Below are 144,179 nucleotides of genomic sequence, written 5' to 3' on the forward strand. Positions count from 1 at the left end.
CAGCTTGATTGCCCAGTTGGCCCTAGCAAATTTATTCTGGACAACTGACAGGGAGGACATTTGATTTAAGAAAGGACAAAGAGTTGCAGTCAGCAGATAAATCACAACTTGCAAGACTATCCAATTAATCATAGGCCTTTAATTTACCAATGTTGGCTTCCAGCTGAAAGTACAGTGCGTGCTTAGTGTGGTGTTCAGAGCTTCCCCATACAGGGTTCAAAGATCAAATTCATGGTTATCATTCCCTTTGATATGTATCTTTGGAGAAAGTGGGCCCACCTGTTGAGAAGAAAGAAAACTCCCCTTTGGATGACTAAGAAGCAGGCCTTCCCCAAAAGAGACTCACAAAATGCTGGGCTGAAAATGCTGAATAGAACTTTGCCAACTGGACACAGGAGGCCATTTTTGCTGATTCCGCCTTCTCCCTGTAGTTGCATATGTAACTCAAATATCTCCTCCAGGGGGTTGAGGGATTCTTTGGAGCAGTATGGGAAGTGATGCTAGAGACCTGAGTAGGAAAGGGAAATGAGTGAAAATTCCTCCTCCTCCTCCTCTCTCTACTGGAAGTCTCTTCACTGTGCTGGAATCAAATAGAAGGTGATAATAATAATAATAATAATAATAATAATAATAATAATAATAATAATAATAATAAATTATTTATACCCTGACCATCTGGCTGGGCTTCCCCAGCCACTCTGGGCAGCTTCCAGTAAAATATTAAAATACAGTAATGCATCAAATATTAAAAGCTTCCCTAAACAGGGCTGCCTTCAGATGTCTTCTAAAAGTCTGGTAGTTGTTGTTCTCTTTGGCATCTGGTGGGAGGGCATTCCACAGGGCAGGTGCCACTACCGAGAAGGCCCTCTGCCTGGTTCCCTGTAACTTGGCTTCTCGCAGTGAGGGAACCGCCAAAAGGCCCTCGGCGCTGGATCTGAGTGTCTGGGTAGAACGATGGGGGTGGAGACGCTCCTTCAGATATACTGGACCGAGGCTGTTTAGGGCTTTCTGATTGCAGAATATTAGGTCTGGGTCCAAGAAATAACAAAGCAATTAAAGCCACACCAAAAAAAAAAGAAAAAGACAAGCAGTTGAATTCTGTGGATGTTAACTCAGAAGGAAGTCCCATTGTGGCTTATGTCCCTTTTCAGAGAGTGCCTTAGCTCTGCTCTACACAAGCAACAGACTTAAGGTAGCAGGTGAGTACAAGGTGCGGGTGAAGGGTGTGGGTGGGTTTCACATTTTGGAATGAACCGTTGCATTAAAGAATCATCATCAGACTCTCCTGCAAGAAAAAACCAGCACACCAAATAACAGGCAGGCTGAGTAGATCCTTTCTCCCTGATGTAATAGTTTTCTCTTGGTGGGTGCATTTAATAATAATAATAACAACAGAGGATCACATAATAGTGGTTACCCCTCCACTTGGCATTTTGCTCCTTCATTCATGTGGAGATCAGGCTAGAAATGAAGGATGAACTTTCCTCAGGTTATCACTGCCCAGGCTTTTCTTTTCTTTTTTAGTTTCTCACCTTCACGGCACTGAGCACATTACTTTTTTGTAAGGAAACTTAAAATACCAGAAGCTTAGCAAGCATGATGAGCAAAACAACTATCTGTACTGAGTCGGAAAGGTGAAAGCATCTCATAGGTTCTGGTTATGAGGCTTATCAATCCCAATGAAAATAAACTTAGGTTCAGGTAAATATGTCTTCCATTGGGATATTCTTCTACCAGAGAGGAACTTTAAGGCTTATGCATCACAGCCATAGTGATTTCAAAGGGGGAGATGATAGAACGTGTATAAGGCTAGATAGCTAGAATGACTCTCAGGAATTAATAATAAAATTATGAACATACACACATACATACATACATTCTGACTGTTTAAAGAAGAGATGCATTAGCTGTTCCTTTTTGTTGCAGCTGTTGTTGTTTATCTAAGCCTTTTCTGTTCATTCAGGCAACACATTAAGGTTTCTTTAAATGACAGTAAGAGGGATGAAAATGTGTTATTTTTCTCAAGTGAATGTTGATGTCCTTGGTGAATAAAAAGCTTCCAAAAGCAGAAGCAGAAGGAAGCTTTTCATAATCATGATGCATATTTGTTATTAACACTTGATGCATATAGCTGATGAAGTGTAACTTAATTAATTGGTACACTAATCATGCTTCAAGAAGATACTAGAAGCCTCCATTCCAAGATGGGTAATAGCATTGTTGTAGTGGGCATAATGGAAACCTGGTGGAATGGAGGGAACCAGTGGGACGTGGTTATCCCTGGATATAAACTCTATAGGAGGGAGAGGGAAGAATGTACTGGAAGTGGTGTCTTTCTGTACGTCAAAGAGCATCAAGTCCAACAAGCTAGAAATCCCCAAAAGCCATAGAATAATTAAGATATCTTAAGGCAACAATGTTGCACCATTTTCAAAAGCATTTCTTTTGTGGGGAGAAAGCAGAAATCCAAATTCTAGATCAAATCCAATTTGTAATTTTTATACCAGGGTCTGTGATACAAAAGTACCACTTGCATATAAGTAAGAGAACGGTGTGAGGCTGCAGTTCTCTTTGAATATTTCTTTGCATTAGCTCCACTACTAAAGAGACAAGCATTTTTACTGTTTATGGATTGCTTCTTCGGGATTTAGAATGGCTGAAAACAACACTTCATAGAAAATTGCACCACAACACACAGTTGCTATGCTTAATTGGTACATTTGGATTTCAATCTACACAATTTAGCCATTTTTCATATAGCTCTCTCTCTCTCTCTGTTCCTCTGAGAAATCTCACTGATACATAATTTTCTTATATAAAATAACAATACATTTTAACCTATGATTCTGAATGATTAAACAGTTGGGGTCTTAAATAATAATGAAATTAAAGATATTTCTCCTCCACTTGGTGTTATACAGAGGCACAGAATATAGTAAATCATAACTCCCATTAGCGTAATTTTGTCGTTAAGAGTTACTGCAGGAAGACTAAGGGCTTACAAATCAAGTGCAGAAATGAATTCTTCATTAAACCTTTCACAGCCATGATTATATATTGATAGTTTTTCCTCACACAGTCAGATTAAGGTTGGTGTTGCTAAGTGCATACTTTATGTTAGTGTAGTATTTATGACTCTCATATCATCTCTTCTGTTTCTATTATCATTCTTAATGTGAACGTTGCCAAACTGAAAATCTTTGTTGAGTGGAATTCATTTGCAAGACAAACTTTGGTAAAATACAAATGTGCTCCATTGCTCATATGCACTAGAAACGTGTGGTTTTAAAACTATGAGGCCTATAGCATTTTATATGTGATAAAGGCCAGTCACAAAAGCCCTCTCAATCCAGTATGTCCTCAGTGTGATGTTCCCAAGGACTCAACATGTGAATAAAGAGCTTCAAAGAAAGAGTTGAAGCTTCCTAGTGGCAATATCCACAACGGCATGTGCCATGAATACTGTGAAAGATTGCTACCAGGGACCTGAAGCAAAGCTTCTGAAGCTTAATAAAATCCATGAGACAGATAAAAGCCCCACCTTTGTCTTCTATTTTACAAGTCTACAAAAGAAGACAAAAGCCAGTCTTTTCTAAGGAGAGCTAGCTATGATTCACAGCTGATTCATACAGTACACCTCTTCACACAATACTTCTTAATTCCATACCCCCACCCCAGCTTCTCTTCCATAAGGATTGAGGTATAATTCAGTTTGGCTACTTGATTCATGCGCCCCCAAACAATACAGGAACTGAAATGGCTATCCCTGGAAAATTGCTCTTCTCCGAATGTTGCACTGCTGTTCTCCAGTCAAAAATGTGTACCAAAGATGTGTATATTAAGGGAAGGGGTGCATTAAAATTTGCATATTAGCTAAAATAACACAAAAATGCATTCTACTATATTTGCGCATTGCTTGCATACGAGGAGAAATGTGAACTAAAATGCCAGTGAATTTTTATGAGACCTTCGTTAGATTGGAAAAGCATAACTGACAAGGAAAAGGAGAAACTGAAAGGGAGAGCCCCAGGGGTGAGAGATTTGGGTGATTGTAAAGATGCAGAAATGGTTCATGAAAAGTTTTCCAAAAGCAATGGATCTGGTGTATGGACTTGAAGAGGGGAGTATTAGGCATAGGAAGGAGCAAGTCACAGCATGGGGACAGAATTGTAACAAAAAAAACCTAGCGATTGACAGCAGCTGAAATGAGACAAGAAAACAGATAAATTCCAGGACAACAAGATTTTTAAAAGTAAAGACTAGAAGGGTGATATTTATGTAGAACATATTGCAATGACTTTAAGTGGAGAGCTGCTGTGATTACGAGAGGATTATGTGGAATTTAGTTTAGGCAGTCTGAATTAAATGAGAAATCGATGAGGAATCTTTGCTGATTTATAATAATAATAATAATAAAATAATAATAATAATAATAATAATAATAATAATAATAATAATAATAATAATAATAATTTATTATTTATACCCCGCCCATCTGGCTGGGCCTCCCCAGCCACGCTGGGCGGCTTCCATAAAAACCAAAAATACAATAAAATCACACGTTAAAAACTTCCCTGAACAGGGCTGCCTTAAGATGTCTTCTGAATGTCAGGTAGTTGTTTATCGCTTTGACATCTGCTGGAAGGGCGTTCCACAGGGCGGGCGCCACTACCGAAAAGGCCCTCTGCCTGGTTCCCTGTAGCTTTGCTTCTCGCAATGAGGGAACTGCCAGAAGGCCCTCGGCGCTAGACCTCAGCGTCCGGGCAGAATGATGGGGGTGGAGACGCTCCTTCAGGTATACTGGACCGACGCCGTTTAGGGCTTTAAAGGTCAGCACCAACACTTTGAATTGTGCTCGGAAACGTACTGGGAGCCAATGTAGGTCTTTCAAGACCGGTGTTATATGGTCTCGGCGGCCGCCCCCAGTGACCAGTCTAGCTGCCGCATTCTGGATTAGTTGTAGTTTCCGAGTCACCTTCAAAGGTAGCCCCACGTAGAGTGCATTGCAGTAGTCCAAGCGGGAGATAACCAGAGCATGCACCACTCTGGCGAGACAGTCCGCAGGCAGATAGGGTCTCAGCCTACGTACCAGATGGAGCTGGTAAACAGCTGCCCTGGACACAGATTTGACCTGTGCCTCCATGGACAGCTGTGAGTCCAAAATGACTCCCAGGCTGCGCACCTGGTCCTTCAGGGGCACAGTTACCCCATCCAGGACCAGGGAATCCTCCACACCTGCCCGCCTCCTGTCCCCCAAAAACAGTACTTCTGTCTTGTCAGGATTCAACCTCAATCTGTTAGCTGCCATCCATCCTCCAACCGCCTCCAGACACTCACGCAGGACCTTCACCGCCTTCACTGGTTCTGATTTAAAAGAGAGGTAGAGCTGGGTATCATCGGCATACTGATGAACACCCAGCCCAAACCTCCTGATGATCTCTCCCAGCGGCTGCATATAAATGTTGAAAAGCATGGGGGAGAGGACAGAACCCTGAGGCACCCCACAAGTGAGAGCCCAGGGGTCTGAACACTCATCCCCCACCACCACTTTCTGAACACGGCCCAGGAGGAAGGAGCGGAACCACTGTATGACAGTGCCCCCAGCTCCCAGCCCCCCAAGACGGTCCAGAAGGATGCTATGGTCGATGGTATCAAACGCCGCTGAGAGATCCAGCAGAACTAGGAAACAGCTCTCACCTTTGTCCCTAGCCCGCCGGAGATCATCAACCAGTGCGACCAAGGCAGTTTCAGTCCCATGATGAGGCCTGAATCCCGACTGGAAGGGATCCAAATGGTCCGCTTCTTCCAGGCGTGCCTGGAGTTGTTCGGCAACCACTCGCTCAATCACCTTGCCCAGGAATGGAAGATTTGAGACTGGGCGATAATTGGCCATCGTGGCCGCATCTAAAGATGGTTTTTTAAGAAGCGGTTTAATAACCGCCTCTTTCAGCGGGTCTGGGAAGGCTCCCTCACGGAGGGAAGCATTCACCACCCCACGAAGCCCATCGCCCAGTCCTTCCCGGCTAGCTTTTATAAGCCAGGATGGGCAAGGATCCAGGAGACAGGTGGTTGGTTTCACTCGTCCAAGCAGCCTGTCCACATCCTCGGCGGTAACAGATTGGAATTGATCCCACTCAACTTGACTAGACAGAACTCTAGCACTCTCCCGCCCCGGCCCTGCTCCCACGGTGGAGTCTACTTCTTCCCGAATCTGAGCGATTTTATCTGCAAAAAACTTTGCAAAATCATTGCAGGAGAACATGTGGCCCGTACTGGGCCCCGATGTTGCAGGTGGTTCCACTAAATTGTGAACCACCTGAAAAAGTCTCCTGCTGCTGTTTTCTGCAGATGCAATAGAGGCGGTGAAGAAATTCTTCTTCGCCGTCGCTATCGCCACTTGGTAGGCTCGACGTTGAGCTCTAACCTGTGTCCGGTCAGATTCGGAATGAGTTATCCGCCACCGGCGCTCTAGCCGTCTCAACGATTGTTTCATTGCCCTCAGATCCGTGGAAAACCACGGGGCTGTCCGGGCTCCATGCAATTGGAGAGGGCGCTTCGGAGCCAAACAGTCAATAGCCCTGGTTAACTCCACATTCCAGCGTGCCACCAGGGAATCGGCTGAAAGGCCATCAACATGGGATAAAGCATCCCCTACCACTCTCTGGAAACCATTTGGATCCATTAAGTGGCGGGGGCGGACCATCTGAATTGGTCCCACCTCCCTGCAGAGGGGATGGGTCGCAGAGAAGTCCAGTTGCACCAGGAAGTGATCTGACCATGGCACTTCTTTCGTTTCGCTTTTACTCAGTGTCAGATCACCAACATCCATAGAGGTAAACACCAGGTCCAAGGCATGTCCACGGCTATGGGTTGGGCCGGACTTATTCAGGGACAGCCCCATGGAGGCCATGCTTTCCACGAAGTCCCGAGCGGCCCCTTGTAAGGTCGTGTTGGCATGGATGTTAAAATCCCCTAGGACGACCAAGCTAGGTGTCTCCAGGAGAACATCCGCCACGACCTGAAGCAGCTCGGACAGGGAATCCTTGGTGCAGCGGGGAGGTCGGTACACCAAAAGGAATCCTGTACTGCCCCTATTGCCCAACTTCCAGAACATGCACTCAGAAAACTGGGTCTTCCCAATAGGACGCCTGGTGCAGACTAATGACTTCCTAAAAATCACTGCAACCCCCCCCTCCCCGCCCACATGACCTGGGTTGCTGTGCGTAAGAGAAACCTGGTGGACAAGCAGCGGCAAGGGCAGGCCCATCTGCTTCATCCAACCAAGTCTCTGTTACACATGCCAGGTCAAGTCCTCCATCCATGATCACGTCATGGATGGCAGTGGTCTTATGAATCATTGACCTGGCATTGCACAGCATCACCTTCAGGTCATGTGGGTATCCCTTGCTGATTCCAGTATCCATCCGGTCAGGACCAGACCCGGAGGCAGGAATAGTCCTCAGACAACGACTAAACCTGCCCCCTCTGTAATGACATGGTCTAGTCTTAGCGTAACTCCTCCTCCTACCCGTGATCACTGAGATCAGTTGTCCCAGTGCATCCCCCCCCTGTGGAACTTGCTCCAGCCATTTTGTGGGCTGGGGCCCACTCCCCGGCAGCCCTGACCCCTCCCCCTAAGAACAAAATAACACCTTAAACAAATTTGTTAAATTATCATGTTTTCTTCCTAGCCAAGATTTTTTTAAAAAGGAAACGAAGAAAGATGTCAGTAGCCAGGGCATTTACAACAGCTCAGACGTTGAAATAGTTTTTCACACTGTCAAGGGATTATTTCTTAATTAGGTTTCTTAACAGGCCTAGGATTTTCCAGATTTTTTCTTTCTCAACAATTCATAGGAACAGAGGAACTTGCCTCATATTGAGTTAAACCAGTGTTTCCCAACCGGTGTTCCGCGGCACACTAGTGTGCCGCCGGACGTTGCCTAGTGTGCCGTGGGAGTAGTGGCGTAGCGTGGGGGTGCCAGGGGTGCCAGTCGCACCGGGCGCAACATCTGCGGGGGGCGCGAGTCCAGAGGGAAGGGACAAGTTCCTTCCTCCGCCGGGCTCCCCGCCGCCACCGCCAGCCTTGCGCCCTAGCGCGCGCGCGCCCCCCGCCCCCGCTGCGGCTGCGCTCCACTCACTGCTCTCAGGAGGAGCAGCCACTGCAGCAGCGCTGACACCGCCACCGACGCCTGGCCGGGCACGGGCAGCCTCCGCACCCCGACGCCGACGCCATCCCCTTCCCCCTTTTTTCCAGAGCTGGGGGAGGGGGAGGTTTTAAAAGGGGGTCTTGCATTGGCGATCCTGCAGCACTTTGGGCCGCACGACGCGAGCGCGCAGCACGGATCAGCCACGACCCCACCCCGTGCATTTCCCAGGGAAAAGTGCTCCACGTAGGAGGCGCGTTTCCCCTTCATTCCCTCTCGTGCAAATCCTCCTTGGGTTCCCTCCCCCGTCTTTCCTCTCCCTACCTCACAAAAGCCTCACCTCGTCGCCTCCTCGCTGCCTCTCGCCTCCGCAGGAGCGTTTCCCTCCGCGGAAGAAGGAGCAGGGCGCTTTTGCAACTTTGCCTTCCCCGCCCCACCACGGAGCACATTTTCCTCGCCCCCCCAACCCCCGCATGTAGAATAGAAGCCCTCCAGCCTCCACGGTGCACAAACTCTCCCCTCTGCAACGAAGCGCTTTGTTGCATATCTTTGGTGAGGTTTTTAGGCAGTCTTGGTGCACCTTAAATCAGCGCTAATTGCGCCTGGACGCAGTATTTACTTCTGAGTAGGCCCCCTTCTCCCCCCCCCCCCCGTAGCACCTGACGTTGCTATTCGTATCATCAGGTTTGTTTGTTGATAATTTAATTGTTTTAAAAGCATCATGCTAAAGAGCTCTCTCCCACCCCCAGACCCTTGGGCAAAACAGAAACACACACATACACAAACTCAGAGATTGAGCCCTGCAGGTTTTATGAAATGAATGGATTCTGAATGCCTGTTTCAGTGGCTTGTCCGCCTTAGGCTGCTGGGCCAGACACCTGTTACACGGTGCAGTCCGTAAGCTGTGAGCGCTGCTACCTGCCGCCAAGACCACGTAACAACAGTCTTGAAAGACCTACATTGGCTCCCAGTACCTTTCCGAGCACAATTCAAAGTGTTGGTGCTGACCTTTAAAGCCCTAAGCGGTTTCGGTCCAGTATACCTGAAGTAGCGTCTCCGCCACCATCGTTCAGCCCAGACACTGAGATCCAGTGCCAAGGGCCTTCTGGCAATTCCCTCACTGTGAAAAGTGAGGTTACAGGGAACCAGGCAGAGGGCCTTCTCGGTAGTGGCGCCCGCCCTGTGGAATGCCCTCCCATCAGACATCAAAGAGATAACCATTACCTTCTATGCTGTTACTATTTTTTTATTTTTTTTTTACATAAGTAAAAAGTGACTTTTCCCCATCTGGCATGGTGGTGTGCCTCGAGATTTTTTTCATGAAACAAGTGTGCCTTTGCCCAAAAAAGGTTGGGAAACACTGAGTTAAACACTGGTCAATGTTGTACACTGACAATGTAGCATTGTCCACACCAGGTGTGGAGAACCTTTGGTCCTCAAGATGTCACTGAACTACAGTTCCCATCAGCCCAACTACCAAAGCAAAAAGGTGCAAAATGCAAGATTGTACCCACTGACTTTTGCGTACCCTATTTATACCAGAATAAACAAGTGCTAGTGAAGAAGAATAAATTTTATTTATAATTCATATTAACTTTTAAAAATGAGGATGGGACAACTACTAAGTAATAACTGTGCCTCTTCACCAGCCAGACTCATCTCTGCCTCTTCACCTCCCTCCTTTCCTGCTTCAGCTTCTACCTCCAAGTCTGAACTGCTCTCTGTCACACTCTCTTTGTGCCTCTTCTGGTTCTAAGAGACCCTTTCCTGCTGTGACAAGCTCCTATCCCCCCGGTCTCTTAGAACCAGAAGAGGCACAAAGAGAGTGGAGAAGTTCCCTTCACACAGGCGCAGTCTCAGATTGCTAGGGCAGGCATCCCCAACCTTAGGCCCTCCAGATGTTTTGGACTACAATTCCCATCATCCCTGACCACTGGTCCTGTTAGCTAGGGATCATGGGAGATGTAGGCCAAAACATCTGGAGGGCCACAGGTTGGGGATGCCTGTGCTAGGGGAAAACCATGAAGAGGAGGGGACTTAAGCAGCTGTGGAGAGGTAGGGACCTTTGGTCTCCACAACTGCTTCATGGGGGCAAGACCTGCCAGAGAAAAGTTGCTGTGCCCATTAGGCCTGACACTCCTGTGCCAAACCTGTTTTTGCAAATAAAGAGCTAACTCCAGCTTGCTCAGTTTGGTTTCCTGCTGTGTCGCTCCTGTCACTTAGTGGCACTGGTAGAATTATTACAATCTTTAGTGCTTCACTAATAACCTGCAAGGGCATTGTCTGCTTGTTCGTGGGCAATGAAATTAAACAACTTACGTAGACAGAGGACATCAGAGAATATCCTTCATGGATTACACTTAGTTTTATTGTTTCAGCACAGCATGATGAATGCAGAAGGGAGAACCACAGCAAAGGGAGAAATTTACGCTGCAGTGAAGCACTGCCAGTAATACAAAGGAAGGTTTAGAACTATATATGAGATTTAGTACTACGTGAAATCTGACTGAACTATTGTGGATGCCATCTGCAGGAGAAAATGCTTAGTTCTGGGTGCTTCAAGGAGAAGGTGATTGTGAATATCGGGTATTTGTTCTGTGAGCCGCCCTGAGACCTCTGGGTATAGGGCGGCATATGAATTCAATACATAAATAAATAGTTTACTTGATGCCCACAAACTGTCTGGCATATACAGGGAGTGTGTGGCTTTCCAGATGTTTTTGGACTCCAGATCACATCAGCCCCAACCAGAGATGATGGAAGCAACAGTCAGGCAACATCTGGAGGGTCACAATTTCACTATCTCTCCCACACAGGGACTGTGGGGACTTCCATGGCCTCTTATGAGAATTTTAAAAAAGTAGCAGGTGCAACATGGGTGTGTAGCAATGGTAGCGCTAGGCAAGTGGTACCATATACTTCATCCCCCAAAGCAAATCCTCTCTCTGGTTTTTCCTGCGCAACTCCCTATGCCGGTTCTTTGGTGTCTGCATTCTTGAAGTTTCATTTACGATCAGACCACTCAGAATTTTGTTTGCTAGCATTTATTAGAATGTCACAGTATGTTTCCCATACAGGTTTCATAAAGCCATTCTTTGTGTACATCAGTTCAATATATGTAATGTGGGACAAAAGTACAAAATGGACGCCCACTCCCTTTTCTCACAGAATGTCTACAAGGATAAAAATGATCTAGATGAAAGTCTACTGGATCGATAGTGGTTTAGGAGATAAAGCTGGATTTTGAAGAGGAAGGGCTGGTTTAACTCCTACATAAGGTACAGACTCGCCAGGTGACCTTTTAAAGTCACTGTCTCAAGCAGAGGACCATATCACACTGCAAACAGAAGCAGCACCATTAGACTAAAGCCATTAGGCTAAAGCCCTTTGCATAAATAACAGACTAAATCATGATAATGGTGACTATGGGTTGTGCTCAGCTAAGTTATACTCAGAGTAAACCCAATAAAATTAATGGACTAGTCATGGCTAACATCTGCTGATTTCAATAGGTCTACTCTGACTTAGTCAGATAAAACCCCAAATTTATATCACCATAATGTTGGTTAGTGTCTTAAGGAGATTTTAGCCAGATAAAAAATTTACTACAGAGCACAGAGTAAAATAGAACTGGCTGGAATTTATATGTTTTGTCGCAGGAGGAAAAAGTAATATTCTGACCTTTTTGTTCATTTGTAAACATTTTTGTCCCCAGCAGTTTAATCATGTTGACCTTTTCCCTCTGAGGCCACTTACGGCTTTGTGGGAGGGGAGGGAGAAACTATGCTTTCCTCCTGCACAGGTCAGCTGCAATGCATCCAAGTAGAGTACAAAGCCATAAGTACTGGAAGTTGCCCTATGGGGAATTGCAGTTCCCATACACTTATGATTCCTTTGGGGGTCACACTTCTGCCCAGAGGCACAACCAGAAGGAAGTTGGAAGAGGAAAACAAATGTTCCTGCCAGAAAACAGAGTTGTAGTAAGGTATGTTCTGCTTGGGCTTCATTGGAAACACATTTTCTGATGGGAAATGGTTAGGCTGGGCCATATCTAGAACACACCTAGAATGAAACAAGAAGCAGATGATTCTGTTAACTTCTGCAAGTCATCTGTGAAATCTGTTCTCTTGCTATTAAATAAAGTACATTATACATGGTTGGCCTGTTCAAAAATAACTGTTTCCAGGGCTAAAGCATTTGCATTTATTTTGCTAATATATCCTCTCCAGATAGATTCACAGCAGGCTGCATCTTAAAGAGAAAAAATAAGTTTTTATTTGAAGGTCTCAATGATAAAGCAGTCAATTAATTTAAAACCTATAATGCACAAAAATGCAATATTAAATAAACAGTTCAAATAAATCATTATTTATCTCTGACCGTTAAATGCTTGCCTTTAAAAAACAAAAACTCTTAATTTTATATGAATGGAAGCCATTAACCCCTGATTACGTTGTATGTATTCCTATCATTTCAGGAAATGAAAGCCTAAATATTCTACTTGTACCTCAGGAGACTGGCTAGGAATAACTTTTGCCTCTGTGAACAGTAAGGACAATCAAATGTAATTACCCTGTAAATGTTCTCAGTAGAAATGGCCTGCCATATGGGAAATTAGCAGAATTGGTTAACTAAGATAATTTTTGTTTTTACTGTACGTGGCTGTAATGAGGATATAAGCTGACAGCTTTGTCAATTTCCACTGCAGTGGACATTATGCAATCTGCTTTAGTTCATGGATTGGTGTAGTACTCATTCTTCTGTTTTTTAAAAAAGAATTTTTAAAAAAAGCAAAACTGCTAATTGCTTTTAAGGGTTGATTGTTGGTAGATATCTTTGACATCTACATTCCTTCTTGACTTGGCCCTTTTTAACAAAATGGTACATCATAAAACCTGTAAAGGTTAGCAGTCAAAGAGGCTGTCACAATTATATAATAAGATAGGGCTGTCATACGTTTGGATTTTCCCGGACATACAGGGATTTCAAAGGAAGAATTGACGTCTGGGGAATTTCCAAAAGGTGGTGCTTTATCCTGGATCTTATTCAGAATCTTATTCAATTGAAAAATTGCTCAACAACTTTCAGGGTGTTCTAGTTTTTACTTTTTGAAATATGGCAACCCTAAACAAGAGTTGGATCTATTGCTAATGATGTCTGCACAAAACTGAACTGAATTCTTAGAGACAGAAATCTATGCACAACATGAACAGCCAGTTAGAAATAAACTGCACACAATTCAATGTGGCATATGTATGTATGTATGTATGTATTTAGTACACTGCCCTATACCCACAGGTCTCAGGGCGATTACAACATAAAACCCCAATATAAAAATACAACATAAAAATAAAAACAACCCAATAAACCTCCCTCCCCAACACATTTTAAAAGGGCTTTCCATGTCAATCAGCCAAATGGCTGGTTAAAGAGAAACGTATAATGAAGACTGCAAGGAACCTCCCTGGGGAAAGCATTGCAAAAATGGCAACAAAAGTTTCAAGGAAGTAGCAGCTTCTCAGAGCAATTTGAACTGTACCTATAAGGTGAAGGAGTCCGTTGTCCTCCAGTTGTTGTTGTACTCCCAACTCCCATCAGCCAGCATGGCCAACGGTCAGGGATGTAGGGAATTGTAGCCGAGAAACAACTTGAGGGCAACAGATTCCCCACCCCTGCTAAAGGTTCGTGTTACTCTGTTAATTGCCATCCTATGAATGGCAGGCTGGCAATTTCTGTAAGATATCCTAGAAGCGGACAGTAGTATCTGACTCCCTTGTTCCGTTAGCATAATAATTTCTGCTTGCGCAACGGGACTTCCCTCCCCTCTTCTGCCCTGGGCATGCTCCATGCCCTCTCCAAATCAAATGCATTTGGATACGCCATCCTTCCTCATTGAAATGCACACCTAAATGCACATTCAAATGCACTTTCCATTGAAAGCCATGCAGTGGATGTATAACATCTGTACTCAAATGTGCATTAGGTCCCTCAATTTATTTATTCATTATTTTACTTATTAAATTTATACTGCCCTTCATCTAAAGATCTCAGGGTGGTTCAAAGCATAAAAATGAAAGAGAAAAACACAAAATGCATAATAGACTTCTCCCTCAACTGATACACAGAGGCATATGTTTGCAGATATATCAGGACAGCTGTGATCAGTTTATCAAAGTACCATGGAGACAGTAACAGCCTAAATAATCCTTTAATATATATCTCTCTGACCTCTCTCTGATCTCTGTCATACAAATGCTTATTATTCACACACCCATTTCCCCAAGCATATAGAGTTCCTCAATTGTTAAATGGGGGAAATAGGCCTTTTTTTATCTCTGTGACAAGAATATGTTTAAGAGGTACTGGAGCAGACTTTAAATATATAAGAGATGTTTGAGGAAACAGTAGAGTGCTCACAATGACCCCTAGAATACCACAGCAATAGGCAAGATTCAAGATGGGTGGATTTCAATTAAAATTCAGGGAAGCTTCCAGAAAACATCCCCTGCCCTCCCAGTAGCCCACTTTCCCTAAGGAAAGTATGGAAATGATTGTACTGGCTATTTCAACAACAGTCTGAGAAAGCACCTCAAAGTCTAATGGATATCCTGCTTCTAGGCAGGACATTGAGCAAGGCAATTGTTCTTTCAATCATTCTGCAATGAATGTATAATACATTAAGGAAAGGGAACATCAGAGAACCAGCCTCAGCCAGACGAAATCATCCCGTTCTCTTAAATGTCTCCAAGCAATCTGCTTTGCAGCCCTATGTGTCTGAAATGCTTCCCCAAAACACCAAGGTGTTTCCAACTCTCAGAATCTGCCTCTTTCAGAAAGTGCAAATTAGGTAGGTTCACCTGTACAGAAGAAAGGAGTCACATTTCTCCTCCTTGCACAATGTCGGTGCATCTGAGCATATTCATTTCCCATTACCTATGTTTCATCCTCCTCACCCATAGTTGCCTCTCAAATGAACTACATTTGAACTACAGTAGCACCTCGGCTTGCGGGTGGTGCTGTGGTCTAAACCACTGAGCCTCTTGGGCTTGCTGATCAGAAGGTCGGTGGTTCGAATCCCCATGACTGGGTGAGCTCCCATTGCTCGGTCCCAGCTCCTGTCAACCTAGCAGTTCAAAAGCATGCCAAAAAGTGCAAGTAGATAAATTGGTACCACTCCAGCAGGAAGGTAAATGGCATTTCCGTGCTCTGCTCTGTCTTCAGTGTTCCATTGTGCCAGAACCATCATAGTCATGCTGGCCACATGACCCAGAAAAACTGTTTGTGGAACTGACAAACGCTGGCTCCCTTGGCCTGTAAAGCAAGATGAGCGCCGCAACCCCAGAGGCATTCGCGACTGGACTTAACTGTCAGGGTTCTTTTACCTTTACCTTTTTAGCACCTTGGCTTACGTCACCCTTGGGTAATGTAAACTTCGGGTTGCGAAAGCGGCAAACCCGGAAGTGTTTAGCCGTGTGCACATGGGCAGAAGTGGTCTGCTGCCACGTGCGCATGCACAGAAGCGGTCTCTCTGGTTGTGAGAAGCTCAGGATCCGACCAAAGCTCCGGAACAGATCCTGTCTGCAACCGGAGGTACCACTGTATAAGGACTTTGGGGGAGGGCTCTGTGTTTTGTATAGCTTTCTTCTGTAAACTTCTCCTTATGTCAAGAAATTGTAAGAAGACTATCTCTTTAAGTCATCTCTTTTGAGGCTTAATTACCTAAATATTTTGTTCTGGTCTACATTTGTGTCTCTAGTATTGCAGGTTTCTAAAAGCAGGTGTTAGTCCAAAGTGAACTGGCAAAACAGTTTGAATGGGAAGCTTGCAAACTCCCTTCTGCCACTCAGACTGCCAGTCATTGTTCATTCTTTTCACAGGAGAAAATTGCTGTCGTTTTCTCTTACATTCTTTCCCCAAATTGGCCAAGTCGCCATCTCTAGAAATGTCAGTTTGCAGAGGATAAAGAAGAGAATGATGTAAAGTCTAAGGCGGAAGGCCCAGAATTCTTCCCCAGCTGCCCAATCAAAGCTTTTTTCTTGCAATTCAGTTGCTCACATGCTGGGCATTGGGCCTGTTAGACAGCATGATGCTCAAAACATGCACAGGCTGGCATTCCCCTTCTGGGAGTGGAGGGCAAGGGCACACTGTGTCTGAAACTAGAAGGATGCAGTAGTCAATGAGCGTTGGGATGAGGACTGGCTTAAGAGGCTACCCCTGCCCTGGGCTGCCCCATTCATTTATCAGACCAGAAACCATTGCAGCCCAACAACCATTGGCGATTACAGAAAGGAGTTATCCAATTATCATTTTGCAGCGGAATAGAAATGGATTTTTTTTAAAAAAAAACCAATTTGTATTATTTTCATAATATGCTGTCCCTTATTTAATAGAAATTGTTTGGCTTACACCTCACAATTGGTGTTAAGAGAGCACCTTTAATTGTCTACCTTATGCTGTAGTGGTCTAGTGAAGACATTGGGTAATTCTGTCTGATTTTTTAATCTATTAATTGGAAGAATCAGTGAGTTGAATAGATTCTATGCTAGTGAGCACTCCAAAGCATCTTTGTGGTGAAGGGACATTTACCTAAGCAGCCCTTCATGGCTGACAAGTGAGAGAGGTTATGGAAGGGGAGCTACCCTCAGTTCTGTGACTGCCTAGCGAAGGGGCACTGAAATGGCTTCCGGCTTCTTAGCATATCTTTAAACCCATCTTTTCTGCTTGAAAAAGCTTTGACTAAGGCTCCATTGCATGTATGAGGAAGTAGCAGTTTTAGAATACATTAATTTCCCAACTTAGCAAGAATATGGGATTTATACAAATCATTGTTCAATAGTAGTGCAATGAGATTCAGGATTAAACACAAGCTTTAAAATGGGAATGGGAAATGATCTTTTTTGATGCAAAGGCTTCTTAGATGAATGCACCATTTTATCTTATGCAGGAAAGAAGAGAAAATAAAATGCTGCAACTCTTCCTTGGATTGAATACTTCCAAATTCTGTGCAATCTCTTAACAGAATAGCTTAGGGGTGGAAATCAACAAATACAAGACAGGACAGAATTTGAAAAGGTAATATGGAATTGCAAAGGATTTCTTTCAAAATTTTCTGTATTATTATTGAAATATGAAATGGAACTAGAAGAAAAGCCATTTATATGGTAAAATGTGTGCAAAACATGAGAGAAAATACTTTCATGGAGACATGAGAAAGTCTGGAAAGATTGGAACTGGCCCAAGATATTTTACTGCCTGAGATGAGGGACAAGATGGAAACTTTCCCCTTCCAACTCCATGTTCAGAAGCTGACTGGACTAGCAGTTGAAAAGTGACATGAACACTGGCATTCTCTTTCACCACAACTGAGAGCAGCAGACTAAACTATGGGATGGTGGCCAGGCTGTGTGGCACATACAGCTCCAACATCTTGCCGCAGTTTCCCGCTCCCGAGCACTTGCTGCCTGAGGCAGCTCCCTCACACTGCCTAATGGTAGGGCCAGTTATTATTAACTCTGGCAATTAAAAAAACCACGACATTACAATGTTTTGACAAGAAGACAAGACATACTTTCCATTTATTCTGCTTATAACTGGAGTTATCAAAAATGCTGGAAATGTCAAAAGCAAATAGGGGACTTCATATTTTGTGGGAATGTGGGATGGTGGTGGGGGAAGATCCATACACAAAATACATGTAAGTACATAGGAACATAGGACGCTGCCTTAGGCAGTGTCAGACCATTGCTCTATCTAGCTCATCACTGTTTACATTGACTAGCAAAGGCTCTTAGGGACTGCAGGCAGGAGACTTTGCCAGCTCTACGCTGATATGCTGAAGATTGAACCTGGGACCCTGTATCGCTGTGGTATCTCTTTACTGGAAATGTACAATGAAGGAAGGAATTTAATCCACACAGACAAAAGTGAGCAGGCAAGAACAAGCACAGGCCAGTCAGCAGATTTGTTTGGTTCCTAGAGCAGAGTCCCCCATGGCAGGTAGACATCTGAAGAGGTTTGTTCTCACTTCTCGCCTAAAGTTCAGGGACCTGCACAGCTGGTTTTGTTAACCAGTTGTTAACATGTTTTCTGTTCATTGCAGAGTTTTGAAAGTAATAATATTGTTGCCCATTTATTCCACAAAACACCTTGCACCATCATTCCTGTTAGGAGGCCAACCCTGTCGCAAAACAGAAGCAGAATTGGCCTTGCAGGAAATACTGGATGCCAAGATTAAAGGCCTTTGATGTAGTTCTGAAGAGAAAGAAATTAATCTCCTCCCTCCTGATTTTACCTATCTCTGCCTCAGAGAAACCTTGGAAATTAATTATAAATGCTGTCTCCCACTTCATGAAACTGAATGCTTGAACATATGGTGCAGGTGTTACTAAGATAACACCTAAAATAAAGTTTCTTGAATTCCTGTCAGCCTGGCTTCTGGTGTAGTTTTTGAAACTGTTCTTGAAACATTAACCATTGTCTAGATAAGTGGATGCATAACCAATTTATCCCAGTTCAACCAGGGTTCAAGGTGTCAGGATATCATTCCAGATATATAAATAAAAATACTTAGTCACATATACATTATGAGTGAAAAGTTCTTTGCCATGCAGTCTAGAACCACAAAATGCTTACCAGGGCATAACTTTTATTTGCACAACAAGATAGAGGTTAATATGCATTTTCCGACTAGTAATAATATAAACCATGGGTAAAATTGCAAACTGATCTTTTTTTACCTGGAGCCAAGGTGAACCTTAAGACTGTCATCTCCTTTTATGGTGGGAGGGGGTTGTGATAATTTGTACCCACTGAATAGAACCAGACTTATAGATGTTTATCTGGTCCAACTGCTACATTCACAAATGAGTGTGACAGCCACTTTTGCCTGTTCTGTTTGCACAGCAGCATTGTTAATCTTTACTTATGATACATTTACTATTTAATAATACCCTTTGATTATGAGTTAATGTAACTGCTATTTAAGAAATAATGCATGCTAACGCCTTTCTACACAATTTGATGCCTCTCTGATTCCATAATTGCCAGTTTCCAAGGATATTATGCCACAAAACCTGAAGAAATAATTGCTTGTTTCATTGCAGACAATACATTTCAGAGATGCATAGAGCTTAACTGGCAGATTTGTAACAGTGTTGTAAAGGCAAAACGAAAAGAAATGCTAAATGTGGAGTAAGATTGGGCTATGTAAACGTGCATAGCAACAGCAGCCAAACCTGTTGCAAGGGTAAGATTTATTTTATGCAAATGCTGTTTAGAAAGTTTCATGCCTGAGGAAAGGCTGTTTCACACCAGCAGTGCGTGCCAACATGGAGGACAACAAAAATGCAAAACTGGTTTCTGAAAAATAGGGTACATTGGAATATGCAACCACTCAACTATAATTATTCTTATTTGTTGTTTACTATAGAGGCACTGAAGTTTAGATGAACAACAGCAGGTTTTTGTGTAGGCTTGTTTTCTTAAGTTCACAACTGCAAAATGAATGAGTGCTTTCAAGTATTCATTTCTAAATACTGTTTTGAGGACTGGTACCCTAAGCAAAAGCTTGTGTTTAAATCATTTTGAAATCCATGCAAGTAACAGGACAATTCATCCCTATACCTGCCTATTCAGAAATAACTCCCTCACAGTCACAGTATACATTCATGTGGACCATAAAATAGCTACCAATGGAAATATTTCAGTCAATGTTTTAACTATGGCAACGGACTAATGAAACAGCACTAAGTTCTGCTAGTAATTGTATTCCAAAAGAAAGAGACATGAGTTAATGTCCCCAAGTGCCAGAACTACTTGTTCCCATTTGTAATTGGTGTGTCAGAGGCCCATAGCAGGAGGTGATGTACTGTATATATCATTGTCTACCTTGACTTATTAATAAGGTCTCTCAGTGGTCTGACTGAAGATTGACTCATCATCAGAATAAATTCTCAGATGCCAATTGGGCAAGTTCAAACAAGTCATGGGTATTGTAATTCAAGTCTGAGTATAGACTACCTGGCTAAATTAAAACAGCAAGCTGGGAATCTTCTTAATTAAAATAACAACAACTTTTGACATTTTAATCCAGCCATACATATGCGACATATACAGACAATAAATCATGCCTTTTAAGAGAATTGTGGTCGCAAATGTGCAACATTTGATGAGAAATGAGCCTCACTTCCCCATTATGGAATATAGACGGTGACATTGAGGATGTGTGAACTTGAAAGAAACTCATTTGGAGAATGGATTTAAAACAAAAAACAAACCCTTCCATATGTGTGTGAGTACCTGTCACTCTGTATGTAATATGTCTGTTTGTGTGATAAAGAATGAATCAATCTGATTATCAGGTGGCTTAGAGAACTAACAATAAAAGGCCATTTTAATAACCTGAGAAACAGGTCTGGCTTTATCAGAAAGCACTGTTAAGAGAAATTTGCTCTGCAGGAGAATGTTGGGAATGGTTCCTATGTGGCTCTGTAGATGTTGTCGGACTCTGACTCCCATCAGCTGCAGCCAGCATGGCCAGCAGTCTGGGATAATGAGAGGAGAACTCCAGCAACATCTGGAAGTCCACAGCTTCCCAATCTCTACACTAAAAGAAAGCTTTCCTTCTCTTAACTTTGTCTTCTACTTCTGCTCATCCCTTTCTTGTATAATTCTTGTCCCTAATTGATGCTTTTTGCAACTCTCGTTAGCCTTTTATATGCATTCTGCTATTAGAAACATTCTCTACTTTGTTCAAATAGAAATATTTATTATTATATATGAATAAAGTTGCAATCCTATACCCACTTACCTTCGAGTATGAGTCACTGAATTCAGTGGGACTTACTTCTGAAAGGATATTTATATGAAATCCTAATCCCACGTACATGAGAGAAAGTCTCATGAACTCATGAACTTCTGAGTAGACATTAATTAGCTGGTACTGACAGTATCTTGTAACAATGTTTTACATTTTACTCCTTATACTGGAAGGACCTGGTTTTCTAAAACTGTCCAATTTGCATACAGCATCCACATGTCCTTGGTTAAATATTTCCTCTTAGAATTCAAATCCTTTGCAATTACTTGAATAACTCCCCTTATATTGATGATTTCTCATCTATAGGGGTGGAGAACCTATGGACCTCCAGATATTTTGGCGACTCTAGCACCCATCAACCCTGCCCATTCAGTTGAGGACATCACTGCAAATGAAAGCTTGCATTCATATGATAATGTATTCCATGGGTCACAGCCTTATTGGAGCGTCTCAAAGTTGCCATTTATCTTTCACCCAAAGATCACAGGGCAGTTCACAACATAAAAATATAAAATGAGAAAATAAAATACATAATAAAAAAGTTTGTGCGTACAGAAAGTGTACTGAAAGGATTTTGAAACTGTCTATAAAAAGAGTATAGTCCTAGGGATGTGACAGATTGTTACTTCTTTTCAATTCAGTAGTCTATTCTTCCAGATATGTTCTTGTTCATAAAATATACATTATAAGAGAAATCAGTCGGTAAAGAATGGTAACTTGCCTGTACTTTTTACAAAACTGGCTTGGTAATGACAGTGTCATTGCATTAGCAGCACTCATAATTGCCACCTTCATCACAAGGGAAATAATGTAATTCTAAGTCTGTTCACTCCAGCCAGCTAATACAAGTCTCACATTTTTCCCCATATAGATGCTATGGTAACCAAAAAATATTCTACCCAGCCATTTGTTCTTCATAAAGAAAAGCTGCTGATTAATATTTAGGTTACAAATAGCTCGATTGAAATGTCCTTTTGCAACACTTTCAAGTTTTCATTACTGGCACCTGCTGTAATTGCATACATTGTGACTTCTGATAGAAGGGTATGCTTTTATAGCTATCAGCTTTGAAATGGAGCACAAAAGACATTTCCTACAATTTCCCTAGGGAATTGTGTGCTTTAAAGCTGCATTCTTCAAAACAGATTTACCCTTGCTTCTACCCTCCTACTTATAAGAAATCCTGGTCCTTACTATATTCAAAGCATTTTTATTTCATTTGCTAGAACTCAAGGCCAAAACAAAGGCTCAAAGTAGGTGACAATCAAATACACACATTCCAAGATCCAATTGACTTCAGAGGTCTCCGCTTCTTTTATAGGGACAGCAGAAGAATTTTGTATCTGTGTTCTGGTAATGGCAAGATTTTTTATGGGGCCAGTTATGGAATGGACCTACCACAGCCACTGAGGTGAGGAGCTACCATCTAACACATTTATTAAAAAGAGAAGGCTTTGAAAACTAGAAATCTACAAGAATTTTTCACACAGCCACCATGAGGAACATCCCTGCAATTTCCTTGGCTTTTTTACATATTCATTGACATAGGGGAAAGGAGAATTCTAAGGTATTTGTTTTGATGAGCTCGAAAATGTATGTGGCATGAGTCGCCTGCCCTTCAACACAAAATACTTACCACATTCATATAACATAATTGTTCTTCATTTGGAATTTTCTGAAATTGGGTTGGACCATTCCTTTCACAAAGTTGACTTTCAGTGCCAGATGTCATATGTATAGTACAAATCGTCTTGATTATATGATTGGTAGATATGATTGGTAAATGCTTATGTTCGATGATGCTGCAAAAGCCAATGGCTTTAACTATATTACCATTCTTCACGGCTGATTTATTTCATTGCATCTTTCTTTCCACTTCTCAGGGAAATCCCTTGTCAAGATTCAACCCCACCCCCTCCACTTCTCTACTTCTCTGAACACGATGCAAATCTTATGTACATGACTCTAATGTATTAACAAATTTATTTTAAAAATGTTCAAAGTTTATTATAATTGTTTACATGTTGAAAGTGGCTGATGTCTCATTAGCAGTCTTCACAGTGACACAGAAAGCAACAAACAAGGGTGGCATTTTCTTTTATACAAGAGCAAGATCTCAGAAGCTTGTTAAACCCATAGCAATGGGACAGAGCAGTCCAGTGGGTCGTTTATGTTAGTAGGAAAAGGGAAGAGATCTGCTGGCCCAGACAGGAGATTGTTGTTGGAATTTGTCGGTCTCCCGAGACAGACAATATTTTTTTTTACAGTATTGGGAGGGGAGGGGAGCTGGTCTCCTAGGAGTTGGCACTTATGCCTTTAGCCAGTGCTTTTTTTTCTAAAAAAAATGTTTAGGGGTACTCTCATTTAGACTCAAGAAAATCACCATTTTATAGTTCAAATCGGACAAAATAAATATAGTAAACGGACAAAAGTACAAAGATTCACAAAATGTTTAGGGGTATGCGTACCCCTGTGTACCCCCAGAAGAAAAGCAATACCTCTTGCCTAGTATTATTTGACACCTTGGTGCATGATGGCTCTCAGACACCTCAGGCAGAAACCTTCCTGACCCTGCCTCCTGAGATCCTTTTAACTAATTAAAACTAGGACTTCGCTGCATGCAAAACATGTACCCTGACCCTGAGCTACAGTACCTCACCGTATTGTGCATTAATTATTTCTTCCTCCCCAAGTCATCAAAAAAGCCCAAACATAGAAAAAGTTGTATTCAATGTCACTGCAAGTGCTTTTTTTCTTAGAAAACCATTGACAAACAGCCTTGAAATAATGGGATGTTTCAAGCTCTTTTCAGAAAAGAAAAAAAATGAAATGTGGTGTCAGCTGATAAGAGCAAGCAAGCAAGAGGGAAAATCAATATATGTTTTATAACAGTATTCAAAGGCCCTAAGGTGAAACTCTCCACGGCATTTAGTTATACATCAGTATGAAGAAGCCATTTAAGATGCAATAAAATCTCAACTTTGAACCCTTCCCATAATGCTTCAAGGACATGACTAAAACTAAACGATAGCATTACAAAAGAAGGGATCAGAATGTGAAGTGTGCTTGTAACAATATGAAAGAGCACTTAAATGTCATATGCTGAATAATGGACAGAGGTGCTGGATAAAAGCTCTTAGCTTTGGAATAATTTTTCCTATTGGTTTTCTTCTTCAGTAGAATTCCACTTAAGTGGAGTAGGGAGAAGTATGGTAAATGGGGCGCTGCCCAACCAATCTCAATTGGCCTTCAGACATCCCTCAGCTTTCCTACTTACAATCCAGCTGGTGGAACTACCTGCAGTTTCCTCCCTCTTAGTCTCAATGTTGCTATTAAAGAACTCAGGAGGAAGGAGTTCTATAATAAGTTGGCTCTGCTTGCTGTTGCCTCTGGCTCCACCTACTCTTGGTCTTCCTTCCATCACACCAGTATAAATGGTCACCTGTGACTACTGAGCATGCTCAGTGCTGTTCTTGCTGAGTGCCCAATGCCCACAGCACAAACAGAGACACATTTGTAAGCTTGACGCCACATTCATTGACTTCAAGCAGGCTGTTCTAGGTGTGTAGGTTGCTCCCATTGCTTGCTTCAGAGCATTAGCTCTATTGAGGAGCACCAAGGACCACTCTTCTGGTTTGCTTGTACCACCCATAGCCTCTTGATTTATGACCATCATACGTGGGAATCATGGCTGGTCCTACTATTGGACAGAGTAAGGCAGCTGCCTCAGGTAACAGATGCTGAGGAGTTGGGAGAACAGAGCTGTGCAGGCCATTCAGCCTGTCCAGAATCCCCTAAGCTAGCCTGCTTCCCTCAGGTGCAGTGGAGGGGACACTGTCCCATTGTCAGCCAGTGTTGAAGTCAGATTCAGCTGCCAGTCTGGCCGACTTCTGTAAATGGGCACTATCTTGTCCTTAGTCTAAGTCTTGGTCCTGGTCCTGAGGAGGATTGGTTGAAAGCCATCTGAATTAAAGTTCAACCGCTGTTTTTGTCATCTATGCCAAGATCCAGGAAAGCTAAGTGTATACACAGGAGGGAACCTTGAGCACATTGTTTGGTGAGTAGAGACAAGCGCTGTGAATGTTCGGGTTGCCATGTCTCCTCTTTTTCCAAGACACATCCTCTTTTTCAGGGATAAAATTTCTGCCCAGGTGGTGTTTTTTAATTTGCCAAAATGTCTCTGGCTATACTTTCTGGATGTGACATAGACAATAACTTGGTGGTTGAAGACTTGCTTTCCTCTTCTCTTCTCTTCTCTTCTCTTCTCTTCTCTTCTCTTCTCTTCTCTTCTCCTGCCTCCCTCAGCAATATATCACAGCTTCTATAGACTACATATAAGAGGGGTATTTAAAATGAGAATTGTCATACTGTCCTCTTTTTTGCTCTTCAAAATATGGCAACCCTAGAAAGTGTTAGTGGGGCAAATCCTGCATACTGTGAGCCAGGATGTACCTTGGCAAGAAGAGGGAAAGGATGCTCAACTCTTAAGACATTTAAAAAGTTGTCATGTTATGTTTTTGCATTGGGATAATGTTTTTAATATTGTTATACACTTAGAGATTGCCTTGGTATTAAGCAGTATATAAATATATGAAATAAATAAAGTAGCAAAAGGAGAAGCAAAGTTTCTATGCCTAGAGATTCTGCTTGAGTGACAGCACCACAGAAGGGTCTAAAATCACATGTTCGCTGGCACAGGCTCCTTTTTGTTACATAAATGCTTTTGCCACTGCCCATCTGTATGTGACTGAAAATATTAGAGAGGATAATCTTGCATTGACAATGAGTATGTCAAATACTTTTATCATGCTAATATTCCTATTTGTTACTCCCTTATACTAGGTGCTTTGAAAAGCTGAATAACCATAGCAGAAGAGACAGAAGTGAGTGTTCCAATCATTGCATCCAAAATAGTTTTTAAAGCCTTATCTATTTTTGCTGGAGCAACTTGTTCTTGACCTCAAAGTCTGTCTAAGTGTGGCAACAGATTGTGTAGCAGACTGAGTGATAGAGCGGCCTTTCAACTGTTGTGATTAGGGATGAGGGAAGCATTTTAAAGGTTTGCTGTATAAGATGAAAGTAACCTATGGGTTCCTCCCCCCATATGCACACCATGCTGAATTTTCCTCAGGAATCATGTCTCAGTGGGTTTCTTCCAGCTTCCATACATTTACCAATGCAAGAGACCCACACAAGTCACGGATCAAGATATGAACCTGAACACTGTCTGACTCCACAAACACACTCCAAATGGTGAGCTATTTAAAGATAACTTCTTTCATTCATTAAAGCATATTTTGATTGTCTCATATCATTCTGTGGCTCTTTCTCATGATGTCACTATGCTAGTCTAGACCGGTGACAGCGATATATTCTATTATTGCTGCTTTTTAATTTTTGTTTTGGATTAATGAATGTTGGGAGATAGGACCCAGTTATGGACACTGTGTCAAAGGTCTACTGAAGTTTGCCACTAGTCCTGCAACCCCTGTTTTTTATCTTTTGTGCTTCCCTTGGAAAATAATAATAATACATGGATTATCAAGTGGATAACCTTCACAGGTGGGTTTAAGATCTATAGAACACAGGAAAAAAGGTTGTGATGGTATAACTTCAGTGATATACAAGAAACCAGGAATCATAAAAGTGGATCAGTTCAATCAGCATTTCCCTTTGGTTTAGTAATGCTGCTTACTCAAACTTTTAGCAGGTTATGAAAACAGTACAGCAAAGGGGCCTGCCTAATATTAGGAGGGCAGGGAGTTCCAAAGACTGGATACTGCCACACTAAAGGATTAATTTCTTGCAAATGCAGAATGAACATTACACACCACTAGTAGAAGTACCAGTAGATGTAGGTACATATGGGATGAGGTGATCCTTCAGGTAAAGTGGTCACAAGTTGTTGAGGGTTGTATATATCAATAGTGACACCTTAAATTTGGCCTGGTAACAGATGGGCAGCCAGTGCCAATTTCTGAGTGGAGGGGTGCTATATGCTAGTAGTGTTTCACTGCTGTCATCAATTGTGCTGCAGCATTCTGCATTAATTGGGCCAAATGCAAGGTGAGCCCCATATAGATTGTGTTGTGTTGGATTATTTGTGTTTGAGCTACCAATGCCTAAGCTCTCCCAGTCCTGGAATGGTCACTGCTTTAGCACTAGCCAAAGCTGATAAAAGGGGTTCCTAGATATCGGAGCTACTTGAGCCTCCAGTGACAAAGCTGGATCCAGAAGCAAACCTGCTCCTTCAGGGGTAGTGAAACCCCATCCAAGACAGGCAACTGGCCAATTTCTTTGAAATGGTACTGCTCAACCACAGTGCCTCTGTCTTGCTGGGATTCAGGGTCAGCTTATTCTATCCTTGCTCCATGTGTGGTCCAGGGCCTGCACAGTCTCTCCTGATTCAGATGTTATGTAGAAATAGATCCATCAGCATCCTGATGGCACCTTGCCCCAAAGCTCCTAATGATCACTCCCAATGGCTCCATGTAGAAGTTAAATAGCAAGGAGGGTAAAATGGCACTCTGTGGCACCCCATAGCATAACCACTCTCCCAGTGTTACTCTCTGGACTTGGCCACATAGTAGTAATATTATTATTATTATTATTAAAATTTATTATTTATACCCCGCCCATCTGGCTGGGTTTCCCCAGCCACTCTGGACGGCTTCCAACAAAATATAAAAATATTAAAATTAATCAAATATTAAAAGCTTCCCTAAACAGGGCTGCCTTCAGATGTCTTCTAAAAGTCAGATAGTTGTTTATTTCCTTGACATCTGATGGGAGGGTGTTCCACACAGGGTGGGTGCCACTACCGAGAAGGCCCTCTGCCTGGTTTCCTGTAACTTCACTTCTCACAGTGAAGGAACTGCCAGAAGGCCCTCGGAGCTGGACCTCAGAGTCTAGGCTGAACGATGGCTGTGGAGACGCTTCTTCAGGTATACTGGGCTTTAAAGGTCAGACTAACACTTTGAATTGTGCTTGGAAACATACTGGTAGCCAATGTAGGTCTTTCAAGGCCACTGTTGTGTGGTCTCGGTGGCCACTCCCAGTCACCAGTCTAGCTGCCACATTCTGGAGTAGTTATAGTTTCTGTGTCACCTTCAAAGGTAGCCCCAAGTAGAGTGCATTTCAGTAGTCCAAGTGGGTGATAACCAGAGCATGCACCACTCTAGTGAGACAGTCTGCGGGCAGGTAGGGTCTCAGCCTGTGTACCAGATAGGTGCTCTCAGTTCCCACTCCATGGAATTGGTACAGGTGTAATATCATGGACAATGATAACAAAAGCCACAAGGAGAAAGAGGCAGGAGCAAGGTTGTAGTCCCCCTGGTTCCGCCCTCAGTCAGGATAATCTATTAGGGCTTACTAAAGCCAGTGCAGTCCCATAGCTTGGCCTGACCCCAGAATGAAATGGGTCTAGATAATGTTGTGCATAGACATAATGCAAAAACAAGGGTAGTTGTGTGCTTTTTCCTGTTATTCTCTGCCTGCCTGCCTTCTTTAAGCTACTTTAGTTGTAACATGTCATTATCTCCATGATACTTGCATTTTTCTTTCACTGGCTTTTTCATGCATTCTCATAGTTTCTGCTCATTGAACACATCTAGTTGCATTTGCTGTTGGAGGAGAGACACAAATTGCAGAATGCATACTCAGATATAACTCGTAGGGAGCAAGTTCCTTGCCCAACACAGACAAGCCTCTGAAAGAGCTGTTTCACCGTATATTTGATGAAAAGTGCCAATTTGACTCACTGCCCATATAGCAACTTTAATGGAAATAAGTATGTTAGTAACAAAAATGGGCATTAATTCCTGTCTCAATCATTTTAAATATCATCAGCTACTCTGTTCCAAGTTCAATCATGTAAACACAGGCAAAAATAAGATGCTTCAGGGGAACACAAAATTTACAGAAGTGCATCCAATTCAGATGAATCCCAAAACAGAAACTGAAGCAGGCTGTTTTTGACAGATTTGGGATTTCTTTGAACTTTTGAAAATCTAGTGGAATACTGCAAAAATTTAGCACTCATCTCCATTTTAATTGCTTCTAGACAAGATCTATTTGCAACCTCTTTAACGTGGAAAATTGTGGGAGTTTTGCACTGTAATTTCCCCATGGTTTTCATGGATCATGCCATTGCCATTCATGCAACAAAATTTGGAGCAGTATTCTGGCATACAGTTCTTCTCCACCATTTGCATGAATGAATCATGAAGTGCAATATTAGACGTTTCTTGCAATTTGGCTTTTAAACACTAATTTTAACTATTATTATTAAGCAGCATAATTAAGATGCTAATTTGTAATATATACCTTGAAAACAAATAGGACAGTAGAATAATAGCACGCAACGTCTGCTGTGCTTTGTCTCATGGTAAGTAGCTCAGTAGATAAATCTTGGTACTGGGATGCTACCAGTGTTTGGGCATTTTCTAAGTATTCAACTAGCAGGATGCCAAACAGCTGTCCCAATTGTTCTAAACACATTCAAGCAGCACCCTCATTCAAGCAATGCTCTCAACTCTCCAGTCATTCAGCACTTGAAGAAGTTAAATCTGTTATTGCCACTTATACATACACTCATTGCTAAAATTATTGCAGTGCTATTATATGATCTTCACTTCCGGATACAGCTTTTGAATAGAGAAAACACTCACGCCTTTTTTCCTTAGATGGTATGAAGCTAACGCTGTCCATTGAAGAAATGTCCCAATCTTTCTCAGACACTATTTTTACTGAGATGTCTTCCTTTTTTCATGTCTTGGTCAGGTTTTTGCATTCTCTAGGCAAACCAGAGCTGTTCAAAAGATGCACAGGCAAACAGAGCTGTTCAAGGGACAATTCTGCTGTTTTCCAGGTGTAACACATGTGCTAATGGTTTGCACATAGTGGGAATTTCACCCCTATTATCAGAGCCATATTTGAAATTCAAAAACCTAGAGATCCTAATGGTTGGCATTCATCTGTCTTGGGACACATTGGAGGAGTGCACCTTTGCAGGTGAGGTCAGGCTGTTGGAAGATTGCAGCATCTGCTGTGGCTGTAGAGACTGATGTGGGAGACATGTTTGTTGCAGCTAGGGCAGATGAAGAAATCCAGTTGTGCTGCTGCAGATGCACCATGGCATTTCTTCTCCCTGCGCTCCTCCCAGCGTTCATTTCTCTTCTAGTCACTGACATAGGCACACAACTTGACTGCCTGTCTCCAGGTACTGCTATTGTCTGCAAGGGATTCCCACATGGCAGGATTAGTGTTGCCAGCCTTCATGTGCTCTCCCAAGCCCACATTTACAGCATGTTCACACTGCTGTCTCAGTGACGTCTATGTTGTCTTGGTCAAATCCACAGAATGGAAGATGGCAAGACCCCAAAGGACGTGCTCTATGGGGAGCTGGCTTCTGGCACCAAGCAGACCAACTCTGCATTCCAAAGATGTCTACAAAGTTCATAATATTAGGCAAATTGCTAAAGTTATGCCTTATGAACTGGTATTTGTCATTTATGTTCTCGTCAGTTCCAGATTAGATTAGTGTAATGCACTTTCTATGGGGCTGTATTTTAAAGGGCATATTATCTTAATCTGGAAACTGCTTTTTCTGTCTCCAAGGATTTGTACTGATTTGTTTTGGGGAAGGAATGATCTTCCACCTCACAGCGTTGTTATTCCACCACATCCAATTCTGTTGGCATGTTGGGACCCGGAGAGGAAACGTCTGTATTAGTATTTGGAGTGTGGGAATGTATATTTATCCATGGAATTTCTAATCATTTTTACCCCTCCCAAGTGAAAACACAATCTGAGTTTGCAGCTTGCTTGTTTTATTTCTAAAACATAGCAATCAAAGGGAAAATAATCAATTGGGCTAATAATGGACATCTCCCCCTTGGGCTTTTCCATTATTTTGTAACAGATTTATCCCAGGGCTTGTATGAGACTGTGACAACATCAAAAAATATTTTCTAAAGAAAGAAATGGCACAAGAGAGGCGGACACTGAATGACAAAACTCCCAAGGGCAAAAGGCTAAATGAGCCTAGCCAGTAACAAGAATATATATTTTCCTATAATAGGACAGTCGATGTTCTTCTTGTTTCCCATGATAAAAGTTCTTCGTTCGTTTGAGGATGTATAAGACCACAAAGCTCCCTTCAAGGACAAACCCAGATAATTACTTAGCACAAAATGGGGCACAAAAATTAGTCCGACCATGGCGTATTTGCAGCAAAATTTGCTCAGACTGACAGATTTCCATTTTCTGTTGGTTGGTTTGCATCACTGTTTACTCCTGTCATGGCTATTACAAAACTCAGGGCTTAACTACACATTAAAGCGAGAAATGCCTACTTCCAGTTCACTTCTCCCACATTTCCCCAGTATCTTTTTAGCTTAACAAGATGCAGGTATGGCCTCTTCACATTCAGTGTTCCCCTCCTAATGCTGCACTATGTTGATTACCTGCTGTAAACAGTGGGCATGCTAAATGTTTGGGTCAACTAAATTTTACTAGGGAGATGCATGCTGGGAATGGCCATATGCTCCTCATACTAGCTAGTTATTCACTCTCATTTTGCAAGCCCTCCATGTTTCACCGCAATATATGTGCTCAGACACATGTGGTACATGGGCCATATGTCGCCTGTCTAAGCCTTTCCTTTGGCCCTCTAGGGTTGCCCACCTGTCCCACTGATTTCACCCTATCCAGTGCTCCTGTTGGCCTAGCAAACAGCTGTTTGATGGGTTGCAGGGAGAATTTGCATGAAAGGAGGGTATATGGGAATGACTTCCTCCCCCATCACAACTGTGCTACCTTCAACCTAAGGAGAGTGTGGTTGCCAGCATGAATTAGCTGGGAAGTGCAGGGAGGCACATGATGAGATCCCATCATGCACCCTCTCCCCGCCCTCAGATGATTGACACTAGGACAAACCGAGCAATCACAAGTAAGTTACCATCTCCTCCGCACCTGCCCCAGTTTAGCATCTTTTAAGAATTTGAGTCAGGGACACTTTTGGACATATGATAACAACCAGAGAATAGATGCACCTACAGAGTAATCAGATGAGACCTGGAACATTGTAGTGTTGGGACGAAGTGCCACTCAGCCTACTATAAGTGCCTGTTGGTCACATTTGCAAATTAAGGAAATAAAATGTTTTCTGTTTACAGAAACACAGGCTTGACAAATTGGGTAAAAGAGGAGTGCGTTTGGGAGGAAATTAGAAAAGGATATAGTCAAGATAATGTTATGTTAATGAAACCCACAAGGGGACTCATTTTGGTCTAATAGAATGGCAGAAAGAGGTGATTTATGAATCCCCACTGTTCAAAAATGAGATAAAATACAGGATTATTCAATGCAAGAAAAAGGCTCAGATATCAGATTTGGCAGCTTTAATCTGATAACGACCCTCTAATTTATCGTCTTTGTGCAGCTCTGCCAGCTGTGATGAGTCCTCATAAACCTTCAATAAAAGTAAGAATATGCCAGAAGAATTTGTCCTAAAAAGAGTTATCAAATGTAAAGAAGATAAAGTCCCCTGCCCCCCCCAAAAAAATAATCTGTGGTGTCATTTCATTAGCAAGCCCTTCTGCCCTGCTATGTTTGCTGTGTTTATTGTATCATCAGCCTCGGTTCCACAACGATCTCTGGGCCCTTGGTCCCCCATCACCCAAGCTCATTTGCCCTTGCTCCCCTTACCTTGAGAGGCTAAGAAGGAAGAAGTAATATGGTGGGGACGGGCCAAATGCTTGGTTGTAAAGCATCTGTTTTGCATTCAGAGGGTCCCAGGTTCAATCCCTAGCATCCCCAGGAGAGCTGGGATACACTCCATCTGAAATCCTGCAGAGCTACTATACATAAGTCCGGTTGGAAAATATGGCTACAACATGTCCATATACAAAGATGCTGACTGATGTTTTAGAAGCATGAACTGCATGGGATATCAATGGGAGATGAACAGCTTGAACCTGTACTATTGCTGGCGTGTTTGCACTGCACCAACCTCCCTATCACCTCTGCATCTCACTCACACACTAAACAACAGCAGCTCACCTGCCAAGAAATTAGCACGGCAGCTCTGCCCCACCAGAGAAGCAGCTTCTGAAAGATGCTCCCTGCATCAGAAATTTATCCTCCCTCTCAGGGGGTGATAGGGATGACAATAGAAGAAGGTGTAGCTCTCCTAACAAGCTACCCTCTTGGGGGATTATCAAGCTTGAAGAAGGCTACAAAAATCCAATTTCTAGAACCCCAAACTCTAATCTTGTGATGAGTTTCAATCCTTTTTATTGTTTCATGTTACAGAACAGAGATATGCCTACCATAATGGCCACCAAGGGCAGGTGTTGCTCAGTTTTGCATTTCCTTGCATTTTGCATTATGCATGTCTACTGAGATGTAAGGCCCATTACATGGGCTTTCCTGGGTAAGTGAGTGTATAGAGCTACAGCCCAATTCCCCCAATTATAGGAGCCACTAACTGGCAATGGAGATCTTGGCCTTGGAGAGACTTTATAAAAATGAAATCATTTTTTGTGGTGTTAATTGATAATGGAAATAAGCATGAACTAATGTATTAAAAATCTCTGCATGATGAGCAATTAACTCAAATTACTCAAGCAATTACCTAGAGACAGATTATTCTACAACTCTGAAGCCTTTTATTGTGGTGATAGCTATCTCCCTACAAAAATTAGTCCTAATTTATTTTATCATGATCTTCTAACTATTTTAAATAACAAGAAAATGTTGGACATTTTGCCTGAGGGAAACTTTTTGCAACTTTAGAAAGCACACCTGCCTAGCTAAACCTTAAACTAATACATGGAAGTATTTTCATGCAGAAGTTTAAGGATCACCCTATGATGTACATAGAATTGGGGCGATCCCTTGAGATCACCATTTTGGGAGTGCTTTGTCATTGTGTGCTCAGGTGGAGACCCCCGACCCCAGAGAGTCCACCAGAAGGAAAGAATAACTCATGACAACGTGTTATGGGATTAAATTGGCCTCAACTTTATTAATTCTTTCAGATATAGGAAAGACCGTGGCTCAGGCATTGGGCGTGTATCCCTCCCAGCCCCCCCTGCCAGGGGACTGGGGCTCATCAGGGTTAATCAGATCTGGGGAGGGGGCACTGCAAGACACTTGTGTACACAGGCTGCCCAACCCCTTTTCTGCACAATGGAGGGGAGTTCACTGACAACCTTTCAGTGTATGGCCAGTGGCTCTCTTTTACACAAACCCCTTTAATGGGGAACGGGAACCCTGGTATTGCTGCCGCACAGAGGGGGATATGCCACCACTTCACATGCCACGCCCCCCCCCCCCCCATTTAGGGAAGATAGACTAAAGGATTCTGCCCAAGGCCTGAAACTGCCAAAGTTGTGACAATTGCTATGGGGAAGGCAAAACCTGCGGAGCAGGGAGAAATTCCTTCCCAGTCCTTTAACAACAACTATCATAAGACCATAGCAACACCCACTGACCTGGAAGGAAAAGGTTAACCTATAATCAAGCATTAAACACAGGGAGGGTTGGGTGTGGAGCCAACTGTGTGCTTTGCCGTCAGCTCTGCCCCCTGATGAACATCACAAGTGAACCAAAGTGAAGCCTGCTCACTATCAGTCCGCTCGGCTGGCCCCGCCTCCACCAATGCCGCCGATTGGATCATTTGGATTGAGGTTTGGCAGGAACCTCCAATGGCTGCGGCATCAGAGAGGCGGGCTTGCACAAGCAGCTGGTAAGTCCCATGAGGAGTGAGCGTTCATTGTTCCATCAGACCCCATTTGGGCATTGGAACAAACTCTCCATCCACTAAGGATCCAAGCTAATGCCTTATCCACCATCAAGTTGTTACAATTGTTATGAGGTAGGGAAAACCCCCAGGCAGGCCCAATCTGTCTGAAGAAAAACTCCTCTCTAACCCAAAATATGGTGACCAAAGGCTTCCATTTCAAGGTCTAGTGCAGGGAATGCCCACCTACCTTTGTGCAGTCCCACACCTAAAACGTGGGTTGGGTTGGTGGGGAATCTAGCATCAAGTAGGCTGAGGCCTGGACACAGGTGGCTTTTATAACCCACTTCCCAAACCACGCCCCCAAGCTTCCCCAAAATTGGCTGCAACTGCAGGCGAGCCCCAGCAGCCAGCACGGCCAGAAGAAGAGGAAGTGATGCCTCCCTCCCCCCCGGCTGTGCCAAGGGTGGAAGACCATCCCACTGCTGCAGCCACACACGGCCATGACAGCTGCTCCCCTCCAGCTGGCTGTAAGGGAATATGACCGAATCCAGATACATCTTCCCATGGCAATGTGATAACTATGTGTAACTCCCTGCACCGCCAATTGTACAATTTCTATGTAAATAAAACGAGGAGAAAGTGTGGTTGGCTTCCCTTTTGATCTCTACTTCAAGGTGTGATGATTTAAAGCTTTAGCTTGCAGTGAGAGAATCTGCAGATGCCTCCAAGTATTTTATGTGCCCTTTGTCTCTGGCCTTCTTTGTACCTGGCACTTCTTATTACCTCGTTTCCCTTTAGTTCCCGTGCAGAGTAGGCCCTGTTAACTTGCATTAACAACATCACACCCTTTGAGCCGATGCAATGTGAAAATGTGCTTTCAGTGCTTCCAAACACATTCTTGCAGCATGTTCAACACACATGCAATTAAGATGCTGAGAAGTATTGAATGCCGGACAGCAACGCTAATAATAGGGACAACCACCGCGATGCAAATATTGAAAGCATTCTTGTGTCTTGATGGTTGAATAGTCCTCCACACAAAAGCGGGAGCAGCTAAGTAGAAACTTGATGAGCAGTACCAAGCGTAGCTATTTTTAGAACTAGGCATGTTAATGTTTCTATTTGTTGCAGAGCCCCAAGGAGTTCTTCAGCACTCTTGCTTTTATGGTATTTCTGCTACCAGGGAAACGTGTGTGTGCGCTGTACAACTGCAATTTTCCCCATCTTGACTTAAAGATGCAAAAAATCAGTTCCAATGTAGATATTCCAAAATTTTGGTTCCAAAATAGATATAGAAATAGATGTATAGATAGATAAAATGCCTTTTATTTTCTTGACGATGAATGACGCCTTCGTTTAGCAGTATTTGTCCAAATGACCTTTTGTGGCGGGGGAGGGGGGAAATATCTATCTATCTCTATCTATCTATCATCTATCTATCTATCATCTATCTATCTATCTATCTATCTATCTATCTATCTATCTATCTATCTATCATATTCTATCTATCATTTTGAAAATACAGGCAACTAAAAAAAACCCCAAAACTTTAAAGCATAACAAGCTCATGAAAAGAATAAAGAAACAAACTGATTACAATCCTTAGTATATTATGCTGACAGAACAACTAGGTCACTATATACTATATCCAAAATGCCCCATATTTTGCTACTTTCAATTGTCTAGTAGGATACACTGAAGAAACAGACTCTAGGCAAGGAGGCCTGGATCATCTAGGAAGCTATCCAGCAGGATACAAGCTGCAGTAACTTGACCTTCAGACTGATGAACCAAAAACCATCCTTATGCAGAAGTTACACCTGTAACTATCGGACAGTAAGTTTTTTCTAGTTGATCTTCATGGAACTCAGCAGATCCCTGGTCAAGAGCATGTGTCACCCACAGCTGCTGATTTTTGTTATAACAGAGTACATCCTTTGGGAAGTGTGCAACATTCTTTTTGAAACACAACAACGTAATTATGCTTATTTTATCGCTTTCATAATTACGAGTAATCATTGTTTCATCCATATGAAATGAGAAATATGAAATGAGAAATCATTATGGTTATTATTTTCATGTTAATTAGTTATTGGGAATTTATAAGGAAACCCCACCCCACTCCCAATTTTATTCACTGCTTCTCTTTCCATACATGACCAGGGTCCCAAAGACCACTCTTCCCTTAGTGGTGCCTATAATAGAAAGAGTCACAATTCTGTGATGTGATGGTTATGCAAAGTGACGAGTGGCTGGGAGATTGAAGCATCTGTCTTTCTTGGTCTCTTCCCGCAAGAGGCAGCAGTGAACAGACGTGACATGATCAGAACAGAAGTCTGGACTAAATCTTTCACAGTCTGTTAGGGGAGGCAGAGATGGCTGCCGGAGAATGTTTCTCAGCAAGATGCCATACTACTATAGTATTTCTTCAAAAGGGGGCGGGAGAAATCCATACATTCATTTTTTAAAAAATTAAAAAGTCATTCTTTCTTCTCTTACAATAAACGTGTGGCAAAAAATAATATCTATTTCCATCTCCCCTTTTTATTCCATCTTTTGGGACCTGATTTAGATTTTGACTTTTAAAACATGTACATATATTTAACTCAATACCTGCTAGTAAAATACTATTATGGGCTTTGCTATCAGATTTCAGTGAGCAAGAGAATCACGGTATTTGGCACTCTTGTTATATCAATCACTAGTTAAGGAGGTTTTCATGCCTGTCCAATTCCGTGTTCCCTGTGTTCCTTTTCCCAGCCTTTCTTCTATTGATGATTAATGTCTATATGCAACCCTTGTATTGTATTTGTGTTAACCAATCAGCAACCAGCACATACGTGCAATGCATGTAATATTCAATAAAAGAGACTCCTCAAGACTTGCTCGAGAGGTGCCTCCCAGATGACACTTGCCATTCGTCTGTCGTTTATTCCAACCCAACACTGGAAAACTCTAGGAGTGGCTGAGCTGGTGCTGATAATTGTTTGTTGTGGTATGTATTTTTGTATTGTAAATCGACCTGTGGTCTTCAGATGAAGGGCAGTATAGAAATTTTCATAATAATAATGTTCTGAATAGGAAAAACCACATAGAGAAGGGGAAAGGGACATAGTTTGCATCAACGGTGCAATCTGGATATATGTTTCAAAATAAACCACAGCTGCTGCAATTTGAGGGAGAGACACAAAGAATAAGATTTGAGTTGGTAGGGGGAATCTGCAAGTTAGCAGAACCAGGAGATACAGTGGTATGTCTCTCTGAAGATCTGATAGATTTAGCCATCTGTTGGAATGTTCAAGCTGTGCCTCTACCACCAGTGCTCAACCTATATATATATATATATTTGTAAATAAAACAAAATATTACAAAATTCCAATAAGCCTCCAGTAACCTCAGAAACTGGGGTAAGCACTGCTCTCTAGAAAACTGCTTATACTTTTTTGTAACTAGGAAAAAAATGCTAGTAAATTGCTAGTATTGGTTCAGTCTGAACCCAAGGGGGAAAATATGTAATTCTGAATGCTTTATTAAACTAGAAAAATGCAGGCCATGCACAGTAGATTTCCTAGCTTCCCCCGATCCTCCTGCACCCCCTGTATCCACATTTTGTAGCTTCTGGGTATGTTTAGAGACATTGCTGAATTACAATTTTAAAAAAAAATCTCCCAAAGCAATCCAAGAAGGCATAATGTATTTTCTTTTAAAAAGCCAATTATTGGATTTTCTTGCACACTCACATATCATGTTTGCTACAGCCATCTTCCACATAATCATGGAAAAACTCACTGCTGTCAGCCTGAAAAGCAACCATTTATGCCTGTGGATTCACAGCATGTATAAGAAAATATAGATCAATATGGTGTGTGCTGGTGGCATCTCTGTTTCTCTGCCCCCATCCTATTTTCACCAAGAGAGGGGTTCTTATTGCCAAGGTGAATCTCTCACTCCAAACTCCACCGCCAAGCGGGCATTTGAAAACACAGTGTACACCTCCACTTTGGCATTCACAGGCACTGCCCCTCTATAAGGCCAGGCACAATGTCTCTCTCACTCAAACATCTCAGTAGCAGGTGGGTGGAGTCGATGCTTTAACTGCACAGAATCAACACATCACAAACATCTGAGAATGCAATTGAGTGAGGCAGAGATCTCAAGTTCCTTGAATACTCTTCGCTACTCGAAGAGAATTCGCAAACAACTACAGAGTCTAGCAGAGTCCGATTCAAAGATATTTAACCCACTTATACACAGTATCATTAAAATAAGCAATGTCTTCCACTGTATTCATGCCTTAGGGTGCTTTCAGACTATCCCTGCTTTCCAGAAGGGATTCAAGTGCTTACCAGAACTCTGAGTTCCTGCAATTAAAGCTGATTAAGATCTCTGCTGCCCTAGTGCAGGGATGTCCAACAGGTTGATCGTGATCTACTGGTAGATCCCCCGGGAAGATCTGGTAGATCTCGGTCGATCGCTGGGTCCCTTTCCTTAGCGTTGGCAAAATCTGGCCCTGCCCTCCATTATTGCACGATCTGCAGAACTGAAGACGGAGTTTACTCAGTGATGCTGTTTGTTTCCCCAGCGATTTGTTGCTGAGTGGCTGTTCCCCTTTCTCCCCAGAGCTCAGGCTTGAATTCTCAATAATCAGGGCTTTCCTCCTCCCTAAACAAAGCCCAACAACCTTGCCCTTCACCCCCCAAAAAATGGGTCTTCTCTTCCTTAAAAGGCCATTTTTGGTTAGGAAAGTGATGGAGAACTGCACTGAAAAGAGTGAGATGAACAAGCAATTAATGGGAAGATGAATGAACACCCCACAAGTAAATCTCCCTGCAAATAATTCTGAACAAATGTTAAACAAAGACTGGCATAGTCTAACCTCCGTGTAAGCTTTGTGAAAGCAAATCAGGATGGACGCCCAATCAACAATTCACCTGGAGAAGACCTGAGCGTTTTCTGGATCAAGTTCAAGAAATCATTGAGCATATGTTTTTAACTTTGAGCCCATGGCTACATTCCATTTTTGGTATATAAGCCAGAAAGTTTATAGCAGCAAACTTCATAGTTATTGAGACATTTCTTAAATCTCAGGGCTGGTCAACCTTGCTAAGTACTTACAAAAGCCACACATATTTGTGTGCATATAGGTTTATAGCATTTTCTGGGGGTTTTTAAGCATTAGAAGAGCTGTTTTTAGTGCACCTGAGGAGAGGAGCCCAATTTATTTATGTTGATGTCACTTAGCAGAGAAGCTAGCATCATTCATGTAACTGTAAGCATTATAATTTTGGGAGTAAAGGGTACACCTGCAGGTTTTTAAAGAGCTGAATTTGTGCTTTTAAAAAACAACTATATGAAGCCACTGGAAACACTCAGCAGGAGGGTTAGGGTGAACGATACCCACCTCTATTTCTCCTTGTCATCCGAACCAGGGGAGGCCATGCAGGTCCACAATCAGTGCTCAGAGACAATAATGAGAGCTCCCAACCACCTCCTGAGCCAGTTTTGGGAGGTGCAAGGGACATGCAGGGGAAAGAGGGGGCGGGAATTGCACAATCATAAGCCTTTGGGTGGGGTTTCCTCTGATGGGGTTAGTTAGGTGACTCCCACCCTCTGTAACAGTTTTTGGGGGCACAGTGAGCTGAAGAAGGAATCATAGTGTGAAAGTACTATGTGTGAAGTACCACTCATGGGGAGTTTGGGTTCAGCCCACTGAATATATATTGATTTTGAGCGTCTGAAAGGGGCTATTATGCAACTGCACAGGTTATTGTTTCAGTAACTGGTTTTCCCAAAGTTGTGTGTGTTCCTTATTAAGTGTTGTAAAACAGTTCTGCCTAATTTCCCTTTCAGTATGGATTACTCTACTAAAGGGATTCTGTTAACACAAAGTCTCACGTGCTCTTAATTCCAAAGTCTTCTCTGAGGAACAATAAAATGACAACAATAAAAGGCACTCGATGATGTGTGTTCCTTATGAGCTGTTTTATGGGATTGGTCATCAGTAGTGCATTAATAAAGGCCGCTGATGCTTTGTGGGAAGCACTGAAATGTGATCTACTTCGTAACAGCTTGTGCTTATGACTTTTTGAGACTTTTATGCTTTGTTCTGGCACTAAAAAGGCATATTTGCAAAACTGGAATGCTGATTCCTAAAAAATTTCGTGTGCTTCTCCTATTGATTCACTATCTGAAATCATAACTCGCTATTGCCTATAAGGCAACAGAGAAACATGTCCCCCACTACTGCTTTTAAATGAGCCACAAACAGACTCACATTTCTGCACATGGAGCAAATTATTGTGTGATACCTAGCCTCATATACACATTAAAGCATCAATCAGTGCAGCTTGTTAAATGATGGTGGTAGTATAATGAGGACTTCAAACTCAGCTGAACTCCCAATGCTGAAAAAATATGCCAAGTGCATTATTCATGTTGGTTTGACATATGAATAACCTCCTGAAGCTGTTTGTTAGACTGAAGGGGGCGGGTGGCAATCTTGGATTTTCTTAAATTATGCTTGGGGAACTAGCTTATTGCACATTCCAGCTTCCCAGTTGAGACTAGTCTTTACAGAGTATAACTTTTCTCAGGATTTTTGTAGATGAGATAAATTCAGATATTGTCATAGATCAGACCAGTTCAGTGGTGATGACCATGAAGACCAGAGACCATGGTGGTATATGCAGATTCTTGAGAAACACCTATGTGCTTTTTACATTTTTTTTGTGGGGAGGTGGAAACACTGTGCTCGGTGCACAAAGCTTCCAATTATGAGTATGCAAGAGAGATTGGCAAACCAAGGCAACATGCCAGCACCCTCAGATTCACTTATGAAGCTACCGTTCACCAAGTCATGAGCTTCTCCTTCACCTAGTCTGTGGTTGGGCAGGCTCACCACTACTTCTACTTGGACAATTGCTTCTACCAGGGCAAGTAAACTGAAGACTGAAGAGCAGCATTTTGAGAGGACTTCTATGAAGAGTAAATAAGTTGAAATTTCCTTTTAGCGAGTCAAGAAAAGGATAGCTTAAAAAAAATAAATGTTGAGGCATCTAGGTGCCAGAATTTATTAATTTTAGAGGAAAATGTTGTCCCCCAAAGCAGCTAACATTTCACTTGCAAGCAATTAAAACAATTGGTTTAAGCAATATAAACAGTATTGAAAAGTAGGCAGTTAAAATAGTACACCGAGGGTGGTCATGGATAATTACTCTGCAGCCTCCAGCCAGGTTAAATGCATGCTGCAAAAATAATAATAATTCCTTCAGCAAACACTGGAATGGGCATCAGGATGAAGGCCGAACAAATCTCCCACTGCAGGGAGTTTCATAACCTGGATACTTCAGTGGAGAAAGGCCCTTTCACACATTGTTCACTTCACATGGAGGTGAGCAAAAAGAAGAAGGGGGGGGGGAAGCCCTCCCTGGTGAGTCTCAATGAGGGGACAGGATCATATGAAAGAACACTATCCTCAGGCCTCCCAGATTGAATTGCATGCTGGATTAGTTAGGTGTGTTCAATTAAAAGAGCATTATGGCACTCTGTTGCCCTACCACAACAAATTCACTTTTAAAAAGAAACTGGTTTTTGTTTTCTGGTTAAGAAAGTGAGATGGAAATGCATTGAAAAGTGTGGAATGAACAAATGATTAGCAGGAAGATAAATTAACACCCTGCAAGGAAATCAGTGTGAAGTGCCCTTGTCATATAACTGTCCTGTAAACAAATCAGAATGAATGCACAGTAAATGCATGGTATAACCTAACCTCTACATAGGGTTGTGGGGGAGAATGATTCATTTCACATTGAAAGGAGAACTTACCTATGTAGCCATCCTTCAAAATTCACATTTACCCAAATTTTGCAGTACAGGTCTCCAATCAAGTAATGCATACAAATAAGCATGTATTCAGTAAAAGCATCTATGAAAACACACATATCAGTGAATATAACATTTAGAAATGCATTATTTTAGGGGGAATTGTTTTGTAAAACTGTGTATATTAGACTAAATCGCATGCAAAAATGTGTATATTAAGAGAAATTTGCATTAAAATGCTGGTGAATTTTCATGAGGACCTTTTTAAAAAATGCAAACTGATGTGGAAATGTTGAGAACTGAACTTCAGCCTCGATAAAATGAAAAACAGAGAAACTGAAATTGACAGGTTCATCTGTATTAGCTTTGTGCCAGCAAATCAGGTGGCATGCTCAACAGATGGGTCGACTGGAAGAGCCCAAGGTCAGGGCAAATGCGAGAGATTTCTAATCTGCAAAGCGCTTCACAAACTTGTCACAGTGGGCTGTTAAGGGATCCTCCATCTCACTCCAAAGGTCAAAAGACAAGTAAGCAAAAATAAAGCACTGACCAAATTCCAATGACTTCAGCTATCATGTTGATTCTTGCTGAAATATAACTGTCACTGAATTTTAAGTAGTCACAAACGAGTACAAAATGGGTAAATATTTCAGGATATGTGAATAAAATGAGTTGTGTGGGATGTCACCTCCCTCTGTAATGAGCCAGGAAAAAAGTGAAGAGGTTGAGGCTAAAGAGTGTTAAAGTTTAAGGCCAACTAAAACAGTACGAGGCGTCCATTAGAAAAAGATAGTTTGCTGCAGCAGAACCCTCTTAATTGACAGCACTCTGTCAGAAACAAGATATGTAATACCCATTAAATGAGCTTCCTCGGTTGTTTTCTATGTATATATTTGTAGTGGGAGTTCATGGTACTCGTGTGGGAGCAATGAGTGGCCAGTATGCTAACTTTACAAAATGTCCCATAATGGTGTATTCGAGCAATTGTTAGCCAAAAGAAAATATCCATGATTATAAGGGAAAGTGAAAGAGCAACACGGTGGGAAACTGATGTGCAAGAACTCTAACTCCCACCTGAGCTATGGACTGCTTGGCAGAAGTCAATCTAAAGCTGCTTTATGGTCTCCACTGAGCAGGTCATTAAAGCTCAGGCAAGCGGAACAATTTATCTGCATTTGAGCAACACTGCAAGCCGATGCCCCACAGCCATTTTCTGTCCATAGTTTCCCATTATGCAGACAGGCCATGTTGTCAGTACACTATTTAGATGGATCTCATTTGACATGCTGCAAAGCAGCGGAGAGCAGGAGAAAGGGATGCATTTAAAATGCTGAGATATTATCATGCTGCACTCCTACCACTCATGTAACAAAGTTGTGGCATGTACTGTCTTCTCCTCTTGAGCACACTGGGTGGCATTTGCCTATGTTTTACTCAGAGTAGACCCTTTATTGTCAATGAACATATGAGCCCTTTAACACCTGGAATAGGGCTTCTACCATTATCAGTGAAGCCCATGCTAAGAGCACTCTTTATTTGTAGGTACCGGGTAAGTGTTCAGACTTACCCGGTACCTACAAATAAAGAGTGCTCTTAGCACAGTAGTACCATGGGAGCAAATTTGCAGTCACCTCCATGACTCTTGATGGGCAGCATATTGATTCCCATGTGTATTGCATACAGGCGGAGAAAAATCAATTTATCATTGCAACATCATTGAATAATCACAGCAGGCATTAAGAATAACACGAATATATCAGCTTGGCACATTAGCCTAACAGCACGATCCCCTGGAACTGATTTCAGGAGAATTTGGCAGGGATATAATTATTTTGATTACCCTTAATGTTCTTGAGCATTCAAGAAATGTTCAAGTTGAAAGTTGAGGATAAAGCACCGAAAGAAGACTGTGTTGATTGCAAGAACGGAATATTAGGAGAAGGCACATGAAGTATTTTCTGTAGTATTCCCCCCCGCCCAAATGCACACTTTGGCACTCATTTGAACGATTTGATTTGAACTTCTGATTTTCACTGGAAAAAATGTGTCAGACAATTAAGGTCCATTGGGGTGGGTCCCAAGTTGTCATTCCACACATGGAAGACATGGATAGGCTGTGCTTGATACCTCTTACTAGGACATTGCACAAGCAAACAGAAATGAAATCCAAGCAGGTCAATTGAACAATCTCTTACCCATTACAAAGCATGAGAACTGCTACAAATTCCTCCTATATAGCAACGCTTGAACAGTGTTTGTGTAACAGCATTGGGGGGGGGGGACAGCCCTAGAAGCTGCCATTTGCCTTCTGCCCGTAGTTCTTTGGCACCAACTCAATGGTGAGCAAGCTTAGATATGATGTTGCTTCCTTGGTGTAATTTATTGTGGAAGAAAGCAGATGTGCATGTCTGTTTGCTGTTGTTGTTGTTGTTTGTTTTGCAAACTGTCCCTTGAATTAGAAAACCTCACCTCCTCCATTTGAGCCAATGCTTTATCTTCCTGACAAACCCCATGCAGGGGACACCCACACCCACTGGTGTAATCAGGACAATGCTCTCCAAACAGACACTTTCCAAAGGGCAGGCAGCTACGTCCACATCCCTCCAATTTACCACAGGAACTGTGAAGCTCAGGAAGTTTCTGGCAAGCAGCAGCATGATACAAAATAAAGGCACTGAATATGCAGCGATCCCGAGAGTTGAGGGAGATCATACCCTCCTCCCACTTTCAATGTTCAGGATGGGATCATTTCTGTCTTTTCTCCAATGAGGTGCATGTCAAATGGGTCATCACAGTAGTATGCCAAAATAATCAGAGTCAGTCTATATAATGCCTTTTGCTTGCCTGGACGGTGGGTGGAGAGGCATGTTGGTAGAAATCTCTCAGACTTTTGAATAGCTAGACTCTATGCTATTGTACAAAGGGAAGTGTCCGGGGGTGTTATGTGCCATTTTGCCACTTTAGGTCAAATAGGAATGTGCTGCCCCCCCCACTGCCACACACACCCCGCCACCCCACTGCCCATGCTAAGCCTCTGTTACCTGCATTGTGGCAGCAGCCGTGAAATACTGACAGTAGTGCCAGCTTCCAGCAAGATCTTGCACACTCCATGAGATCTTGTGGGGTCTCACCAGAAACACTGCCACTTCCCAGCTGGTGGGCTTGCACCACTCAAGGTGGGCAGCTCACCTTGCCTCATTTGTGGGCTGGGCTTGTAAGTCTTACATCCATTGCTCCACCCTCTTTTGCCTCTGACCCTATCTTTCACTGACATGTGCCCCCCTCCCAAAGGTTCATCATAAGCTAATGTGACGCTCAGACAGAAAAAGGTTCTCCACTCCTAAATTACGGTTTTGTAGAAAATAAAGCACCCAGATGCCAATTCTTGGGGTTTCATATTTTGTATTATCTAGCCATATGACTTTATCACTACTTTAGTATATAACTGAGGTGATCCTTTAATCTTCCACTAGCAGTTTTGTAGATCAACCCTCCTTTTTTGTGGCAATGGAAATAGCCATTATAAGATGGCTTTTAGAAAGGGCTGGACATTTGCCATGGAGGATATGAACCAGCAATAGTAGCCAAACAGAACCTCTATTTGCAGAAAGGGAGAAGACAACAGGGAATGCCTTTGACCTTCAAACTCTGCTTGGAACGTCTTGAATTATCATTTTTACTCATCCTTCATCATAAGTTCCTGAGGTGGATTACAACAATTTAAAACACAAAGCAGAACTACGTAGATCCTCTAGTTGGATCAAATGGATCTTCTGACCCTTTAGGTGAATCTGATGGATCCTCTGATCCAGGTATGCCATGCATATTTTCTTATTTTCCCGATTTTATCTTATTGAATCATCAATGCTGTGCAGAAAAGTTAGACGCATTAATTCTATTGAGCACAATGTAAATGAGAGAAATTAACTTGAAGAGACGTGGAGAGAAATTGGGTGTTTTTCTAAAAGCTGCAAGAAGTTGGATCTATTGAAACACCTAATGATTCACACTGTAGTCGCTTTGATTTGAAAAGCTCAAAGTGAAAGAGATTTTAAATACGGTTCTTTTAGAGAAGCAATTACTTGTGATTTAATCAGCTATGCCTTTTTACTGGGGGGAGAGGGGAGAAGCAGCAGCAGCAGAAGAAGAAGAAGCTATTTTATGTAGGAGAGCAAAAATGACTCATAAAATGAACCTTCACCATAGAAAGAGAGGTGGGGGGAAGAGAGGGCTTGCATTACCATCAAAGTGGTGAGCATGATTCAAAGAAATTTGCAATCAGAGTTGACAGTGAAGATGTGCAAGCCAGAGAGAGCCACTCGAGTTCATTCGGCAGCCGACAGCCATCGGAGTCTTGCACTTCATTATGCTCTATTTCTAAGGAAGATCGCTCTGCGGGAGGTGGGGATATGGTAACTTGTGGAGCAAGCAGACACCGGCCCTGATCTCAGTCTCTTTAGAGCTAATTATTTGGCCTTCTGTTCTGCGAAATTTGCACAACGGGATTCTGATTGCTGCAATATCAAAACAGTTCTTTCAGCTCGGGGATGTTAGTTGTGGGCAGGCAGTGCCCTGAAAGGCTTTGGTGGCTCTTCTGGAGTCCATCCACACTGAACTTCAGATTCCAAAACCTGAACTGCCACCATGCCATATCAGTAGACATGCCTTGCTTTTGTACAATGGCTGTGTAAGGCACCTGGGGATTCCAGCCAGGGGCTTGGTCAACTGGGCTCTGATGCCTCACATCCGAGAGGACTAAGGCAGCTCTCAAGCTGTTCCTGAGAAGCAAAGAGACTGGGAAGGAAAGAGAAGCATGAATTCAGAAAAGTCCTCAAGTCTATTGCAGTCAAAGCTCATTTCAGGAATACAATTTCCCTTCTTCGGGGGCAACCTCAGTACGAATCTTGCCCATGCTGCAGTGCCACCCTTATAATGGCCAAAGAAGGAAATGCAGGGGGAATTTGACAGTGCTAAATGGGGTATGTGCATGGGGGGGGGGGAATGAGGTTCTTTTGTGCAAGACTTCCCTCTCTCCCACACACACCCTACACCTGTTTAGGGGGCATGGGGGGCAGAGGACTGTGCACAGCAATTGAGTTGAATCAATTTACATCTCATCAAACTGATCATGCCAAGTCACTGTAGGAAGCAGTGGGGATGTGGTTGGCTCTGACTCTTAACACAGACTCTCTGCCTTGTCTTGCATCTCCCTACCAATCTGACCACCTGCCTGCCCATCAACACATCTCTTGCCTCTAATCCTTGTTTGCCTTTCCTGGAAGTTGACTCCTGGCCTGTCCTCAACCACCTACCTCTGGTCCTTTAGACCTTGGTCAGCCTGTGACTGCATCAGAACCACATCCCCAGTCTGTTTATGAGCTTGGCCAATGTCTGACCAGCCTTTGGATCCCACCAGCAAATCTGTGTTCCAGGCCGGAAACCTTTTGTTGCCATTAAATCAGACCCCACAAATCTACTCCATATTCCACTCCGAGAGTAATTCGGGAGCTTTCCAAGATGTAGTTAAACATGCAGAAACCAGAGGTGTCTCACAAGGCGAGCAATTTCAAAAGGAAGCAATAATTGGCAAGCACAGATCCTTCTGAGATATTTCAGTGAGATGATGTACGTACAGCAGGGTTCTGAATTTCAGCCAGGATCTTGAATAACAGTTCATGGGGGTCCCATGTCACAGTGCTGGAGCACATCCATTCCTTACATAAGGTTCCCAGCTCATTTCCCAGCATCTCCAGTTAAAGGATCTCAGGTATCAGGTCTAGGAAAGGCATCCACTTGAGACCCAGCAGGGCCACCACTAGCCAGACCAGACAATAGACCAATCAGCAGTTTGAGCCAATAGAAAGTTATTTCACTTTCAAAGGGATTGGAGAAAGATCCTTCAATAATTTTTTTTAATGAATAATTATAGCTACATCATATATACACACATATACGTGATCTCTATCATCTATCATCTATCATCTATCTATCTCTATCTATCATCTATCTACCATCTATCTGTATCTATCTATCTGCCTGGCTAACTGTGCTTGTGCATTTTCTGACTCACTTTCTGGCTGACTGTGCTTGTGAACTTTCTGACTCACTTTCTCTGGGAACAATTCTGATTGATTTCTCAGTATCCTAAACACACACGCACATGGCCTTCAAAGGTCCCATCCTCAGATCTTTTCACTGACCAGCATACAACACATATACGTCAGTAGCTGCAGCCTCAATGTTTAGTAGGTGGCTGACTCGCTGATTGCATTGTGTATTGCCAATTGCCTATTTAATTAAAAGAAGGAAGAGAATATATGGTTCCATCAGGACTCATTTCAAGGTGACTTGGAAATAGATGGCACAAAACATAAAAAGCAGGCTGTGTATCCACAAATCCCTGATGCACAGGCTTCCATTTCTTTCTTTGTTTAGAAGGTTATACCCCATTTTTCAAAGGCTTCTCATGACAGCTCACATCAGGTTGTAATAATGCAACACTCCAGACAGTGCTCTTTGGGGGTGGGGCCGGGAGGGAAGGTGCAGGTACTTAAACAGTTATTTCAGGAGGGAAGCAAACACCCTGAAACTGAATGTTTTCTAGCTGGTAGATGGAGCCCAACAAGTCTCCCCCTTGCCACAAACTTCATCTGGGTATGAACTGGGGCTGCCACCTGTCCTGTATAATACAGGATTGTCCAGTATTTCAATGTAAAATACTATGTCCTTTATTGGGACATCATCATAATCATCGTTTTATTTGTATGCCGCCTTTCCATAGTTGAAACTATGCTCAAGGCGGCTGACAACATGACAAGATTTACATAATTACAAACATAACAGAAGTCATAAACAATAAATAAAACACATCAAAAAGTACACAACCCAATGGAAACAATTTCCATATAAATCATAAGATCTAAAACTAAAGATACAACAATAATAAACAGACAGTTTTGGCCTGTATTTCAGATCTTTACTCTCTCAGCCTCTTTCCTTTCTATCAGTCTCTCTCTCCCTGCCAAGTTAGGGATCCTTTCCAAATCCACGTGTTTGAAAGGGTGTGTGAAAGGTCATGGATTTAAGCTCTGGGTAGCCAAGCACCGACAGATTTACAAATTCATGTGTGTACGCACACACTTGAGGGACAAATTCCAGAGGGGCCTTCCTGTTAGGCTGCAATAGATTGCAATGGATTGCTCTGAAGTCACTTCAGCACCAGATGCAGTTTGTTTTGTGATTTCCCCAGCAGCAAAATTGGATTTGGTTGCAGCGGAGGTGGCTATGGAAGGCTCCATGCAACCCGTGGGCTGTCCCAATGTGTCCTAAACACAGAAGAAAGAGCACATTCTGCAGTCTAGGTGACACCACACAAAAGACCCTGGTGGAATCTACACACATGTTAAAAACATTGTGAAAATGCTTTTTTAAAAAAATTGTTTTGAAAAACGCATTGAATTTGCTATAGCTCATGATCGCCATCTAGTGTCGCAATTGTACATTGCACTTTACAACACATTCAAAACGTTTTATTTGCAGCTGTATAGTTGAGTCCCAAGTCATACCTGTCAGCCATATCGCTAGCATCATTGGGAGACTTCCAAGGTTTGTAGGATGGGGCCCACACTGACAGAAGGGTCCCCTAAGAGCCTGGAGCTGGCACAGGCAAGGTCCCTCACTGGTGTGTGAGTAAAAGGGTTGTTTCCTTACATATTTTGTCATGTGCAAATGGTTTTAGATACCTATTAGGTCCATAAATTACCATATAGCATATAGTCAACACAAAAAACAGCAACAATTTGTTGTTGACAAAGGACAGCTGGACATATAAAGGTCCCCATTACCTTCAGTAGCTTAAATCCGGCCTTGGAGATACTGCAGAGATATTGAATATTTCTTCTTGGCAACTAAGATCACAGCTGTGGGTCAGACTCTGCTGTGAAGAAAAGCAAGAAATATATAAAGAAACCCCAATTATTCTGCTAAAAGTGTGTTCCTTTTTTTCCTCAAGAAGGAAGTTTTCCCCACAGGAAATAAGTCCTTACAGAAAAAATTCATATCCATCTGATTTGTTACTCTAAAACCTTCCTAGCCTTTGGCTTTTTGCTGCTACACAGGAAGCTGCTATATCAAGTTAAATTTGCAATCTTTCTAAACGGAGCCCAATCTTTTCCAGTGAACGCCAAATGCAGACCCATTAGATCGCATCCCAAATATTGCAATACCCCAAGATGAAATTGTATGCTGTTCTCAAAACAAATCTAATCTCACAAATCTTGCAGCATAGACATTTGAAAATGAGTCAAAGTCCCTCTTTTAGAAGATATATTTTAAGATTTCTTTGGAAGGGAGATCTGTCAAAGTAAATATGGCAAAAACCTTCCGAAGGGAATGGACAAGAAAGGACAAAATACAATGGGATGAAAAGAACCAAATGCGGCAACAATTGCTGGTTTCTGAACAAAATTTGTGCTGCCTTACCTTGGAATTCATCTTTGAAGTTTCTCTAGAATAGCACAGAAGGCAAATTATATACATTTCAATAGCAAAGCTATAGACTTCTGCTTGAGGGAAATTTATCATTAACAGTACAAATCCTTTGCATGTCTACTCAGCTGTAAGCCCTATTGAGTTTAGTGCTCCTTACTCCTGGGTAAATGGATATTGGTTTGCAGCCTAAGCAGCCGCAAGTATACAAAAAAGTGTTTATCAGCTAGGACAGTATGTTCTTGGAACACACACACACACACACACACACACACACACACACACACAGATAGATTTTTAAAATTCCACTCCTCTTCCAAAGAGTTCAGAATAGGACATATATACTAGGGCTGTGCATGGAGTCCCCAATCCAAACTGTGACCCAGATTTGTAGAATCCAGATTGGACCTGATTCGGTCAGGACAAATGTGGACCCAGTAGCAACCAGATCTCCAGAAAGCCAATTGACTTGCATAGCAAAACCAAAATGGTCATCACTTTCTTAATATTTCACATTGCGGCATGCAATTTGTGGTGGGGGTGACAATGGTAGACCCTAAAGGGGAGATCAACCCTGCCAGATTTCAGATAGATTTTTAAGCTAGCTACATTTAAATCTTAAAATGTTTTAAAATGAAAACAGACACAACATTTTTGTTCTTTCATATAGGGGACTATATCTTGAAATGCGTAAGTCCCTATAGAGGGGATTTATTGTGCCGAACGTCAGATGTATGACTCCAGGAGTTTACATGCTAGCCCCTTGAAAAGCTGGTTAGGTTAGCTTATCCTTAGGCTAAGAGCTCCAGAGCGAAGCTTGGATTTAAACAGTAGCTGAAGTAGCAGCACCTCTCCTGCCCCCAAATGTTAAAAGTGTGGCACTTACTGTGACAAGTTCATGGTAAGTAATGGCATATTTTTCAAAGGGACTTCTTTGTAAACAGGTATACGATTGCACTGTAAAACACTTGTATTTCAAGGACAAATTACAGTGGTGCCTCGCAAGACGAAAAGAATCCGTTCCGCGAGTCTCTTCGTCTTGCGGTTTTTTCGTCTTGCGAAGCAAGCCCATTAGCGGCTTAGCGGATTAGCGCTATTAGCGGCTTAGCGGGCTTAGCGGATCAGCTGATAAGCGGCTTAGCGGATCAGCTGTTAAGCGGCTTAGCGGATCAGCTGTTAAGCGGCTTAGCGGATCAGCTGTTAAGCGGCTTAGCGGATCAGCTGTTAAGCGGCTTAGCGGATCAGCTGTTAAGCGGCTTAGCGGCTTGGGAAAAAGGGGGGGGGGAGGAAAAAAACCCTGCAGGAACTTGCAAGACATTTTCGTCTTGCGAAGCAAGCCCATAGGAAATTCGTTTTGCAAAGCACCTCCAAAACGGAAAACCCTTTCGTCTAGCGGGTTTTCCGTCTTGCGAGGCATTCGTCTTGCGGGGCACCACTGTATACAGTTGTGTTTTCAGGTTTCAACCTTTAGCATTCAAATGGCTTCACTATGTGTAATTGCAAATATTATCAAACATTCTTTCCAGCTCTACCAGTTTTGAGTTCCTAGAATCACAGAATTGTAGAGTTGGAAGGGACCCCGAGGGTTATCTAGTCCAAATGACAGGTGACCATCCAACCTCTGCTTGAAAACATCCAGTGAAGGAAAGTCCAAGAGAGTCGGTTCCATTGTCTGACAGCTTTTGCTGTCAGAAAGTTCTTCCTGATGTTTAGTCGGAATCTCCTTTTTTTGTAACTTGAAGCCATTGGTTCGAATCCTACCCTCCGGAGCAGGAGAGAAACAACTACTGGTAATTTGACATCAGAGTAATCCCATGGAAACAGTAAGACCTTCCAGAAATGGATAGGTAGTGGTTTCTGATGAGGGTAGTTATGAGAGCATATCAGAGACCAAACGTTGCCTAACCCTGCAGCCAATTCACGAAGGTTTTGCCTCTGTCAGAGTAGCTTTTGTCAAGAAATAATGAGATGCCATCAAGAAAGCCTCGCTTGGTACATAATGGAAAGCAGCCAGCGCAGAACTGAAGACTGCTGCAACTAAGATGCCATTCAAAGCCACTCTATAAATACCTGTAAGGCAAAGAGGTTCCCTTCCCTCTGCATTTAAAACACACACACATTCCCAACAAAACAAAACAAAATCACCCTGCTAAGCTTGTTTCAGTGGGAAAGCGGCTCCTGGCTATTTCAACCATTTTACTGGATTTCATTTAATGATATTAAAAGGCCACCATCCCACATCATTATGATTGCAATACATTTTAAGGGACTCATTAGAAGACAACACACACATACACACACACGTATTTTAACTCCACTCCTTTTTTATCTATTTTACAAGCGTTATCTATTATGTGTGAGGGCACATGCTGAGGAAAAAGTGGGCAAGGCATCCCACTGGGCAGAAATGAGAAAAGTAGAAGTTGCCCATTGAACCTCAAACCACTTGCTGGGGACAGCTGCCTCGCTCTGCCCAATGGCAGAGTGCATGTATATGTTAAAAGGGTATTATTTATAAGGTTTGGGGAAGGCTCAAGGGAGGTTTCAGAAAGGCAGGAGGCAGGCAGACAAGCAGGGAGGGTGGGTGGGATATGAGAGCAGACGAGCGCACAAGGAAAAGATTATGTAAGACTGACAACTGGGGAAGATGACACAGATCCTTTACAAAAAAGACCGGAGGGAGGGGGACAAGCTCCAGATAGGTAATTTAAACTTTGCCCCCAGACCCCTGTCTAGAGTGCTCATATAACCAACATACACAACCAATAAAGGAGCATAGTATTGTATTCAGCCCTTCCCCACCACCATCACAACTACATACAGTGGTACCTCGGGTTACAGATGCTTCAGGTTACAGACGCTTCAGGTTACAGACTCCGCTAACCCAGAAATAGTACCTCGGGTTAAGAACTTTGCTTCAGGATGAGAACAGAAATTGCATGGCGGCGGCAGTGGGAGGCCCCGTTATCTAAAGTGGTACCTCAGGTTAAGAACAGTTTCAGGTTAAGAACGGACCTCCAGAACGAATTAAGTTCTTAACCCAAGGTACTACTGTTATTTGTAAAACTAGATCACTAATGACTTACTAATGCTAGCACAGCTTTGCCCATTCACACCAGCTGTTAAACCATCCCTGAAAAGTCTCAGGTGCATTGTCATTGTTCATTAACTAAAGCACATTAATGAATGTGTCGCTATTGCTTCTTGCTACTTAAAACTACTAATGGGATTTGTAAATATGTGATACAACCCAGTAACTAGTGTTGACGTTGTAAAGCTCTTCATGAAAATGTTCCTTCCAGGGTCTCCTTTTGTCAAGGCTCGGCACTCCATTTCCTGGTAACATGAGTCATATTTTACTTTTGTGCTTCCGTTTTGAGATCAGTGTTGTTGTTCAGCGGCGCTTAATCAAACTGAATAATGAAATTACGGTCCTGGCTATCAAGGGACGAAAAACTCAAACTCTGGTATTACGGTCCTGGCTATCAAGGGACGAAAAACTCAAACTCTGGTATTTTGTGGCAAAATCTTTAATGCTTAGATCAGAATGATACATAGGCCTATCAGGTACTGAGATATTAGTGATGACCTCAATTACTATATAATAAATTCCCCTTTGGGAATCTTATCAGAAGTAGGTGGAAAACAATGCTTGAATGAGGGTGGCCACTTCCACCACCCCCCAAAAGAGGACAATAGAAGAGACAGATTTGCATATACTAATTGATGCAATTTTTGAAAATAATTACTAGAATTTTTAAAAGAAATGCAATGTGGAAAAGACTGTGGCTGGGTGACTTGCTCAACCTGCTATCCAGGTGCAGCCTAGGTGGGCAATTTTTATAGCCCAGGTAGGCTGGGCTATAATTGTCCAGGTGGGCAATTCCTCTCCCTTCTTAGGGTTTGTTTTTTTAAGATCTAAACCATACTTGAATATCTTTAAACTATCTTTGGATAGAGGATGGCTTTAAATAGATGTCTGTTCCTTGCAAAACACAAGCGGGCTTCCATTTGAATTGCTAGGGGGAGGAGAGAGGTCTGGGGGTATCTACACATTCCAACCTCCCATTCCCTCCCATTGGTAGACAACCTGGCCTGTCTATGCTGTTCTTAAAACAATACAGTGGTATCTCAGGTTACAGATGCTTCAGGTTACAGACGCTTTAGGTTACAGACTCTGCTAACCCAGAAACAGTACCTCAGGTTAATAACTTTGCTTCAGAATGAGAACAGAAATCGTGTGGTGGTGGCACGGCGGCAGTGTGAGGCCCCATTAGCTACAGTGGTGTCTCAGGTTAAGAACAGTTCCAGGTTAAGAACGGACCTCCGGAACGAATTCAGTTCTTAACCCGACATACCACTGTAGTTGAAACAGCCATCACAAAACCCTGTCATTTGAGCAACAGCAGATCTGCAGAGAAAAAATAAAAATAAAAACCCCTATTTTGTTCATCATAGTAACAAATATTTTAGTGATTAACCAAATCCTAAAAGGGATTGAGCAATCTTGCATGGCACTGTTTGATGCTTTTCTGTCTATCCATCTTTCTATGCATACATGTACACGCAGTTATTTTGTTTTTGTGTACCTAATTCCCCCGTTAAATCATTCTTCCCCCGATCTATGATCTTAGTCCACAGAAATAAATCAGTTCTCTGCGTGACTGTTTGATGTTACAAAATTATGCAAAATAGGACTTTTGGGAAGCAATTGAAGCTAAAAACTTGTGATCTCCTTAATATATGCCTTTCTTTCTTTCTTTTTCCTGCCTGGAAATAATTTCGAATGTGATGCAACTCATTTTAATTTATTTGAATTAGTAACTGCAGCACCAGGGCAGAATGTGAAGTTAGTGGCATTTCTATTAACAAAAAGCAATTAACTTCTTTTCTTTCTAAAGGAATTCATTCTCCTATAATTCCTTGCTATATTTAATTAAATGGTTGTGTATTTGAGCTCTTTTCAAATTTGCCTTCATGTCTATTTAAATGTGGTTTAATTCATTTCTATTTCATTTTTGTCCAACATGTTAACTTTCTGACAGTCTTTGGATCCATTAAAATGGATTGTGAAAAGTACATTTCTGTACCCGGCAGAGGTTTCAGGGAGCTGCAAAGTAGCAGAAAATTGGAGGGGAAGAGAACTTTAAAGATCTGAAACTTTGAATTTGCAAGGCATTGATTCTTTGGAACTTTGGAGTTCTTTCATTTGATTACCACTTTTTATGCCTGCCCTCTGCTCAGTGCTTCTAGAATTGCATGTTGAAGTGTGAAATGCAGAGGAAAAAATGTGTGTGGTGGGTGAGAATCAGAGGAAGGGGATTCTACCCTTGTTTAAGATCATTTGTAGGAGTCACTGGGATGCTTCCACAAGAACAGAGCTGTTTGTTCTTTGTACATGGAAGGGCAGAGGAATCACCATTCTGTGCCAAGATGACCCAAATTATGCACCAACAGAGCTAAGTTTGCAAATGTTCTTTTGTGAGTAATGAGGTGAAGGAAGCAATATGCACTCGCAGTGGTTTGCTATTTTTACTTACTTTATTTAGAAGCATTTCCAAACCACTTAATATTTTAAAATCTCTAAGTGGCATACAAACATGCAACATAAAAACAATAAGACACTACAGTACTATAAGATAATTACAGGGATTCAGTAAACAACCACCATGTTAATGTTAATACTAGACATTAACGTTCAGTCTTTAATGTTCACACAGCATGTGATAAGGGGCTTAATTATGACTTTAGATAAATTGCAGGGAGCCTTAAGCAGCAAGAATGTGGGTCAGTTTCTCCGCCTGCACACGGAAATTCCATCTTCTGCACAACTATTAACGGTGCTGGAGTCTTGTCTTCTTTTACATCTAGCTGTCCTAGAAAAGCATCATTTACTGCAGCAGGAGGGTATTGCTCTTAGGAAACAACTTTCAAGTTCAAGGGGACAATAAGGCATGGCTTTTCATGTTGCAGATTTGATATTGCTCAGGGCCACAATACCTCAAGGACTGCCTCTTTCCATATGAACCTACCTGAACCCTGCAATCATCTTCTGAGGCCCTCCTTTGTGTGCCCCTCCTTGAGAGGTCCAGAGGGTGGCAACACGAGAATGGGCCTTCTCTGCAGTGGCTTCCCATCTGTGGAATGCTGTCCCCAGGGAAGTTCACCTGGCACCTTCATTATACACCTTTAGGCACTAGGCAAATACGTTCCTTTTTAACCGGGCCTTTGGTTATCTGATTTACATCCTATGCCCTTTTAAAATGTGGGGTTTTTTGGGGGGGCTATTGGGTTGTTGTTGTTTTTTTGTTATGTATTTTGTGGTTTTATATCTTGGTTTTATTCTGTGAACTGCCCTGAGACCCCCGGGTTAGGATGGTATATAAATTCAATTAATAATAATAATAGTTCTGAAAGGTAAAACAACAACCCCAACAACTGAAATGTGAGGAGCATTTTATGTATACACAGCTTCCCTGTCTCGCCTAAAGAATTCACAGGATGTGGTTCATTTCCATGAGCATTCTGTGGGTAAAAGGATGGCTGCCCCATCATGAAATTTAGATAAAATTTAGATAAACTTGCAAAGTTCCACTGGTGGAACTTCTTCTACCCAACAAGAAGTCTTGCTCTGTTCCACCTTACTGGGGCTGCAGAACAGAGCATCTCACACAGACAATGGAAGAGTGGATAATTGCTACAATTGTCTCCCCATCCACTTTGCCATATACAGTACTGTGTCCCATTAGCTTTAATTTCCCATCATCTATTAAATGAATGCACGTCCCTAGTAATGCCATATTGAAGAACCACGAAGTAACAAACTAAGTTTCAGAGGAAGCACACAGGAATTCATCTTGTTAAAGGTTGAATGAGGTTGCTAACAAAAGTGAGATTGATGGAAGAATTAAACATCATTAATTTGGTAACTGCACTGCAGAGAGAAATTAAGTGCTAATCATTTTCAGAGGGTTATTTTGCAGTGGGTCCTCCATGCACTTCAGTGAGGCATTCTAACCTGTTACAAACATTTTGAGTAACGATTTACTAACAAGAATGTATAATGGATGTTCTAAGTACACTGTCTAAAACATTGTCAATATCACAATTTCCAAGCAGAATCAAGATCCAGCCACAGCAAAGAAGCTCCACAATGTCACAGTCATCCTTGCTGTTTACTGTTGAGATCTGGTAAAGTACATCCAATGGAAAATATAGAGGCATGGATCAGAAGTTCAGAGTATGCAGGCAGAGATATTCACCTGCACACACAAATTTGCAGTCCCTCATGCTACAATAAACAGGTCCACTGGAGGGTAGGACCCGAACCAGTGGCTTCAAGTTACAGTGGTACCTTGGGTTACAGATGCTTCAGGTTACAGACTCCGCTAACCCAGAAATAGTACCTTGGGTTAAGAACTTTGCTTCAGGATAAGAACAGAAATCGTGCGGCAGCAGCGGGAGGCCCCATTAGCTAAAGTGGTACCTCAGGTTAAGAACAGTTCCAGGTTGAGAATGGACCTCCAGAACGAATTAAGTTCTTAACCCGAGGTACCACTGTACAAGGAAGGAGATTCCAACTAAACATCAAGAGGAACTTTCTGATGGTAAGAGCTGTTTGACAGTGGACTCCCTCAGGAGGTGGTGGACTCTCATTGCTTGGAGGTTTTTAAGCATAGGTGGACTGGCCATCTAGCTAACCTCCAAGAGGATATTTTCAGCAGCTGTGGGGACTGCTGCGAAAGAAAAGAGTGGGATAGTCCCTTTGTGTGAAATAATAATAAGAAGGAGAAGAAGGAGAAGAAGAATAAAAAATAATATTTATACCCCACCCATCTGGCTGTGTTTCCCCAGCCATTCTGGGCGGCTCCCAACAAAATATTAAAAACATGATAAAAGCAACCTCACACTACTTTTGGATTCAAGTCACTGATTTTGTTGTTCATCACTCACTTCCACAGTTGCAGAGGTTCAATTAATACTGCTCCTGGTGTGATTCATCAAACTGAAATGAAGGTGTTTGTTTCTACTAGAGCAGTTTGTTAGCAGAGCTGTAATAAAGGCCCTGTCACTGTTTTCATGTTCAAGTTTACTGTGAATGTCAGAAATGCATTGGTTGTCAACAATCATGTTGAAGTATTGACAATCTCAGACTTATTCAAATTATATGGTTATATTCACCAGGGCATCCTTCACATCCCAGATGAATTTTGCTAGTGATCATGTTTCTCATCTTCACTGTATATTATACTTTCATCTCAGTACAGCAGGGGGACTGAATATTTTTCAGTCCAAGGACCACATTGACAGTCACTGATCTGAGCGCCGTATGCCAGCTGTGGGTGTGGCCAATATATGCATGTACACACACACACACACACACACACATACACACCCACACACCCACACATGCCAGGCATGTGCACAGCACTCTCTACTTCTCACACACACATTTGCAGTCATACATTCATACATAAACTCTCTCTCACAAAAGCACATGCAGATGTATGTGTGCACACACAGCACTTGGGTGGAGAGTGATTGAAAATCTTGCCTTTTCCTTTGGAGTGAAGGATCTGGGCAAACTATAAGACAGCATTTGCAACCCAACCCACTCTCCAGCTCTGGGGGTGGGAAGAAATGCTGTCGTTTATTATTAAGGAGCACCCAGGATTTATATTGTCCTCCAGTCTTGATGCTGTGGTGCTTAATGCTAAGATCAGAGGTAAAAGATAAGAGAAAATCTCTTTGTCCACTCCTTAAGCCGCATTTTGACCATCACAGTGCTGGAATGAGACCATGGAGAAATGCTGCCTTTTACTCTAAAACAGCAGGCAGAGAGCTTGTCTCCCATCTCAGAGCTTTAGAGGGGATCTCTAAAGTGCAGATAGAGGGGTTTTATAAGGGTTGTGCACAAGCCCACAACCTGATCCATGCCTGAGGAACCCTCAACTGGACCCAAATCTAGCCCCAAATCAATTACGGGTGGGACTAATATTCAATTAGGAGTTTAAACATACAGGCAGGAGGTGGTGGGAGAAGGAGACACTGCATCTCTTCCCCTGCCCCTGATTGCAGAGGACAGGATGCTTCAATCCTGTGGGGTGCTGCTTCGCAAGCCCCATCCTTCCACGGAATGGTTTTGTGAAGGAGCAATCTGCAGCCAGCAGGACTAAATCCTCCATTCACCAGCTGATGTTGGAAGATTAAATCCTGCTGGGTGCTGTTTTGTGAAGGAGTATCCTGTTGTGGTCTACAGCCTTCCCACCTGACACTCTTGCCGCCTGACAGCCCCCGGATCACTCCAGGAGGTCTAACCTAACCTGAGGCAATCTGGAGCTGTCTTGACCTGACTTGGCCAAAGCCCAGAGTCCCCGCTGAATCATGCCGAATTGGTTCAGGATGTGACCAAATCCAGTGCACAGCCTTAGATTTGATCAAGAAGACCACTTTGATCAAGAAGACCACCTCCTAATCAAGAGATAAAACTGCGAAGAAGAAAACCAGACTCCCTTGGGTTGATTTCCAGATGCCTGGTTATGAATCTGATGGAAACATATCTTAATTGGGGTAACAGAATTCCCTCCAACCTTTGTTTCTTTTGGAAGAGGGGTACTGAATTGTACATAATGGCTCTAGACACAAAACTGGGGACAAGCAGTTCACAAAGCATTCATCGTTCGTTTTCCACCACAACAGACTACTGATTTTTAAAATGATGGAATATCACCTCGCGGTGATTCATTATGGTGGACCAGAGTTTACCATAAAAAAGCATTGCCTAGAAAGCTGGCCTCTGGCTAGCTCTTTGTTTGACCTAAGAGAATCTTTTCTTTAAAAATAAATAAATCCTAAACGTCACACTTCATCCAAAGAAATCATATAGGAGCCGCTTCTCTTAAATTCCATCTAGAAAGCTTGCAAAGGAGACTGAGGCTTCTATTTGCGTAACTCAAACCTTCACCTAAATGTTATAGTTAGAACAGGCACTTATGCAAAAGAGTCACTGACCACCCAGAAACCAAACATATTGCTGAAAATAGCCCCCTGTCCTTGCTAGCAAAGCAAGCGACCCAGGGCAAATCTGTTCCAAAGATCCCTGCTTATCAGAGCAGAAAGAAAACCGGTGGTGGCTTTGAGCAACCGCTGACTGATTTAATCAGGATGATTTGTACTACAGTGGGAGCAGAACGGGGCTACAAAGCTGAGTGCAAATACAGGATTAAAATTGCATCTTCAGCCCATTTGTTTGTTGATCTCTCGATCGCTCTCTCAGCTAGTTTGTAGCTTGTCGCTTTCTAGATCACAAAGCACTGTCAAAACATGCAGGAATCATTTTAAGGGCCTTATCTCTGAGAATTGTGCTCACACATCACGTTTAACTCTCCAATTACATGACCTCTGGATTAACAACAAGGGCTGCACCCCTTTAGAATGCATGTGGGGAAACGGCATGACTGAATTCCTCTAAGGAAGCATGTCAAGTGATTGGACAGGCTAGAATGCTTATTTCTGGCAGGTTGCTTTTACAATTCCCCCACCTACACTCTGAAACGGTTAAGTCTCTAGAGGGACGTATCCTAGGATCAGCAAGAGGTTGACCCAATTAGGTTACTGGGGCATAGATCTCCAAACCAGTAATGAACCCCTACCGGTGATGCCTTTGGAGACTAGATTGCCTTCAAAAATATTTATCCCACTTTTCAGATGGGAGAACAGCAAAAACTGCAACAAAAGTGGGGCAACATCCTCACCCCAGAACATTTGAGGAATGAAAAGTTAAATGATTTTGGCAGGAAGCTGCAGGACATAAATGAAGTGAGATGTCCACTTTTCAAACAGAATTGAAAGTGGGATTGCATGTATAACTGCATATAATATCATCATGAGCACATCATCAAAGCCCCATAAAAAGGATGTCTGGAGGGGTCCTTACTTCCTGAAACATCACAGAAGGACGTGGGATTCAGCCCTGGTAAGGAACTGCATATGGCATTATTACAAATACAGTTTCCACTTGTGGCAAATGGGATCTGACTTGGCTTGAGGCAATTATGCTGCACAAGCTCCTTGCTTTCCATACATCACATTTCCACATATAATGCAATAAACTGTCAGGACCATCCATTCCATTCAGCTTCTTTATATCCTTCAGTACAGCAGTCAGGAGAGATAACATTTGGCTCAAACTTTGACTCAAATGTAGGCTGTCATAAAATCAGATGTGAGTACTAAATGGAAAAGTTATTACAATAATAGGGTGATAATGGACAGGGATATCGGTTCACATTCAGGTTTGTGTGACAATATCATCTCAGGTCTCTGGGTGAGATCCAGTGTCACCCCCATGGATGCTACCTGCACCCTCCAGAGGGGTTCCAGGGTTAGGAAGGGGTGTGTGTGTCCTGTTTTCACAAGAAGAAATCCATTGTGCAAGTGTGCCACCACAGTAGGATATCAATCAATAAAAAACAAACAAACAAATATTCCCTCCCCAAAGGTATTAATCCTCATTCTCATCTCTGCACTGAACTCATTCTTAATGCTGGGCATTTTCATGCTTCCCATAGATTCTCAATAACTCTACTCATTTCAGATAGTAAGCTTAGCAGTCATTGAATAAGATGAGACAACATAGAGAATAACAATTGAATAAGATGAGACAACATAGAGAATAACAATTCCTCTTGTGAACCAGGAATTGGTTAAGCAGTAGGAACCGGAGAGACAGAATAAATGGTTATCTGGGTATACAAAGTGGAGTCCCTCAGAAACTGGTATTGAGACCCGTGCTTTTCAATTTGTTCATAAATATTATACAGTTAGGGATGAGCGGTGAGGTGGCAAAGTTTGCTGATGATACTAAATTGATCAGGGTCATTAAAACAAACAAACAAACAAAGATTGCGCAGCGCTCCTAAAGGACCTCTCTAGACCAAGTGAATGGGTGGCAAAATGTAGTCTTCATGGGTAGCTTGATGAAGGTGTTGACACCGTGTGTGGCATCCGTGAAAACGGCAAATTCCATGCTGGGGATCATTAGAAAAGGAATCAAAATAAAGCTGCCGATATCATAATGCCATTATGCAGACCTATGGTGCAACCACCTTTGGAATACTGTGTACATTTCTGGTCTCCTCATTTCAAGAAGGATACTGTGGAGTTGGAAAATGTTCCGCAAAGTGCAGCCAAAATACTCAAAGGGTTGGAGAACTCCCCTATGAGGAGACCTCCTGACTGAAGCACTGCAACAAATAGAATGGACAGAGCAGTGGTGAGAACAGGTGAAGCTCTGGCAGCAGTGGGGACAGGTGTGCATGTGTCTGCATCTGCCAGCACCCCAACCCGGTGTTCCTTCAGTGCTACCCTGCGCTGCCCCATCCTGCCCCCTGCAAGAAGCAGTGGCAATGCTCACCTTACTGCTTACAATCCTTCACCCCATTTGTAAATATACCTGCAACTGAAGATTACATTTCACATGCCTGATGAAATGGATTCTAGTTTGCAACAACTTGTGCCATAATAAATTTGTCTTTGCATCGCCCACAATATTGGTTGTTCTCACGCTTTAAATATGTGTGGTGACCCTTGCTTCTGGGAAAGAAGAAGGGAGAAGGAAAGCCGAGCATTCTGATTTTAGAAATATTTGGCTTGGCAGATTTGACAAATGGTCTGCTATAGCTCATTACGAATACGTATGATGTTGTAGAATGGTAATATTATAGTAACCTTTCAAATATGTATACCTACATTTTTTGCCAGTAACTGACAAATGCTAGCTGCCCTCCACCTATTTTACTATTGTGATCCAGTAATCTTGGCAGTAAAAAGATGTTGTCAGCTGAAATGTGAATGCCCCAAAAGGGGGGCGCCCAGCACCCATTTCTTTCCTGCTTCTGATTGAGCCACTGCTTCTGCAATGCCAGGTGTGATGCGTTGACTTTTAGGTTACTATTGACTTGCTTTACATCCAGTCGCTATTAGTGATTACAAATGAGGAACACTTCCATGTAAAGGCAGTTTTCTTCTCTGGGTTTGCACTGTAAATGGGGCAGGGGGCTACTTGGGACAGCTCATTCAGGTATGTATAAATCACTGGTGGAAACACCAGTAGAAACATCTAAAGTCTGTGTACAGATTTTGAAGCAAAGGGTTCAAGATCCTGTGGAAACCTGTAAGTGGCTAGACCTTGCCTCATTGCAGGTTAGTTGGGGGGGGGGGCTATTAGTGGGCCTACCCTATCCAGGACTGAGGCACAGGAAGATCTTCCCACTATGGTAAAAAAAAAGTTAATTCATTTCACATTTAAAGGCAATTTTACCTAATTTGCACTTTGCAATTTATCTCCCAACAAAAATTGAAAACTCTTCCAACTAGTTGCTTATGTCAAATTCAGACATAATTCGTTCATGACTCTCTACAGCCATAGGCATATGCAGAACTCCCTTTGCTCCTATTATATGGGATAGACATTAGGGCACTCAACTATCCTCAGCAGGAAACCTTCAGTACGGTTTTGAGTGGAATGTTCAAAAAGGAGGGGGGAAGGTGCTTGCAAAGGAGATCCCCCCACCCTGCAGAATCAAACTCTCCTCCTTTTGTTCTGGAGGGAGGAGGTGCAGCATTCCTTCCCCACTCCTGACTGTATGTTTAATTTCGTATACCAGCACTTTGAACTTTGCCCAGCAGCTAACTGGCCGCCAATGCAATTATTTTAGTAATGATGGAAAATGGTAGCCATAGTGTGTCCCAGTGAGAAGTCAAGCCCTGAATTTTGCACCAGTTGCAGCTTCATAGGTAACCCCACATAGAACACATTGCAGTAGCCCAGCCTGTAGGTTTGTTATTGTTTAGTCATTTAGTTGTGTCCGAGTCTTCGTGACCCCATGGACCAGAGCACGCCAGGCACTTCTGTCTTCCACTTTCTCCCGCAGTTTAGTCAAACTCATGCTGGTAGTTTCGAGAACACTGTCCAACCATCTCGTCCTCTGTCGTCCCCTTCTCCTTGTGCTCCCCCATCTTTCCCAACATCACGGTCTTTTCCAGGGAGTCTTCTCTTCTCGTGAGGTGGCCAAAGTATTGGAGTCTCAGCTTCAGGATCTGTCCTTCCAGTGAGCACTCAGGGCTGATTTTCTTAAGAAAGGATAGGTTTGATCTTCTTGCAGTCCATGGGACTCTCAAGAATCTCCTCCAGCACCATAATTCAAAAGCATCCATTCTTTGGCGATCAGCCTTCTTTATGGTCCAGCTCTCACTTCTATACATCACTACTGGGAAAACCATAGCTTTAACTATACGGACCTTTGTTGGCAAGGTGATGTTTCTGCTTTTTAAGATGCTGTCTAGGTTTGTCATTGCTTTTCTCCCAAGAAGCAGGAGTCTTTTAATTTCGTGGCTGCTGTCACCATCTGCAGTGATCATGGAGCCCAAGAAGTAAAATCTCTCACTGCCTCCATTTCTTCCCCTTCTATTTGCCAGGAGGTGATGGGACCAGTGGCCATGATCTTCGTTTTTTTAATGTTGAACTTGAAACCATATTTTGCGCTCTCCTCTTTCACCCTCATTAAAACGTTCTTTAATTCCTCCTCACTTTCTGCCATCAAGGTTGTGTCATCTGCATATCTAATGGTAGCCTGTAGGTTACCATTGCATTAATGAACAATGGTCAGGTTATCCTGGTCCAGAAAAAGCTGTTGCCAGCCCAAGCTGGTAAAAGGTACTACTAGCCACTGAGGTCACTTCAACCTTTAATGATGGAGATAGATTCAGGAGCATTCCGCAGCCTATAAACCTGCTCCTTTAGGGCAGTATGACCTGTTCAAAACAGGCAGTTGACCAATTATCCAGACTCAGGAACTGCTCATCTACAGTCTAGCCAGGATTTGAGCTCAAATGTATGTTCGGCACAGAAAATACATTTGACACCCAGAGAGGGCAATCTCAACAAATAGTCTTGATTTCATTAAATATGAAGAATGGTTGGAGTGTGTGTGTGTGTGTGTGTGTGTGTGTGTGTGTGTGTGTTCTGTTATTTTAAAGAGATATCATCATTCTGTTTTCCAAGTGATTACAAGTCTGATATATCTAAAACTGCTAATTTGGAAATCTGTCATCCATCAGTTCTTTCTCAAGAACAAAGTCAGGATATGTAAATCAAAGCTATTTATTAAGGAACAAACATGAGCATTTTAAATATACCACTGATGTCTTCAGTTGTGAAGTGCTGGTTTCTTATTAGGAGATGCAAATGTAGATGAAGCCAGGCAGAATCTGATTTAAGCTCTACAGTATTATTTTAAAATACATTAATTCAGGTCCTGAAACAAATCACTGCATGGTCAACATATAAAACACTAAATAAAATGAAAATACTTGAAACTTTTCTAACATTCTGGGAAACTTTGGGTTTTCTTTGTTAAATGTACTTTCAAAAATCCAAAAAGAAAACTTTGTTAAAAAAAAGTTTTTGAAAACTCTACAACTCAGTTATGATCAACTATTCAGGGTGTGGCGTACCTGCCCCTCCTGTTTTATTCAAGTAGGCTTGGACTATGACAAAAGTTGTCTGCCTTGTCTTGTGTCCAAATCAGAACCCTGCTTCAGAAAAATTAAGGTCCCCTGTCTCCCCATTCACTATTATGGCTGCAGTTCTTTTGCTTTTTGATGGGTACTACATAATTGCAGAAAGATAACTGCAGAATTTTCCTGACATGGCAGCTTTTATAGCAGGGGTGGCTAATCTGTGGCCCTCTAGGTAGTGTGGGTCCCATCTTTCCTGACTATTGGCAATGCTGGCTGGGACTGATGGCAGCTAGAGCCCAGCAATATCTGGATGGCCACTGGTCAACCACCCTTGCTTTAAAAGTTTGGGGCAAATAAGGCAATGCACATGTTCACTTTTACTCTAGCTCTAGTGTGTTCCCTGTTTTTTTAAAAATCTGTGCATACATATTACCCATGATCCACAGGTATCCGTAGTTTCTTCTGAAATGTTGAATTTTGATGCAGTTCCCCGAAGCCACCTTCACACTGACATGAGAACTGCAGGCTTACTCAATGTGCCATGAATATGTACAATTGAAACAATGACCCAAGGAAGACACTGGCTTAATGAATAAGTGTCTAAATCAAACTGGTTTGAGAATTAGATTTTAAGCACTGAAATGAGGTGGGAAAGTTTCTGGAGATTAAAAGTCAGTCTCAGTTTGCTTTAAAATTTCTCTGCTTTTGCCCTAGTAACTGTCTTCTGTGACTGAGATTTAAGCAAAGTTTCCTGAACTCTAAATTTGAAACGGCACACTTAAAAGCAAGTGGGTGGATGACTGTGGGGGAGGAAGAGCAGAGAGACAAAGAAAGAGAGTGAGTGAGTGAGAAAAACTCCTGGGAATCTGTTCAGGGAAAGGTTCTCAGGTTTTTTGGAAGTCAATAAGCTATTTTATGTTAATATCAGTTCTAATTGCTAGGCAATAAACAGCACCCACAGGCAGAATAAATGTCAGGACCAAACCTGTTTGGGAACCCACCTGAAACAATGTCAGTCAGTGGTATTATAATAAATGTGCCAAAATCTTCTAATGGTACCATAATAAAATGTAGATATAGATATACCCATCCTATTAAGTGCCCACGACAACAGTCTGGGGGACATTTAAAAAAGGAAATGAAAAGTCAAAAATGTATTTGATTTTTGTTGCTTGCAATTCTGAATCAGGTTGCTGATATCTGAATGCGGAGCAGCCCACTTTCTGTTCTTCTGAAATCTCTAGTGCTGTGCTGAAACTTGTCCTGCATTTTCCCACCCACCTAGCAAAAGCACCTTCCATTTTTCTGCTTCTTTCTCAAGGCACTTTGGGATTTCATTAGAATGTTGGAGGTTCTGAGGTTGAACTTTACAATTGTGGTATGTGTGTGTTTTCTTCCCATTAAACATTTCTTCCGCACTCTGGAAAGCTGAGCTGCAGATGTCTTGGGGTTTGCAAGAAATTTGGGCACCCAGGAAGACTGCAGAGTGGAGACCACCAAAGAGATGATTTGTAGGATGAAAGAAAGGACATTCAGAAATGTCACTTGTCCACCTTGAAAGTAAGGCAAGCTGTCCTGACTCTGAGGACAGACTTTCTGCGAGTTGGTAAATGCAAGTATGGAAGGGTCCCCTGGATCCACATGCAAATGAGAGTTTTGTACCTTGGAGCAGGGTGAGCAAGATGTTTCATCTATTGAGGGCTCAATTCCCTTAAGAGTAATTCTGTTCAGAGCTGCATGTCAGTGGTGGAAGAAGCCAGAGGTGGTAGTGGGGTGTGTGTGTGCCACAGACATACAAGTTATGAATTAACTAATCTGGAATAAAATAACTATAACCTGGTTATAACTTGCTTCAATTAACACCAGATATTTCCCAATCCTATGTAGGTCTATTCAGAAGTCAACACTACTGAGTCAGATAAGGTTGATCTCAAGGATGTCTTGAAGGTGCCCAAACTTCATGGGAGAAGTCACTTCATGACATCCAGGCCAAAACCAATACAGCTCTTGTTCCAGAAAACATGTGAAAATGGGACTTCTTTTCCTCAAGCCTTCCAACCAGGATATGTCTTTTAAAAAAAACAAAACATAATTTGTTTTTATCAAATAAAATTCTGCTAAGAGTAGATTTCTGTCTGAAATACCTGTGAGCTCTGTTCTCTCTCCATTTGATTCTGGCTGGTGGATCGTTGTGGTGGGGGAGGTCAAATAAAAATCAAGTAGATCCTACAAGACTGAAGTTTGCCCATCCCTGTCCCAGAGTACATATGTGAACATATTACAACTGAAACAGAAATTCTGTGCAGGAATCACACCAGAGAAGCAGCTGGTTCCTCACCATGCTCAACAGGCCATGTCTCACTAACATAGCAAACCTGTCTGTATGTTGTACAGCTTTAAGCTGCATGTTGAATGTTCACATGATTAACCCTATTCAGGCTTCCCAGTTTCCATGAATAGAGAAGCTGCAGACCTCAAATTTGTGGCTCTAAATCATGTGCAAATAATTCTGCATTGTGGGTGGGGGAGGGGGAAAAGTGCATCTTGTGGTCCTCAAGAGTCCAGTCCCCCTTCTCTTTTTACAATGCTTTGCCAAATTAAAATCTTCTCCAACTGTCGCCAGATACAATTACAATGGTATTTTTGGATCTTGTCTCTTCACTACTCCAAATGAACATTTTCATAAACAAGGGATCAATTTTCTTAAAAGAAGACCAATTTAAACTTTTCAAAGAATATAGACCAATTTAGAGACTGCATTCATTTCAAGAACATTAATTTTCCCCCAGCGGGGTACTTTAAAGGCTTGCAGTCTCTTAGCATCTGCATACATCTGAATGAGGCTTGCAAGAAAAAGTTACTTTTAAAAGCATCTGCGTATTTTGCTGGGCACAGGCACCAATATATTTTAACCAAATACAATGTCAGTGCTGGAAAATATAAATAGTTGTCCTTTCCCTCAGTTCTATAATTTTGCCTTGTTCCAGTTAATATTTATTTAAGCAAATTCTTCCTAAGTGAATTCATTTATTCCAATGAAGGCCAAGTCAAAGCAGGGGAGGGATTTTGGGCTTGTCCAAGGCAACGTGGGATCTGTCCAAGCTATCCTGATTCAATGGGGGGGCGGGCGAAGTACCGTATTGCAACTTAACAACTCAAAGGGGGTGACAACGGCACTGAAGAGATTGTTTCTAACATCCTCCTGCCATGCAGAAATAAAGCAAGCAGAGGGGCAGTGGGGACTTCCCCAATAATTTAATTTCCATTTTGGTGCTGTTGGTGGCAAATCAAGATGATGTTAAAGCAGGGGCGCCGACTTATAAAAAATATTGGGGGGGCCCATACCGGGGTCCTGCCCCGGGAAGTTTTCTAAGTTCCAATGTCAGCGGCGCCCAGCAGAGCAGCCCTCTCGGCCACGGCAGCCCGGCTCTCCCAGCCCCCGGGGGCCGCCCTCCTCCCTCACGCACCCGCAGCGCTCCCGCCCGGGGAGGCAGCACCCCCAAGGACTCAGGTTCGGTTGTACCTGAGAAGCCGAGCACCTTGGCTCCCAAACAAATCGGCTTCTGAACAATCGAAACCCGGAAGTGAGTGTTCTGGTTTTCAAATGATTTTTGGAGGGCGAACATCCGGTGCGGCTTCCGATTGGCTGCAGGGGGCTCCTCTGGCAGAAGCCGCACTCTGGTTTTCAAATGGTTCCGGGAGTCGAATGGACTCCCGGAACGCATTCTGTTCGAGAACCAAGGTACAGTGGACGCTCGGGTTGCGAACGTGATCCATGTGGGAGGCACGTTCGCAACCCGCAGTGTTCGCAACTCACATTGCTGCGTCTGCGCACACACAGGTTGTGATTTAGCGCTTCTGCGCATGCACAAGTGCCGAAACCTGGAAGTAACCCATTCCGGTACTTCTGGGTTTCAGTGCATCCATAACCTGAAAATGCTTAAGCTGAAGCATCTGTAACCCGAGGTATGACTGTATGTACCAGTCCTAAGGAACTGGCCAAGTAAGGCAATCAGCATCTGCAGGTCCCTTGACAGACAGGAGAGAAGCCACACTCTTGGATTTCTGTTGGTAGATGCCTCTTCCTGAGATGCTTGTATTATGCTAATCATAGAATCATAGAGACAGAAGGGACCCCAAGGTCATCTAGTCCAGCCCCCTGCAATGCAGGAATCTTAGCTCAAGCATCCCTGACAGATGGCCACCTAGCCTCTCCCAGGGAGCAGAGACCGTCTGAACAGCTCTTATTGTCAGAAAGCTCTTCCTGATGTTGAGCCGGAAAAGTCTTTCAAAGCTGCTGCACACCTTTGTTTGGGGTCCTCCCCTCCTTGCAAATGTCAGTGGGAAGGAGGGCTCTGTTTCAACAGAAAAATAAAGATTCCCCCTTTCTTCCAGCTTCCACTCATTCGTCTCCGACTGATAATGGACTTGGGAGGCTTTGAGCCCCTTGGGGAGCTGAGCTGTAAAGGACAACCTCCAATTTTCATGCATCAGAAGGAGCCCAGGAGCCCCATCGGGGCTTACCCTGCGCAGGCTGGTTCCCCCCACACACAAACACACACACTGGGTTGCAATTTTGTGGGTCAGCTTTGGCTGGGAGAGGCAGCCCCCCCGTTAAGTCTCTGCCAGCCCAATAGCACAGCCCCCCCCCACCAAGTCCATGGCAGGAGACAGGCAGCAGCACCCAGACCCCAGAGGCTGCCCTTGGGACTGGCGTTCCCACACTGCCGCCTCCGCAACAAAGGCCAGCGGGAAAGCCAGGCAGGGGCTGCACATCCTGCCCTCCGCCTCTTCCTGCTGCCCCCAACAGACAACCAGGCCTGCAAGCTTCCTCTTCTGACATCGCCCAGGCCCCCACGCAGCCCCCCACCAGCAAAACGCCCAGGAGTTTGAAGGGACCCGAGGGCCACGCAGCCAAGGGGTCTAACTCTGCAGGGAAAAGCTTCCTGTCTTTCCTCTGCCCCCTCCCCACCGGAAAGGGATGGTGGCTGCAGGCTCTGCCCCCCCTTAACACCTGCAAAATGATTAAGGCTGATACATTGTGTTACAGGATTTTATCTAGGTAACTTCCCTGAGCTGTCAAGTTGAAAGGGTACATTCAGGCATAATATTTGCAACATTTAACAACTTTAAAGATGTGCCCCCCCCCTGTAATTTCCATAACAGTTGGAAGGACAAAAATATAACCTCCTATGACAACTCCTGCAACCCATGAGCTTTCAGACAAAGATCATGCATGGACAAATGTAAAGATCTTTGGAAAGTATTGATCGAAACCACAGTAACAAACGAATCAATGTATCTTCAAGGGAAAGAATAAGTAGATCCATTTGCATATATAGCTCTGTAGGCTTAATGAGATTCCCACAAAACATTAGGAAGGCCTTTCTGGTGGTGAGAGCAGTCAGACAGGGGAAGGGGCTTTTAGGGAGAGGTCGGGGGGGCATCTGCCAGGGATGCTTTAGCTGTGAGTCCTGAATTGCTGGGGGTTGGACTGGATGACCTTTGGGTCCCTTCCACCTCTATGATTCCATGACCTTTAAGGGAAGTCACCTCCATCTTCCTCTCAGAGCAGATGCCCACAAGCCCTGGGCGGGAAGAGCCCGAGAGAGAGAGAGAGAGAGAGAGAGAGAGAGAGAGAGAGAGAGCCCAAGAGAGAGAGAGAGAGAGAGAGAGAGAGAGAGCCCGAGAGAGCGAGAGAGAGAGAGAGAGCCCGAGAGAGAGAGAGAGAGAGAGAGAGAGAGAGAGAGCGCAGCCAAGCCCCCTTCACCGCCTGCCCCCCCGCCAGCCCCCTCTCCCCTCCTCCCTAGGCGGCAGGTCCGCCATGATCACAAACGGCGGCGGCGGCAGCAGCCGCGCGCGGCCCGGGCTCCCCTCGCCGGCCGCGGGAGCCAAGGCGCGCGATAATTTTCTTAAATTATGTCAGCGGCGCCCAGCAGAGCAGCCCTCTCGGCCACGGCAGCCCGGCTCTCCCAGCCCCCGGGGGCCGCCCTCCTCCCTCGCGCACCCGCAGCGTTCCCGCCCGGGGAGGCGGCGCCCCCAGGAGAGGCGGCAGCAGCAGCAGCAGCCGCACGCGGCCCGGGCTCCCCTCACCGGCTGCGGGAGCCGAGGCGCGCGACGAGGGAGCCAAGGCGCGCGATAATTTTTTTAATTATTGGGGGGGGCGGAGCCCCCCCAATAAAATTTTTGAGGGGGCTCGGGCCCCCTCAGGCCCCATGGAGTCGGCGCCTATGTGTTAAAGGCACAGGAGTGTTAAAAATGTTGGCTCCAAAGCTTGATTTTCGGATTTAGTAGGTTCTCCAATACAGGCCATCTCTGTTGCCTGAAAGGAACAGAAAGAACCACAAGCAGCTGGGGAAAGAGAAAGAGGAAGTCCCGTGTGTTACAGAGCAAATGCTTGGCATACTGTCATTATCATCATTATTATATTTATTTACATCCTGCCTTTCCCCCTGCTGGGACTCAAGGCAGCTTACAGATAAAAACAAGAATTGCTAAAGTCAGAGAATTCGGTATGCAGTTTTGACAAATGTACACTTTTTTTTGACAGCAATTCCTCCTAATATAATGCATTTTTGTATGTTATCTTCACTAACATGTTCACTTTTATGTACATTTCTCTGTAATATATGCATCTTTGTAAACACTGTTTGGTTGGCGAGGCGAATCACAAATTTCGGAAAAGTGTGAATTTTGAAGGATGGCTGTGCTTTGGTTTTCAGATTGTTTCAGAGAGTGCTTTACTGAAGCAGCTTGTCCCAAATGCAATAAAAGATCCTCAGGGAGTGGAGTCAAAGAGCTGCAAGAGGAAAGGAGGGTATGAAACTGTCATGCTGCAAAATTAATCCCTTCAATTAAAAACACTTTTAAAATACGCTGTACCCAATATAATCTTGAGAAGCAAGAATCCATTATGCAGCAGAAGAGTCCTGATGCGTTCAGAGCTTAGCTTCCCTTGACAGGAGGCCACCTACACATGCTTCTTCGATCTACATTATAGAACCCTAGAATCACAATGGAAACAACCAGTTGCCTTTTTCTTTACTGAGCTGAAAGAACAACATTTGGATTAAAAGGCAGCAAAAAACGAAAAGAATAAAGCTTTCTGAGAAGGCTTCTGCAACTTTAACATTTGCATGGGAAAATTCAGCAGGAGAAGCGCTGCCACGTAAAACAGGCCAATGCTGGAGAGTAATATCTTGATACTTATTAGCAGGGGAAGGGACACTTGAACATAGAGCGCACTCAAAAGACATCAGTATGGACTGTGATTTCTTGGTGATTATTTGTTCTGGCTATAAGGCTGAGTGAGGTTGCAAATTCCAGAGCCTGGTGCAACTTCTGTACCTTTAAGAGTTGTATAGCTGTGAGCAGTGCTTTTTTTCTAAAAAAATGTTTAGGGGTACTCTCATTTTTCTACTCATAATGAAATACTGCCACTCAATGAGGCCAAACTTAGATTCACAGCACTGGCTGTGAGTATTTCAACAACTGCAGCTACAGGAGATGCTGCACATGGAGTAATTTTCCCATCGATGTAACTCTGAAATCTCCAGCTTGGTATTTGCACCCAGCAGCATTAAGAGTCGATGTGGAAGACTCAGGACCAGATACCGTACTTTTTGCTCTATAAGACTCACTTTTTCCCTCCTAAAAAGTGAGGGGAAATGTGTGTGCATCTTATGGAGCGAATGCAGGCTGCGCAGCAATCCCAGAAGCCAGAACAGCAAGAGGGATTGCTGCTTTCACTGCACAGCAATCCCTCTTGCTGTTCTGGCTTCTGAGATTCAGAATATTTTTTTTCTGGTTTTCCTCCTCCAAAAACTAGGTGTGTCTTGTGGTCTGGTGCGTCTTATAGAGTGAAAAATATGGTAAATGTTTATTGGCTTTGAAAGATTCACTTGAGGTTAGTTTATGTATTTAGCTCAAGTAGGATTGCTGTCTTTTTAAAAAAAAAAATATGCCATTTAAAAGAAAAAAGGCCTGAGTATTAAAAAATAATAATGTATATATCCTTTGTTCTTATAAAACGACTCTCTCATGAGTTGTCAGATTCCAAACTAAAGATAAAAATAAGAATCATGTTAATGACAAGATCTTTCACGCAATACCAAAGGCAGCTTAAAAAGGGCTATAATATAGCATAACACAAACACAAAAAGCAGTCCAGACAATAAGTGCAATGCCTTTTCAGTACACTACATTTTAAATGTACAGACAATCACAGCTAGTAGGCCACTAACAGTGCAATCTGTGTCTCATTTACCTCAGTGGGACTTACACCCAGGGAACTGTATAGCAGGCATGGCCAAACTTGGCCCTCCAGCTGTTTTGGGACTACAATTCCCACCATCCCTGACCACTGGTCCTTTTAGCTAGGGATGATGGGAGTTGTAGTCCCAAAACAGCTGGAGGGCCAAGTTTGGCCATGCCTGGTGTATAGGATTGTGGCCTAAGTTGCCATAACTTTAAATGCTCTCCCAAAAAGGAAGGGCTTTACCATCCACCGTAGGATGAGGTCTGCCATTATAAACATGAGAACTCCCTGAACAAGAGGGCTGTATGAAGAATAATGAAGCATTAGTTCCTTCAATATTGCAGACGCACCACTGCTGAGTTCATCCAAATTTTCACAGGATGTGGAAAAGATCTTGGCTGCTTTTGAATTTTCAAAACAAAATGGCTAATCTATGATAAAGGAATAATTAGTCGTAATTTATCTTACTGTCAATTAGAGCCGGCCTTGCCAGCAGGGTGACATGACCTGCTCTAGACAACACCATGATGATGAAGGCAGGAAGGAATTAGTGTCTGAATGGCGCAGCAAGACTTTTTAAAGTGTTGGGTGTAGCAGAGGAGGAAACATGATTCAGACTCCAGTGCAGGTACCAAAATGTCTCAGGCCTTCCCTGTTGCCACTAAAACAAAGTTGGCTTGCCACCTTTCCTTTCCTTTTTATTTTGGCATGACATGGAAAGAGAATGGAAAGAGAATGGAAAGAGAATGGAGGAAGAGCTGCACTTCTTCAACTTATACCTGTCACACCACTTATGAGGCACAGGAGCCCTAGATATACTGGGCTGAATCTGGGTGAATATGGATAGATTTGCCAGTTCAGGTCTCTCATTTTCCCAGTGATAAATTCAATTATCCACATTTCTACAGCTATTAATCCTCATGGAAATTCATCATAATTTTACTGTGAATTTATCTTAAAGAATGCATGTTTGCATGCAATTCCTCTGATATACACATTTTTTTTAATTTCTCCGATTCATTTTTAAATGCCATTTTCACTAATATGTGCCTAATATGTTTGTATACAATACAAAACTGCATTACAAAATTAAGAGAAGTGTAAATGTCAATGGACAGCTTCTTTCAGTTCATATATTGTTCAAGAAAGTGCAAATTTGATAGGTCCACCTTAAAAGTGGACTTAATTGAATTTCCCCCAATCCCTAAACCTCAGACCTTCTCAATGCCAAGCAGGTACTCTATCATGGAGCTACAGCCCTTTGGGTTATAAGGACCTATAAAATCAGTGTTGCAACAAAATGTGCTGTGAAGTGCTCCTAGTCAGAGTTCCAGCCATCCACACCTTCCTTCAGAATACTCCATTCCAGCACAACCACCACCATTTTTGATGCCCTCACATACATCCCAACAGCCAGTATTTTGTGAACACTGAGCATTTAGTAGCCAATGGTCTGTTTGGGGTTATTGATTTTTGTTTCCCTGTCACCACAGGGTTTATCCCCTGAAAATATTTTTGGCTCCCCCAAATCTGGATGGATGATGCTATTTTTGCTACATAATCACAGGCCCATGGAGAATCTCCTTGCTACTAGTATGCAGGCTATTAGTATATTTTGCCAACAGACCTTTGGGGAGTGGGTGGGATCTGCTGGCAAAGTCCAGAATATTTTGGAATCACTAGCTTAGCAGGCCTGAACAACAATGCACTCCCCACATTTTGGGAATACAAAGAAGAATGTGGCTTGCGGGGGGAGCCTGTTCCATACTTAGCACATACTTAACAACAAAGACTAATGTGTTCAGTCTCCAGCTAAATCCATCTGCTGGATAAGATACTTCATAAATAGGATTTAATTTGCAGTTAAGGGGTGTCCACAGGTAACAATTATTTGCTTTCTTCAAAACAATTTAACTGTCAGATTGATTGCCAATGAAATCTGTATCATAATTTGAATACTTTTTTATTATCTGAGTATGTTTTGCATCCTATTAATGTGGAAGGAGATGAGATTGTAAAAAGGCAATTCAGTTTAAAGTAGTATAGAATAAAATTGTAAACATGATAATTCAAAAATAACGACAATAGGAACACTTTCACTTAATGTAGCAATGAGAGAGCGTTTGGTGGTGGTGGGGAGACCCTGCTAAAGGACAATGGAAGTGCTTTCCTGTAATACGTTGAGCATCATCTGCTCTGACTTTGATTGAACAATTACATATCATCTAGTATAGGGGCTAGAAGAAAATGTGTGGGAATGCAGGTAGGAAGAGAAAACACATGCCAGGCTGAGAACTGTAATACTGCAATTGATCAACACAGCACTATATGTGTAGAAAACAGTATGTGAGCGGCTTTTAAAAGCAGTGACAATTATGTGCCTCCAGAAGTCATCTAATAGAGTATTGCATTTAGAGCAACAGTATATACTTTATGTTACAAATGTGTACAAATTAGCAACTGAGAAAAGCTTACTAGAACAGTCATTTGCCATTTAAAGGCAATTCTAGCAGGAGTTGCAAAACAAAGTCTTTTGGGTGGTTCATTATACTTTGGCATTTTTATGTTTCTACTTATAAAACTCATTGTTTTTTAGCTCATCCTTCCTGCAAAAGCTGAGTACACTTGAGAGGCCAGAAGTATTTTGCAGAGAGCTTTTATTATTATTATTTGTTTTAAAAAAATGTTTCTTAAACTTTCAGAGGGAAAAAGGCACACTTTTATAAGTTATGTGGTAGGGATGGTAAATTGGTGGTTTCCCAGGTGTTATTAGACTATAGCACCCATCACCTCTGACTATTGGCCGTACTGCTGTTGTTGGGATCCAGTAATATCTGTAGGGAGACAGGTTCCCTATCCTCATTTTATAGGAACACCAGGAGATGCCTTAGACCACATCAGACTTTTGGTCTATTTAGACCAGTATTGTCTGACTAGCAACAACTTTCAAAGGTCTGATCACCTGCTACCTCATTGTTTTGGTTGAGGATGCCAGGGGTTGAACCCGAGTGCTTCTGCATGTAGTGTGTTTTCCAAGCTCTATCACTGAACTGTACTGCCTCCCTAAGGTGCCATGTCTGAAATTGTATCAGCATTCCATATTTGGAAAGAAGTTCCACTCATGTTACTGCTACCTTCAGATCTTCCTCTGAGGCAATGTCTGTCAGGATCTCCGCTCAGCCAAGCTGAGAAAGCTCATCTTCTGGAATCGTCCTCCCAATGACCTGAGCCTTTGATGAGGCTCCAAGGCGTGTTCCCCCATTCAGGAGAGTTTCCAGCAGCATGCAGAAAGATGAGATAGTATGAGCTACATGCTATGCTTTATTATCTTCTATGCAAACAGCAAAGAAAAATACATCCTCTCTCTATGAAAGCAGAGAGGAACTGAACAAAGGAACAGGAAACCACTAACGTCACATCCTGTCTCCTGTCCCGTGAGACTTCCAACAGTATGGAATGTGTTTGGAATGTAAACAGAGTCCTGTGACTCTAAGCAGCTGCTCAGTGGCAAACAGAAACTAACAGTGTCCTGCCCCCAGCATGCCTGCCTGCCAGCCTGTACACACACACACACACACACACACACACACACACACACACACATTCATAGACCAGGTTCTAAGCATCCAGAGAAACCTCTTTTCAAAACCTTCCTACTGGACCTAGTATCAGAATCATATATGATCCAATCCAAGCTTTGCCACAAATTTATGAATAAATCCAGCTGGCTTTGGGAATGTGTTATTTTAGCCCCTTAATTCAGGCTCTTATATGAATGGATATTTTCTGCTCCTAATTTTATATTCAAACTTTGCCAGAGACAGAGATAGAATGTAGAGACAATTTGGTCACTATTCATTTTTTAAGCCATGTCCTTATTTCCATTGAGATGAAACACTTATCTATATCACTCCAGAGTACAACAGGGCTGTGAAAATCAGGCACAAGGCCAGATTAATGTGGTTGGGGGCCGTAGTGGAGATCCCAGTGCTTTGCCCTTTTGAAGGGAGAGGAGAGCTAACCACTTCTGGGACTTCTCTGCAATATGAAACCTGTGCCCTGACTTCACAGAAATCTTATCTTGGTTGGTGTCCTTCACATTTTTCATTCATAACTCTCCTTCTCGAAGAACCAAAGACTTAATTAGAAAAAACAAAAAGCTCAGACTCTGTGGCCTCTTCTAGGGAAGCATAATCCATCACTGATAAGGAGTAAGAATGATGAGATTCTACACAACCTTCCAAGTAACCCACATCAGAGGGCACAGGAAGTTTTGCCTTGATGCTGCCCACATTAATGGCAGGTTGGGTATTACTAAGGAGAAAGGTAAATAAGCTGGCAGTGAAATTGTTTCTACCTTTCAGTGAATAAATTGAAGTCTAAGTGATCATTTCCATTCTTTCTCTTCTTCCCAGTCAGGGGATGCTCTCCTTTTGTATTAGCATACAGAAATTCTTAACTCTGCTACATTCACCAGGGCTTAATCGACAGCAATCAGGCTGTGGAGGAGGAGTAAATCTTTGCAGTTTCCATCTTCTGCCTTTGCACATGCTGCTACGAGGTCCGTGTCTGCTCTTAGACAGATGGCAGTGTCACATCTCATCCAGCTCAAGGACCATCACTTGCCTAAATAGGATTCTTGTCTCTATTTTAAATTGTTTATTTGTATTTCTTGCCATTCCTCATCGAAACAATGTCATTTGACTTGACTACTTGTAGACACATGGACAGTGAATCAGGAAACAGAGGCAATCTGGGTTTTGGTTTGCTTTTTTAAGCTGGATATCCTTATCTAGAATCTACATGAGATCACCTAAGTCAGATTATGTTGTATCCTACTTAGTAGGCATCTGTCTGTCTTGAGAGACAATGACGTGCACCTCCGGGGGATGAAGTCAAACCACTATGTTAGCAGCTCCAAAGTAACCTCCCCAGGGCACAAACCTGGGCAGCGTGTATGGAGGTCCTGGGCTGGCAAGATGACAAGACCTCCCTCTCAGTCTCACCGATGTGGTTCAAAGGAAAGCAGCAGAGCAACACATTTGGCAGCAGCTTGGCTGCAGGAGTTGCCAGAAAGAGGCAAGCGTCTTAGGGACTCCATTCCGGATTTGTGTATAGTTTACACTACCTTGTCTTCTCCTGAAGATATCCTGAAAGGCAGTGGAGGTTTAGGATCAGAGTTTTTCCTTTTCCTAGAGCACCAATATCTAAGGAGGATAAAGCTCTAGGCAGATTTAGTAGGAACTTTAGCCAAAATCTTTTAAATGAAATGCTGTCACAGCAGGAAATATGGTATCATTCAAACTCTTAATTCACATTAACACTTCACAAAAAGAATCTGCTGCTAATATAAACAACCCAAAGAAAGGTTTGATGTGAGATTGATGGCAAAGACTATAGTAAAGAAAGGGACATACTGGGAAATATAAGTACAACACTTCTTTCCTTCAAAGTCACTGCCAATCAGGGAGAACTGATCTATAATTTAGCTCTTAGTGCTTGTTATTCTAGGCTACATGCAACTGCTCGAGCCTTTTTATGGAACACATTATTTTAAAAAAGTAAAGCTCCACTTCCAATTTGGGAAAAAGCTGTCTTCAGTGGTAGAGCTTCATATGCAAACGGTCTCAGGTTCGACCCCCTATGACAAAGTGGGGGTGCCCAAGAGATTCTCCCACACTCACATTACCCAACAACCCTGCTGTGTTGCCAGTGAGTCTTAGTCTCTGGTAGTTGCTGCCACCACACTCCCCACCACCTAAGTAGCCCCAAATGCGAGGGAACATGGGATGCACTGGAGCAATTACATTTTAAAAGGTTCTGAGTCCTTGCTCCAGCACTCCTCAGTTCAGACAACACCTTTGTGCTTTACTTGGAGTGTAGAGGCAGTCCACATTCTTGAGTCTCTCTCGGACCTCAGAAGAATGTGCTGGTTACTTACAACTAAGCTCCTAGTATACCCAATGCCAAGTATCTAGGCATGTTGGCATTTTAAAAACATGAGGTACATACTCTCTTCAGAAGTCAAACTATGAAAATTTGTTAGGAATAAAAGCAGGCAGAAGGTCAAAACAGAAAGCAAAATAAACCCAAGCGCTGCCGCTCCATGATTGAACTAAGAGTCTATTCACTAAACTCGTTCAAGTTTACTCACAGAGTAGCTGCAAGCCTGGTCATCTTCACAGGCGATCCCGTCTTCAGACTCTGGTGCTGGGAAGAGAACTGGACCCCCTGACGTTTGAAGGTGAGCAAGCTACAGGAAGCAGCTTTTTATAGGCTCTTTACGTCCCGCATGGGAAGGGTGATCGCTGGCACTTTCTTGTCAGGTGCTGCTCATTTCTCAGATAGGCCCCTTAAAGGCCCCTTTTGCACCTGGAGAGGGCTGGCAGGAGATGCCCGACAGCCTCATTTAGAGAATATCCACTCTCCTGGGGCTCCATAGAGAGGGAGTCTGCTGCACAGTGAGGCTGTGACTGGTCTGAGGAGGCCACCTTCTTCCTGCAGGGCCAGGGAGGGGATGGCCACCTGGTGCCACCCACCCCAGCTGTGCTGAAACTTCCAGGTATGGGCAGGCATCACCCGCAAAGCCAATCAGGGGTAAGGGTATGGGGGCTGTGCCCAGCCTGCCCTTGGTGTATTTAAGAGGGCAAACAGGTGTGGGCCGCCCTCTTTGCTAACCATCATGGGATTCTCCACCCACCCAGTGAGTTTCATATGGACTTTACTATGGTTTACTCTGTCACTGTTTTGGGGGCCAGGGAGGAATTTTCTCCTGCAAGCAAATTGATTGGCTTGCAGGTTTTCACCTAACTCATGGCAGCCATCACAGATAAGGCATTGGGCTGGATCCTTAGTCACAAGGGCACCCTGTCAGATGGATCCTGGGTGACTGTCCGTGAGTCCACAGGGGGACTGATGGATCAATACACCTCTCCCTGTGTGGGGTCATGACATCTAATCCAAGCCAGGGGTGGCTCCCCAACACAAAACTGATCCCACCAGGTTCCTATCAGGCAGTAGGTGGGCCGCCTGATGCTGGATGCATGCCCAATGCCTTAGGCCAGCGGTTCTCAACCTGTGGGTCACCAGATGTTGTTGGACTCCAACTCCCATCATCCCTGAGCTCTGGCCTTGCTAGCCAGGGATGATGGGACTTGTAGTCCAACAACATCTGGGGACCCACAGGTTGAGAAAGGCTGCCTTTGGCAAGCCTACTGTTTCCTGTAATTAGTAACTTTGTGGCTTAATTCAACCCAATACTGGTCTCCTGTGTCTATTCTTTCAGCCCTCCCTGCACCAGCCATGGACATCCTATGCTCAGGCCCTTTCTTCACATCCCCAATAGGACAGGTAAAGTGACAAACTTGTCTTAAGCCCTGGACAGCTACTGTTGTATTGTCAATGTAGATAAATCTAAGCTGACTCTATAAAAACCCACTTCTTGTGCTTTTATTTCTATTTCACATGTTGATTTAGTGAAATAATCCATTTTCCATTTGATGCACTAATTGTTTTTCCAATTAACTTTTGGAGCAGGCATTAAGCACACGCCGCTCAAACCCAGTGGCTTTTCTATTTAGCATGGCTTAGCATGCTGTTCATGTTAATTTAGCTGATGATGAGTTCTTGTATTTATCTAGACCAGATTGCCTGGTGAGTAGTTTTGCCATGTTGCCACTCAGAGAACAAGAATTTACCTTTCAACAGCAGTCACAGAGAAGGTACCTCTGGCAGCTCCCACCCATTCTTCTTTCAGTTGTTCTGGCCATCTTTTCTTCTACAGTGACATAAACACAGGGGGCACCTGTGACTTCTTCTCCAGGTAGAAACTGGGCAGGCTGAATGGTAACTAGCTTGACTTTCATTCATTCATTCTACCCGAGGTGCACTTTTCATTCTGCAATGTACAGATAAGTAACCTACAAGGACATTGTCACAAATGTACAATGTCTCGAAATTTAAGCGACTCACCAGTTATCATTCTCCTTCCGGAAACAAAAATAAAATGCCTTTGGCATAAAATGCCTCAGAAATACATTGAATTCTGCCAATGTTGGAGGGCAGGGGTAGTAAAACACCCCATTGTTTTTTCATAGAAAAATGGTCAGGGAAATGTCAAGAAAACGACAGTAGGTTGGCACAAACCATATAACTTCGTTCAGAGGTTTAGGGGATTAGAAAAACACTCCCCAAAAATATTAACATTCATTCTCAGATATAATAATTTTTTTCCAAAATAGTTTACAACATTAATACTTCTAAAAATATTTTTGTTGTTTGTAATTGAAAATAAAAAGCATAGCTTATTAAAGGAACAGAAATTGTGCTGCTAATATACCATGGAAAATATTTACTGCACATGCAAATTCTACCTCCTCTGAATATTTTCTGCCCCTTGGTGTTTAATCAAGCACACTTCCTCTGACAACAGACACAAATATTATCTGGAGCCTACATTCTAACCAGTGGCCAGAGGATTGGAGAAGATCAATCTACAAGTGGCCAGAGGATTGGAGAAGATCAGTCTCTACATCCCAATCCCAAAGAAGGGCAGTGCCAAAGAATGCTCCAACTACCGCACAATTGCACTCATTTCACACGCTGGCAAGGTTATGCTTAAAATTCTACAAGGCAGGCTTAAGCAGTATGTGGACCGAGAACTCCCAGAAGTGCAAGCTGGATTTCGAAGGGGCAGAGGAACCAGAGACCAAATTGCAAACATGCGCTGGATTATGGAGAAAGCTAGAGAGTTCCAGAAAGACATCTACTTCTGCTTCATTGACTATGCAAAAGCCTTTGACTGTGTCGAACACAGCAAACTATGGCAAGTTCTTAAAGAAATGGGAGTGCCTGATCACCTCATCTGTCTCCTGAGAAATCTCTATGTGGGACAAGAAGCTACAGTTAGAACTGGATATGGAACAACTGAATGGTTCAAAATTGGGAAAGGAGTACGGCAAGGCTGTATATTGTCTCCCTGCTTATTTAACTTATATGCAGAATTCATCATGCGAAAGGCTGGGCTGGATGAATCCCAAGCTGGAATTAAGATTGCCGGAAGAAATATCAACAACCTCAGATATGCAGATGACACAACCTTGATGGCGGAAAGTGAGGAGGAAGTAAAGAACCTTTTAATGAGGGTGAAAGAGGAGAGTGCAAAATATGGTCTAAAGCTCAACATCAAAAAAACGAAGATCATGGCCACTGGTCCCATCACCTCCTGGCAAATAGAAGGGGAAGAAATGGAGGCAGTGAGAGATTTTACTTTCTTGGTCTCCATGATCACTGCAGATGGTGACAGCAGTCACGAAATTAAAAGACGCCTGCTCCTTGGGAGAAAGGCGATGGCAAACCTAGACAGCATATTAAAAAGCAGAGACATCACCTTGCCAACAAAGGTCCGTATAGTTAAAGCCATGGTTTTCCCAGTAGTAATGTATGGAAGTGAGAGCTGGACCATAAAGAAGGCTGATCGCCGAAGAATTGATGCTTTTGAATTATGGTGCTAGAGGAGACTCTTGAGAGTCCCATGGACTGCAAGAAGATCAAACGCATCCATTCTGAAGGAAATTAGCCCTGGGTGCTCACTGGAAGGACGGATCGTGAAGCTGAGGCTCCAATACTTTGGCCACCTCATGAGAAGAGAAGACTCCCTGGAAAAGACCTTGATGTTGGGAAAGATGGAGGGCACAAGGAGAAGGGGACGACAGAGGATGAGATGGTTGGACAATGTTCTTGAAGCAACAAACATGAGTCTGACCAAACTGCGGGAGGCAGTGGAAGACAGGGGTGCCTGGTGTGCTCTGGTCCATGGGGTCACGAAGAGTCGGACACGACTAAACGACTAAACAACAACACATTCTAACCTCCTCCCTCCAATACATCGGAAATCTCAAAACCATTAGTGTGATTTATTTCCCGAACATTGGGTGAAATGTGATTTGTAAAATGAGATCTGCTTTAAAATTGTTTGAAGTTCATAATGTTTGAAAAACTATATTTTGTATAGGCAGAGGGACAGAGGAAGTAACACTTATACCAGGAATTGGAAACCTGTGGCCCTCCAGATGTTGTTAGACTACATTTCCCACCATCTCTGATCACTGGCCAGTAATAAGGCCTACTAGCGACATTCCAGGGAAATGTGTCATTCTTCTGGGAGATAGCAAAGGGAAGAGGGCTAAATGGAAGGAGGCAGAAGACTTATGGATTTCTTGCTACCATTGAATCTCCTGTTGTCTGTTCTTACACTTTGGTGAGTGTGCCTCCTTGTATTAATGCTGACACATTTGCACTGTCCAGCAAAAAGAGTGACACTCCATGCAGACATATATTCTTCATGCAAATGTTTCTGGGGATAGTTAGGGCGCACACTGTTTAAATGAGCTTCAGAATTGCATCTTAAAGCTTCAGTGCTCACTGAGTAAAACCTTTCCCTCTCCTTCAGGTAAAATTACAGCATTCTAGGTAGAGCATTCTAGGTTAAGTATTCCAGGTTGAAAATAAGGATATTGTGAATTAGCTTTCAACTAAAGAACAATAATAAAATATGCCAGACCTGCCAATAAAAGAGTTAGAACAGGCATCCCCAACCTGCGGCCCTCCAGATGTTTTGGCCTACAACTCCCATGATCCCTAGCTAACAGGACCAGTGGTCAGGGGTGATGGGAAATGTAGTCCAAAACATCTGGCGGGCTGAAGGTTGGGGATGCCTGAGTTAGAAGGAAGGATGTTAAGAAAATAGCTTCTTTTTTTGCATCAAAAAGTGCACTCCCAGGCAACTCTGCTTGGAAGAAAGTCCCACTGCATTCAGTGACAGTCTAGTAATCCATAGCTGAATGTCAAAGAGATGTCTAGCTTCTCAAATTCTCAAAATAAGCTTCTTAGAGTGCAATCCTTGCTTACTCAGAAGTAAGTCTCATTAAGTTCAGCGGGACTTAACTACCAGATAAATGTGTATAGTATTGCAGCCTTAGCCGACAAAATACTTTAATCATAATTACTGTTTATCTGTTGATCCCAAGCATGTGGGAGAAACACCAGAAATAGTTGCATAAAGGATAAAGAGCATATGGTTCTTGAAACGAAAGTGTAGTGCCTAAAAACCTGTTCTCAGAAAGGTTTCACAATAGAGGGACACCTTAACATATTGTATAAGTTCTTGGCTACAGCACAAGACTAATGTGCTTCATAGGCTGCAATTTGGGGGAAGGATTCAATCACATAGTGGTAAATTCAGGATGCACAATTATTTATTTTTATTTATTAATTTTTTGCAGTAAAGAAAGTGACAGGAGATTGACATGGAATAGTACTTGCTTTGATACAACATCATGTAGCCTCCTCAAAAACCAATCAGAGTGAGTGCTTGTTAAACAGCCAATGTTTAAAATCAGAATCAATGTCCAATAAACAGGTCCCCTGGCAGATGACAAACCTAAACAATCTCACTTGGGAGTAAGCTCCATTGACATCAATGTGACTTGCTTCTGAGTAGACATGCAAAGGATTGCAGTGTGAGGAGCCAAGTTCCAATGAGATATTTTATTATCTTATAAGTTCCACTGTCCTTATTTACCAGAAAGAGTATCTATTTTGTAATCCTTATCCCTGGTCAATCATTCCCCCTGTTTTTGCCTTTCACGGGAGAAGCCTTATTACATTTTGTGTGTTTCTCTGGCATCCCTCTTGAAGACCAATTTTTGAATGAGAACCTGCCATTTCACACAAGACATCCACTGAGGTTTGTGTTGAGCTGTTGAGGACACATTTTAGGTCAGCTGTGATCTAGCACAGGAATCCCTCTTTGCCACAAGTGAAAGCCAGTTACTGACAAATTGTCAGAAACCAAAAGCTGGCCGTGTATTTCAGTGTCCAGCAGAGGCTCCATTTTGGATTTCTTGTTACACCTTGGGTGCTTTTGCGATCAGACTCTTTCTGCATGTAGTTGCAATTATTATTTTGCACAGTGGTGAAGAATATTTCCTCTAAATGAAAAGAAACACCTCCCTGCAGCAGTATTCCTGACCTCAGCTCTTTTTGCATTCTTGTTTTTGTTTCTTGAATGGATATCAGCCTCATCTTCAAAGTGTTTTTGCTTCAACTACCTATGTTCCTTGATTGAAGCACCTGCTGTTAAGTCTTGGGAAGATTAGTGTATAGTGCTTCTAATGTTGTGTTTTTCACGCACAGCATGACAGAACAAACTCCCTTTCTCAACTCAGATCTGCTGTGCAGCAGCAAAATTAGATCTTTTTAAAGATGGGGATTATAAAACCTACAGAGAGAAGGGGAAGGAAAATATCTCAGCTTACTAGAAGATATCCTCATGGTGTTTAATCACATAAGAGCACAATTTTCAGGGTAGCTACATTTTGCTATTTTCACATAATAATTTAATGCATCCTTTAAAAAAAAACACAACCTAGCACAAACTGTCAAAGATAGAATATATCTTCTGTACCAATGCAGAAGCAATTTATTATTATTATTATGTAGAAGTGTGCCAAATTTATCATATCGCAACATACAGTATGCAAGCCGAGCCTAAGATGAATGGAACTGAGATGATGGAATAATAGTATTTGGAGAGTGATATGCTACAGAACCCTAAATCACTATCCAGCAAGTTCTTACATTGTGTAACATAACTGCCTGCTGCTTTGTGCCATTCCCCTGTGAACTGTTATCACAGAACTGTCATTTATAAGGATTTCCTGCACAAAAAAACTGTTTAAAAATAAAAGATCACAGCCTGCATAAACGAGCTCATGTAAAAAAAATAAAAAAAAACAATCCTGTGGGGTAAAGCAGGTTTTTTTACTGAGCAGCTTCCAACAGTAGCTGTTGCTCTTTGATATGAAATGCAATAAACAAATAAGACAGAGGCCAAAAGGAGGGAAGAGGTGAGGAAGGAGACAAATCAATTGGAGAGGACATGCATAAACAAAATGGGCATAGCTAGAAATGCAGCTAAAATGGAAATACTTCCCATTTTCTTCTTGCATTGCCAGAGTTGAGCAGAATCTCACCAATAAAACAGAAGAGCTTGGGATTTTTATTAACAAATGAGCTCTTCTCACAAAGGATTTTGTTTGTTTATTTACTGAATGAAGCTGTCAGGATCCCCAGAATCAGAACACCTGATGAATGATGGAGTAATCCAGGACCATCCCAGGGCATTTTGCTGCCTGAGGCAAAGGACAATATGGCGCATGTGAACACACACGCCCCGATTCCACATCCAGAAGCTGACCAGACTGGCATTTAACTGGCGTCAACAATGGCAACAAGGCAGCATCCTCCATTGTACCTGAGGGCAGCAGCCTAGGTTATGGGTCGCATAAGCTTATGGGTATGACATATTCAACTCTGCTCTCCATCACCACTCCGCCACTAACCGCCTCCCAGCATCTGCTGCCTATGTCAGGCACCTCAGTCAGTCAAATGGTATGGTCAGTCCTGAAATTCCCACACAGAGAGGTACAATGATCATGCCACTTATCTTTTGCAATGATATTTGGCCCGGGTGGGTCAGTCTGGAGGAACTGTAGCCCAGCGATGTACAATTTGTGTGGTTCTTGGTGGGGGAATGGTGAAATTGCTGCTGCTGCTGACCACAGTGGTATCACTATAGGAACACAGCAGTGGAGCTCAACAGTTTCTATGGCTGGGGTTTCTGGGAGCTAAGGTCAATGCATGTTGAAGGTCTAGGAGCTGAAGGTCCAGGCACAACACTGCAGTGCTTTGTAGCACAATGTTGCTTTGGACAAGGCTGACTTGACCAAGATTCTACAAAATATGTTGTTGTTGTTTAGTCGTTTAGTTGTCTCCGACTCTTCGTGACCCCATGGACCAGAGCACGCCAGGCACTTCTGTCTTCCACTGCCTCCCGCAGTTTGGTCAAGCTCATGCTGGTAGCTTCGAGAACACTATCCAACCAACTCGTCCTCTGTCATCCCCTTCTCCTTGTGCCCTCCATCTTTCCCAACATCAGGGTCTTTTCCAGGGAGTCTTCTCTTCTCATGAGGTGGCCAAAGTATTGGAGCCTCAGCTTCACGATCTGTCCTTCCAGTGAGCACTCAGGGCTGATTTCCTTAAGAATGGATAGGTTTAATCTTCTTGCAGTCCATGGGACTCTCAAGAGTATCCTCCAGCACCAACAAATATGGAGACAGCAATTAATTAGGCTGCAGACCTAAATCTGTTAGATACATAGAAGCTAACTTCTAGGGGCCGAAGGGGCCTCAGCTCCCAAAGTTGATGGAAAATGCCATTCAAATGGTGTGTGTGCACTGTGTCATGTGATCAATTATGTGGGGCGGGGCTTACCTGCTCCCCCCCCCCCATGTTTTACTCAAGTTGGCATCCCCAATCAGATAGCCATTTGCAAGTCATCTAACAGCAAAGGCAGGGGAGATAATCTTTGGCAGTATGGTGCCCTGTGTGAGCTGAAAGTTTGGTGCCTCCAAATGGATTTTCTCAATTATGGATCTCAGTTTTGTGCCCCCACAGCTCGGCACCTTGAGTGGGCAGACCCACTCAGGGTGGGGATCCACCCTTAAATCCGGGACTGGCAAAGGTCAACTGTGTAAAAAGGGAAGGATGTAACCTGCTTCACAGGACTGATGTGAAGAGAATAAGCTATGGGTGGGATACATTTGTCATATTAGCAGTGCTTTGGGAGTTGTAATCATAAAGCTTCTACACAGTGGAAAGTTTCTTTTGCAAATGGAATTTCAAAAGCTCTGATGACATTTTCCATGCACCATCAATGTCTATTATCCACATAGGCAGTTATAATCAGGTGATGATGCTTTCATAGTCAGGGAAACAGCAGACCTCTAGGGGGACTTGCTTGTCTTCAAACAGCCAGAGATAGCTGAGAAGATCTGTGCTAGAACAGAACACCTCTTCATGAAAGATTTATTCTGACATACTTTTTATTTAAAGCAAGACAGATGCCTGGCTTGATTCTGCAATGGAATTAAGACCAAGAAACCTTACGTTGTTGTTGTTTTAAAGGGGGATATATTAGTCATTTGCCAGCAAGTGATCACAAGATACTTCTCATGGGTTTCACCTATGAGTCCTGGTTAACTGACAAGGATGTAAAACAAGAGTTCAGAGTAATCTTGAAAGGAAATTAGACATGTAATATTCAATGTGATGGATCAAAGACAAACGGTGCTGTAGCAATTTTTGTGTTCCAGTTAACTTCACTAATTAAACCCTTCCTGAGCAAATAGCTGAATGGTGTTGACAGACTTGCAATTAACTGGTTAGCCTGGAGTTATTCTCTGAAACCTCCTTCAGAGATCACCTGGAAGGAGTCTCTGTTGCCAGCCATATATCACACAGACAGGGGGAGGAGGGTAATATATGTTATCATCCATTAGCTCTAAGTTCCTTCCAGTATGTTTCCAAGCACAATTCAAAGTGTCAGTGCTGACCTTTAAAGCCCTAAATGGCCTCGCCCCAGTATACCTGAAGGAGCGTCTCCACCCCCACCATCCAGTCCGGACACTGAGGTCCAGCTCCAAGGGCCTTCTGGCAGTTCCCTCACTGCGAGAAGTGAGGCTACAGGGAACCAGGCAGAGGGCCTTCTTGGTAGTGGCACCCGCCCTGTGGAATACCCACCCATCAGATGACAAGGAAACAAACAACTATCTGACTTTTAGAAGGCAGTCCTGTTTAGGGAAGTTTTTAATGCCTGATGTTTTATCGTGCTTTTAATATTCTGTTGGGAGCCGTCAAGAGTGGCTGGGAAAATCCAGTCAGATGGGTGGGGTATAAATTATTATTATTGTTGTTGTTATTATTGTTATTGTTGTTGTTGTTGTTGTTAGGGAGAAGGACTGTAGTTCAGTGGTAGAGCACATGTTTTGTATACAAATGGTTTCAGGTTCAATCCCCAGCATCACCAGTAATTTTAGCTAGATGGACCAATGGCCTATCTCATTACAGTGGTGCCTCGCAAGATGAAATTAATTCGTTCCGCGAGTTTTGTCGTCTTGCGATTTTTTTCGTCTTGCGAAGCATGGTGTCGGGAAAGTTTTGGAAAAGCTTCAAAAATCACCAAAGTCTTTAAAAACCTCAAAAAAGGCTACCACACCACGTTCTATGAGTTGCTCCTCGAAGTCAAGTCGCAACAGTATTAACGGTGTTAAGAAAAAGGAAACAAACTTGCAAGGCGTTTCCATCTTGCGAAGCAAGCCCATAGGGAAAATCATCTTGCGAAGCAGCTCAAAAAACAAAAAACCCTTTCGTCTAGCGAGTTTTTTGTCTTGCGAGGCATTCGTCTTGCGAGGTACCACTGTATACAACAGCTTCCCATATTTGTTCTTTCTCTGTTATGAAGTAGGGAATGGCATATTCGCATATTACTCACTTTATATATAATATATATAAATATATCCCCCTTTATTTCCATTGATTCTAATGCTTCCTCTAATGCAAAAGGAAGCAGGCTGGCAATTTTAAATAGTGCTCTGCTGAAATCTGTCCTCCAATTTGTCAAAAGTATTATTTCCCTGCAATAGTCAGGGATGTTGGGCGTTGTAGCCTAACACCAACAGGGGACCCAAGGCTGAAGAACTCTGGCATAGTTCAATATATTTTTCAGGCATGAAAAATCTCTTCCAGTTTTCCAGCTGCTTCATCATTCATATCATTATATCACAAACATATAAAAGTCATATAAAATAAAATTAAAATTAAAAAATGACCCTGCAATAGCCTTTCAGATAAAGACATCAAGGGCATTGTGAGCGTTGCCCAGAATAATTAGCAGGCCAATGCGAAACAAGCAAATGCTGTTGTTGTTTTGGAACATATTACAAACTGCTCATCTTCCTCATCATGAGGTCTAAGGGAGAGGCACTGAGCCATCCTCACTGCTACTTCAGTGTTGAAATTCTACTGCAGTTTTCTGTATTTATAGATCATATCCCCAGTTGTCTGGCTTTTCACTTGCAAAATTCATTATTTCTCTCCCTGAGTCCTGGCACTTACAGTTATAACTGTGAAATAGTCATCAGGATTAAATCTGGGAAGAGGCAGTGAGTTGTGCTGTTTGTTTAACTCCCCACTCCCACACACCCAATACTATGGAAAGCAAAAGGAGGGGAACCCAGAAAAATATGATTTTTCTTATGCCTTTTCCTTGAGCCAGAAAGAAGAACTGTCACCTTCTTTCCCTCCATTTCCTTCTTTCTTTTCTCTGCCTCAGTGCCTTGTAAGATTAACAGAAGAGCATCTTGTTATGGTTTAGGTGTGATTATTTTTATTTATTTTTAGGACCAATTCACACATAATGGTGAATTATGAGCATTATCCCTCAGTAGAGCAATAGGAGTTATCGGGTGAGCAAGGCTAGCATCACTGTTGGAGCTGCTGTTTGTGTAATCTGTCACCTCCAAATGATTGCTGTTATCTTAATATGGGTATTCAGAACTCCGGAGATGATGGGAGTGTCACCCTCTGGTGTGAATTATGTACATGGAAGATACTTGTGAGGGGACTTTGGTCTTTCATCTGACTGGAATGTAGGTTTAAGGCTTATCACCAAATGGAAATTGGTTCTAAGCTTCACTTGACCAAAAAAAAAAGCCAGTGATAAAATGATTCACAAAAACAAAATATTGCAGTAAAGAAGAATTTCCAATATCCTCCCTCTTTATTATGCTCAGAGTTGTCCCACAGTGAGCGTTCGACAGAAATTCTGCCAGGAAGTGTTGGACAGGAGCAGCTTAACTGGACCAGAATGACTGCAGATGCTTCAGTCATTAGCAAAGGCACATATTTCTTGTAATTAGAGATTCAGAGCAGTTCCGCATCTTCCAGCAAGAAGAAGCACAGTTTCTCATGTTTACTTCAGGAATCTAAACACACAACTGTTGCTTGGAACATCTAACCACAGTCAGATATCTTAACGGTAACAACAAGGGCTCTTATTCCCACGCTGCCCCTGGGAGACAGATGGCACCTCCTACAAATATTAAAGCGCCACTCGTGATGGTACTGTTTGCAGTACAGAAATTGCAATTCTAGACATTACAAGCAAGTGTTCCAAGAAGGCATGGGCATGGTTGAAGAAGATGGCTTATCTTCATCCCCCCACTTTCATCAGGTTTGGTGTGAAGGAGAAACAGTAGAAGCATTTAGGGAGACAGAGGTGAAACAGGGAAAGAGACAGCGGACTCACTTGGCGCTCTGGAAATGACTTTGAGGGACTGCTTCTCTCCACAGATCTGATGCAGGGCAGTGAGGTTTGCAGTTAGTGTGTTTAAACTACAGTGGTACCTCGGGTTACATACGCTTCAGGTTACAGAAATAGTACCTCAGGTTAAGAACTTTGCTTCAGGATGAGAACAGAAATCGTGCAGTGGCGGCGCGGCAGCAGCAGTGGGAGACCCCATTAGCTAAAGTGGTGCTTCAGGTTAAGAACAGTTTCAGGTTAAGAACGGACCTCCAGAACGAATTAAGTACTTAACCTGAGGTACCACTGTATCTGTCGCCACCTCTTGGAAACAAACTCCGATGTTAGAAATCACCATCAGCACCTGGTGGCCTCCTTTCAAAAGAAACCAAACCCAGGTGCTGTGCACACCCCGTGGGACGTTTCACCAAACGGCATAAGAATAATAGGAAGAGGTTGAGACAAACTGCTAGAGTGTGGAGAGAGAAAAAGTTAATTATTTGTTATTATTATTTATTAAATTTGTAGATTGCCCTTCATCCGAAGATCCCACAGCAGTTCACAGCAAAAAAACCCCACAAAAACAAAATAAGAATAGAAAATACATAATATAACAATAACAAAACCACATTAAATTGCCCTTTCCCCCTCAGCTTGGGGTTCTATTCCACCTGCCTCTTCCTCCCATAGCTGGGGGCTCCCTCTGCATTTTGCCCTTAGAGCCAAATGGCATGTTACACTTAAGCTTTCAGCTTTTATGACTAATTTTAAATGATTTTATTATCAGTGTGGGGTTTTTTTGTACTCTCTATGTACACCACTTAGAAAATATGAGGGTGAAGTTGGTTCCTCTGCTGCCTGACATCCACATGTTTCAGCTTTCTGTGATTATTATGATGATTAGTAAAGGTAAAGGCACCCCTGCCCGTACGGGCCAGTCTTGACAGACTCTGGGGTTGTGCGCCCATCTCACTCTATAGGCCGGGGGCCAGCGCTGTCCGGAGACACTTCCGGGTCACGTGGCCAGCGTGACATCGCTGCTCTGGCAAGCCAGAGCCGCACACGGAAACGCCGTTTACCTTCCCGCTAGTAAGCGGTCCCTATTTATCTACTTGCACCCGGGGGTGCTTTCGAACTGCTAGGTTGGCAGGCGCTGGGACCGAGCAACGGGAGCGCACCCCGCTGCGGGGATTCGAACCGCCGACCTTTTGATCGGCAAGCCCTAGGCGCTGAGGCTTTTACCCACAGCGCCACCCGCGTCCCCTATTATGATGATGATTATTTTTTTATTTTGTAATTTTATTCTTCAAGTTTTCAAGACTGCGTATGAAAAGTACAGATAGGGTGAAGCTACAGAATTAAGTTGTATATTAATAACTGATAGAAGAAAAATAAAATTAACTAATTCACTTATGCATAGTGCACAACGAAATTTCTCCCCTGCCATTATATTTATTACAGCCACTGAGGGAGAAACAGTTATTGGGATTGCAGACAGGTTTATTTCCATTTTAGCTGCATAGCCACAGACACACACCCTGAAGATCACCTGCCCGGCGGCAAGACTTATTAAAGGTGGTGTATCCAATGCTGTACGAGCAGGGTTCCACTTGCACAAAGAGACTTCCATTTCCTCTCTTCCCCCTGTGTACCCTCAAAATCTGCTCCAGAGAGTCCTCCAACCCACCAGGGCTGATTTTGAGGACACATTGGGTGGATGAGTGCAGGGGACAAGAAAGGATGTTCCATTGTGCACATGGAAGTGGAGTTGCAATGTTGGGTCCAGACAGCCCATTCCCATTTCTGCCAGCAGGAACTTCTAAACTAAGTGAGGCAGGATTTTCAGGATAAATCTTCCCTTTCTGCTTGCTGCGATTTGGATAGCAGTTGCCACACACAGAGCTGCAATTACCTTAAGAAAAACAAGAGCCATAGATCTAAGCCTTCCTCTCTTCCTCATCGATGCAGCTCTGCATTCCCAGGTGTACCTTGTAGACAATTAAACAGGATATTGCACAGCATGTGCTGGTTAAAAAGGCAGGTTGGGTTTTAAACAAAACAAAACAAAACATAAAAGTTGTTTATGTGTTCTTGTCTTTCCATGTGTTATTTAAATATTGGAATGGCTTACCAAATTAGTCAGTAGGTCAAATAAGTTTAAAGAATGTATTCAGACAAAAAGGAAATGGAATATCCCCAACTCCATATCCTAGTTTGACTGTGCAGAGAAGGCTGCAGAGTCTTGTACTTGCCCTTCTCCCTTAGAAAAGCAATGTTTCAAAAATATATCAGATCCCATTAATATTCAAGATTCTTGATAAGAAATGGAATCTGCTTGGTTCTAAAAATATTCTGCTTCAGTGCAGTACAGTATTCTATTTCATCTGCTTGCATTTTTTAACCAAAGAGTAGAACAGATCAACCCTTTACAAACAAGATAATCAGAAAAAATGGGGTCTACTGAGTCGCATAACATATGTGTGCTCTGGTTTTCTCTTGGTCTTTAGAAAATGCCAGCTTTATTGTTCAAAAAACATTTTTTTTCTCATTGTGTTGAAATTACTTTGCATACCTAGTTATTTTTATTATTTCTTTTATTGTTTCATTTAGATCCCACTTTTATTCCATGAAGCTCAAGGTGGAGTAATTGATTCTTTTCTCTCTCCATTCTATCCTCAAAAAACCCCTGTAAGGTAGGTCAGGTGGGATTTGAGGTCCTAGTCCAATACTCTTAGCACTGCATCCCACTTACTTACTTAAAAAAGAAGACTAAAACTAAGATTCAGACTATAATGCTTCTGACTACAAAATCAGCTGTGTTAGTGAAGCAGCTATGGATGAAAATGGCTTTTAGTGACTCACAACTAATTCATTTTTCTGTCTTTTTTGATTTTGCAATAAATTTAGACTAAAGTTATGTAATGAAATACATGGTAGCATTATCATAGCCATGGCTGCAATGTGTAGGAGGCTAAGAAACTAACTGCAGTGATACAGGTCATGTTTCTTAACCTCCATATCCATTTCAATTAGTCTGTTCCTGAGCCCACTATGGATATGATTCAATTATATTAATCAGCTGTGGCATGGCCTCCCAAAATGACCACTGAGTTTGATTTGACTGACATTCTGTCTAATAGCATTGCCCAACCAAAACAGCTAAGAGTATTATAGATAAAGATGGGAACAAGCGCATTCAGAGAGTTTTATATGAAAAATAGAGACCTGGTGAAACTAGTATTTTTATTCCCACAAGTCTTCAAACTGAACTTTGCAGCATTTGCTTCTACCAAGCATTATCTTTCACTAACATTTTCATATATAAAAGCTGCTAATAAAATACTGTGTTGTATAAGCAACACAGAAAATTCAGAATGCTCCATGCTTCTCAGAGATTATCTGTAAGATAATTATGTGATAAATGGGTTGGTACTCTGTCTTGGGAGACAATGGAGGAGTGCGCCTTTGGGGATGAAGTCAAATTATTGGAAGGTTGCAGTGCCTGCTGTGACTGTAGAATGCAGGAGAGAGATGCTTTGTCGCAGCTGGGAAAGATGAAAGCATCCAGTTGGGCTGCTGCAGATACACCATGTAGTTTCTTTTCTCTGCGTTCCTCTCTGTGGTTATTCCTCCTCTGGTCATTGCTATGGATATAAGACTTTACTGAGGGTAAATAATGTACAAGTACATTCTTATATTAATTTTCAGTGAAAAACCTCCCTTCTTAGAGAGATTTGCCTGCCATATTCTTTTTTGTTGCCATTTCTGTTCTCCCAGTCCTTTAGGGTTGGGGGATCTCTGTCTTTCCCAGTGAAGATAAGACCAAAGTGACCAAGGCATTCTCAGTCCCAAAACTCGGAAAGGAGCCAAATGGATGGGGATCTAGACAGTCCATATTACCTGGGGAGTGGAGCCACAGTCCAGTGGATCATCGTGGCTGAAAATGGGAGATTAAAAATGGGCTTGTGGCATCTCAATTCATAAAGAGGGTATTTATTAGCAGCTGTCTCATTTATTGCCGCTTCCAACCTTGCTGGAACACGACTGTCTCCCAAAGCGACAGTGATTATATAAAACAAACAAGCCGGCAGTTTCTTCTGGCCTTTTGAAATGATTCAATCCGTGGGCTGAGTAGACAATTTGTTTTCAATTACTGACTCCCAATGAGACAGACAGAAGCAAGTATCTGCCTACGTCATTGGGACTCAGTAATTGAAAGCATCCCATAAAATCTGACTAGATGAGGACCAGGTTGCCTCTCCTGCGCACTATGAGGCAAAGGTGGTGTCAAGACCATTGCACATGATAGGAGGAATGGGATTTTCTCTCAAAAAGGAAAGTAGGCCTCCACTGATAATATGAGGAAACCAACACACTCATTAATTTGTGGCTCCTTGTGGTCCATCATTTATAGTTAAGCTTCCAGTCCAAGAGGCAAACCAGACAAGCATATAGACAATGTTTGAGGCATTCTTGAACCTCTTGTAGTCTTCTTTGTGGTGGGTGGGTGTGGGTGTGTGGAGAAAACAATTTTAAGGTTCCTTTTCTAAATGTTTCTACTACTGACAACACAAGTAAAATACAGAAACCCCAATAAAATGCTACCTAGGTAGGAAAGGTCTATCATTTAAAAATAAGTAGGCATGCTATACCCAGCCAGAGCCCACTTCCAAATCTCACCCCTGCCTGTTGCTTATGAAGTGCACGTCACCTAAGAAGCCATCTGTGCCACCCACTTACAGCACCCTGTTACCCAAGGTGGTGGTGGTGGATTGGGGAAGCAGATACCAACCTTGGTTGAACTACTACCTTCCATCTAACTAGAAATCAGCATTGGCAAGACTGGTTGGAGCCAAGAGGAGGTGTCTGCATTCCCTGTACAGTCGTACCTTGGTTGATGAATGCCTTGCGACTCAAACGTTTTGGCTTCCGAATGCCACAAACCCGGAAGTGAGTGTTCCAGTTTGTGGAAGTTATTTGGAACCCAAATGTCCACTCCAAGGCTTCCAACTGAGTGCCGGAAGCTCCTGCAGCCAATCGGAAGCCACACCTTGGTTTTCAAACGTTTTCAGTAGAACAGACTTCTGGAACGGATTCCGTTCGAGAACCAAGGTGCTACTGTAGTAGGTCTTCTTTTTTTATAATCATTGTCCTTTTTTCAAGTACAGTGGTACCTTGGGTTACAAACGCTTCGGGTTACAAATGCTTCAGGTTACAGACTCCACTAACCCAGAAGCAGTAGCTTGGGTTAAGAACTTTACTTCAGCATGAGAACAGAAATTGTGCGGCAGCGGCACGGCAGCGCCGGAGGCCCCATTAGCTAAAGTGGTACCTCAGGTGAAGAACAGTTTCAGGTTAAGAACGGACCTCTGGAATGAATTAAGTTTTTAACCAGAGGTACCACTGTATTAAGTCTTTCAAGGCAACAAAAAGCTGATGCAATATTTGTCACTGCAGGGAATGAATGGGGGAAGGGTATCAGTTTGCAGACATGCTGGGTTTGCAGATATGCTCCCGATTTTGCTTGAATACATTCAGTTCAATAATGTGCATACTTTCAACTGTGTATGCTCATTCGGTTACACCCTTAAAATATCTGCTACCCTTCTAGGCAGTAGTTAGGTGTGTGTTGTTGTTCCAGTTTTGTTCAAAAGGACAAAATGGACAGAGCAAGTCCAACTAATGTGCACATGGGAAATCCTAGCAGCCTCAGAATCATGGAGGGAAGTGGGGAGGTGGGGAAAGAAATGGACTCTTTTTCTCCCACAGTCATGGTCCCAAGAAAGATCATCTCTCCCAAGCCGTTGTTTGCATTTCAAGGGATGCCCTTGTTCTCCACCCCAGTGTAGAAATAACAACAACCTATGCAAATTGTGGCATGTGAAGATCCTACAAACATCCATTTTATGCACACACTTTTGTGAATAGACTGCTGTGACTGACAGTGGATTCACAAACATGCCCTTTGCAGACCTTAGCTGCTACCACACCCAACCCATGTACACTTATAGACATCATGGCAATAGGCGTTGTCCCCCTGATCTACATGCATTCATTGAATGATGGACTGCTTTCACACAACTGTAGACATGGTAAAAAGCTATGCTGATGCAATCAGGGGCCCCGCAAAGCCTACTATGGCAATGCCATATGAAAGTAAAGGTAAAGGTACCCCTGCCCGTACGGGCCAGTCTTGACAGACTCTAGGGTTGTGCGCCCATCTCACTTAAGAGGCCGGGGGCCAGCGCTGTCCAGAGACACTTCCGGGTCACGTGGCCAGCGTGACAAAGCTGCATCTGGCGAGCCAGTGCAGCACACGGAAACGCCGTTTACCTTCCCGCCAGTAAGCGGTCCCTATTTATCTACTTGCACCTGGGGGTGCTTTCGAACTGCTAGGTTGGCAGGCGCTGGGACCGAGCAACGGGAGCGCACCCTGCCGCGGGGATTCGAACCGCCGATGTTTCGATCAGCAAGCCCTAGGTGCTGAGGCTTTTACCCATAGCGCCACCCGCGTCCCCCCAGCCATATGAAAAGGGTACACTAAAATAAATGTGTGTGCAGATTTAAGAAATGATGCCATTTATGGGTGTAAATTTAAAGAAATCGAATTGCAAAGTGGACTCGCTTGATCTTCACCTTCCAGATTAATGTGTCTATTAGACCTGGTGCCTAGCATCTCTCTTAAAAAAAAAATAATGCTGGTCCCATCCTTCTTTCCCACAAAATTGTCATGTCACCTGTCTAACCCTTTCTGTCTGACTTATTGCAGAGATGTGGTATGGATTTTCACTATATCCATTTGGGCTTTAGATGCTGAGCAAAATAAATATCACTTGTAAATAATATTCAGGGTTCTTCTGACTTTGACATCTTCATGAACACCACCCAGACCCGTTGACCCTCAGTTGCTATGGGTGGCTGTTCAGAGCTTACAACTTTGAATACTTCTGACAGTCAACTTGGATTCAGCTGACAACTATTGGTTGCCCTTTGGCAATTTCCCTTAATCTTCACCTACAAAATGCAAATAATAGCTCCCGTGGTGTGGAACAATGAGTAAAACTACTCCCCTGAAGTTGATGGAAACTGTCTATCTAGTTATTCATGGACAGCTTGATACAACTGCAGATTTTCTGATCCTCAAAGGCTTATTGTCTGATTCAGGCTACAAGAATATGCAAACCTGCCGGTCAGAAATTCCAGCTGAACATCCTCCTGCATAGGATTGTACAGCACAGGTGAAAGAACACAAGAAGACCCTACTAGATCATGCTAGTGACAGCATCCTGTTCTCACAGTGGCCAATCAGATGCCTATTGGAAGCCCCTAAGCAGGGTAGCACTCTACCCTTCTGTAGTTTCCAGCAACTGGTATTCAGAAGCATACTGCCTAGGCCAGTTGCTAGTGTTCTGAAGTACCTAGCTATAAGGGAGCAGTGCTCCTGAACATACACAAAACCATCTGCGGAGAGCCTATAGGGATCATGAGGTCACCAGGGCTCTTCAGTGATCATCCCATATCTCTGCTTCAGATAGAAAACACTTTGGACAGCTGTCAGTGGACCTTTTTTTAAAACCCTGAAGTATTTGTGCGCTCATGCTAAGAAAAATTCCAAACCCTTGGGTAGCATTAGCACAGCCTGGAGTATTAATTTATTTAGAAAAAATACATAAACTCACTAATCAAAAAACAAATCCACAAATCTTGAAGCAGTGTGCATGCAACCAGGGCTATTTTTCTAGAAAAAGAGGTGCCGGAACTCACCATGAACACCTCCCTTGTTCTCTTAGACAGTGGTACCTTGGTTGTCTAACTTAATTTGTTCCAGGAGTCCATTCAACTCTCGGAATGGTTCAAAAACCAAGGAACAGCTTCTAATTGGCTGCAGGAGCTTCTTGCACTCAATCAGAAGCAATGGATGTTCGGCTTCCGAAAAACGTTTGCAAACTGGAACACTAACTTCTGGGTTTGGGGCATTCAGGAGCCAATTTGTTCGGGAGCGAAGCCATTTGACAACCAAGGTATCACTGTAATGGCAATGGTGTCGACCTCAGAAGTGGGTTCCGGAGAATTCTGGCTGGAAAAAGGCCCTGCATACAACAATACAAAACAATTAATAAGGCACAGATAATCTGCAAATATTAAAACTAACTATATGCAGCTAAATTATGTGTCTTGTTGAAATTACTAAAATAAATTTTCGGCAGCCATCTCAAACAGCATAGTGAGAGTGCCTCTCATAAGTTAATAGGCAGAGAGCTCCACAACACAGGTGCTGCAACATGAAAAGATCAAATCATAACACAATGTAGGAGGGTGAAAATAGAAAGCTTTTTAAAAAATTAAGATCAGACTACTTGCATGCATAAAACAAAATAAAAAAGGGAAGGGCGAGAAAAATCTCAAATGAGAGGAAAAGGCATTGCTAAATTCGAACGAGCTTTAAATTCTACTTGGCTTCTTGGTGTTTTTGTGCCTTGAGGCACCACTTTTTAATAAAAGAAATATAGTTTTCAAAAATCTTAAGCCAGTTCTCTCAGAATACCAGTGAGGAAAGAGGTTGAATGTTATTTCAATATGTCTGAGCTCCCACCTCTACAAGGAAAAGAACTGAATTCCCTGGGTTATGTCACTCCCCCCAAAAAGGGGACTTTGAAAATTCCTACGATGAAGTATACTTCTGGCAGTCACAGGAAGACCAGCAATGGTTTTGTGATTTTCCTTTTCAATGAACTTTCTTATCTTGCTGCTCTTTGATTCCAAAACAAGCCTAGGGGCGGGGGAGGGGGAAGCACCACCATCAATCAAAATGTTGAGACGGTCATTAAAAAGTTCACAGCTTTCTGACACCTTCAGCATTTCAATGTGCTCCTTATCTTGGCTGCCACTGAGGGAAACACAATTTTCATATTCAATTAGAGTTCAACAAAGAATTAAATCATTTAACAGCAGCAAGATGTCTGAACTCATCAGGAAGCTTAAATCAAGTTCGCATGAAAGAGGTGATTACTGATAAATCTTCATTTATTCCGAGGATTTTATTACACAGCTAACACAAAGACACATCTTTATTTCAAAGCTTGTATCCTTACATACCCTTTGTCTAAACTCCCTTTGGCTACCAAGCAGAATTCTTTTAAGTGCGTATCTAACCCTTTCTGTACTAGACTGCATTAGCCTTGTTTGCACAGAAGACATAGAATGGTATTCAACTAAGTTTTATTCTGAATACCACTGGACTTAATGAACAAGACTAAGTTTGTTTCATTAATGTCAACAAATCCACTCATTAAGTTTTATACCACCGATAATTTCTCAATATAGTGGCAATTTTTCAGCCTCCTAAACAATTAGGATTAGGACTATCAACCCATTAAACTATTTTTGGTCTACCTTGTTAAACAGCTAAAGGATATCGCAGAGCTGAAAAAGGTTCAGAAAACGGCAACTAAAATTATCAAGGTGCTAGAGCAACCTTTTAAGGCAAGTAAGGATACATCTTAAATTTAGTTCTCCATATTTCTTCAGCAATTTGCTATTTCTTTCTCATGAAAATTTTCAGATTTTAAAAAAATATTATTAATATTATTTTCAGTTAAATTTGCATCCCACCCTTCATTCGAAGATCACAGGGTGGTTCACAACAGAAAAATACAAAATGAGAACACAAAACACATAATAAAACAGAAACAAAACAATAACCTCCTCTCACAAACACATTCAAAGGCCATAGAATGTTAATCAGCTAAAGGCCTGGTTATAGAGAAATGTTTTTGTCTAGTGCCTAAAGATATGTAATGAAGGTGCCAGGCGAGCCTCCCTGGGGAGAGCATTCCCAAACAGAGAGCCACCACAGAAAAGGACTATTCATGTGTTACCACCCTCTGGACCTCTCATGGAGGAGTCACATGAAGAAGGGCCTCAGATGATGATTGCAGGGTCCAGGTCAGTTCATATGAAGAGAGGTAGTGCTTGAAGTATAGCAGTCCCGAGCCATTTAAGGAGTTATAGGTCAAAACAGCACTTTGAATTGGGCCCAGAGACTAATTGGCAGCCAGTGCAATCGGGCCAGGAGCAGTGGAATATGTTCAAACCATCTTGCTCCGGTAAGCAACCTGGCTGCCAAATTCTGCCCCTGTTGAAGTTTCCAAACCATCTTCAGAGGCAACCCTATGCATAATGCATTGCAGTAATCTAACCTGGAGGTTACCAGAGCACAGGCAAGAGAAGTAGGACTATCTCCTATCCAGATAGGGATGCAGCAGAGCCACCAGCCAAAGCTGATGGAAGGCACTCTGTGCCACTGAGGCCATCTAAGCTGTACTGGATTTGAATTGCTTTTATCTCTGGGTGGTGGTGGTTGTTTTAGACTGTGTGTGGTTTTAAAAATTATTTTTATTTTTGCATTTCTTTTCATTGTTTTATTATATGTAATTGTATATGTTTTTATTATATTTAAAATTACCTTGGGATGCTTCATGGGAAATGATTCATAAATGAAATAAATCCTAATATTAATAATAATGTTCTTAACTGAATTGATTCTATTTAGTTCAATTTTCCTCTTGCCCCAATATGAGTGTGCACCACTAATCAAAGGTTGGCATCCCTTCCTAATGATTCATAGCATGCTTGCAACATCCACATGAAATCCTCATGTTTAGCCAGGCCTGGAGCGTCTGATGCTGCAACTTTAAAAATTCTCTACCTGCTCCCAAAGCCAGTAAACCATTGCCCCATATTTTAACAACAGGATGGTCAGTCTCCATTAGTGGCTCCATTAAAATGCAATCACTCTAAGAAAGTACCGCAGGTTGCTCTTCCATTTTGTGGAGCAGACCGAGTGGCATCCACGAGGCAACGACTCATGCACAACAATTCTCACGCCTGGCTTTCTTCAGCATCCGTCAACCTATATTTAGCCTCTTTAGCAATGCAGTTGGCTCAGAATGGAGCTCAGCTGCAAGGATCTGTGCACTGGCAAGTCTCGCAGCATCCTTTACCTAATGAACTCGCAAGGCTGCTCCCAGCAGCTCTGGGGGCCCTTTAAGGCTTACTCACCAGGGTGACTTCACAATGACAGGAATTAAACTTATTTGCATCTACATGGGACAAAATAAATTCTAACAACCCATTGCATTTTTTTCCTCCAGCAGCTGTATAGCAAATGGCAGCTTCAGAAATATTTTACAGTGCAAGTCCATGGACATGGGCTGCAATATTGTTCTGTCCTCCTTTCTCTTGCCTGACACTCTCTCTCTCTCTCTCTCTCTCACACACACACACACACACACACACACTTTCTCTTTCAGATCACTGCCTTTCCAGCTTCAGGCTAAACATCCGTTGCTATTTTCTCTCTCTCCTGATTTTCAAAGATCACCTCAAGTGAAACCTGGGAAGGCATTTTAAGCACAAGAGTGCTTACCTGCACTATTTATAAAAACCTTGTGCATTAAGCCCTGTCATGTGAATAGCATACAAAAATAAGAATAGCGCAGCTGCCAATTCTACATTTCGCCCACCCTTTGCTTTACAGCAAATGGACCTTGCTTAGTCATGCTTGGGTCACAGATGGAGAGCGAGAGCTGTCTGTCCTCATCTTTCTGGAGGCAGGAGAAATCCACCCTAACATAAATATGCACTAGCAAATAGGATGCTGACAAATGCCATAGCAAAAACAATTAACGCTGCATTGGCGCAATGCAGTTGGGAAAGGCAGATGCAATTATCGTAATATAAAGTACGGCGAAGAAGCGTAAAAGTCAGAGGTCAAAACACCCAACACAGCAATGCAAAATATATGTGCAGCACAGTATTAGAAACACTAAAATCTGCAATCCACAATGGGCACAAAGTTGATCAAAGGTCCATCAACACAGGTAAGAAATCTTGTAATATTCTGAATAAATATTGATGGAAGTCTGCTCCATTAATCCATTTCAGGTCATCTGTATTCATGAAAAAATAATGTGACAGGAAGAAACTCAACCACCCTCATTTATAAATCAAGTACAACGTCCTGTCGATTCCCTGGGACCTATGAGTTGTTTTCAGTCCCACCAAAAGCAACTTTCCAAGTTGTGTGAGGCTCCCTCCTGCTTCGCTTTGGAGACTGCCTTGGCACTGCATATCAGGCGCTTGTTCCCTTCAGATCTCTTTGGAGGGCAGAGCTCACCTTGTACCCAGAATCCAAAGTAATATTCAGAAAATCAAAGGTTCAGTTATCCCATGGGCTCACACTGGGAAGCCACAACAGCCATATCTTTTTGGTTTTCTCACACAGGTGCATGAAAACTACAGTTTACTAGCCTCCCCCCCCCCCCCCCGCAAAAAAAAATCAGCCTGCCTTCCTCCTTCCTACATTGCTCCTTCTGCTGTCCAGGCTCACCCTTCTTCCAGCAGTGACAGCAGCAGATCCCCAGGATGTCCCACTGCTTATGGTCACTTTTCTCCTCCACTTGCTGCTTTTCTGCAACAGGCCACTTCCAAGCCAGTTAGAAGGAGGCAACGGGCAGCTGGAGTCAGTTCAGAGCCAGAAACTCTTTCTCTGAGAGGCAACAATTGCTGCAGTTCAGCACATGGGGCAGTGGTCAGCAGTTCCTAACACTGGTTTTTGCTCCTGGATTCCTGGCTGACAGCTACGTCCTAGAATAACTTTGAGGAGTTTCAGCCCACAACAGGTGGATGCTTTCCGTTGCAGCTACTTTATCCACTGCTTGGTTTGTCAAGTCACATATTCTCGTACACACACTTGAGTGGCGTTTGTGCTTCACATGAAGCCATTTAAAATGGAAAAGGGTAGCTGACAACCCATCTTCTCTGTACCCTAAGGAAGGTTCCCAAGTGCCTGGAGCACAGGTAAAGAGTAGTCTCAAATAAGCAAGTAACTAAAATAAAATAAACTCTCCTCGCTGCTGTTCTGATTCATTTTGCCTTGGGCGATCTTTTATTCTTCACATTATACCAACATGTCGGCAATGGGCATTTAAATAATTTCAGTGATAACATCCTATTTCATATGTACTGGCTGTTAGGATGCTTCACGTTGACTTTTGCTGGAAGGGATTATTCATACATGAATACATTAATACTGGCCTTACCAACCAAGAAGCAATGCCCAGCACCTTCCACTTTTCTGCCACCCATCTCCATCCCAGTGCCTTATCTACCAAGATGCTGGCAAAGCTTTCTCACCTCAGGCCTGAATAGATACTCTGAGAAACCCCAAGTTCTTTTCCGGTTCAGATTAAAATCTGATCTAGGAGAGAAATGTTGGCTTCCCTGCCTCCTGCCCAGCCAGTTCCCCACACTCATTCCTTCCACACACCAAGTCCCGTCCCCCCAAGCCCCATACCCTCTTCTCTTTCAATTGGGCATCAAAAGCAAGATAATGAAGGGGCTGCATCACAGTTGGTAGGGGGCTCTCACCTCAAGGGTTCATGTTGAGGAGTTGACCTTGGCCTTCCAAGAACTGTTTTCAGAGGTGCAGCTTGGATCAGTAGACACTGATTTCTGTCACCATCCCTAGAGATGCTTTCTGTAACCATGAGAATCTCCTCTCCTGTTTGGGTGAAGCTGTCCTTTGGAAATGGGCAGAGAACTCTGAACCATTTAATTTTTCTTTTTTTGGGGGGGGTGTCCTGCAACAATCCAACCCAAGCCACGAGTGGCTTGCCCAAATCCCCTTATGAACGATAAGGAACTCCTGTCTGGAGTGGAAGGAAGGCAGTTGCGATAATACACTTTCAATGTTGTTCACCCTCATTAAGAGCCAGGAATAAATCAATGGTGAAATGATAGCAGCCTTTTGGGCAAGAATGAAGCACGCCCTGGCAAAGTTTGCCATGCCTGAGGACTCATCACATGGTAGTATTCTTTGATAAACATGGTCAAAACAATGGTCTGGCTGCTGCGAATATTCACAAGGGAATAATTTGGTCCAGTGCATTTTTAAATTGCCTGCACTCTGTGCCAAAAAGTAATAATATCATCCCATTTAGTGAAGAAAAATTAATTAATTAGGGCCACCAGCACATAAATATGTTGTCACAAAACATCTGTGCTCCCCTTGCAGCTAGATGTGAGTGGATGGGCAGGAGGAGGAATAATAGACTCATTAAGGTTAAGCCTCTTTGTAGAGTCCCTGAGAGCTCTTGCCAGTGTTTAGCATCTGCAGGTTCTTTCTGCTTAAAATGTCAGTTGAGCAAACAGTAAAACAGCAAACACAGAGATTCACACACTGCCCTCATTTGTGAGAAAAGGAGGGAGACAGCATGTTAAAAGAGTTGGGTGCACCTCTTTTGAGGCAATGCAACCATTTATTGGACCAGCACTCAAACACAGACACAACCTCTCCTTGTGCAGCTGCAGGTATAAGAAGAGAAGAAGAAGAGTTTGGATTTGATACCCCGCCTTTCACTCCCTTTAAGGAGTCTCAAAGTGGCTAACATTCTCCTTTCCCTTCCTCCCCCACAACAAACACTCTGTGAAGTGAGTGGGGCTGAGAGACTTCAGGGAAGTGTGACTAGCCCAAGGTCACCCAGCAGCTGCATGTGGAGGAGCGGAGACGTGAACCTGGTTCCCCAGATTAGGAATCTACCGCTCTTAACCACTACACCATACTGGCTCTAAGCAGCATCTTCCGCATCAATCTGTAGGGTAAGTAGCTGCAGCAGTTGTTTGTTGCCAGTCTCCCTTTAGCGGAGGGGCATTTGGACAAACGTCCTTATGCGTTCATCAAAACATGCTCAGGCTAGCTCCACCATCACCCTCCACCATGGCTGTATATGTTGATCACACCCCTCATCCAACAAAAATTGTGTATTCACATAAGGAACATTTCCAGCCCCTTTTTACCTAGACAATGCATTCATAGCAAGGAAGACCATTCTATAGCAGGTCTTGGTGCTGTTCCCTATTGGATAGCTGTATAGCTGAGTGACCACATTTTTTAATGGATGGTTCCTCCTGACATTCCTCCTGAAATGGGACTGCATCACCATGCCAACAAAATCCTCAGCTTTTTATCACATAGCTATTTGGGGTTCGTAACTGTGGCTCAGAAGCAGCTTGCACATGGTGAATGAAGAAGGTCCCAGTTTCAATGGCTGACATCTCTAGTTAAAAGAACCATGTAGCAGATGGTGGGGTAGACCTTCTACTGGAGAGTCACTACCAATCAGAGCAGCCAATACTGGACCAGATTGCGGAATAGTCTGATCCGTAGGAGCCAACTGCTAGGGACCAAAGTCCCTTCAGACCCCCCTCCCCAATAATATATTTGAGGGGGTTGGGCCCCCCAAAGTTGATGGGCGTTGCCATTAAAATGGTGTGTGTGTTGCATCTTGTGATCAATTATGTGATCATAATTTGTTCAAGTTGGCACCCCTGGTCTGATCTGATCAAAGGCAGCATCTTGTTTTACATTAAAGGCACAGAAGCACGGGCTGAAAGTAGGTGCCACCCCTAGACCCAAAGCACTCTGTAAGTCAAAGTCAGTACTTGTGTTAAAGTAGGAATTGCCTTTGCTGCATTATTCATGGCTTTGAAATACACTCATCTTTTTTCTTTTTTCCTGTAATAAGATATGGGGCTGTCAGTCACTACAGCTGAATTGAATTATTGTTTTATAAGTCATGAAAAGTACAAAATGAAAAATTAGCATTTACACTCAAAGCATGATTCATAGGCTTTGCTGTAATAAAAGATTATGACTTCATTATATATTATCTAATAAATAAGGCAAGAGTTAAACAACAGGCAGACTTTAATTAATTTATTCGCACTAAGGCATTATTTAACTTAATAAGATTTTGTTCCCTTCCCACAGCCAAGCATCAGTGTGAAATGACTTTGTGTAAAAAGCCATTTCAAGTGTGTTTCATTGCTACAGAAACGATTTGCTCTCAACAGAGATCCTTTGATTAATGGCAGTCACAAGCCCAAAACAAAAGAGGAGCAGAATGAACCTAGAATTGGCTCCAAAAAAACACCTAATTTTGTGTTTTATTGAAGGAAATTATTAGAAGTTGTTCTAACACAGGAGGAGCCAGTGTTGCTCCCCCTGATGTTGTTGTACTACAACCCCACCATTCCTGGACATTGGAAATGCTGGTAAGAATGGATGGAAGCTGGAGTTCAGCAACATTTGGAAAGTTTCATATTAGCTACCCTTATTCTAACAGAACAAGAACTGAATATCACTGGAAATACTGACGTCTGGAGGCGACCGCAGTAGAAAGTAGAGGAACATAATGTACAGCAGCTTCGTCTTCACTATTGGCATTGTGTGTCACAACTGCACAATAACCAAGTAAGGAGAAAGGAGAAAACCAACAACCAGATGGAATAGAGGCCCATCTAGATTTCAACACTGTGAAACAAAGGACTGTCCAAACCAGTAGGAACTACATGCAAAAGAGCTAAAGAAAATCACTTTTATTCTTTTAAAATGGGATAAAATTCAAATTATGAAGTGCTGCCTCTGGACAGCAGCAGCAGCATAGAAATAAACATAGCCATTTAAATTCAGTCATATATAGCTTTTGTGCCACTTCTCCTTTGGCACATCTGTGAGGAGAACAAAAGTTTCCCACTGTCTGCTTTCAATAAGCTGCAGGTTATTGTTACAGCTGAACCCTAAAGTGTGGTTAATATTAATTATGGTTTGTCAAAACTAGCCAACTTCATAATCCACAGTGTGAAGTTACCTTGTTTCAGTAAACCATAACCAAGACTAGCCATCAGAAGTGGCTGGCTGGGTTGGCAGAGCCACTATGCTAGCTTCCCAGCAGGTAGGTTGCTGTTGCTTATTGGGAAGTATGATGAGGCGGGAGTCTGTTGCTGTGCAAACATACCAGCAGGAATGTCAGATTGGTTCTGCCAGTGCCTTTTCACCACACTGACCTCTTCCCTCTCCCTCCTGGAAAGCAACAGTACCCCACCTGCTGGGAAGCTAGCATAGGAGGTCCACCATATCCATATCCACTTCCATTAACCACAGTTAGCCTGTATTCAGATGGAAAATTAAACTGTGATGATTTAAAAATGTGTGTGGAAGCTCACACTCCAGGAATTGCTGGAGGAGGAATGGGAAACTGGTAAGTCTAAGATTCAGTTGTGTAATGATAAGCTATCATTAATTCAACCTATTTGTGCAACTTTTCCAGGGCTTTTCCTATGGATGCTGCACAACAAATCCTGGTGTGGATAGACTCCCAGGGATCATATTCAACTGCATTTTACTAATACAATTGAAATAAATAACATTGACTAAGCTAAGGCCATTAATTTCAATAGGTCAACTCTAAATTAAACTTAATTGACTACCATGTTTATCCATGTAGCTAGTGCTTCAGCAAAGGATTTTGAGCTGCTACTGCTGAATATTAGTATCCTGTATTTTGGTTTCAAAAAACAAATCTGGAAAAATATAGATTTTATTCACTATTTGTGGTTTCTTGATGTCTGCATATCAGAAAGCTTTAAATTAATTTTTAAACTGTCATGAAATAATTATTACTGCATGACCCTGTTCTTAGCAAATGGCAAAACAAAAAACCACAAAAAACCACCCCACATTATTTATTAAAGCTATTCACAAATACACATTCTTCTCAAAGGCTGAAGAAAAACAAAAGTCAAATTGAGGATTGTGATGTGTGTCTCATAGCTCTTTTGTCCTAAAGATGTCACTCTGACTTAGTTTCAAGTAAATAGACTTCCGGGGTTCCCCCCCCTCCTTTTTATTGTTCATCCCCTGGAAGTAGGAATTAAGCTTGCAGTTCCAAGCCTCCTTGCTCACTGTGGTGTCTGCCCTATTGCACTTAAGCATGGGGCTTAATTTGCAAGCAAGTATGCATACCTGCTGCTTTTGGCTAGAAGTTTCGCTTCACATCTGAAACAGTTCACAACTTGTGCACAATTAAAAGGACAGGCAGAAGCTAGATAAGGAAGAGATACTTCTAAAAGAAAATGCATCAGTCTGGTTCAGACACTGCGCAGTGTCCACTGACGGTGTCCTTCTTCACTGAAGAGCAGGTTTGCCTCCTATACTGCTGCTCCTTTCATTGCGCCAAGCATTATCCTAACTTACTTAACAAATTGCACAGTCATCTGCTCTAGCTTGTAATTTCTTGAACCCTTTTATTATAGTTGCCACTTTCTGTTTGTTTGAGGTAGGGATGGGGGAGAAATTTGATTTAGTTTGCATTTAAATGTGATCCTACCTAATTCACACTTTCTAAATCAACACATGAGCCAAAACATGACCGAGCTCGAAATTCGCACTTCTCAGAATTTTGCAGTGCAGTTCTCCAGCCAAGCAATGTGTACAAAAATGCACATGCAAAAGTGTCCATAATCATGCATCTATTAGTGAAACAAGCATACAAAAATGCATTTCTTTAAGGGGAATTGCTTTGCAAATATGTGTATATTTGGCAGAATTGCATACCAACACATATGTTAGAAGAAATTCAGACTAAAATGCTGATGAATTTTCATGAGGAATTTTTTAATGTAAAAAAATAAAGATCACAAATGTGGAGAACTGACTTTAAGGCGGGGGGTGAGAATTTGAAATTGACATATCCCTACCTCTTTTGTAGATTGGAGGGTGTTTTCTGACAGTTTATGTAGCACCCTTGCACGGTTGTCTGCTGTTAACACTGTAGGTCAGAGGTGTGGCTGGGACTGGTTTGAATTGCCTAGCAAAAATTCCCCATACCTCTCAATCAATTTAGGCTGCCCCCACCCCAAGACCTCCTCCCAAGACTAATCCAGCTCTCAGCTGCATACAGAACCATCACGCTCCATTAACTTGCATGCCAACTGATTGCATTTTCAAATGTTCAAAGAATGGGGGAGGGACTCTCTTCGTTCCCCGGAGTGTGTGCAAAGTGGAGATGTTTTCAGTATAACAGCAGTCTCTTGCCAGTGTCTTTTTCTGCCAAGGTACATAAGCAGATTCTTGGGAGTGGGTAGCAGCCATCAGGATCTTGAGAGAGTGGCAATGAAAAAAGATATGCCCCTTGGCCGGAGGCAGGGGAAGGAGTCTTTCTAATCCCTAAAATATCAACATTTAATCCCAAATTTAACTTATGGAATGTTCAGCCCACCCTTAAAATATGCACAAGTTCGAGACTTAGTACTCTCCAGAAGGCAAGCCTTAGAATTGTGTTTTCCCTCCGAATGATCCATAAGTGCAATAAAAAAGGAAAATAGCAGCAGCTTCAGATAATGGCACTCGTCAAAGTGTTTCATTTGTTTCCCTCTGAAAACATCTTCAAGACTCCTGACTCTTAACTGTCAAATGAAGCACTTCAAGATGACAAGGAAAGTTCTGTGAGCAACCGAATTCACGTTTATTTCCACCCCATGAAAATCCATAATGGCACTAGTGGCATAGGCTCAGTCTTTGGTCTGTCTCCATAACATGGAATTCCCTTGAGCTGTCCTATGTGAGCCAGTGATGCAGTATTTTAAATTGCTATTCTGTGCATACTTCTCTGGCTTGGTCCTAAAATAGCCCTGTCTCTCTACATCTTTCTGCATGGTCAGTGAATACAAACTCTCCTTTTGTGCTACTGGAGGAAACGTAGATGCATCAATGTATTTCTCAACATTCGCTTTCATTTTTCCCATGTATTCACAAGTCACAAAAGCCGCTCTGTCTTTTGTCTTCCTTTTCCTCCCCCCCCCCCCAATTTTTTTTTGTTAAAATGATGAAGTGACAGTGATGTATCACGCGATCTGACTCCCAACAATATCTCACTTTGTTCAATTGACTTTCAGAAAGCAATTAAAGTACTCAAGATACTTGAACGTTACAAGGGCTTTTAAAACAATGGTCCCCTGATTTGAAAGGGATTTCGATCATGTACGGCTTATTTGGCAATGTTTCATTCCAAGTTTTATTTAAATCATCATGAGACAAAAGTTGCGGAGCCTTATATAGCAACTGGCGACATTCTGAGGGTGGGGATTCACTGATCTCCGTATCATTTTGCATGTTGACACTGCCCAATAGCCAAAGCTCTCTGCGTGGCTTACAAAATTGGGTGGGTAACAAAATGTTTATTACAAAATACTGCTATTATGTCATTTTTTAAAAGGGGGTGAATGTTAAGAGGAAACTGGTGAGTAAAGTCTGCATCCGTTGGGGAAAGTAACTAGTTACGGTCCACTGCATCTAGTGATACTATGCTACGCTGAACAGGAATCAGTTAAAGCCACAATTTTCAGGAAGAAGCTTCTAATTAAAGTTGCAGGGAACCTTTGTTGAACAAGGCTTACTTCAGAGTAAACATTGTAGAAGGATCTTAGGCATGGGGGCAGGTATTACTGCATTGTATTATGTGATGTGTTGAATCACCATTTTAATTCTGCTATGAGTATTGAACAGCAATGTCCCAGCAGCATTTAAAAGCGCTACTTCAATATATCCAGTTGCTCTGCTGGAAAATTAAATCCCTTGCTTCTTCCTAGCTACTCTGCAGTGATGATTTTATTTTTATGATGAGGCAAAATGCATTTGTTAGACTGAAGGCAAGTGTATAAATCAAAGCGATACATTATTAAAGAAAATAAGGGTCGTTGGGGCTGCAGAATAAATCATAAATCAGGACATACATTTTATTCATACTTCCTAAGGGATGATTAGGTGGGTGGAGTTGTTACAGCATTCACTTTGAGAGGCAAAAGGAGCAGTGGACACTTGGGAGCAAGAAATAGTATTACAGAAGCTCATCTGGGTATATTTAAAAGATGTCATGCCCTGAAAGCCTCTGAAGGAGCTATGCTGGCTTCAAAAAGGAGCTGAACCCTTGAGATGAGGACAGTGGATATTTGTTCACATGAATCCCGGGGGGGGGGGGGAATCATTTTTGGGGAAGCTGTAAAGTAGCTTTGAGAGCTATGTTAAAGGTCCCAATGGTATGCCCAGTTGCCCAGTTCTCTGGGAGTAAGCCTCATGGAACACAATGGGACTTACTTCTGAGGAGACCTAATTAGGATTACACTGTAAAAGCCACGGCCAACAAACACAAAGAATGGTTCCTATACTGCAAAAAGACACTGACCTCAGATCAATGATTGGGGGCGTGTGTGTCATTTTTATACAATGCAACCACTGAGACACAAATACGGGGAAGGGGGAGGTGGTTAACCATTTCCATTCAACCTGTTCTCCACTGATAATCACATGCACATCCCCAAAGCTGCTTTCAGTCTCCTGGTACTCATAGCATCGCCCAATGCTATGGGTGGTTTTCAGGGGAGAAACAGCACAAGGTTCCCCTCCCACTGTTCCACACTTTCAGCCTTAGCAGCTATGCCCCACTCCAAGCAACATATATTGTGAGGTCCTATGCCAATATATTCCATCTATTTTCATTTCTGCCTTGTCATTTTTGCAATTTCCCCTTCCCAGTCTGCTCACATCCTAGCCAAATTTCTGCCCTGCAGCTCAGCTTTTTCTGATGGAAATTTCTGTTAAAGGCAAGCAAGCATTTGCTTCAATCTTATCGTCTTTCCCCAATTATCAAACCTGTGCAGCAGAGCATTTGATACATGGGCTCCACTGAAGTTAGTGGAAAGTTTAAGGGTGGTGGGAGCCTTAAGATTTCAAATGTTGCCCTTGCCCTGGTTCATTTCCTTTGCCTTCAACCACCACCCTTTCTCCACTTCCCCTTGAAGAGATGAAATGGGAACAGATTGTGAATGATCAATATGTTATCCATCTTGATCTGCACTCAGGCACCCCTTGGTGAATAACTTAAAGAGCAAACATATATGCAAGACTCATAACTAATTTGTCATTCACCCCTTCAAACAAAATTCAAAATTATTGTGAAACTGCTCCCTGCAAAAAATGAACTGGGTGCTAAAGTTCAAGTGACGTTTGAATCACGTCTGTTTTCATGTGTGGAATCAGAGGCCATGAAATCCATGGTTTTCTGCACCATCACTTCCCCCGAGATCTGCATCAAATAGCAATAGAGTAAAAAGTCAGAATGTGAGGACTATTTTTAGGCCACTGCCGCAAGCATGTGCAGCCTGTGTATTAATAGCAAAAACATGCACTGTTGACTGGCTTACTAAGCCCTATTTTTATGGATGAAACTCAGAAGCCTGTGAAAGTCCACAGTTCACCTTGGGAGCGTTATAGTCCATATGTTAGATGCTTCCTTTGACTATCCAGAACTTTTGACAGACAACATAGAGGGCCACCAGCTAGTGCCACCAAGGGCATAGAGTTATTATAGTTATTATTCATGACCTTCCTGTTGGTTCTACCTCTTCATCCATAATTCAGTTGTGTTAGCCTCACATTTTCTGCTAATCTCCTGGTGCCTGACCCTACAAGCTCAAGCAATCAATCCACCATTGGGAAATTGTTCTTTTAGGGTTGTTATTATTTTATGACATTTATTTCTTGCATTTCTTCCAAGAGGTTCATGACATGGTCCCCGGTCCCCCCCACAATTTTATCCTCACAACAGCCCTGTGAAGTACCTTAGGCTGAAAGGTCGTGACTGGTCCAAGTTCACCCATGAGCCTCATGGGAAAGTAGGGATCTTGGTTCTTATTACATCATGTTTCCAAAACTGAAATAAAATCCATACACACAACACTGAAATCCTTGGAGGTAAAGTGAAATACAAATACAATAACTGGTTTAAAACATAAGCAGAATTCCCTGCACAAAATAATTTCCAACGCATTGTGTATCTCAAATTCGTTATTTATTTATTGCATTTATTGATCCAATTTCTAAACCAACATTCATGATGCCAAGGTGGTTTACACATTAAAATTCAAACAACGGTTTCAAACCTACTTAAAATCACATAATCAGAACAGCAGGCAATATTCACCAACACCCTACTGACCATTGTCAAACCAATTTCCTCCTTTCCCCTCCCTATGAATCACTAGGGCTGCATACACAGTGTGCATTTAAAGTACATTCAAAGCATATTCCCTCCCCCCCCCCCATAATTCTGGGCACTGTAGTTTGTTATGGGTTGCTGGGAATTGGAACTCATGGATGGATGGATGGATGGATGGATGGATGGATACCCATCAGCTTGCATAACTCTTGCCCTTGTATAACTCAGCAGGGGGGAGGATAGGAACAAAATGAGAATTTGTCCGCTCTGCCTGTTTTCGCTCAGGCTCCACTTACTGTTTGGGCTCCCTGCATTTGGTCCCAACCAGCCTCAATAGGTACCAGTCATCACAGGGCAAAAGTATTTCTGCATTGCAGCTGAGGACAAAAAGGGAAATCAAAGGCATTTGTGAGAAAGTGGAAGAACTGAACCTATAGCCCAGGGACAGCCAACCAAGCACCAGCATGCTAAGGGTTGAGGTATAGCTCACAGGCATTTCAAAACATAAATGGAGACACTCTTTGGCACATATGCATTAGGGGAGGCAGAGAGATCTTGCCTTTTAAAAATCTCCCTTTTCACAGCCACATGACAGAGGTGCCCCGAAGGACAGATTCCACCCCCACCCCCAAGTACTGCAATTGAGGAAATCAAGGAAGAATAATTGACACTGGGGAAGGGTAGATATTAATATCCGTATCTCAACCATTTTTGCACCAACTTCAGTTCCTCTCCTATCAAATTTAGATTTTATACTCCTCGGGGCAGAGGCCTGTCTTCTTGTTGCTCTGCAAAGGATCAAACATGCCAAAGGGACTATGTGAATATGATCAATAGGTACTACAGGAATGAAATCAGTTTCATTGCCAGCTCCTTGTAGAGCTAATTGTGTTTTTAAAGTTTGGAATGGCTAGGAACATTCTTTTACTTTTCTGTGCCCTCATTGCCTGGAGGTGCAAGCCAAAAGAAAGATGTAGTCAGCTGCTATATATAGAACGATAGTCTTCTAAGGGACTGGCTGTCAAAGAGCTGTGGGCGTCTGTCTTCTCCCTCTATTTCTGTCTGTGTCTGTCGACTGAAGACTGCATCAGGCATGTTTACTTGCTCCAGATTGCTCAGCATGACGTCAAGCTTCTGCATGAGTGCTAAAAGAAGATTCTGTAGATTAACCAAAGTTCTTTCCAACCTGGAAAACAATGAAGATGGCCCTGCTGCCATAATGCTGGCCCCCTCCACCCTGCTAGCACCCACGCACTCTACCACTTCCTGGGTGCTGCCTGCTACATGGAAAGAAAGAGCAATAATGGTGTTCATGTTTTCCTCCACACAGAGAGCAGTTCTTTCTCTGAAGGCACCTCTTATGTCAACCCCAGAGCTGTATTTCCCTTATGCGCAACCCCTAGGCAGTGACATCATCACCACAGCTTGCCAGGTTATGGAGACTGTGCTGCAGTACTCAATGGAGCAGTCACAATCACTGACCACCACCACCTTCACTCCTGGAAATTTACCAGATGTGAACACCTGGCAGGGGGAACTCCAGGGAATATGATGGCAAGGGCCAAGGTCTGACTCTGCTCCACCTGCTTGCTATAGAATTCAGGGTGTTCATAGCCAGTGGGAAATTAGTTCCTTTTGTTCCCTGCACTGCTAGCTATTGCACTGAGCATGAACAACAGAACAGAAACTATATCTACCAATGCTCCTTTCTAACATCTGGACCAGTGAAGGAGCATTATATACTTCCCATACTTGATACACTTTCTATGAGTTTTTACCATCAAAAAAGAAAGAACCCAAATCTATTAAGGCTCTGCCATCTTTTCCTAAGCTAGAGTTCACAAGCTGGTCATGTTGATGATTTTCAGCCTCTACAATAATTCTTTTTAGATGATTGAATGAGTTGGTAGGATTCCCTTGTCCCCTCTGGCATATTCTTCTGGTGCCTCCCACATTCGCTGAAACAAACAAAATAAGCTTACAAGGGGCTGCCGCTGAGGTGATCTAGGAAAAAAACAAACAAATCAAGATTCCTGACAAGATTTGAAATTTATCTGTCTCCCTAGAGAGGCACGCCCAGGAATAGAAATGGGGTGTGTGTGTGTGTGTGTGTTATCTCATGGTGAGAAGAAGTGGCTTTCAAAAGGGAGGCAATTTTCAGTGATAATTTGTTAGTGAGTACTGATGGCTTGTGTATTTTTATAAAGCTTTCTGGTTGTTCTCATCTGCACTCCAGCTACCAGTAGAATGCATAAAATAGTACATCTAGTGCAACCAAGGGCTCCTCCACATGACTTATTTTTTGAGCATTCGTCCCAATTTGCTTGCACAAATACTTAAATAGAGGTTAGATAAGGTTCAGTCTTCATCTAGGATTCATTTGTGGGGAGGTTGGAAGATAAACAGCATTCATCCTATATTCATCTTGATTTGCTTCTGGGGTGTTTACACATATTTCCATTCGCCAGTCATTCACCCCACACTTTTCAATGCATTTTCCTGACACATTCCTAACAGCAAAAAGTCTTTTATAGTGGATTTGTTTGGCTACTGGTAGGGCACTGTGAAAACAGGATGGTGAAAAAGAAGGGCCTTTGGCTAAATCCACCAGGGCTCTTCTTTGTTCTTTTTCTACTAGGGCAACACAGAGCATTTGTTTACTTTAACTGTGCAAACTTAAATTTCCTGGTATGCACCTGAATCTCCCCTGCAAAATACTGACAGTCTGGTGGCCCCTTTAGTAAATGGGCAAGCTCATATGAGGAAAGGCAGTTCTTTAGGCATGCTGGTCCTAAGCTACATAGAGGCTTTTGAGATGATAACTGCCCTGAAGCAGCAGTCCACATAATGGGGTGGGAAGCAGGCCCAGGACTGTCCAAGGCAGCTTCATGTTGGAATGATGTCAGAACCTTGGACAGCAACCAGAGTGCTGGATTTGGAACCACAGGCAGGAATCCTGTAGCTGGAAAAATAAGCAGAGCAAGTTGTCTTGCTGCAATTATAAGAGATTTAGAGTCTTCCCTGAGGGATCAAGGCTGAAGTTTCACCTTCAGAGTGCCAGTTAAAGAAGTCATGCCCTGCTACATGGTGGGGTTTTGGATTGTGCGGACTTGGTCTGAAGAAGCTCTGGAGGGCTTTCTTGATCAGTAGTCCACCTCTCAGATTCCATAGGCAAAGATGCTTCCTCAGGGTTCAAGAGTGGTCCAGAAAATGGGGTCATCTCCTCATCAGAGCTACTACTGCTTACTGCTGCCTTGGAAGTGAAGAATTTAGGGATTGAAAATATGACAATAACTGGCACATTGAGTTTTGCCTAGAAGTGACTCAAAAGCCCATGCAACTGTTGCCTGAGCCCTAACAGCCATACTTCTGTGTTGCTTGGGTTAAGCTTCAAGACCCATGCATTGTAGCTTCTCTACAAGAATGGAATTTCTTTCCAAAGGGAATTTATAACATCCAGGTCTGACTCCTTTGTGATGATTGTAAGATATTATTGGGGGGGGGGGGGGTAGTTTCCAGTGCTTAGGGCTGAACTGGCAATGGGAAAAGGTTGAGTTGAGTTTTTTTCTTGTATTTTAGAAGGTTTATCTCTCTGTTTTTGTCTATCCTTTGTCCTCCTAACTGTGAAGGGTCTACCACAGGCATCCCCAACCTGTGGCCCTCCAGATGTTTTGGCCTACAACTCCCATGATCCCTAGCTAACAGGACCAGTGGTCAGGGATGATAGGCATTGTAGTCCAAAACATCTGGAGGGCCGAAGGTTGGGAATGCCTGGTCTACAGTGTGTGCATGCTTCTGCTTGAGCATGTGTGTCCATCCAGAACTTATGATGAGTTTCCAAATATTCAGATCATGAATAACTATAGAGAGAAAATAATTATAGTTGCTAAAATTTCAGTGCACATTTCCAGGTAAACATTGCAGGAGAGAAAAAGTTTAAGAACATTATTGCCCAAAACAAACTGGGCAAGACTAGCTGTCAACAATTAAATTTGGACTCCTGCAGCTACTAGTAATGTGATTTAACTCCATTTTAAAAAAGAGATTCATACTTTTTCCTGCAAATGTCTTAACTGGCAAATTTACAACATCATCATATATATTTATCAAAGCTGGCTAGGTGGAAGGCCAAATGTAGTCAAACACTTGGCTCCAGTCTTCTTGCAAAACTCTCCAGAATGTGAATCTTCAGCAGCCAGATTGTTACTTTCAGAAATGTCAAATAAGACTGACAATTTTCTGAATGGATGCTTTTATATGTGACATAGAATCTTTTCTGCAGAAAATAATACCAGGAGACGGTTATAATGAAGTGCCCAGTGCTGTTGTGGAAGAATCAATACAAGTAGAAGGGTTATCAAGTATGTATTGTGAAGAGGCTATGATGATATCTAGGAGCAGATGATTTACTAAAGGGCAATAATCCAAATAAGAGGGAAATTGGTTACAAATAAAATAACCAAATAAAAGCCTTAACCCTTGTTGTTTGGTTTCCTGATTGCAGAGGTGTTGTAGGTGCAAAGGGTCTTCTTAGGAAAATGTGTTCTCCCGATGTGTCTTGAGGAAGTTATTGCGAGATCCCTTTTAAAGAAGTCATCAACTGATTTTAATAACCACTGGCCAAATTTACCAGAAGGTTTTTGAAACTGCAGTCCTATATACCAGCATTTCCCAACCTGGTGTCCTCCAATTGTTTTGGATGACATAGAAAGTGGTCAGGTATTAGAGTTGAAGTCTAAGCCTCAGGAGGAAATCAAGTTGATGAAGCCTGCTATACACACTTATCTGGAACCTCCATTGAACTCAGAGGCAGTGGAGTAATGGCACTGCCCTCAGAAGTTCAGAAGATGGCAGCTCAGGAGAGAGCATTCTCTGACAGCCTCAAAATTGAGAAAATTTCTCCTCAAAGAGATGTGTCTGGCATCTTCATTATGTAGTTTCCATGGCATGATGAAGATGTGCTTCTTTACTATGACCTTTGACACACACACAAACACATTCATGCACACATACTCTATCATCTATATCATCTATATCATCTATCTATCTATCTATCTATCTATCTATCATCTATCTATCTATCTATCTATCTATCTATCATCTATCTATCTATCTATATCTATCTATCTATCTATCTATCTATCTATCTATCTATCTATCTATCTATCTCTATCTATCTATCAGCTATCTATCTATCCAGGCTATTCTTTTGACTTTATTGTAGTTTTAAATTGCTGCAACCTGCTTTGGAACTTTGTGGTGAATGAAAGGTAAGAAATTGAAAATGATCATCATCACTTTTTGAGCAGACATTCACTGAGCAGACATTCATAGGATTCCCCTGTGAGCCTGTAATAGCAACCACAGAGGGTATTGGATATAGTTAATTATTCAGATCCAATTTGATTTCCAGACTGGTTTTCAACCTTGTTTTGATTGCCTTGATAGATTATCTGTGCTAGGGGACAGAGAGGAAGAGTGGGACTCTGCAAATTCTTCTCAATCTGTCAGTTTGATTTATCAACCACAATCTCCTTCTGGGCTTCCTGGCAAGAATGAGATTTGGAAGGCAAAGCCTTCCCGATAACTCTTTCACAAATGGTCTGCTTGGAGGTGGTTGTTCTACCCCACAGCCTTTGAATTATATGATAAGGATTATAGTAATAATTATAGAAATATCCAGGAAGGTTAATGGTTTTTAAAGCCCATTAACAAGAAAAAGAAATATATAAATATTCCCCCTGCACCCAAAATATTTCCTCCTTTGGCTGATGGAGAATTTCTGGAGTAGCAAACAATCAAAGCAGATATTTTAACTGTCAACAGGAGAGCTCATGAAATCCCACAAAATCCTCAGACTAAGCCATGCATAGATGATATGTGTAGAGACTGAAAGTATATGTCAGGAAGAGCAGAGGGAGATAATGAAAGAGGGGCTGGTAATCTGACTCTTGCATGTCTTATCATTTTTGGCTTTCTACCACTGCCCCCACTTACTTTCATTTTATTTTTGCCCTGCCACATCACTTTATTCTTATACCTTACTTCAGAAGCTTCAGTACGACTGCCCCTGTGGATGCCTCCATCCTGGGTATATCTACATAATATCCAATATGCACAAAGTGTGCCATTGCTGCAGTACCCAATGTATGGGTAAGGCACTATATTCCAAAAAGCCAGTGACAGTTGATTATGGTCAGCAATGTAAGTGAATCTTTCTTGATTTATGAAGGCTGCAAACCTATACCTTTCTACCTGGGAGTAATCCCCACCGAATTCAGTTGAACTTACTTCTCAGTAGGTATGCATAGGATTGTGCTGTAAGATTGGCTTCCTGGCCACTATTACCCTATCTCTTGGAGCTATGGATAGCAGTGAGTTGACTGAAGGCTTTTCCAACTTCTGTGAAAGTAAGTGGACTCAAACATTGAGTAATATTTACACAGTGGCCTTGTCTGGTACTGAGGGTATATCACTGCTGATTTTCTTCATTTGGAGAAAACAAGAAAATACTATGAATGTATTTATTAATTCAATAAAATTCTCTGGGTAGCATTGAAAATTACATGAATTACATTCTTCTTCACATTTTTGTATTAGGTGAGTGTTTAAGTCCAAGGTAAGCAACTTGGCAGCCTCCAGTTTGCTGGACTGCAACTCCCTTCAGCCTCAGCCAGCATGGCCAATGGTCAAGGATGGAGGAAATCTGGCAACATTTGGAGGGCCTCATGTAGGCTACTTCTAATTTAAGTCATGGCACACAAATATCTAGACAGTTAGGCTTATTCCTCTTACCCCCTCATTCTAACCTACATGTGATATTCTGAGGATGTTGAGAAATTCCCGAAGCTTCATAGACTCATGCAAAATGTGTAGGTGCATGTAATTATAAATGTTAAGCTGTCCAGTTTTAAAATCGTGCTTAGCAGATGTTTTATTCTCCACAACATCTCCAGCTGCTTTCCGATACGTAGTATCTGTAACAGCCCGAAGGCATTAGACATGAAAGTAATGTAGTTAGCATCTTCTGTCAGTTGATTGATGAAAGGCACTTTTAACAGCGCCTGCCATTTTTACAGAAAATTAAACTGTGCTTAAATTATCCCCAAAAAGCCTCTTACATAAAATATATGTGGAAGGCTTCAGCAAAGGAACGATATAAGAATTTAACTGACTTGATGTAGTTTAGCAAGATTGGCCACACTGAGTCGTGGTGGAATAATACCATCCACATGCTCTGATTCCCAGAATTCACCCTGCTATTGTATGGGAAATTGACTAGGCAACCTTTTTACTCGGCTTTCATTTTGATTTGTTTGTGATTGTTTGACTGTGCCCAATCTTTAAAGAGCATAAGCTCTGATTTGTTTATAGGGCAGTTTTATATGTTGATGAGTGTTCATCCAACATACTTTCTGATTTGCTTGTCAGGTGCTTATACTTCTTCCTGCTAAACGTTACATCACTTTCCAAACTGTATAAAGTCCATTTTAAAAAGAAAAGTGGATTTGTTGCGCTAGGGTGACAGAGCACTTTAAATCCACATCAACTGTGCAAAGCTAAAGTTCCAGTTTGCATTTGAAAGCCTCCCACAAAATACCAGCAGCCTGGAGCCACCCCATGTTCCTTTTTAACTAGGACTAAAAAGAGGAGGCATAGATGCTAGCACAACATTAAATCATTCAAACTGGACACAAAGTTTCACATTTTCAAATTGAATTTCAGAACTGGGTGTCAAGAATCTGACCTCATCATTTCAAATACGTGTAGGTCTCTGAGTCAAGCCATTACTATGAAATATGACACAGCAATTTTCCTGAACAGAAGCACCCTGTGTTTTGCCTGCCCACAAGAGACAGCCATCCCAATGGCCAGGGATTCACTTCTAGAGACTAGCTCTAAATCAGTGGCATGAGGCTATCTGTCATCATGATAATATCATGAGAAAAAATGAGAAAAACATAGGGACAGATTCAATTAGTGTCTTCTGCTAGTGGAAGCCTATGCAAAGACTTCCACTAGCACAATGGACATCTCCCCCCCGTTTCCTCCCCTTTGTGCCACACACACCCCTAAATCAGCTGGAGGGGTCCAGAAGAACCCCCAGAACAGTGCACAGGGGGAATAGAGGGGACATTCTATCAGGCACGTATAAATGTTTGTGATGATGACATGTTTGGAAAAGTGTGACGGGGAAGCTGCATATGTGGTGGTATTCAACTAAGTTTTACACAGAGTACAATTTAGTGGGCATAACTTTAATTAATGTTCATTAATTTTAATTCTATTGGAAATAAAACTTAGCTGAATACCATCCATAGTTTCTTCCTATTTACACAATAACTATTTTGTACCTTCTTGTATTTGGCACATTCATTCAGAAGGTGTCTTGTATTAAACTAATGCACACCAAACTGATACACACCATGTTGTTCACTGTCCTTTTTGAACAGCAAATTGTGCTTTCAATATCTACCTCAACTTCATTATTACTATTCCCATTTGATGAGGGTCAGACTTGGAACTACACATTTTACTTGTCAGCTAACAAAATATTTCTGTGCACCTTCATAAATGTCATACTTATTTTTTTCTAGTGAACTGCTGAAGTCTGTATATTAGCCAAAGAAAAATGATGTGGAGGTGGTAAAGACCAGTAGCAATGTAACATTTTTATGTTCAACTGTTCTCTTTACTCACTTTTAGCTACTTTCTTTGTCTGATGCACTAATTCCTTTTTGAAAAATAACTGGCGTTTTTCACACTAAAAACTTGGCAGGCTTGGATGAAGCTAGCTGATGGCCACAAAGGACAATTTTTGCACGAATCATGGAATCATATTTCAGTTAAGTGAACAGGAAGGAACAAATATATCTGTATTTATTTTTTTGAAAGCACCTTGCATCTTGCTAGAAATATGAAGATGCCAGGATTGAACCTGGGACCTGCTGCATTCAAAGCAGTGATGATGCTTCTCCCAACAAAGGCAGGCAATGAAGCAGAGCTGGGAGATGAGCAAATACTGATGTGATAATCCCACATAGTGCATTTTTCTCCACTACATGTTATTCAGGAGACACAACGGATGACTCCAAGGCATATCCTTGTAACATGTCCCATGCGACTTATTATGGGATTCATAATGGATCAACTTGATATATGTGTGTATGTGAGTGCATGCGTGTGTAACATTGGATACATTATGGGCTGGAACCAGACTTGCCCTTCAAAGTATGAAAGGTTGAAAAAATTCCTTCCATTCACAGCAGCAGCCCTGACCCAACAAATGATAGACCAATTCTGCCAATGTCCCTTCCAGTTGCAGACCCTCCTGCACCTCACTGACTTCCGTGGGCCCCCAAACTCTCTGAAGCAGCCTTTCAGGAGGTAAAATTATCTCCCTTCCCTTCTGCCTGCAGAGGCATCCCATGATTGTAACTCCACTCACAGCTGACCTGGATTCTTCCTTATATAAAACTGTATTGATTATAACAGGTTTTCAAATAACAAAAGTTATCCATTGAATAGCATTGTTAAGTATCAACCACTATCAGGTATCATACCAAAGAGCAAGTATCGGCTATAAAAATTTCAGCAGATCTCTGAGGTTAAAATTCACTAGACAAGCTTGTAAGGAAGGTGTATTTGCTTGCCCTGCAGTTAAAATATATACTTAAATATATTTTAAGCCTATAGAAGGTTTTGGATAGTTTTCTTCATTGAAACATGCATTTAAGCAGCTGTTCGAAGTGGGGAAAAGAGATTGCCCAATTACTTTTATATTCATGAACTTCCTCAGTTTAATGCATGGGAGGCTGACCTGACAGGCAATTTTTTATTTGCTTTTCAGATGGCTGAGCCTGCTTCTGAAAAGCAGAAGCACTGATCTAAATTTCAAACATTCAGCAATCAATTCTGATTTTAGTTTACTTTAGGCAAAGTAATTGCAGTAGCTCTCACTGCAATTTGAGCGTAGGCTTCCTTGGCTCTTCCGTCACCACACACTCCTTCACACAATTTCAACTGATCGGGATATATATTGGGTCAGATGACAGCATCTGTACTGTCTTTAGATAAGCTGAAGTTGTGATGTAGTCAAAGCAACAATTGCCACCCTTTTATTAGCTAGTGCATAAACAATATTGGGACAGTTAAAATAAACAACACCAGGACCAAAAGGTGCTCACCAGTTTGCAGAATGACTAATCTATTGTTGTAAAGCCAGGACAGTAGTTGTTTTGAAATGGTTGAAAATGAACATCAGGTACAGGTGTCTGGATTACAATTATCTACTCCAGGGTTAGTCAATGTGGGACCCTCCAGATGTCAGTGGGCTTCAACTCTTTTCATCCTTCACAACTGGTCATGCTGGCTGGGGCTGATAGAAGTTGTATTCCAAAACAACTGGAAGGCACCATGTTGGCTGCCCCAGATCTATTTACGTATTTAAACTTATTTAATGTATTTCTATCCTGCCTTTCTCCCAAGTTGGAATTCAAGGGGGCTTACAACATTTAAAGACATTTTAAAAGCACCAGGGAAGCCTCTGTAGGTAGAGCATTCTGCAAGCAGGGAGCCACCACAGAAAAGACCCGTTCTCATGTTGCCGCCCTCTGGACCTCTTGTGGAGGAGGTGCAAGAAGAAGAACCTCACATGATGATCTCAGGGTCCAGGTTGGTTCATATATATGACAAAATTGCATGCAGAAATGTGTATATAGTGCATAGAATAGTGTGTTTATTAGGAGAAATTCACACCAAAATGCTGAATAAGTACTTTTAAAAAAAATTAAAAATGCAAATGACTGCAGAATTGTGGAGAACTGATTGGAAAAATGAAAACTGGCAGAACCTGAAATTGACAGATTAACCCATACGTAACTCTGAGTGTTCTTTGCCCAAGCAGAGTTTCAATTATGGGATCTCTGGATCCAACACATCACTTTTAATTATGCTTCTGAGCATATTAATTTACTATAGAATTTTGAACGCAGTCCTTCTGAGCAAGTCAACATACATTGTACCAAAGTCTGTTGGTTGTTGCAGTATGCAATCAGTTGTTCACTCTATGAAAAGGTGACATCACATGTTATCACCTTGGCATCTTCTCCATTTCATTAGGCTGCCTATGAGAGATATCTATAAGTCCCTGCATGTCTAGTGATTTTCTCAACTGCAAAGAAAAATCCATAAAATCTTACTCAAATGTGTATTGTCTATGTCTTTATAATAGGGGTTGCTGGGATGTTATTTTCATTCCGCAAAACTTTTCTAAGAGTTGCAGTTATCCTTGAAGAAAAACATCACGAGGAGGCATCCTACTGGTGATCTATTTTCAAGGAGACTTTTAAAATAAATCTGATGCGGCTTTTAAAAATAATAATAATCCATAATACTAATGGTTAGCTGTCTTCTCATTAGCTTAAGTGTCTGCTTTGGGAGGAGGCACAATTTGTTTGATGACACATGCATATTTATGAGACAGATTGCAATGAATATTTCGAAACGGGATGCCACCTGATATGCTTATTATACTAAATGAAGGAATAACTTTACCTCTCATTTTCACAAAAGGTTGGGTACTGAGGGGTAACATGACATTACAAGGGTGTTTGGCTTGCATGCACATTCCTGCGTCATCCAAACTTTGAGTGTTTGCATAATCAGACAAATACCTGAATAAACATTTATTCTCTCTACGTTCCATTCCACTGAGTTCTTGTAGAGGCTGGGAGGTTTGCAGGAGGCCTTTCTCCTTTAGAGTTTTTCACCTAAAGTAGTTTATTCTTTTAAATTTCTACAAACCTCAGAACTCCCCTAAGTCTACTGATACCACCCTCTTATGTGTGGGTGCTGTTCTGACTCTGGACTGTGCTGTGACGCAGCCTCTCCCTACTTACTAAGCCTTGTTACCTCTTCTGCTTCCAACACCTCCTTCTCCCAGTCGGCTCCTTCTTCTTCCTCTGACCACTCACTGTTGTCCCACCACAAATTCCCTGGCTCTGAGCCTCCTTCCCCTGGAGGTTCCCCAGCTGGTGCCTCCCACCATTCCTTGGCATCCAGTCAGTCCATGACATTGAATATATGAATGTTCTAGGTGTTAGCAATAGAGGAACACAGATGGTGCTGTGGTCTAAACCATCAAGCCTCTTGGGCTTGCTGATCGTAAGGTCGGCAGTTCGAGATCATGCGATGGGGTGAGCTCCTGCTGTTTGTACCAGCTCCTGCCAACCTAGCAGTTCCAAAGCATACCAGTGTGAGTAGATAGTTGTGGTGGGAAGGTAAACAGCATTTCCATGCGCTCTGGCTTCCGTCACAGTCCTCTGTGTGCCAGTAGCAGTTTAGTCATGCTGGCCACATGACCCGGAAACATAACTGACTGCAGACAAACACCGTCTCACTCAGCCTGAAGAGAGATGGGCGCCATACTCCATAGTTGAATTCGACTGGACAACTGTCCAGGGGTCCTTTACCTTTACCTACCTTTAGCAATAAAGGATTAGACATTCTTTGTTAATGTTTTGTGTATAACTGATTGTATTTCATGTAGAAACAGCAGCCTCATTTTCAAGGCTGCGTCCAAAAAGGTATTTTTTGTGGGGGGGGGGGCAGGGTTGTTTGTTTGAAATAAGGTTCAAATCCAGTGCCAAATTTACATATAAGCTAAACAAGCCATAGTTTAGGCCCCCACTCTCTTGGGGGCCCAAAAAAAATTAAAGGAAAAAATGCTGGATGTACATTTCCAAAATATAAGATAAAAACACAAATAAAATAAAGCCTACATACAGCAACAGTGTTTTGTGTTGTGTAGTCTCCAATGATGTAAGTGATGGGCCCCACCTGCTATATAAAGGGTCCCATTACCTTCAGTAGCTTAGGGCCTCATCAAACCTAAATCCGGCCCTGTTCAAATCTTGTTTGTAAAGAAGGAATGTAATTATGTAGCTTTTGTCAGTTTGACAGGCCCAGAAGGAAGGAAAAAACAGTAATGCTCATAAACCCGCCAACAAATAAAAAGGAATTGACTCAAATAAAAAATTCATTTGATTGTATAAAATAAGCATGGTCAAACATTATAGACATAACTGTACAACGCTGGCCAAAAGCTTAATTTAGGATAAGAGAGCAACACAAATTTGAATTAGATAATCAGATCTTACAAGAAATGATAATAAGCAACCTATTTGCTTCCTGAAGAATACAAGAGTTTCTTCTTTTATAGTAACAGAAATTATTAAGCAATTATTTACGAAAATGCTCACTGACTTCCCCTCAAAGTTTTTATCATGGGGCAGAAGTCTGAATATCTGCACCGCCAGTATAAACTTAGCAAATAAATGCACCCTGTTATCCATATAATAGCATGTTCATTGTGCAAGTACAGTGTCAAATACATAGTGAATGCTATAAAGGTAAATCATGATAAATAATGGTGGCAGATATATAAAAACAGATATACTGAATATGCAAGGGTTTTTTTAAATAAAAAAATAATAACAACTCTTATTAACATCAGTTTAACAATACAATCAGTACATCATAATAAATGCCATAATAAATTATCACAGTGTCATTTATAAATTCTGCAACAGCTTTGGAAGCATACGATTGTATTCTCCAGGGTATTTTTCATATTTACATCCTTATGCTATAATCCCACACTCTTTCTCACTTACGCCTTTGCTTGATGTTCTTTATAATACAGGACGAAGAGAGGTCTACTTTTGAATTTGAATTTGCTGCTGACTTAGTAGGTTATGCAATTCTGGCTTCACGTGGTCGTTTCCCCCCATCATCCATGATGCAGCCCATCACTTGACTGGCCTGCAGTCTGGTACACCGGGAGTCCTGCTTGGTGCTGAAGAAAGTAGATAAATGGACTGAGGGAGAGGCAGAAGCCTCAGTTGCTTGGTATTCTGATTAAGCAGCAGTTAGAGTGTTGGACAAGGACTGGGGAGATCCAGGTTCAAATTTCCTTTCAGCCACAAGCCTCACTGGGTGACTTTGGAACAGCCACTGTACCTCAGCCTAACCAAACATGTAGGGTTTTCGTCAGCCTAAAATATGAGCCATGGGGGTGAGGGACAACCATTTTCAATGCTGTCTTGCGAAGCACGGTTTCCCATAGGAATGCATTGAAAATCAATCAATGCGTTCCTATGGAGACCGTCCGGGGACAGAGGGGAAGCGCCGCGTGCCTTCCCCTCTGTCCCCGGACCTGTTTAAAGCAAGGGGCGGCGGGGAGAAGATTGCTTCTCCCCGTTGCCTGCCCCGCAATCTCCGGGGACAGAGGGGAAGGCGCGCACGCCTTCCCCTCTGTCCCCGGACCTGTTTTAAAGCAAGGGAAGGGGCAGTGGGGAGAATCGTTTCTCCCCGTTGCCGCCCCTTGGTTCAAAAGGGGTCCGGGGACAGAGGGGAAGGCGCGTGTGCCTTCCCCTCTGTCCCCGGAGATTGCGGGGCTGGCAACGGGGAGAAGCGATCTTCTCCTCACCGCCCCTTGCTTCAAAAGAGGTCCGGGGACAGCGGGGAAGACGCGCTGCGCTTCCCCGCTATCCCCGGAGCTTGCGGGGCAAGCTTCATTCTGCGAAGCAAGCCCATAGGGAAATGCGTCTTGCGAAGCGGCTAAGAAAACGAAAAACTCCTTCGTCTAGCGAGTTTTTCGTCTTCCGAGGCGTTCGTCTTGCGGGGTACCACTGTACTAGATTTAACAGAAGCATGGAAATTAGAAAGTGAGTAGTTGTGGAGTCTTCATGAAAAATAAACATTTGAGGGAGCTTTTTAACATGCTTGGTGGTTGCTCTGGCAACAGAAACCTCCTTATTTCAGAGCAGAAGTGAAGAACCTAAGGCCCAGGAGTCAAATGTGATGCTCTAGGCCTCTCCATTCAGCCCTTGGGACTCTTCCCAGGCCACGCCCCCTTCCTAGGCCACACCCCTTACCAACCTTCCTCCATATTTTCCCTGTGTGCTTTGGTCTCTCTGAAAAGCAAATTCCTTGCTTTTTAAATGGGGAAGGGTGAGGACAAGGGTGCCAACTCGAATAAAATATTGGTCCCAGATAAGTCCCGCCCCGCATAATTCAGCTCAAAATGTGACACACGCACACTACTTGAATGGGGGTGGGGTTGTCCCCCTCAAATATGTTATGGGGGAGGCAAAGGGACCTCAGCCCCTAGGAGTTGGCTCCTAAGGGTGTGGGTGTGTACTCTGACTGGAGTGCAGCTTACTGGGCAATGAGGTTTACTCCTGATTTAGTGGATTGCTGGATTAGGGCTGGAGTCTTCTGCATTTTAATGAAATCAGCATCCTTTGCTTCAGGAATGAGAAACCTGTAGGCTGCTAGACATTGTTGGACTCTAACTCCCAGGAAGTATGGACAATGGTCAAGGATGATGGGAGTTGTAGTCCATCAACATTGGGGGAGGGCTGCAGGTTCCCCATCGTTCTTCCACTTCTTAACAACCTAGTATGCCTGGAAGAGAAGTCCAACCTCTCTCTTATTCCCCATTCAAATAAATCTAGTCGGGGTTTACATTCAAAGTAATCAGCTACATTTAAGGCAATGAAAAGCCCTCATTTCTCTGCCATGCTAAAGTAATTTAATAAGAATCAGACAGGAAACAAAGGGTGTTGTATCTGACCTGTTTTAATTGAAATTGATGCTCAATGACCTTGGAAGCTGTTTATTTATTGTTTGTACTGTCGTCGTTTTTACAATAATTTATTCTCATTACATAAATGGTTTCAGGCAGTTCTGTGCAATTTCTCATTGGATCTAATTTGGGGGAGGAACAGGAGGGTCTGCAGGAAGCATCGACACCATCTTTCATAATTAATATTTGCCTTTTGCTCCCATCACTTGGAGAGAGAGAGAGAGAGAGAGAGAGAGAGAGAACACCTTGTAGTCAATATGAGTTAGACCTGGCCCATTTGTTTAAATAAAGTATGACACCTTCCTTTCTGACAACGATCCATCTCAAGGTGGAGGCCATATTGCTTCTGAGTGCCAGTCGCTGGAGACTACAGGAGGAGAGGGTGCTCTTATGCTTGAATCCTGCTTGAATCCCACAGGCATCTGGGAACTAGGTGGGCCACTGGCCTGATCCAGCAGGCTCTTCTTAAGTTCTTAAGGTAGCATATACATTGTAAATGATTTTAGGAAGCTGCCTTATACTGAGTAAGACCATTGGACCTACTTAGCTTTAACATTGTCTAAACTGATTGGCAGTAGCTCTCCATGATTTCAGATAGGAGTCTTTCTCTACTTGGAAATACTGGGAATTGAACCTGTGACCTATGCAAGGCAAATACTTGTAGCTACGGAGCTACACAACTTCCCTTGAAATGATCAATAAGCTTCCTATCTGGTGGTAGTCAGCAGTATAGAGCGCTGGCACTCCCCCTCCCCAAAGCGAGGTAACATTCCCATCTCTTTATGGGAGAACTTAGTGGGGCTTACTACTGAGTAATGATGTTTTATAGCCGTACATCAGCATGAGCAGATCCAATATGAAAGAAAGGCAATGCTTCGTACAAGCATTTTGATTTTCTTTTCTCCATTGGACAATAATGAATGTGGGCCCAGAAGGGCTGAGATTTCTTTCATGTCTGTATTGAGTTCTACTAGAATTATGGCTTTTGATGTAATGTGGGTGCATTTCATGTGATCTGCAATGGGTAGAAAGGAACATCTGTGTGCTCTGATATCACAGAAAATACTGTTGGGGGGGGGTGGCAGAAAAGTCCAGGAAAGAAAATAAAAATAGAGAGGTTAACCTCGTTCCCAAATTGCTGGCTGAAGGACAATTTTAGAGTTCACATGGAGTGCTCAGCATGTATCAGACACAATGTCTTGCTTAAGGGTAACTGTAAATATCAATAAATACAGGATCGATATGGGAACAACTCCAGGCAATAAAAGACGTACGTAAAACTCATAAAAACTAAATCTGCAAGGTACAAAGTGAATAAAACAAGGAACTGATATCTCATAACACTACACTGTCTAAATAATAACACCAACCTCATATATTCATGCTAACATTAAAAACACCAGACTTTTAAAACTTGGATCCTTTGCTTCCGCTTTATAGCTGGCCAGCAGCCTCACTCCTGGACTCAAAACACGAGACAGGGCGCACCTCTCTCTTTCCTGCTCTTTGGCTCACCAGCCAGGCTGCAGTTTTGCAGGTGATGAACTCCCTCCCACACTTTTCCAGTCTTAACAGTTTGCCATATTTCCACATCAGTGTCCAATTTCCTTTTTAAAAAGGACTTATATATTTATGATTTCTCCTTTAAAAAACCACTCCATCACCACAAGGCACAGTGGTCCACATATTTGCAAAACGATTCTTTCATAAACTCATCCCATCTTGCTTTTCTGTGATTTTTGCATCACAGGAGTTGGACTAGATGGCATTTGGGATTCATCCCAACTCTACATTTCTGTGATTCTGTGGTGAGAGTGACTGACTGCTTCTCTGCCTAGAAAGAGTTACTACAGAGCAATGCTAACTCCTCATTCGTTTTGCACTGCCTGCCCCATACCAATTTCTTTTCTGATTGATTGGGCAGAAGGCCTATCCTTCTGAATGCTTCATTTGGTGTCTATTTCCCCTGCCTTAATAGCTCTTGTATGTATTGTTTGGGGGCTAGTTTAGCAATAACTCTCTTATTTCCCAAAGGATGTCAGAAAAATATACCTGGTTACCCTAGGGTTGCCGTATTTAAAAAAAGTAAAATTCCTGACACCCGCAAAGGAAGACCCCAAAGAGCTTTTTTTAGGAACCCCCCCCCCCCCAAGAGAGTGATTTAAAGCTGTTAGAGCTGTTTCCGCTGCTATTTCCATCATGTTGCCACACATCTGGGTCTTCCCTGACAGTTTGCCAATTCAGCAGAATTCCACCAATGCCATTTTTACACCTGAAAACCAGGATGTGTCAGGAATTTTCCCGACGTATGGCAAGCCTAGGTTCTTCTGATTGTGGGTTTAACTGCTTGCTGATGACCTCATTTGGTTCCTGTTTACCACAAATGACTCTGAAGACCAAACTGCACAAGAAAACATAGGATCATTCTGGTGGTGGTTTGGGTTTTTTAACTGAAACGTGTCAATAACACAGTGCACATTTTCAAGTAGTCACCATGCACACATGGACACATGAAGCTAAATAAACTTTGGGGGAAATTGCCTGAATATCTTCCCTCCAAACAAAGGCTATATAAATGTTATAAACTATTATTATTTTATCTATATCTCTGTATCATGAAAGTTTGTTCCCCTCGTGCATTTCAGCTGTAGTGCACAAGGATTATTCATGGTTGTATATCCAAAAGGGAAATCCAGGATGTTGAGATTAGTCAAGTTCTCTCTCCTAATTAGTGGCAATTATGGGAATTCAGCCATTCTTTACAAGAAAACTGTTAGATTTAAAATTAACTCAGAGCTGTAAAGAGGCCACTTGAAACCTTTAACTACAGTCCCTAAACATAGAAACATAGAATTTTATGGTTCAGAAAGAAACTTGGCAGCCATGCAGCCCAGCTCCTTGTTTTGTGTAGGAGCCTTGCAACTGCTGCAACCCTAGGAGACAGGTATCCAATCTCTGCTTAAATATATCCCGTGAATGTGGTGACCAGTCTGTTCCAGGGCAGGTTGGAAATGTAAAGAAGCTGTGGAGTCCATAACCAAAGGCCACAGTACAAACAGAAACGATAACATCCCAGTGGTTTTGATTTTCCCATCCCGGCCAATTATAAATCCATTTGCTGTTGTGAGCAAGTGAGGCAGAAATAGGCACATCCCAATCCATTAAGGGAGAGGCAAGGATAGAAGCACTTTCTGGGTATTCGTGGAATGATTTAGTGGACTGGAATGAGTTACCAGATGCAAGAGTCACTTTTGCTCTTCCTTTAGTGTGTGTGTGTGTGTGTGTGTGTGTGTGTGTGTGAGAGAGAGAGAGAGAGAGAGAGAGAGAGAGAGAGAGATACACCTAGATGCCCATCTACATTCTTGAGATCAGGGGCATCAGATGTGACCCCATTTTGTACTCCTTGGCGTGGTTCTCTGATACACACTTTACATCTATTTGCCACATGCCCGCTTATATTTAAGTGTACATTGAAAAATATATTGGGCACCCATCCACTCAGACCTTTAGGCTGCAATCTTATGCAAACTTGCCTGGGGATATATGACCCATTAGATTTAATGGTGCCCACATCTGTGTAGACATTTATAGGATTGCACTGTTGGTGCAAGAATAGGGTCTTAAGCAAGAGGGATGGGTTATTTGCCCAGATAAAACCTTTTGTAACTGTAAAGTTCATTCCCACAGCATCAGTTCAGTGGACAAAGGAGACGCTGAAGTCCTGTGATTCAGCAATGTTCACTTTAAGTGCTCGGCTGAAAATATCAGAGGCATAGGAGAGAACCCAAGATAACCACAAAAAAGAACAATTTGGATGGTTACAAGAGCATTGAGCCAGTTGTTTTGTTTTCCCTCAGGGGCAAATAAAATAAATTTCCCCATCAAGCATTTCCTGTGGCTGCTCTTTCTAGTTTCTGAAACAACGGCCAGAACCAGGACAATTGCATAATCTATCAAAGAGAAATGTAGATAGGGTGATAGGGTGACAGCTGCCCTGCAGTAATAAGGACCCGGGCAGTAGCTTGAGAGTAATCCCCAGCTTTATTCCCAGGCACATGAAGGGAAAAGCACAGCAATCCTATACCCTTTTAAATGTGTTTGGTGGTGAGGAGGGGGGGTTATTAAGGGTTTTCTCTTGTTTTTCTATTATGTATTTTGTGTTTTTCTCTTATATTTTTCTGCTGTGAACTGCCCTGAGATCTATGGATAAAAGGCATTATACAAATTTAAATAATAATAATAATCCTCTAAAAGCTTGGATCACTAGAGTAGAAAAAGACTTCAAGACAGGGTCTGTTCAAGCACTTCTTTAAAAGGGAAAAAAGAAAACCTTTTGACAGAAGTGTATAGCTTGTTCTGGAATCTAGACATGGCATTACATGAAGTCCTTGGCAGTCTCAAACTAAAATGTATCCCTCATTCAGCAAAGTCCTGTCTTTCCAATGGCTTTTCTGAAACTGTGTTTGGAATGGTGAAACAGAGAAAGTAATCAGAACTTTGGACATTGTTACTGCTGCTTTGCACTTAAATTCAGTGTGGTGAAGGATTAACAGCGCTCCGCTCTTTGGTGATTTATAGCATGTTTATAGGCTGCACCCTTTTCAGAAAGAGTTATCAGGGCAGCTCATGACAAGACATAAAATCATTTAAAAATCAATACATGATAAAAAGAAAGATTTTTTATAAAGAAAAAATAAAAACAAGTCAAAGAAGGTTTAAAAAATAGTCTGAAGTTGTTGTCCCCCCCCATCATTTAACCGATAAATAATTTTAGACAAATGTTCACCTAATTTCCCACTCCCTCCAAAAATTAAAACAATGTAAATTAGAGCACAGATCTGGGGGGGGGGGGGGATCTGTATGTGCTGCTTTAAATGTATAGATGCAAATGTAGTACTAATTGCTCTAATTAAAATAGAAATACATAAAAACTTATCCATTACAACAGCACAAGAATCTAAGTCTACATGCCGGACCTCATTCTTTGTTCCATGTTGGCGCCACAACCATCTTCACAAAATTGGGGAGACTAATTCTTAAGCAGTGGAAATAGTTGTGACAGAAAATAGACTTCCCAGGCACCAATGAAGTCAATGGTATATTTGCTCTTTTCTTGCAGTAGGCATAGTAGAGGCAGCTCATATCCCTAAGGGAAGGGTACTTCTTTAAAGACCCCAGATGACTACTGGAAAGTCATGACTTGAAGAAGAAAAAATGGCAAAGCCCCAAGCCTCTGTCTCACAGTCTGCTTCTCTCCCCGCTACACAGTAGTTATGCTGGAGGATAGCATACCTGAGTCTCTGCCTCTTTTACCTCAAACACCTGCTAAGCTGAGTGATGCTTTACTCACAGTAAAATTGTGGCCCACTGTCAACAAAGTCACTTACCTTCTGTTTACTTGTCTTCAATTTCTACTGTGGGAACAAAGGGGGAAAACGTTGAATTGCAAGCTGTGCTTATGATGAATGCTTCAGATTGTAGTGCAATCTGTGCTCCAAATAAGAGCAGACAGCCCCACTATACAGTGACTACATGGATCTATTCTTTGGCTGTCATATTGCTATTACCATATATGAGGACAGAGCCGACGGGTTAGCCTTCGGTCTAGATTGACTGTGAACAAAACCATGGCATGTAGATTTCTAGTTGACAAACATCCCCCTCACTCCTAAATGAGCTTTCAACCTTTTTGTGTGTTTATAGCCAGAATTAAACAAAAGACGTTAGGCAGAAAGGGTCAATGCCCCTGTCACCAACAAGACAGTTTTGTGATGGGCATATAGTCATTACTGTCCTTTCCTGCCCACCTTGTGACATTTTGACCAGTCCTTTAATGAGTCCTGTAATTGAGATTCTTAGTCAAAGGCTGGCAGAAGGTTTCTTGGAATCAATAAAAGGACAGAAGTATAATTATGTATCGTAGATAAACCATCTGTCGGCTTTCCCATTGTGCTTATTGTAATGGGGGAAAGTGAAAGGGCCAAGATTCCACCATATTTCTCGAGCGTGTGGGAAATAAATTATATCTGTGGTATCCATTTAATTAGGAGCTTCATTATTTGACATACTATTGTCTGAAAAAGAACCAGTGATTATTGCTAATATGTTATTGCTCTTAATGAGAATGTCTAGACTAAGTTTCTCATATATGTAAGATTGTCGTCATCCCCCACCTGCCACCAGCCGCTGTGTTAGGGTGAGACTTTGTTTAATAGGTAAAGGACCCCTGGATGGTTAAGTCCACTCGAATTCGACTATGGGGTTCCATAAAGCCTGCTGATACATTCCTCTTGTGTGTAGATGGTGCTTATCCTCTGATTATCTAAGGTATAGAAAACAATGATGTGTATACTGATGATTGTGCACAATGAGAAGGTGTTGAAGAGTTTTCTAGAGACAGAAATGTTAACTGAATAATATACCCGAATGAATAATAGACGATCTTTCTTATGTAAGGTTTCCACAACACAAAGCCAAGCTGGATCTATGGGTCATATCTCAGTGGTAGAGCATCTGTTTTGCATGAAACAGAGCCCAAATTCAATTCTTGGCATATCCAGGTAGGTCTGAGAAATACACTTGACTGAAACTTTGTAGAGCAGCTGCCAGTCAGTCAGGAGTTAATAGTGCAATATGTATGGTCGCCATTGTGCCTTCCATTATTTTCTATGACACCTGCAAAAGATCTTAGTTAATATATCCCCTCAAAAATCCACAACATCAAAGGGAATGTTTACTGTACTTGCTCATTTTGTGTTTGTACTGATTCAGACTCTCCTGCATTAAATATACCCCTGAAACACAACCAGATTACATTAGATGTCAGGATTTAATACTCACCCTCTCTTCCCCATGAACAGAGGCAATGTGCAAATAGCTTCTGATTGTGAGTGAGCGTGATGGTGACTGAAGTAGGTTCCTTTTTTATTGATGTGGGGGCAATGAGGGGCATGCCCACACCTTTGTGTGCTTCTGTCTCTTTTTCTGCTCTTTTAAATATGGCAGCCATGTTGTGTTATCCCCAAACCCCACAGTGGCCATTTTGTGTCTGGCACCTATAGCTCTTTCTCAAAATTCCAAATGTGCACACTGACCCAATAAGGTTGGCAACAGGCGATACTAAGATAGATGGGCCGTTGGTCTGACTCAGTATAAGGCAGCTTCCTATGTTCCTATGTGTGTATATAAAATGTCCCTTATGAGGGCTTCTCAGTTCTATTTAATGGGGAAAATCTTACCCTTCAAGCAAGTGAATGAATGACAAATTAATTTAACATTCCAATGGTTTAATGTTATCATATAGTCAGTGCCTCATACATTCCCCCAAGGGAAGAATTAAACAAATCAAGGAAAGCAAATAGAAAGCCTAAGGTTTCATTTATTTACATTTGAAAATATAATATAGTTCATTACCAAGAAGAGAAGTAAGTTGATTCAGCCGTAACATCACAGAAAGCTAATTTATTAAATAATCTTGCTATACTCAGGTTGCCATTGATCTAAACCAAAGCAAATATACAGATGTGTGACAGAATAGCCATTATCTGAAAACTCCTTACAGAATTCATTGTGTGGCTTATACACAATCACATTTCATTGGAATCCTGTGTGAATAATATTTTTTCTTTACTTCAAACTTTTGTAAGACAGAGACATTTTTAATGTCTCCCTGCACTATCCATATAAATGCTATGCATCTTAATGCAAGAAATACAAGTCATCTGCATGAACATACATTCAGATCTGCTCTATCATGTGTGTAAAAAAAACTGCTCCGTGGGAAGGCTGGATCCAGCACTGGAACAATGCACGCTTCATTCATACATGGCTTTTTTGGACAAAAGTCTATGTACCACATGTCCCTTGTTCACAGAAGCAACCCTAACCCTAACCCTAACCTTCTGTCGCCCTTTGTATTCTCTTGTTTGAGCAATCAGTCTTTAAATTTACAGGTATGTGTGAAAAGTAGCCTGAAAACAACTCCCATTTGCATCTTTGTAACCTCAGCAAAGTGTTTCAAGCTTTGTTCAACAAATTATCCCACTGAATATGTCCAGCTCAGTATCATATGCTTTGCTGACAGTGGTTAATGAAACATCTACTTTCTAGACATCTAAAACAATTTTCTAGTAGTCATAGTCATAATCATTTTATTTATATGCTGCATTTTCCACAGATACATCTATGCTCAAGGTAATTCACATAAAAAACAGTCTAAGTGCAGTAGTACATGTCTCAATACAGCAGTAAAGTGTTATGCAAAACTGAATATAATTTAAATATATTTCATCAGTTATTCTCTCTCATTGAATCGTTGAGTTTTGTATCATTCCGCATCACTGAAAAAAACAAAGGTTTTTGTGACAGCTTAACAACCAACAGATTGGTTTTTTTCCTGGCATCAGGTTTCTTGGACCAGAGTTCACTTCACCAGATGCATTAAGTGTTATCATGAGTTGGCAAGTAGTACACATAAATGCCAACTGATCATTACATTCCACGCATCTGGTGAAGTGGATTCTCACCCATGAAAGATTCTGCCATAATAAATTTGTTATGCCACAAGAGAAGCTTGCTGGATCAGCTCAAGGGCTCATCTAGCCCAGCACCTGTTCTTATGGGAAGCCCAAAGGCAGGATCCAAATGCAATAGCATTGTCCCCACCTGTGATTCCCAGCAAGTGATGTTCAGGGACATACTGCCTTCAAAAATAGAGTTAGAAGCTAGCCATTGTGGCTGGTAGCCACCAACTGTCTTATGATAGCCAACAAAAACTGTGTTGTTTTTCTTGTAGCAGATCCATGTGAACACTGTTCTGGAATTTCCATTATTAGTTTTAGCAGCAGGGAATGTTTTAAGTCTTGGTTGTCTCATAGATTTATGTATTTATTGATCTGCAATAAATCATGCTAACTCCTTAGAATTTGAAAAGTTGTATAAAGACCTTTTGATGAGGTTAAATAGCTGTGTGAGATACTACTTTGATTTTGCATTCATTATTTGCATTAACAGCTTGCAGATAACATGTTCATAAATGTATTCAGTCAGCCAGTGTTACTTATGTCATATACTCAGTGAAGTAACTGCGAGAATCTTTAATAACAAGAGACCACTGTCAGGAGGGGTGTTTAGTGGATTTCAACGACTCTTTAATAGTGACCCAAAGTAGGGAGGATTTGGGAGGATTCTGGGATTGTCTGAGGTAAAGCAGATCTGAAAGGCACCCCAAACCAAAGTGGGCCCCCACCCCAAACAAATTGTTTCATTCTACCTCGGCAATTTGGGCATTAAAAAGCACTGCAAACAATTGTCTGCTAAAAGCAGAAGTAATATCTCTAAACTTACTATATAAGGAAAATGTCGGGGTGGGATGAAGGAGGGATGGAGTGCTCCATTGTGACTGACAAGCTTGTAATCCAATCCCAGTGTGAGGGAGAGTTCTTGAAGTAAACAATAGCTTTCCTCTTACATGCTTTTTTGCAAGTTTTGTCCGCAGCAATGTTATTAAAAGAGTTCTGTGGAAATACTTTTGCTTGCCCCTCTGAGTCCCTTCCTACCCTTTCATTTCAAATCCTTGCTGGGGTTTTTAAAACTTATTGATACATTTTTATTTAACTTTGCTGTTATTTGCATTTATCAATCTTCTTTCCCCTGGGTTTCTTTAATTATTATATTTTTTTAAACTGATACACAGCTAAACAATTGGTTTAGGTGCATCTGCTCAATTAACATTCTTGGTTTGGGAGAGCGTTAGTGGCTCGTTTCCTTTGTTTTGTTCCTGCTGTACCTTTATACTTCATATGATTCTGCCCCCCCCCCCCCGCCCAAATAAATAAAGCTATGGGTGGATTCTTTCTGGGAGAAAAATCCCATTTTAAAGGTGCCCAGCACAAAGAATGCTTGACCTTTTGGCATGAGACTCTTAGTCTCAGGGTCATGGTTTTAAGCCCCATGTTTGGGGAGATGATCTTCATGCTCCCTTCCAACTCTACAATGCTATTATTCTATTATTTGTCTCTAATTCAGCAGGCATTATCCACTGGGGGGGTGGGGCTTCTACACCTACTCCAATAGCCATTTTTATTTCCCCTTTATAATGAGGTGAATAAAGCTTAATTTTTTTCTGAAGCAAATTTGGTACAGGACCCTGAGCTGAAACCTTGGCAGCTTCCCAAGTGTTTCAGACTGAAGTGGACTGTCCAAATTGGGGTCCAAGCCAGATTGTGTGGTCCCCTAACTGAGAGTTCTCCCACTGTAAATAATTTCTGGATTCAAACTTTGACGGTGATACTTCACCAGTAATCATATTTTTGTCACATTCAAGCTTATCTCCCTGACTCATGTTAATGCTGCAAAGGTTAGACGAAATCTTGTGTAGCAGATAACTGCTCTGGTGGGAAATCATTGCTCATGAGGTTTCCCTGACTTTACACAACAATTGAAACACTAGCTGTGATTCAGCTGTGAAATCTGGGTTCCAGGGCACATGTTCCCATAGAAATATGAGAATCAAAGAGCATTTGCGAAGGGATGGTTTTGAGGATTCCCAAATGTTATTGTCCTCATATTTTCAATACCATCTTTAGTTTAAATTTTGGCCATTCCATGATTCCACACTGCAGCATAACTGAATGAGTAGCTATTAGTGTCAAAGCAGGTTCCATGATTGATTCATGCAATCTGTAAGCAAAGCATAATTGTTTGATCTAATTCAAGGCAATTCAGTGACAGTTTCTTACTTTGGGGAAATATAAAAATGTATTGATAGGGAACGTGAAATGTCAGGATCCTTTGCTTATGGAATTATATTCTCTAGGTCTGCCTATTCACACACAAGGCTTTGTTTTCCACCAATGGAATGAGCACAACAAGGCTTGGCTGTGTTTTGATTGGTGGGTCACACCCTGTACATGCATTCTCCAGATGCATGAGATCAGTTTTTCTAGATTCCTCTATTTGCTCGCTTGTTCCCTTCTTACCTGTTTGTTGGTTGACAAACTAATGGCGGAAGTCTCGGCTGTTTCTCTACACAGTTGTTTTGCCTTTTTGCACATTCCAGCAGCGCTACAGCTGCAGAGACCCATGTGCAGAAGAAACTTACACTATGTGTCTCTGGGAGACTTGTCCCCACCAGCTCCCAGTGCTGAGCCCCACTGTGCCAAAGCCCCAGAGCAAAGCTTAGCAGGCTTCGCTTGAGCCCAGATGATTGCTAACAGCAATAACTCGGTACTGTCATCAGAAGCAGATGGTTCCTTTCCAGCCTGGAGTCAGGCAGCTTTGCTGGATGCATTACTTTACTGACTGACAACCTGCCGATCTCTCCACTTCAACAGCCAGGAGAGAACCACCACCACTGACAGTGTACATGCCAGTTCGCGCTTCCCTTTCTATAACTTTCCCCAAAGAGCAAATGATCAAAATCAGTGGAGGGAGATGATGTAGTGTCAAGAGAAGAGTATTTGAAAAGGAGAGCAAAGGGCAACAAGAACATTAAATTCAGAAAGGTAAGAAGAACTAATCAATGGGTTGCACCCAATGCTGTGCTTCCGGTGAATGGAAGTCTCTTTCATCCAGCAGAAAACATGAATATTAATAATAATAATAATAATAATAATAATAATAATAATAATAATAATAATAATTTATTTATACCCCGCCCATCTGGCTGTGTTTCTCCAGCCACTCTGGGCGGCTCCCAATCAAGTGTTAAAAACAGTACAGCATTAAATATTTAAAACTTCCCTGAACAGGGCTGCCTTCAGATGTCTTTTAAAGATAAGATAGCTGCTTATTTCCTTCACATCTGAAGGGAGGGTGTTCCACAGGGTGGGCGCCACTACTGACAATGCCCTCTGTCTGGTTCCCTGTAACATAACTTCTCGCAATGAGGGAACCGCCAGAAGGCCCTCAGCACTGGATCTCAGTGTCCGGGCTGAACGATGGGGGTGGAGATGCTCCTTCAGGTATACAGGACCAAGGCTGTTTAGGGCTTTAAAGGTCAGCATCAACACTTTGAATTGTGCTCAGAAACATACTCAGAGCCAATGCAGATCTCTCAGAACCGGTGTTATGTGGTCCCGGCGGCCACTCCCAGTCACCAGTCTAGCTGCCGCATTCTAGATTAATTGCAGTTTCTGGGTCACCTTCAAAGGTAGCCCCACGTAGAGCGTGTTGCAGTAGTCCAAGCGGCAAGACAGTCGGCAGGCAGGTAGGGTCTCAGCCTGCATACCAGGTGGAGCTGGTAGACAGCTGCCCTGGACACAGAATTAACCTGCACCTCCATGGACAGCTGTGAGTCCAACATGACTCCCAGGCTGCGCACCTCGTCCTTCAGGGGCACAGTTACCCCATTCAGGACCCGGGAATCCCCCACACCTGCCCGCCCCCTGTCCCCCAAAAACAGTACTTCTGTCTTGTCAGTATTCAACCTCACTCTGTTAGCCGCCATCCATCCTCCAACTGCCTCCAGGCACTCACACAGGACCTTCACCGCCTTCACTGGTTCTGATTTAAAGGAGAGGTAGAGCTGGGTAGAAAGCGGGAGGGAAGGAGGTGACTTTACTTGATTTCCTCTTCCTGCAGTAGGCTTCTGTGCCTCCCCCAAATCTGTTCCAGAAGGTTGGTGATCC

Source organism: Podarcis muralis, chromosome 2 (assembly GCF_964188315.1).
Source record: "Podarcis muralis chromosome 2, rPodMur119.hap1.1, whole genome shotgun sequence".
In the NCBI taxonomy this organism is placed as follows: domain Eukaryota; kingdom Metazoa; phylum Chordata; class Lepidosauria; order Squamata; family Lacertidae; genus Podarcis; species Podarcis muralis.